Raw genomic sequence first — 121,896 nt, 5'->3', positions numbered from 1 at the left:
AAAGTTCTGGCTGTAAACTCCATGAGGCCAGTTTCAGTTTGATGATGATATACCAAGTAAAACTGGAGACAAGCTCAAATATATTTAGTATAAAATGATAGAACTGGATGTAACCCTCTTATATGTTATATTTGCAACCTTGGTTCACATTTGCAACATTTAAAATGCTTTATTGAGCATGAAAGTGTTTTGAAAGTAAAAAAAAATTCAAAATCACATTTTATGTTCGACGAAAGAACTAAAAAAGACACAAAATGACCAAAAAAGACACAAAATGACTAAAAAAAGACACAAAAAGACACAAAATGACCAAAAACGACACAAAATGAGAAGACAAAAGGACCAAAAAAACCACAGAAGAAGACACAAAATGACTAAAAAGACACAACAAAAGACACAAAATGACCAAAAAAGACATAATATGACTAAAAAAAGACACACAATGACCAAAAAAAGACATAATATGACTAAAAAAAGACACACAATTACCAAAAAAAGACACAACATTACCAAAAAAAGACACAAAATGACCAAAAAAGACACAAAACAACTAAGAAAAGACACAACAAAGCCACAAAATGACCAAAACAGAAACGAAATAACTTACAAAGACACAAAAATGACTAAGAAAGACACAAAATGACCAAAAAAGACACACAATGACCAAAAAAAGACACAAAATGACCAAAAAAGACACAAAATAACTAAGAAAAGACACAACAAAGACACAAAATGACCAAAAAAGAAACAAAATGACCTACAAAGACACAAAATGACCAAAATTGTTACGCTAAACAATTTTTTTTAAAATTTAATAGAGTCACACTAGAATAAAAACCAGAGATGACAGGGTCACATTTATGTTGGTTTTTCTTTGTTTCTTTTTGGATTAAAATGTTGATCCAGTAAGTCAGAATAAAAAAAACAATTAGCCTATTATTAGGTCATATAGGTTGTGCTGGGAAAAAAAATACCAACATGGCATTTAAACATTTTTTAAGTGGTGTATACAGGCAGGATGAAAAGGATTAAAAATGGACAATAGCCCAAAACTCCATAGAGTTAACAGGGATATTAAACATAAGTTGCTCATCAGTCTCATGACAATATACCCATGTACCAAGCCGCTGTGATGTGTGACGGTCTCCCAGCTGTGTGACAGCTCTGTGTTGTACTGCTACAGGTTACTACTCAGCCTCTCATTGGCTGCTTCCACCAACCACAGCAAAGTAGGTCCCCGAATTTTATGAGCCGTACCATTTCTGCCTACACGGGGTTCAACAGGAAATTATAACCGCAGTATTAAGCTTCCTCAACCGTCTCAAACACATATTTTACGCTGGAACACTAACCTTACTCTCACTTGACTCCATTTGATTATTTTGACACGCATAAGCCGAGAAATGTAATTTATTAAAAACTCGGTCATATTAGTTCCACCCGCGGGATCAAGTTGACGGTTTGGCTCAAAATGGCTGGAGAGAAACATTTATGAGGATCGACGGTTTTTACTAGGTATTTACGAAAAAATGAGCCTGCTGTAGCTTGAAGGCGCTTCCTCCACATAACTGGGGATCCAGGTGAGACATGTTTAAAGTTAATCCAACATTAGCGCCCAGTCCGCCGCTGTTAAAGACAGAAAACGACGTCTAACAGGGCTCGTTTGCAATGTTATCACGGTAGCATTTCCCTGCAGCAGTGGGGAGCTGTGCCTTTGCTCTGTATTTATAGAATGAGTAACAGCTTCAAACTCAACCAACAGTCTTCATCTAGCGTGGAGGTTACTTTAAAGTGCATATGCAATAAACTGCGGAGAGACAAACGTATATGAGGTGTTGTACAGTGTGTGTGTTGCTAATGCAGAGCAGGCCTGCGGCTAACCCTGCAGCTGTGCATTGAATCAATACGTCATCAGAGTAGGATTCCCCGCAGTAAGATCCGCACACACACAGCTGAGACATGTGCAAACAAACAGTGCACTGACGAGTGTGTCCTGTCCTCAGTTGTCCTCCTCAATGTCAGCAGTGCTGGATGTGCACCTGCATGTTGTAGAGACATGAACCTCAGAGGAGGAGTCAGGTCTGCTCTGTGGTCTGGCATTATGGAGTGTAGAAGAGTGCAATTGAGTGCAATTGAATGGATCACCTAAATTTACAGTAAGCATAGTTATAATCAATATTAGCTTAAATCAAAGGGTTTTGTTGCTGTGGCTAGGGCTGGGCGATATGGACCAAAAGTTATATCCCGATATATTTATGCTGAATATCGATAAACGATGTATATCCCAATTTTTTTAATGCAAAGTGAGAGCAAATGTTCAATCAAAGTCAAAGCCAAATATGACATGTCACAAGTAGTTTTATTGAAACCGTTTAAGTGAACATAAATACTGTATAACAGGAGTACCTTTAAAAAAAAAAAAAAAAAATCAAAGCTCCATAAAGTGCACATTTAAATAATAAATATCTTAAATAAAAAAAGCCTATGAAATTTGATAGGTCAATCTTTTTCTGAAATAAATATATTTGTATGAGAAAAGAATAACGAACATTACAAAAGAACTAAATATGACAAACTCTAGTAAGGGCAGCACTTATATATAAGGAAATAAAAATGTTTTAACTATATCTATGCGATATGGTCTAATTCCATATAACATTTAAAAAACATATCGATATATCGCCCAGCCCTAGCTGTGGCTACAGAAAGTGAAAAACATGCTCAATTCAAGCAGGAATGCAAATGAGCTTGTTTAATTAATTTTACAACTAAATATATACATAATGCTTCAATGTTTAGGTGATTTGATGACATGTGCTGCAGATAATATAAGGAAATTGAGAGATGTTGCCCATTTATATTTATAGTGTGTTGGAGATGGGGCCTGTTCATTTCTATGAAAGTTGGTCAATGGCGCATGAAGTCCAAAAAGTTTGACAGCTTTGATAGCTTGAATAGAAAATAAAATAATTAAAGTGGATGTCTCTTCTAGACTTTCCAAATGTTACTGGAGTGAATGAATGCAATTCTGAGTCATTTTGTGGTGGCTGTGGCATTCCAAAAAGTTGTAGATGCTGATTTACAGATATTTCTTTCTCACTGTAAGTCTATGGGAAAAAGTCTTTTTGGGCCCAATGCCATCACCTGATGGATCTGGAAGTTTTTACTCCACCAATGCTACTATGAAACTGGCCTGAAGCCCAGCGCTCCTCTTGGAGGCTTAGTAGTTTATTGCAAGAAATGTTGCAAACTATTCAGCAGGACTGGATTTACAGGATGTTTTTCATTAATGTAAAGAAGTGCTTTGATCTTAAAGGTTTTCCTATTTATTTATCTATATATGGTATCTAAACTAAGATTTCAGAATATGTATTGTATTACCTATGTACCCTTAAAGACATGCCTTTGATACAATTACTGATAACCATATCATTAGTGATGCACCAGTCTCATGTAGCACATCTACACTGCCCTACAAAGTTTAACTGCAGTAACTACATATTTGGTCAGAATTGAGTTTTAACTAAAAATTAACTCCTTGATGTCTGTTTTATCTTGTGACAAAGTTTTAGATTTTAATTTTGCTTTATTTCAGAGAAATAATGATATAAAAACCACAAAATCCAACTCAAAACCAAGCAATAATTGCACTTATCACGGTCTGCTTTGGATATATATACGAATTTAAACATAAAAATAATAGAAATTATAAGTTTATTTGAAAGGGAAATTATTATCTAGATAGTGATGAAGTAAAAAAAAAAGTAAGATCAAATGTTATTAAGACTAAATTATAACATTTATTTATAATATTAAGTCTAAAATACACAAATCTTTGAATAGAGTTGTTTAACACTTTTAAACCCACTGATAACAAAATCAATTTGAAAATATTTATTCACTGAAAACAAAATATAGCAGGTGAAAGAAGACAACAATATTGTAGTTACTGCACTCTGTTTATCATCACTATTAGAACCTTTTACAGCAAAACCAGAGTGCAGTAACTACATTTTTGGGGTCAAAGGTCAAATAAATCATCATGATTTTTGAGCATAAAAATGACATCATTAATACATGTAGAAATAAGTGGCATATCACTTATCTACAGAAAACCAATTTGGCTGGCCAGTTTAAAAAACGTTAAAAAAACTTTAAAGCAGTTTTTCCTCAGTTTTACCCTTTGTGTAGTTACTGCAGTTAGACTTTGTAGAGCAGAACTGACTCCTAAAATCACTCATTATTAACTACACTTAGGCAATAGTTATTTACCATGATACTGTACTGTCTCGTAGTCAGTGTAAATGTAAAATGGTAACATGGAAGTTTTACAAACCTTAAGTTCAGGTATCATATTCAGAAACGGGAATATTGCACTGAAGGAGCAATGGAGCACTTGGCCAGGAAACAGTTTGATATGCATGGAAGAAACGTCTTTGTTTCTGTATGTCCTGATATATTTCTGGCACTTCTCCACAGGGAGGTCAAAGGTCAGAGGCTGCTTCAGGACAGTTTTGTTTGCTCATTGCAATGTTGCTGACTTGTTGCTTTTGTGAACCTGTGACTCCACATGAGCTACTCTACAAAGATTGACATAAACCGCATTAGTTCCGTGGTACACTTTTCAGGCCTACTGTTCCATACCAGGAAAAACTCTTTAATATTTCATATGGCTTTTTAGATTTGGAATATGGATCTAGTCTGAGCAAACAGGCTGTGTGACTGCCAGGCTGAGACAGTTCATCGTCCCTGAGGTGTTTGACCTTAGATCAGGCTGAACATTTAAATTAAACACCTCTAAGATGTTAAAAATGAGGAATATGATCCACTGTGGTTGAATGAAGATTCAGATCCGTCTTATTGGAACTGGAAATCTCTCTCACTGTGGCGGGCAGCATGTTCCACAGAGTGTTCTTGGTTTTCTTTTCCAGATACAACAATTTAATATTTTGACTATCTGCAGCAGCCCAGTTTTACTCACATAAAAAGATGCTGTAAAGGTCAGCAAACCCCACATCTTAAGTCTTTATGCAGGAAAAGTTGACTGCAAACTGTTTTATTTTCAACAACGGTTTTACTTTTCCAGTTAATACTAATTCAGAACTGGGAGATTCCCAGTACAAACACAATTTTCTTTTCTTTTTTTCTTTTTTTGCGTATTTGGGGTTCAGTGGCTTGCTGTAGGGGTTTGGTGTCAGTCTGCCGTGATTCAGTCTTGTATGTGTCAGACTCTGACAAAGGTCTGACTTGTGGGAAGGCAACATTATTAGGACCTGTAGAGAGGGAAATTACTTCACTGTTGCACCTTTTTTGTGTGTCGAAAAACTGCTGTCTCAGAAGTATTTTGTGCTGATGATGGAAAGCAGGTCACACCACACAAATCAGAAAACACTTTTTGGCATTTGGTACAACATTCACAGTCATAACAGAAACTCCCAACACCTCCTCCATACGGCCTCTTGATTGTCATCGTTAACAAGAACCACTTACTTTCCTCCAGTACATGTTTCAGTTTGATTGTGGTTGTTGTCATATGTGGGAAGTCCTGCTTTCGTAATTTGTTGGCTCACAAAAACATTATGTAAACTCCTCCAAAAAAGCTTAAAGGGCCAGTTCACAGTTTTTTTTTTATTTCTACCACCATGCTAGTTAAAAGGATCTGAATGATATATAATATCAGGTGTCTGTAGCATGATGTGAGACTGGACTCAAGTAATAGTACCTTGAAAACTAGAGTGGAAAGAAAAATTAAATTGGCAGCAGGGGGTGACTCTGCTGGTTGCAAAAAGACGTCTGATTGTATAGAAGTCTATGAGAAAATGACCCTTCTTCTTCACTTCTTACTTAATGTATTACCTCAGTAAACATTTTCCCTAATTACTTTATTGTCATTCATTAGCAGTGTTGCCAACTATTTTCAAATAACAGTAGCTGCCACGAGTTCAAAAAGTCGTCGGATTAAGTAATGTATAGCCGCGTTGCCACTAGGGGGAAATTGGCCACTGGAAAGTCAGGCCACACCCTCTCAAATATCTGCTCACTCTGCATGTTTTGACTACAAGTTAGCCCCCAGAGGGATTTAGAGACTCTGGAGGTGACGTATGGTTTTCGACCGTCACGTAATGACTTAGCGATAGTTTCGACCGTGATGTCACATATGTGACGGATTAAACACGGGAGACTCATCTGTGGCCGCCATCACTAACTGTGCACAACGTCAGCAGCTGATCATAAACAAAGCGGCATGACTAATTATGCACAGAGTCTCCGCTGATCATAAACATCATGATCGTGAATTAACCAGTATCGCTAACTGTGCACAGAGTGTCCGTGTTTGTTAAGAAGAGCCGCCGCCCCCCACTGCTCATTAAGAAGAGTAAGAAGGAGTCTCCAATAACACCAGAAAAAGTCGCTGGATTTGTCTCCAGTCGCTTTCTTGACCTCCTTTCGCTAAGGGGGTATGAAAAGCCGCAAACTATAGCAACAAAGTCGCTAAGTTGGCAGCACTGCTTTGCCAGCTTTTACAAATGGTGCGTGTTATTGTCGTGTAGAGTACTACGTCATCCATCCAATCAGTAACCAGGCTTTTTTTAGAAAAAAGTCCCAACAAAAGTCCCGACAAAAGTCCCCTCCAGATGGCTCGTATTCAAATTAGGGGCGTTTTGGCGAGTGAGACCCGCCTCATTCTGGATATTGGGTGGTAGTGGAAACAGTTCTTATGTCACTGTGCATTCGCAGTTCATTTCTATGTCTGTCTCTGTGCGGTCCAGCTTGGGAGCTCTTGTTGGTTGGGTCCCATGATGCTTTGCGGTCCATCCTTTGCAATGTTTATTCTTGTTTCTTATTATGTTTTTGTTCTGGTACAAATTCTCTGTAGTTGTCATGTTTATGTATGGTTTGTTTATATAGGTTGGTCACTGTATTTGTTTAATGTCTGTACCTTTACAGTAACTAGGGGTCGTGGTAGTGACCCCCCTTCTTGTTCCGAGCAACTTTGAATCAGGTTTGTTTGCTTTGAAAAACAGACTGCTGGTAAAAACGATTCTGCTTCTACTGTAAAAGAGCCCTGCTTGCCACAGTATTACATTCTCACCTATGACCCGATGGTCTGAAAAAGTCGCTTAATTTGTTGCTAGTTGCATTCTATAAATAAAGTCGCCAAGAGGATCTGAAAAGTCACTAAATCTAGCAAAAAAGCTGCCAACTTGGCAGCAGTTCCAAGTCTTCTTCAATACAGCCTGATGTTCATTTAGTAAATTCTGGTCCCATTTCAAGTCAAATAAGGCAGGGTACGCTTAAGGGCACGACTACCTTGTACCTTATCCTGTTTTTATAAAATGCCCCGCTCTGCTTTTAGTGGCGTCTTTCTGTTTTTCCTTGTGGATCTCACTGTGTGTCATGTTATGTAAGTTCAGGCCACTTCAGTTGAGCAGAATGGTGTAAACAGGCCATACAGTTCATTTAAGGTTTTTGCCAGAGTTCTAAAGCTTAACATATACACATTACTCAGCTTTCATTCTGGCTCCAGTTCATCTGATTAATTATATTACATTCATATTTATTGTTCTGTTCAAAGCGGATCGCTGCTCACTTGGAAAATTGGTTAGCCTACACATTTTTGTTAAGACTTTTTGCAGACTCAGAGCAGCTCTGTGCCTTATAGATGAGTCAGTGTGAGGAACACCCTTCTCTCTCTCTCTCGCTCTCTCGCTCTCTCTCTCCCTCTCTCTCTTTCTCACAAACACACACACACAAACACACAGAGCAGAGTTTGACTGACGGCCTCCTTTATCTCTCAGCTCACTGTGGGAAACAACTCACACTTTAAGGTTCATTGCATACAATGATTATGAAAGAAGAATTACGCTGTGTGATACCATTTATCACCAGAATATGAGTAAGGGGTTGGCATGCAAAGCTGGCATCCAGTGTAAACACATGCCATGTGACCGGCTGGAGAGTTTACTTTGGCCGGCGAGCTGTTCCAGTGTGGTTTCACATGTGGCTAGATGAGGAGGGTGGAAGCAGGCAGAGGAAACTTAGATGCTTGTCTAACATTTCCGCTCAATCATAACCAAGATCATGTTACCATAACACACAGAGGATTTTTATACTCGGGCGCCACTCATTGCAGACTTTGAAGTAACAGTCTAAGTAGCAGATAATAACAAAAAAAGTCGAGCGTTCACAAGTCTTGTTGGCATGAGATATAGGAGAATAGAGCCAAACATTCAGCCAGCCCTTCTGCATGGAGTGGCTCTCTGCTTGGACTCTGATTGTGTTTTTCTGAGGTAAATTTTGCTTTAAGGCTTGGCCTACTTTTTCAATTGTGACACCTCTACATTAATAAAGGCATTGCAACTGAATTAAAATGCAGCTCTTCACTAAAAACATGAATACACAGGCTTATTCAGTGATGCGTAGAAGACAGAACCCTCCTTAATGTAGCCTAAGTTTCAGAAAAAAAAACAAAGTTCTGCGACAAAATTAGGAAGTCCATCAATCTATTTAAGTCTAATTGATTAAAACCTTTTAAAGTGGTCTTTTCACATTTAAAGTACTTTTTTTTAGCTTTACCTGAATTCAAAGCAGCTGATATGTATCCCGTCTGTTAAGTGCTGCCCAAAGATGTCATGAGTGGAGAGTTGAAGAACAAGGAAAGTGCATCTCCAGTCTGAATAATGAATGGGGACCATATTGTGGATGGAAAAGGGAGGATGTGGTTCAGTAATAGTCTGCTGAACATTTCTTTCTCTGCTAAATTGTTGGTCTTGCTAGACTCTTGTTTCCAAGAAAAGTTAATGAAAATTACATGTGAAGCCTAATGACTGACTTTTACAGGATTTGTAGGCTGCAGGCAGCTAAGGCATATTATTATATTAGGCTGCCCCTCTGAGCATTAGCATAGTTCCTGGCTGTGTTCCACTTCTAGCAAACCATTTTGCTCGTCGTTGTGGGGTAACTTCATAACAGGGTTGATGAGAATAGACTGCAGCATCGGGGCTGTTTGGTCATTGGAGCTGGCTGCTTGTTTTCAGATCTGTCATTTCACTCAGTGTAATGATGCCTTTATGATACATCATAACTTTCCCCTAAAATAAAAGTTAAGTCAGACAGTCTGAGGTGCCCTTAAGGAAACCCCTTAACACCAAACTGTTCCAACGGCCAACAGCAGATAAGACTGTTGGTATTCAGACAGTTTTAAACACACACAAACACCATCTGTGCTGCATGAATAAAGGCTCTCTAAAAGGCCGCTATCATGAAAAAGGGATCTAGCGGTCTAGTCCAGCAATGAGTTATTGCAATCAGATTATTTTTCATAGTTTTCTTAAGGTATTTCGTTCTTAATGTACGGTCATGGAAAAAATATTAGACCACCCTTGTTTTCTTTTCTGTCTTATTGATTGCATTTGTTCATTTAATGCCTGGTACAACTTCATTTGTTTGGACAAATGTAATGATAACAAAAATAGCTCATAACATTTTCCATGGTTTTCTTGATAATAACCAAAATCTTTATCAAGAAAACCATGGGAAATGTCTAGATATCAGCTCTTAAATTAAACTCTTATGAGCTATTTTTGTTGTTATCATTATATCTGTACCTTTAGTTGTACCAGCCATTAAAATGAACAAGAAATTGAAGAAAACAATGACCTAATATTTTTTTCCATGGCTGTATATTTCCCAATAGTTGGGGTGTCATTTTCTCTAAAGGTCTGTTTTTTCACAACAGTGGGAGAATATTTTTCAGTTAAAAGTGACATTTCACATTATTTTGGAACATTTTCACAACAATATCAGGAACAGCTTGAGCAGATAATAAATTAATAACACCTGAAATATGAAAACTTGCTAAAGAAGTCCACTGGGGACCACAATACAACTATTAATTAACTAGATCTGGGAAAAGTAATTTTGATGCTCTCTATTGTTTTTCCATTCATTTAGCTTAGCACGAAATGGCTAAGGTGCTCCTTGAGTATTTGTTGTAAAGAGTAATGGTTACCAAAAAACCCCAAATATCAATAATGTATCAGTATAAATAAACAGCAAGCAAATCTCTATAATGAATAATAAAAAAGCGGGGGAAAAAACAAGTATTTTTGTTTTACAGATAAGTATTACCAATATTGGGAAAGAAGAGAGCAGGCTCCCAATGCTTTACATCAGGGGTGTCAAACTGATCCATGACAGAGTCGGTGTGGCTGCAGGTTTCTGTTCCAACCCTAGCACACCTGACTCAACTCATTTCATCACCAACAACTGTCTCCACTCAGTTGATTTGTTGTATCAGGTGTGTTTTTTTGCTTGGTTGGAACAAAAACCTGCAGCCGCAGCGACCCTGCCATGGATCAGTTTGACACCCCTGTAATCAGGCCATCCTCCGTTGCTGTGGGAGCAGGTTAATTTATGGTTAAATGTTTTGGCCTATATGAGAACATATACATTTATTTATGTCTACCAGCCTCAATTTCTCAATTAGCTTCAGACATTGGGGAAAATCTAAGTCATTTTGGGCCTACGCATGTTTATTCTGTCTGAGACAGGCTTGTGAATTTGAAACCCAAGCCCACGCCATGTCATTCCTCTGCGGTCCCTCTTACCCCGGCGCGGTGGGTGCAGCACGTGCACGCGAGGCAGCAGAGAGGCGTTCACTTTCATCCCCTGTCATTTGGCTGCTTCCCAAATATACGGTCTAACCCACTGCTCATTTCTCTGCTCGTCCCACCCACTGTCTCCTCAGCCCTCTCATCCCCCTGCGTATCTGTCTTGCAAACACATTTGTGTGTCTCCCTCTCTCCATCCCACAGCTATGATTTTGGCGTCAGGGTTGCTCCCACTCCCTCCCAGCCCTGGATCATGTTACCCTGCCATTACTCAGTCGTTCCCCCTGCGAGGGTGCTCCATGTCAGGCGTAGCGGAGCCTGCCTGCCTGCTCACTGCCTGCCTCTCCGGACCTGCGGACTAGCTCAGTTCAACCACAGACGCCCCTGGTCAGTGGATGCTCTCCAGCTATGGCACAGACTCTGTGGAAAATGATGCTGTGGAACGAGCGGCGGGGAGCCGGTTAAGCTGCACTTTTCGAGCTGTGTTTTCAATTTCATGTGGGGTGAAGGAAACTCCTGCTTTCATCTGACTGCAGGACAAATTACTTGCATTAGAAACCTTTTTGTTGTTGTTTTGTCCCGGACACCCACAGTATTTACTGGCAGGGTTGTGAGCAGCACAACAAGCCCAGCCCTGCCATGCGTCACAAGTCCTCTGCTGATTTGTGGACCTCATCGTTTTATGGTTATGTAATGTCGGTTCCCTTGACGAGTAAAACCTCTTGTTAAACCCCACGCCGCCCTATTCCCATAAAAGTGAGTGATGCAGGCAGTGGTGCGAGGGCCTTTGCTGTCCCGTTAAGGCTGGTCTGTCTTCTACAGTACATGCCATGTACAGGTGGCTTAGCCAAAGCATGACACTGCAGAAATTTCACTGACTTGGCTTTATTGCTTGATTAATGCACGCTGAGTAAAACTACTAAATCTACTGAGGAATTGTGGGATCCTATAGGTGTAATTTATGAGAGTCAGCGAGGCAAGGTGTATACCTGTGTCTCTGCCCATGTCCTTTCATAGGGTGTCAACTTTTATAGAAGCTACAGCAACCTCCTCCTATTAAGCCTGTTGTGCACTCTAGTGGAGCCATAACTCCCTCTCTGCCCCTGCCAAGCGTTCAGTTCCTCAGTAATTTATTTAGGTCCGACATATGGCTGTCCTGCGCGATGCAACGGTAACATATCGCAGCACAGGAAGGCCCCGCTCAAGCTGGGCTAATCCTTTCTAATTGAAAGGGAGGCAGCGTTTTGGGCCAGTGGCTTGTATGTCGCTCATCTCTCTGCTTGTTTTACAGTAATGAGACATCTGGGGCTGGATGGCAGAGCTGTTTGTAGAGGGAGAAACGGCTCCGGAGCCTGAGGGCCTGTAGGGCTGTCACAGACAAAACAGCAGAGCTGACTGCATGTTTACTCCTGTCTGTATGTGGATATTTTATTCCGCCCTTACACTGTCTCGGCACAGTCTCATTTGCCATGCTAATGTTAGATTCGATTTATTTCATTGGGAAGAATAATACATTTAGGCCAAGGGTATGGCTATTTAAGGGTAAGAGAGGATATCTCTTTGCCCAGAAGAGTCTACTTTTATTAGTCTCACATTCCTTCCTTCCCCACTATTAGTCCATAGTGTTTTTTCTGGGTATAACATTTGTAGCTGACAGTGTAATTATAGAGAGACTGTAGCCCTTTTGAACTATTATTACTACACATAGAAGTTCTGCTTCAGTTTTCACAATTGTAAGGATTGGTTGAACTTTTGTTTAGTCTTAATTGGTGTGTCGGTGTGAAACGTACTGGTAGTGTTTATGAAAATAGAGTCGTTTGAATACAACTAGATGCTCATGAATGCCTGAGCACACTAAACAAAAGCCTTGTAAGTACAGCGTGCACTCATACACCAGGCAGTGGGAAGAGTTCACAGCACAGGCTCATGGCAGCAGTCTGTAAATAATATGTAGTAATATAATGAGCAAGCATAAGTGTCTGAATCACTTGAACATGATATTAAACAGTCTTTACCCTGCCAGCTCCCTGGTACAAAGTCCAGGTAATGGGGGACTGCTTCTAATTCTGACATAACATTGGTGGGTCAGATGGCCAAATACACACTCAAGTCCAGTGACTGCTTCTTAAAAAATAATTATGTTGTGCTGTGGTTAAGGAATGGTTGGGTTTGGACACAGAAAAACCTTCAGACTATTGGACTAATTGGACATTGGAACAATGTTATGGCACCATGTAATGTAATTGTGCCCATGTGTGAAACGAGCCCGTCACTGTCAAGAGAATTACCACCAAGCGAGTGGGCTTATAGAAGATGTTTCTATCATGGGAAACTGCTAGCCTGGCTAACCAGACTATATCACAAATGAGATATAGTCTGGAGACCACCTATTCCTTTTTCCGTAGAGGAGGCATGGTTTACGATCACCAAGAGCCGTTTATTGGGCGCCACAAATGTCTATCATAAGCGTCTGTATGTAGCTCTTAGCCAACCCCATTAGCTTAGCCACTAACGGGGCTAGCTGATAGATTAGTCTTTTGCCAAATCCTGTTGGAAGCAAGGCTAAAACATCCTTTTTGGTGGTGATAAAGGAGTGTAAAGCCAGACGTTCTTCTTTTATAATATTTCTAAACTATCTAGAACACTGTCTACAGCTAGATCCAAAGAGTGTTTGGCGTCTCAAACTACAAGCTTCCGTCTGTCCAATAGTACGCATCATCGTCTTGCCGTCCCTCCCTGTTCTGTGATTGCGTACAAAAAGCAGGGCTAAGAATCGGCCATGGACACCATGCTGCCTTGAAGTTCGAAACGAAATCGAGGGTGCAAGGCAGCATCGGTATACCCAGGCTAGGAAACTGACACAGACAATCTCCTGATGTGTGCTAAATGTGTATAAGGCCAACTCTGGATAATGTTCAACCAGATTCTACAGCTTAAACTATCAAAATACTTCGTCTAGATGGATATGTTTGAACTCTGTGTTGTGCCCCCCAACAACTACTGTATAGTACAGGGATGGGCAACTTAAATGCTGGAGGGGGCCACAATTTTTCATGGACACTACCACAGGGCCACATATAGGACCGTGCACTTAACCAGATATGATGAAACTCCAATTTTAAATATGTTTACAGTTGAGAAACTTAACGTATTTCATGCACAAATGCATGTATAACAGTATGAATAGGAATACAAAAGGTTTGAAGCAAATAAAAAAAACACTGTGATTCCTTTTTTTTTCAGTGCAAGAACAGCAGACCAACATTAATCCCAAGAAGTAATTTTGTGCATTTTTACACTGCACTTTTAAGATTTCATGCTCAAATGCATGTAGTTGTACTGAGGGCCACTTCAAGTGAGGATGCGGGCCGTATGCGGCTCCAGTTGCCCATTGCTGGTATAGTAGGTTAACTAACCTGGAGCGGGGTAGAAAATATGTGTATGTAAATGTGTAATACTTTGGCTGATATGAGTGCTGTGGTGCGACCCCACCAGTCAGTTCTGTACAGTACCACAGCAACACGTGTTTGTATTTATGGCTGCACCCTGACACAGTTATAGTCCTCAGGTAGATGTTTTAACTGGGGTGGTCCTGGCTCAACACAGTGCTTGAGTTGTATAAACTCTAAAGGCAGTGGCATTAAGTACATAGTGACTTTTCTTAGCTTCGAGCTTGTACTTCCACCTTGTTTATGTGCCCAAAGCTACAAGCAGCGTACTGGCCTTGTATTGCCATTTTCACACAGCACCGGTGACCTGGCAGTGCATTAAGGCAGGTCTGCAGCAACACTCCAGATCCAGTTGGACACGCTAAGCCCTCTACAGCTCACCAGAGACCTCTAAATTACTGCTTTTCATGAGCAGAAAAGCACCTCACATGTTTGAGGAGAGATTTTTCTGTTTGCCGTTATGTTTCTCTCTGCCTCAGCGGCAGCTACAGTACACACACACACACACACAGAAATGGTTTGTACATCTGATATCTTTACTCGTGCGAGGAAAATCTCTCACGTATACTCACGTGTGCGCGCCACGCCAGTATTACTTCATGTTTTATCCTACTCAGGAAAATATACGCTCACACTGAGAGAAGTATGAAACTGACTAACCCTGGCAAAGATACTTGAGAGGCTTAAGGTTAATACTAAACTGCTGTAATCCATTATTTGGTTGGTTTGAGAGCAGAGATAGCAATGGTTCAGCATGTACCTGTCACTACTAAATGATTGCTTATTTCCTGCCAGAGGGGGGAGGGTTGGGGGGGGGGGGGGGGGGGGGGTGGTGGAGTAATAGCAAGCAGCTGCCTCAGCTGGACCTTACCTTTCCTTTCTGTCAGCCTGCTGTTCTCTCCAGCTAGCCTGCATGCCAAAACACCTACATGTGCTCAAGTTGTGCACTGCCTGTTCAAGAGACCAACTGCTGTAGGTGGTGTGTAATCAGATGAAGTACAAGAAAAGGCTTGATCCACCTTGATGAGTGATAACTTCCTGTGAGGCAGCGTTGGAGTGAGCAAATGAAAAGCATCATTGTTTGTCCGGCCAGTTCACTCAGCGCCTCCTGCTTATGACAATCCGTTTTTATTCTTTCTACTGTGGCTTTCCTTTGTGATTAGCTAAATGCTCCATCGATCCGCCAAGTTGAGGCACCCGGAGCGAGGGAGCCATATTTATCACACGGCGAGAAGAGCATGCAGGATGTTGCACCGGCTGTCCCTCTTTCATTGGAAAACGATAAACATAAATCTGTGAAATGCGTCCGCGTGATATAAGTCTACGGCGGACTGGGGAGGGGGAGGAGGAGGTAAAAAGGCCTGATCTGCTCCGCTTTCCTCGGGCAGTAGAAGCAGAAAGCCGGAGCTCTATGGGGTTTTGCTGACATTTGAGGAAAAAAAAGCCCACCTTCAGCAAAGGCAGGCTTGCAAATCAGTGTCACAAGTGCAGGATTGTTGCTTTAAAATGGGAGCGAGGATGTGAGGGCTTCTGAGGAGCCCCCTCAGCAATGCAGAGGAACTGTGGATAGGGCAAGGCTTCTCCCTGTGAATCACAGCTAATTAACGAAGTAATTAAGATCAGAATCTCCGCTCAGAGAAGGACTCTAAATTGTCTATACATTCAAATAGGCCATCAAAAGGAAATCCCTTCCATTCAGGAAAGGGGTAAATTAAAGCGTTCAGACCCTTTCCTCTCTATTATCCTCGCCGTGTGTCACACAAGGGACATCTGTTGAAAAGAGCAAGCCAGTGTTACGGTGAGTTAAAGCCCTCTCTGCTCCATCAGAAGCACTGTTCATAATGCATTCGCTATACATATTTCAGCTTGAGTGAATTTATTTCAATAAATAATGTCACTCCAAGGACACGCTTCGATCTTTCCACGGCGGCCACGCCGACTGTAAGCCACACCATATTGTTATCTCATCCCTCTTGTGGCAAATGATAGATTAACAAACAGTTTATAAACAGGGCAGCGAGCATTTCCACTGTTTTATCATCAGTACACACTGCCAGAACAACCTCTCTTTATGATGGATGTATTTTCCAGGTTTATTCTGCTGCTACCAGCTGAAAGGATATCTATGGGTATGGCCATAATGTTAGGGCTTACAGGGAATTTCATATAGTGGGCGCACAGTAGATGGGATTTATGGCTGGGATTAAGTCCACTGGGCTTTTTCTGGTAGGCAGTATTTAGATGGTGCTGTCATCTAGCGTGTTGGCTTTTTAAATGCTGCATCTTTTCTCTGAACTGCTTCCTAGGACTTGTGGGGGGGAGTGCTATAGCACTCTCTCATGTCATGTAAACAGCCAGTCAGTGGTTGATTTCTACACAGTAGACACCACAGTTTGTCTTCAGTTACTACTTTTTCTTAGGGGTGGGCCCAGCTGCCCGCTGAGCAGCTGGTCACTCTGATTCCACCATGCGATGCAGCCACTAGAGCTCTTGTGGCTGTTCTTCTGAAGTTACTAGTTAAATACCAATTCAATTGAACCCAAAAAACCTCAGCCATGTTTGAAATATCTATATCCGATAGCCCAACCCTAAAAAACAAGTCTAAAAAGATAAGCAATTAGTAACACTTTATATTAAGAAACACATATTTAGCATTAATTAGTTGCTTATTAGCATGCAAATAAGTAACATATTGGCTCTTAATTAGTCATTATTAAGTAGTTATTAATGCCTTATTCTGCATGGCCTTATTATACAACCAGTAAGACATTAACTGATCTTAATATCTACAATATACTATCTATCTATAATAAATTATCTTAATATGCTTTACTTTGTATGGACAAGTCTCTATACAGCATGATAAGGCATATTAAGATCATAACTCGTATACAACAACTTCCTTACTTACTACTAATAAGCAATAATTCTGAGGTTATTGAGGGAAAACTCTTAGTTAATGTCTTACTAGTTGTATAATAAAGCCATCCAGAATAAGGCATTAATAACTACTTAATAATGACTAATTAAGAGCCAATATGTTGCTTATTTGCATGCTAATAAGAAACTAATTAATGTTGAATATGTGTTCCCTAACATAAAGTGTTGCCAAACAATTTAATAAAATATTAATACTACAACATTAATAAATGCTATACTTAAACTATCCATGGTTAAGGGACATTAAAGTTCAGGTTTATTTCTTCATAACTATATCATAATCAATAATTCTTAGGTTAAGCAGGGGTAGGGGGGTCACATTAGCTGGGGAAAAGTAGTTGAAACACTGGATATTTATGGTCCCTGTGGGTTAATTATAACTTTGGTGATGATGTCATTAGACTTTATTTTCATTGAATTGAACCGTTTTCCTCAATTTACCTTTACGTATACATAGATGTTACCAGGCCATTGCTGGATGCAAACTACCACAGAAATGGCTAAAATTGAAGCAGCTGAGTAAAGAAACAAGAGTTCAGATTTATACATTAAGGAAAGAAGGATACACAAAGTCTAAGCAATAAAACCCCAAAGACCTGATAACTATAGTAAAATGTGTTCTAATAAGTGACTCTTTATATAATAATCATGTTTGTTTTGTTAGTATGGCAATGAAACTATGATCTTTTTTTGTCCAAATTTGATCTTGCTTCCAAACTTTTGGCCTGTAGTGTGTATATATATATATATCATATATCATAATCTTACATTATGTTTACATGCACACAACAGGGTTTCCCACAGGAAATTGGTTAGTGGAGGTGGAATCTAATTTGAGCCTGGTGTTGTGGCAGGTATGCAGTTTGTCTCTACCCCCCCCCCCCCCCCCCCCCCCCCCCCCCTTCTGCTTTGATTAATTACTGCAAAGAAAATGACTGAATGAATCGATCAGTCTGTCAAATTCTGATCTATCTCATCTCATTATCAATTAGTTGATGGCAATTTAAGCAATTGCCTCAGTCTTTGCTGTATTATATAGTTCCAAATGGAACTTAATAAGCTCCATATTATATTTCATAATTATGTAAGAATACAGTCCAAAACCTCTAGTAACCTGGGTGCTGTAAATATGTGTATATCTCTTGGTTAGGAGAAGGCCATGGCTTGGTTCTGTTCACTGTAGCTCCCTAGTCTGGCTCTAGACTGAAGTTTGAAGTTTGAAGTTTTTATTTTGCACAAATAAGACAAAAGACAAGGATAAAGAGATAACAACAAAAGGAAGGTGCAAGGTAGCGGCAAGAAGCCCAAAAGGGCTGATACAGGGCCTCTACCTATATTAAAATTCACAAGTTAAATTAAAACAAGTAACTATCACATAGAAAAAAAAAAATAATGACACATAAAAATGACGCAAAATTATAATAATATTAAAAGCAAAATAAAACAAAAGTGTGTGTGTGTGCACTACTCTTGTCCTGTGTATATGCATTTGTGTGTGTAAAACTCCCTTTCCCCAGCTGGGTCACAGGACAGCGCAGCTATAGCCCTCTTACAGTCGGACTTACGGTTTGATAAGTGTTCTCTGCTCAGGGTACAAAGCAAACCCCTGTTTCCTGAGCTGTCTTGTGCAATTTGTGCTGAGCTCAGTGTAGCGCCAGAACATTTCCAGTTATGTTTCAGCTCGGTCTATAGACTCTGCTGAAAGACACACCAGGTCGAGACAGTGAGGGGGAGATTTCAAGCGAAGTGTATGTTGAGTTTAGAGGCCACCACCTTTTTTTTTTTCCTATGCTTTTCTTGTCTCACATTTAAACCCTGGCTCCTCACACATCACTTTTCTGAACACTCATGTAGGTAGAGATCAGGCTCACCAAGCCAAAAGGTGTTACTTTGAAGAGAAGTGAAACAGTTTCTTTTCAAGTTGTTAAAAGTCTCTGTTAAACGGCTAAATTTAACACTTGTAAAAGTCGAGTATACCTATAAATTCCAACAGGCTTCCTTTCAGGTTACAGTTGAAATTCGTCACATAACCCAAATCACTTCCTCTTCTCTTTCCTCTCAGGCAGGAAGGGGTTACTCTCCATGTTTCCTGTCCAATTCCCAGAGCTCCGGCTACGTTCTGATTGCTTTCTTGATGTTAAACATTCCCAGGCTCCTATAACCTTCTAGCTTGCCTCCGCCGTCCAAGAGCCGTCCCAGGTGAACGAGTGGGCGAACCTCCTGTTTTTAAGGATAAAATCTCAACAATTTTTTTTTCTCACAGGGGGTGGGAGATGCAGGGACTGGAGGGGCAGGGAGCGGTGCGATGGGAAAGCATTCTTTCTTTGCATTCCGTTTAGTTGGTGTAAGGCTGTGGGAAAGTATATTTTCCCAACCATGGTTTGAATCAGACAGCGTTTCTCGTGAAATACGGCCATATTTGAGCTGAAGATTTGATTGTGAAAAAGCAGGGCAAAGACCCATTTAAAGGTGACGGAATAAATAAATGTGAGTCAGTCAGATTTGGGAACATGCTTCTCCGAGGTTAACACATCGAGGTTAACACGTGCTTCCCTTTCAAACGTCATCCCTTTATTTTTTCTTCCACGACTCCTTCCCACTCACTTCCTTCCCTCCCGAGACACCTGATCGACGGCTGAGTTATGTTATCTCGTCTGAGTCAGCGGAGCCTTCACATCAGTCATAAAACAAACGGGATCCAGATTGAACTAACATGCCTGCGTGGAGGCTGCGGTGTGGATATGACCCAGGAGCAGAGCTGGGCCAAGCCGGACTATATTTAGCCCAGCGTTGCTCAGGCTAATTGCCCTCCCAGGCCTAATCATTTCCAGGCTCTGCAGCTCACAAACGACTGGAGGGGAGGCCAAACACCCACTAACCTCATGTTAAAGAGATGTCGGCATCAATGGGGCTGTCAGAGCGCTCCACAGACAAGACAAATTAGCACAATATCCTTCCTCCTCGTATGCTATTAGATGTTCTATAAGCGGATTGGATTGGAGAGTTCAGTACTGCTGTCTGCTCTAGTGTATTAATTGAATATGTTTTCCTGTTACTGCATCAGTAATGTGAAGAGTCTTGGCAGAATCCTCTCAAGGCGACATTGGGAGGTTGTCTTCAGTTCATCCCTGCTTTTGAGGCCTGCTCGAGCAATCCCTTGTGAAAGATAAATCCCTCCACTGCTGCCTCCTACAGCCAGCTTAGCTGCTCTATGTGGGCCCAACCTGGGCTGAAAAAGAGAAATGCACCAGTGCCTCCGCCCCGCTAAACTCGCCGTAGCTGTGATGTGGCGTTGGTGGAAAAGTTTACCTTGTGGTGTTTTCTTCTCACCACCCCCCTGCGCGGGTTCCTGTCCGTGTCGAGTTGCCCTGTTTCCTGTGTGGTTCCTGTCCCCGAGACTTGCCCAGGTTAAACAGCGGGCACATAGCGGCCCGGGTCAGGGGGTGACGGCTTTGTGGTTGGTTGGGTGGACAGGTTGGGTTCCCTCGCTGCCTGATAATCAACCCCAAGCTTCCTTTTTAGGCTAGGTCCCAAACACATGCTGGGATTTTTTTTCCCCATGGTCTTTTGGAAATTCACACCTGTAATGAGACCAGATGGACTAGCAGTGATAAAAATAATAATTATATCTACTGACAAAGGAAAAATCTGATTGAAGCGGACTCTTATGGGATGACCGTGCCCCCATCTACGGCTCAAAATAGGTTAGACCAGTGGTTCTCAACCTTTTTTCAGTGATGTACCCCCTGTGAAATATTTTTTCAGCCAAGTACCCCCTAACCAGGGCAAAGCATTTTTGGTTGAAAAAAAGACTTAAAAACAGAGCGCTGTGCCATCAGTGTCTGATTTATTAAACTTTGGAGCTGATAAACATACAAAATTCAAACATTTGAAAAAAAAACCTATTTCAAACATTGTAAATGTTAATAATCCATGACTAAATTTATTGCAAATATTTCTCATCACTAAAATGTAGTGATTCAAACTAATGTAGTAAAAACAGTGAGCATATAACCATTAAAAACTATAACTGCTACGCTTCAACCACGACTCCATCTTTGAGTTTTCAAGTGATTGACAGGTGATGCCAGGTGGCATATGACAGGTTGGGTCCAACCATCCTGGTATGGGGGACACTCTGGGTTTTTAGGATCATGAAATTGAATAGCCTACAGAATATAAAATTAATTTTATGAACTTATACTTATATTTTCCTAAAATATTTATTAAATGATTATTTTTAAAGGAATTTTGCATGGATGCTACTTTTTAAATGTATATTTTAAAATCTCACGTCACCCTGGAGCGCCTTCACGTAAGACCATTTGAGAACCACTGGGTTAGATGATCACATGGTCTGCATTGAGGAGTTTGAAGCTTCTTAATTTTATTCATCACATTGACATTCAAATTCCTGATCAATATTCAGAGGCTGCACATCTTTTTTTTGTACTTCTATTCATTCAGCTTGAACCTGGTTACACCCACAATTCATTCAGACAATATTATTGTTTGATTATGATAATAAACGATCAGAGATATACTGGAGATATATCGCAAACAGCATATGTGTTTGCTGCAATATGCACCGATATGGACATTTTTTTTCTCTCATTTAATAAAAAAAATCCCTTTTTTCACTTTGAGGATCTTGTTTAATATATATTACTTTCTTTTTTGGTTGATGACATGACAAAATATGAAAAAAAAACTTCAAAAAAAGGTTTAAATATAAAATAATATCCGTAAAGCCTTATCACATTGAATACAAGTGGCTCACAGCAGTTTCATTCACCTGCTGTCATTTCTGAGTCATGCAATATAATTTCTTATACCTTAGGGGTGTGCCATATCGTATTGTTCACGATTATACCGGTGTATTTTTTAATGGGTAAAAAAAATGCATATCATGATATTGGCAACATTCCAACTTCTTGAAGTAGTGGCATAAGGATTTCCCATTAAATACCAAGACCATGGTGACTGCTACAGTCTCATGTGCTGCACGCCCATGTGTGAGAGGCACCAAATTTGGGCTTTTATGAAAAAAAATTATCCAGGGGGGCGTGCCTCCGGCCCCCCTAGCCAGCTATTTTTCAACACTGTCTGAATGCCCTGTTGACTGTTAAAAATGGTATGTGCTCACATTTAGCTCTCACATTGTACTATCAAATGTAAAAAATGTTCTCCCTAGACACCCATAGATGGTTATTTTTATTATTTGCTAATACTCAAGAGTCAAGAGTACATTTTTTGTATTTGGCAACTGTTGAGATTTGCAATTAACACTACATTTAGATTTATGATTGATTTTTATTTTGTTGTATGATTTTTTTATCGGGCTACACGTTGGTGTAGTGGTTGGCACTCTCGCTAGAGGGTCGCCGGTTTGCCTCCCACAGTCCAAAAACATGCACTTAGGTTTGATTGGTGACTAAATTGCCCGTAGGTGTGAATGAGAGTGTGATTGTCTGTGTCTATATGTCAGCCCTGTGATAATCTGGTGACCTGTCCAGCGTGTATCCTGCCTTTCTTCCAATGACAGCTGGGATTGGCTCCAGCGGATAATCGGTTAACGATAATGGATGGATGTATGATTTTTATTTATTTATACAGACTAAAAATTTATATTTTCTATATATTTTTCAGTATTTTTTTATATTTTCAAGAATATCATTATCGCAAAAACATTCTGAAATATCGTGATAATCTTTTAGGGCCATATCGCCCACCCCTATTATAGCCTACAGAATTGGGTGGAGGAGTAGTCCATTGCCGTGTTTAGCATTTCCAAGTATCTCATTCCTAACACATGGACAAGCCCACCTTTTCTGTATGAATACCGTCTCTGATAATGAGTGCAGCAAAGTTGAGAACAATGTGGATCATGCCAAAGAGATTTAGTTGTGATGATGCCGGGCTTGCTGGGATTATCTGGATGTATGTGATTGTTTGGTTCTTCAGGCTACAAAGAATAACTGTGCATCAGTGCTCTTTGTTGGTCTAATCCACAGGGAGAACTGATTAAGGAGTTTTTTCTTAAATCCGAAACGAGTTATATGAAATTTTCCAGAAGTGAGGCCACCTCAGATTAGAGTTCCAACCGTCAGCAGCCTCGGTGGTATGAGGACAGCTCTATCATGTCAAACAGCAGCGTTGTTGAATAGACTCTAATTAGGCTCCACATAGAGAAGCTATCACAGAGGTTGAAATCTAAGCCTAAAACATTTACCTTCATGTCTTGCAGGTTGTGGGGTGTTCAGTCAAAAGGTGAGCTGGGAGCCAGAGGCAGAGAAGGAGAGAGAAAGAATAAGTGAAGTGTGTTTGTCAGCTTTTTAAACCCTGAAATTGATTCTTCTTCTGCGCTCTTTATTCTAATGACAAGCTAATCCCCCTCTCCTGTTTCCCTCTGTTATAAATAGAGCCTCTTATTTCCCCGCTTCGCCGTACGCTGCTTCTGAAAATTAGCACTCATGATGAGTCTGCGCTCTCTGCAATCAATTTGCCACACTAAGTCCCTCCAAAAAGGTTACCTGTGGCAACTGAGCCCCGGTCACGTAACTTTGAATTCGCCTCTCCTGCCAATTTTTATTCAGCCAGTTAAGTAAATGGCTCTGTCTGGGGAGTCAGCTGAATGAAATGTCAAAATATTGATGTGGAATAGTTATGTGATTTCAGGGCGTTTGTCACTGTGGGAGGAGGGCGCTTGCTGCAGGTGGTGCACGGGGATAAGGGGGCGTGTCGGCCCCGGGGCTACTTTAATGATATTAGTAGAGATCTGCTTATTTATGAGGCTGTAAGTTATTCATGCTCAGCACCGGCTATCCATCACAGCGCTGCTGGCTTATTGGAGCCTGCAACATTCACAGAGCTGCTACCAGAGCATCTGATATTCACACTTTGTTCATTCACTACTTAAAATATATACAGTAGTCATTTGGATCATAATGTGGGGTTAAAGTGCTGATGATTAGCCTGCCACTTCTCCTTTTGACCAAGTGCCGCAATACAAAATAAATGTTATTATTACTTCCCTCGCCGTACCTTTCACATCCTCAGTATCTGACTGTAGAGGAACCCTCTGCTGTTTCTGCTGATTTCACCTCCCACCTGCCTCCTCCTCTTGCAGGTTCAGTGTGCTTTAAACCATCTAGTTTGTAAAACGTATCTGACCATGTCTAAATGTGAAAGTGTTTATAGCTGTTCTAAATGTCCAAAGTTGAATGTCACAGCCTCCCCCACAGACTCCATCACCCACCTCTCTCCCAAACATTCCTGTCAAGTTTTGGATTTGAAAATAAGGGAAATTTTCCGGCGCCCGTTGCGAGCAGTCCCACCACCCCAACCAAGCTCCAGTATCCCTTACATTTTAAGACAGGTGTAGAAGAACGCTAAAATCACCACTTGTCAACCACTTAAAAAATACATTTGGCTTTATGCACAGCTGCACTACTTCCTGAACTTCAGCCAGCTCCTTTGTTTCCTGTCTGCCATTATTGGACAAACTGATTCATCCAGGTGTGTCTGACCTCAATAATCAGACACACCTGGATTAATCAGTTTGTCAGAACCCAATGGGTGACGCCACGGTGACTACGTCCATTATTTTTTTTTTTTTTTTGGGGCATTTTATAGCTTTACTCATAAAGAGATATTCATAGGGAAAATGCTCCGAGCCGGATTCGTACCTGGGCCGTCATTTATATGCTCCATGTTCATTATTTATACAGTCTATGGTTGTCACTCATCTGACGTCACACACTAACCTCGCGACAGCTGCCACCTACAGTACCTGTAGTAGCTACTGCTGGTGGCAGTTATCGCAGGTGACAGTATACTCTGAAGATGTCATTATTTTTAATATTCAAATTAGATCAGCCTTTTATTATTATTTGCAAGGTCCACTGCATATTCCACAATCTGCTTGTGGTTGTTATCTGTAGGGATGTTTCAAACCTGATGGAATTGAAGTTGAAATCAAAACTGAAAAAAACTTTCAGAAAACAGTTAAAATTGAGCATAATTTAATCTACAAAGTCAAACATTTTCCAATAAAAATAAACGAGTATAGTAGTTAATTAACATAATAGTGAATTACATTTTCAATAAATAAACCATATTTTAAACGTCCCCAGTGCGCTGCAGTGGACTCCTTTAAATGTTAAAAAACAAAACTTTGTATTATAATTTAATTTAATTACGTTATTCAATTTTAATCATTTTTTCTGCATTTGTCTGCTTTATTAGAGGGAAAGGCATGCAGCAAAGGGACCTAGGGTCTGATTCAAGTCCCCGGCCCGAAAAGTACTCAGCCTTAGTGGTATGCACTCACTAAGTAAACCACTAGGGCGCCCCAAGTTGAATTGTATTTTAAAGGTCACAATTCAAGTTTAAGACACTTTAAGCTAACATAAGGGTGTTTCCACTACATACCAATACCCGGAATGAGGCAGTCTCACTCGCCGAAACGCCCCTAAATTGAATATGAGCCGTCTTTTGTCTGGAATTTTTTAGTCCCTGTAGAAGAGCAGGGCCTTTTTTCTCCCCTGAAAAAAGCCTGGTTGCTGATTGGATAGAACGCTAAGCAGTATGTGATGTAGTACTCAATGCCACAACAACAAACGCCATTTGTAAAAGCCGGCGAAGCAGTGTTGCCAACTTAGCGACTTTGTTGCTATATTTGGCGACTTTTCAGACGCCCTTAGCGACTATTTTTCCAAAAAAAGTGACTAGCGACAAATCCAGCCACTTTTTCTGGTGATTCTGGTGTAATCTTCTTAACAAGCCTTAGCAATCTCTGTTTGTTTACAACAAGCACCGGACACTCTGTGCACAGTTAGCGATGCCGGTTAATTCACAATCACTATGTTTATGATCAGCGGAGAAGCTGTGCATAATTAGCCATGCTGCTTTGTTTATGATCAGCTGCTGACGTTGTGCACAGTTCGCGACGGCGGCCACAGTTGCGTCTCCCGTGTTTATTCCGTTGAGTATGTGATCACGGATCACTGTCAAACTGTTGCTAAGCGATTACGCCATGATCGAAAACCATACGTCACGTAAATCTCTCTTCCTCCTTTTTGTAATGGACACACGCTGAGTTAGCGGTCATTTGAGAGGGCGTGGCCTGAGACTTTCCCGGTGGCCACTCTTCCCCCTAAAGAAAACACGGCTATTGGGGACATATGCAGACATTGGGTTGATATTTGGTGAAACCCCAGCAGGGACTCAGAAGAGTCCTGGTTTGGCATCACTTAAACCATTAGTCTCTCTTTTCCTTTAAAAAAAAAAAAAAAAAAAGAAGATATTTAGAGTTAAAGGGGGAGAGAGAGGGGAAGATGCGGCTCCAAACCGGGGCCCTCCTGCTTGCGAAGACAAAGCATCTGTGTTTCTGCACTCTACCACGTGTGCCACCGGGGATGCCCCAACCATTAGTGTCTTTATTTTTGAGTTGGATTCATTGATGAATCATTCCTTCTGCTAGCCTGTTTTGTCGATAGCATTGGAGAAAAGATGTGCTTTAACATACATGCTAAACAGCTAGCTAGACAGTGAGCTTGTTTCAATCTATGGCAACTTATGAATTAGTTATTTTTGAGTACTCACAAAACTTAAAGACCCACAACTGTATGCAACTCAGTTGTTATACAAAGAAAAATGACCCAAATCATTAGGCTGTTTTCGTCAATATAAATTAAGTTTTATTCACTTTTTTTATACATGACTTACTGTCCCGGCCTGTGAAAAGACCTCACATGTTTTTACCAGCAAGGTCCTGCAGTGACATATCTGCCATGACAGGCTGAGGACAAAAAGTAGCACCTTTTGACCTTCTAAACTCTCCCTGTGAAAAGTAGAAATGCTTGACGTTTTTTATTGTGAGGAAAACATAACAGTCCCTTTTTGTAATTGAATTTTTAAAACATAATGTCATATTAACAGTGAATTCTATTCAGGGGAAAAATGCTATACAGAGGTCTCTTTGCAGCAACACAAAAATAAATTTACACCAAGTTATGCACATTAGTTGAATTAGATTATGGTTTCCAGCTATTTTGCCTGTATTGAGAACTGTATCAGAAAGTGGGCTGTTTACCCCTTCAGCATGTTCTCACAAGACAAACAACATTAACAAACCAGAAGGAAATCACATTTTTAGGTCATGAAATTGGTTCAACCCTGTTTTTAGAGGTCACGAGGAAGTTGGAAATGGAATTTGTAATATTAAGGCTACGGAGGGTGAAATGTATTTGTGAATGAAAAAATGTCTAAACTATTTTCTCATCTGGCTTTGGTCATGACATTTGACAGCACAAGAGTCAATGTGCTGTTGAATTCTTCTCTTTTGATGAGTAAAAACCTGGTGGTAATGACTCATATTCTACCATAGAAAACACACGTGGAATAGGAGCGGGCACACGCGCACCACATGGTGTGTGTGTGTGTGTGTGTGTGTGTGTGTGTGTGTTCCTGTTGGTGACTGGGCAGGTCTGCGGTGTGTCTGGCAGGCTGCGGGGTCTCTGGGTTGCTCTGATAGCGCTTGTTCCTTTGAGGCCCCAACATGCTGTGGATAACGACACCAGCCCCGTCCAGAGTCTGATCTCAGGCCAGGCACTGAGCTGCCAGGACCCGGGCAGAATAAAGATACACCCGTGGTTGATTGGTTGAGCACATCATCAGACGTGTAACACGGTTTTGATAGCTGATCGCAGCGGTCCTCCCTGCTCCGGCTCTTTGCTGGCACACATCGATGCCTGGATGCACCCTCGGAGAACGAGCCCACCCCTCTTGTCTCCCTCGTCTCCCCTTGATCTGCCTCAACTGGCTCCTCTCCCCCCACACTTCCCCCTCTGTTCTTTCTGTGCCACTCCCCCCCGAAACAGTCTTTCTTCTCCTTCTTCTTCGCCTTCTCCCCTCCCAGTTCCTCGTCAGATCCACAGGGCCAGATTTTTATCGCTTTTCTGCGAGTCCTGCGAGGGGAACCTTGAGGGTCTCAGTGGGATCAATTTAAAAGGGAAGCGCTTGTCTCTCCTCCTCTCCTTGGCCCTCTCGGCTGATTGGGTCCGCTCGCCAGGAACTTGCAGGCTTTTGATCTCAACCACCACCACCCCTCCCCATCGCCCCCACCCACCCCTGCTCGAAGTTTTTGTCGGAGCTCGGCTCTAAAAAAAAAAAAAAAGAAAAGATTCTGTTCCACTTTCTGAGAAATGTGGGCCCCATCCCCTTTCTCTGCACCTGTGAGAGACGGAGTAAAAGTTTTGTAAACCCACTGGGTGGTACTAACAATCTATGGCGTGATTGACTTCTCTTTGAAGATGTGAGAGCGATCCGTCTCTTCAGGTGGAGGTACAGCGAAGAGGACCCGCCGTCCTCGGGCAGCCTTCTCCAACAACTGGTGAGAAGTTGCTGGGAGCTGCGATGCATAATTCACACAGCGTGGGGAACGGCTCTCTGTGTTACAAAGAGGAGGAAGGTACGAGGTGGTGCCTGGGAGCGTTCCCATGCTGAGCTGTGTTGAAGTTGCTCCCTCCTTTGTACGACATGAAGGAACAGTGACCCTGTAGCAAGAGGGACTACATTAGACTACAATAACCAACCAGGGAGGGCTGTGGCCAGCCTTTTATGTTCCTGTTGGCAACCTAGAGCACTGCTAAAGGATAATCCAGGTTTATTAGAACATGGCCCTTATTTTAGTATTTTTGGCCATCATTCCAATCTGTTATTGTACTGGGAGATCTGAGAGCACAGTTGCAATAAAATCTGAAAGGACTAGAAACATAAGCAGGGCATTACTGCATGTGACAAACGACCAAAAGTGGCACAAGCACATTCTGCTCAGTTTATCTCACTCTCTGGTTTCTACAGTAAAGAGAGGTGACTTCAGATATAGATGGATGGATGGAAAGATTTATTTGACAAAATTTAAAAATACATGACAAGCTGATCATACCAGTTTCATACAAGAACAAAAATGGTCCATGTCAGGCAAAAATAACATCAGGCTAAAAACAAAGGAAATGATAAAAACAGACAATTAATAGATCTACATATTATTTAACATCCATTTTTTTATTTAAAAATCCTCTCAACCGGGATTATCTTCAAGGAGATGGGCAGTTTATTCCACTGGGATGTGGCTGTATTTTAAAATGTATTTTTTCCAAAACATGTTTTATATATCGTCGGAATGAAGTTTGTTGAACTGCCTGTAGTGTTGTGAGTGTGGTTATTACTGACTAGATTAAAATGGTTGGATAGATAGGGTCTTGAGTTGCACAACTGTTTTATTCACAGTTTAAAGATAAGCTGTGTAAAAATGAACAGCATCGAGGTGTGTACAGGGGGACAACACTGACTAGACTGCTTATTTAAAGGCACAATGAGCAGGATTTGTCCGTTGTGGATTATAAGCACAACAGTCAAAGTTGGCCACTGTTCCCCGGCTCAATAACAGAAGCACCTCCTGACTGGTGAAAGCCAATCCCAGATTCACTCTTGTTTAGGAGTGAGCTGTCACTCAGTATGTTTACAAGCCACTTGAAAACAACTAATTATTGCCTTAATCTGACTATAACTGGACAACTGAAGTGCATGTAAACGTGTCTGACTAATGTTGGAGTTCTCCAACTCCGATTAGGCATGTATGACAACACAACGCATGTGCGCATGCTCCCATGGTCCATCTCCGCACTGGTGTATGAACCCCGGAACAAAAACATCCAAGAAAGCCAGTCACGTTAGCAGGTCGCACGTTAGCCGGTCGCACGTCAGCCGGTCGTGTTAGCCGGTTGCACATTAGACACAAAGTATCAAACTGAGGTCAACCAGAAAGGGCGCCATATTAACCCGCTGAAACGACGCATATCGCCACCCAGTGTTGAGGAGGAGGACACGTTCCTGTCAGTTATTCAGTTTTCTCAGTTGCATGTAAACTGGGACAAGGACAGAAGTCTGATTAGCGGGCCAAAATCGATTTTTAAGCATTGCTCGATTAAACTGTGCAGCTAACTGCACTGAGTTTAGCCTCGCTATATTTGCATTTCTTTTCTGTGCTTTGTCCGCCATTGCCATAGGTTTGTCTTGCCACATGTATGGTGTGGTGGAGAAGCTGGGGAGGCTTCATGAAAATGATCGCAAGGTGTTTTGTAATTAAGGATTTACAATTTGTGCTAGTGCTATTTAACGGTGCTCAGTGGGTGGACATGTTGCTCCACCACAAACAACTCATAATGCATCATACCCTCAGTCTTTGATACATGATCTGATTGGCAGTCGACACAAGCCTTCTTTGCAGCCCTCATTGTGTGCGCTTTCACTGGGTGCAACACACCCAACGCCCACAGGGTGACGCCCAGAAAAGTCCCAAACACAGAAAACTGAAAAGAAAAGAGAATGTACAGGGTTTCTGCAGACGAGACACACCACACACTTAGAGAATCATAAGGGACGATCGAGAGGGATTATTTTTTGTAAGAGTCTAAACATTGTTTTTTTAGGAAAATCCAATGAGCCTTTAAATATCTAAAAGCACCCAACCCTTATCCTCAGTAGAATGAGGCCAAATTTATGACCCAAGTTTAATAAAGCTTAAATATTTAGCCTACGGGGGTTTTCCTGGTAATTTTATTATATTTTGTGTTCGTTTTGTACACTTTTGTATGGCTGTGGTTACGGCCTCTCTCTCTCCCTACACTATTTTGTGTGTTAGATAAATATCGGTATGATATTGTTATTGTGAATGCTTTTAGTTACAATAATGGTGTAGTGAAAATCTGACCCTAATTCAGGCTTAGCTCAATGTTTGCAGCAGCGAGTGAAATTTCCTCTGCATATGATTATGTGAGTATGTTGTGTAATTGAACTGGTTTTGTGAGGAATGGGCAGTAGAAACACTCACGTCAGTGTTTGGACAGGAGCCAGGCCCGTCACCCTCCTCCTCCTCCTCTTCCTCCTCTGTCTCCTGCCAGGTCACTGGAGGTCAAACCAGAGTTTTTCTTGTCCTACCTCACTGACCTTTCGTCTCTTGGGAAAGCTCCAGTCACGACTCAGGATTAAAATTCTTGGTAAATTTAGCCCAACCTGGCCACAGGTTCTCGTGCTTTTGTTTTATTTTTTCAGGCCGCATCAGAAGAACCTTCTTTCTTGCCAGCTGGATGGAATAAACAACTTCCCTCCGCAGCTGAGCTGCTCCGAGAGGACCTGAAAGTTTGAGGTGGTTCGGTTACGAGCATCTTGTCGCTGTAAAGCAAAAAGCACCCCTTATTTTCAGGGCTCTTGGGTCCCTCGGTGATGACATCACCGGTGTAGTTGTGCACTAATTGAGGTTTAATGCTAGAGTAGAGAGAGCAGGGCTGTAATTTTCCCGCCCCGGCCTGGAATAGAGACGACAGCTTTTCATGTGGTCCAGGCTAATTTAGGTTGCAGTGCTGCAGCTGTGGGACACCTCACACTTTTGTCCTTCTCATTCTGCGTTGAGATAAAAAAATATGGAAAAAGCAGCATGTTTATAAAGTAATGTAAAGGACTTTGGTCGGTACTAAACTTAGACATACAGTAAAAGTGATAGAATGAAGCGGAACGGTTGCTAAGACCGTAGAAGACTTTTTGTCCATCCAAATACTGGCATGGAAATTGGACTTTAAAAAGACTTTGCTAATTTTTTTTCCAGCGCTGGTTGCAAAACCACCAACGTTCTCAAGTAAGCCTCGAAGAAATAAAGCTATCCCCACCTCCACTGCCTGAAAACTGCACTCATTGTGAATGTAAAGCAACACAAGAGTGTTTCAATAGGTCTACGTAGGTGGAGGGGGAGGAGCACGCTGTAATATGCAGAATAGCATTCTGTGTTTCATTATGATTGTGTGTCCACAGAGCCTGGGCGTAATGACATTCATCCTCTCATCTCGGCAAACAAACAAACACACATGCACACTGACACAAACACAGAGCTCTACCTGCTCTTTATCCCGTCCGCCATATCAGGGCCTGTGTAAACAGCAGGCCCGTTTGAAGTGGAAAGCCTTAATCACAAGTGTAATCATTGACATTGCTCCGTGGTTACTGGACTGAGAGAGGAGGGGCAGGAGAGACCGGAGATGCCATCGAGGCCTGCAGAGACACCTGATAGCAGCAGGAGACTAGACAAGCCTTTTAGACCACTAGAAGACTTTGACAGTTACATTGTGTCTCTGGGGATCAACTACAGACAGCCTAATGTTACTTTATTTTCTTTTGCTTCTGAAGTCAGTAAGATAGCATCATATAAATCCATCCATCCATTCTCGTCCGCTTATCCGGGGCCGGGTCGCAGGGGCAGCAGGCTAAGCAGGGCATTCCAGACGTCCCTCTCCCCAGCCACAACGTCCAGCTCCTCCTGGGGGACCCCGAGGCGTTCCCAGGCCAGGAGAGAGATATAATCCCTCCACCATGTTCTGGGTCTTCCCCGGGGCCTCCTACCAGTTGGACGTGCCCGGAACACCTCTAACGGGAGGCGCCCGGGAGGATCCTTACCAGATGCCCAAACCACCTCAGCTGGCTCTGAGCTCCCTCCAGATGTCTGAGCTCCTCACCCTATCTCTAAGGCTGAGCCCAGTCACCCTACGGAGGAAGCTCATTTCAGCCGCTTGTATCCGCGATCTCGTTCTTTCGGTCACTACCCAAAGCTTATGACCATAGGTGAGGGTTGGAACATCATATAAATGCTGACACTAAAACTAATCCCATACAGAAGTCTTTTGTTGCTATGTTTTAAGACGTTGATAAACTGTGAAATATGAACTGAACTTTTCTCTATGGGGGAATGAAGCTGTTGCTACAGTTGGGGGTTTTCAATGAATCCAAACTCATATTTTTTCACTTTTATGAAATCAAGATAATCAAGTTAGAATGATAATTGTGCTGCATTGCGTTTGCAATGATGCTCTAATTTTGTCTTGTGTTATGAGTCCAGCGCATCACTGTGCAGTACAGCAGTGTATTTTACCCCTTCCTAAAGACCAAAGCCACTCTTAAAACACAGATATTGTCCCCAATTGTCATGAAAATCATGATTTTCTGTCTATAATCCATTTATGAGTGGTTTTCCACAGCGGCAGTTCATCCATTTTGTTCCAAGAAACTGTAAGTTGGTGAGGAACATTCTGGGTAGTGATAGCAGATAAGAAGACCAGTCCAGTTCCAACCAGAGCAGGGGCGTCCCTCTCTACCTTTTAAAAAAAAAAAAAAAATCCTCCTGAAGACCTTCAGCTCTTCAGAGGGCATCTTCTCTCCTAGCACCACACCACAACTCTACTCCTTAAAGAATTGTCACTAGCACTTATTGCTGCACTAATGGCTCTTATTGCACTATACCTTGATTGTTCCCCTTTTTCTGTAAGTCGCTTTGGATAAAACCATCTGCTAAATGACTTAATGACTAAGAAGACACCTCTTCCCTCGTCTTTGTTTACAGTTTTGACTTCCATTTGGGTTGGCAGTCCCCGGTGTATTCAAGATCAGCGGTCTCTTTTAAAGTTCAACAAATACATGATGTTTCCAAAGTCAATGAGTAATCATTATCTAGTTTCATATGATGCCAGTATCTCCAGTATGTTCCTAAAAGTGAGCCTGCTACGGCCCCCGGAAAAAAATGCGAAAATGCTGACTGAGCCGAAAGGCTTAATATCGATACTTGGCGGCCAAGAATATAATATTGGCAACATTATTCTCCCACCTCAAGAACGTAACCAGGTACACGGTGTTGCTATTTGAGGTATTTGTGTTTCATCATTAAGCACATAAATGTCCATTGTGTGAACTGTTGCAGCTAATCCAACATCATTGACAAAGAAACGTGATGAAACGCCGCGCAGGGGCACATGCACACACTCCGACAGGAGCTGTTTGGCAGCAGGATGCTGTGTTCAGCTCTCATATGGAAGAGTTAGTGAGTGAAAGTGAAAATAAGCAGGAGATGTCATTGTACATTGTGTATCAGTACCTCTGTAATGTACAGTGGCCTCGGGGTGTGATTTAGAAATGAAAGAGCGTTTTGTGATTAACTCTCAGCACATGTGCACGCACACACACACACTGATCCCATTGTACCAGTCGGGTCTAGCCGGCCTCTGCCTGGGCCAAAGCCTGTTAACTCCAATTCAGAGCGTAGAGGCTGTTAATGAGCACTGTCAGAGTTGACATAACAACCTCCCGCTCTGGGGCTGAACACTGGAGTCAGACTCACAGAGAGAGAGAGCAGAGGCCTGCACTGCCAAGCTGGATGTGCTGTTAGCGAGGTAACTTCAGGTTTAACTGGGTTTCCATGGGTCACTTCCTACGGAGGTACAGCAACATGGGCACTGCACGCCTAGATAACAAATGCATGTGTATGAAAGCTCAGTGCTCTGATCGTGAAAGGAGCTATGTTCTGCAGGAAAATAGGCCCTAAACCAGATTTTTTTTTTTTTTTCATATGTGACTCAGATCAGATTTTTTAACAGTGTGAAGAGCACAAATCACACGGAAGTTTTTCTCCAAATCACACCAGGGCCTCTTTCATATGAGGTCCTCAAAAACGTTAATATAGGTCGGGTGAATAGGCAGCTAAAAACGAGCTATGTTTCCGAATTTCACCTTCCACTGTAATGCGACCGCCGCCATCTTGCTGACAAAGTAGTGATTGATTGACAGCCAAGTGAAGTTTGAAAGGGCGGTTTCCCGCGGTTTGGGGGGGGGGGTTGGTGCATAGGTCGAACAAGCAGCTGACTTTCACCCAGGAGAGGGAGGTTCACGTTACATTGTTTACGTAATTTGCGTTTTTTAAATTTGTGGCGGTCTCGTGACCCTTGTAACTACCTCATTTTAGGCATTTAAGTGCATTTATTTACTGTTTAAACTGTCTTTTATAACGCCTTACCAGACATTTTTTGCCCTAAAACTAAGGTCAGTGGTTTTACAACATAAATCCACAGAAACTGCAGCGTTTTTTACAACCGCAGACTGTATGTGTGCTATCTTTAGAATGTGTCATTGTAGCGCGAGCTGTGAGCCTTCCCGCGCCGCAATACGTACATACAGTAGCGTCAAAATAATAGCAGTCCAATGTGACTAACCAGATTAATCCAGGTTTTTAGTATATTTTTTATTGCTACACGGCAAACAATTTACCAGTAGGTGCAGTAGATTCTCAGAAATCCATCATGACCCAGCATTCCTGATATGTAGCTCTTAAGGCTGTGCAATTGGGCAATTAGTTCAAAGGGGTGTGTTAAAAAAATAGCAGTGTGGCATCCAATCATTGAGGTCAAAAAACAGGTGTGAATCAAGTGGCCTCTATTTAAGGATGAAGCCAGCACTTGTTGAACATGCATTTCTCTTTGAAAGCCTGAGGAAAATGGGTCGTTCAAGAGATTGTTTGTGTGTTAGATAAATATCGGTAGTGTACTTTGATTAAAAAGTTGATTGGAGAGGGGAAAACGTATAAAGAGGTGCAAACAATTATAGGCTGTTCAGCTAAAATGATCTCCAATGCTTTAAAATGGAGAGCAAAACCAGAGACACGTGGCAGAATGTGCCCTGAAACACAAGCCGTGATACGTGCCGTAATTTGTGGTACTGACACACGACTTCTTCTGCCGTTTCTGTTGGAGGACTTGTTGATCAGATACAGGTTTGATGTTTTCCAATGCAACCTCAGTCTGAACAGTCATGGTGCCACAATTCTGCACTGATGGGGGGAAGTCACATTACAAACGTGACAGACAGCTGTGGTGGAGGTTGTCTGTGAAAGACGGTGTGGTTTTAGACTTCAGAAGAATTTGGGGTGATATTTTTCTGTGCAAGCTAAACTTGAGGGGTCGTATCGTAATCAGTCTGTTCAAAAGCATGTCGAAAGGAATGGCCTCTTTAGTAGCATCCATGTCTACTTGTCTGTACACAGGATCTCTGACTGTACGGGGGCAAGAGTTCTCAGAATCCAGCAAAGATTCATGAAGACCTTTTATTTTTGAATGCACTCATATGTAGAACTGGAACTCGTGAGTTGACTCACCAAGTTGATAGCCACCATTGTGTGACCACAGCCTGATCACCGATGTTAAGTTGAGTCAATTCAGATGAAGAAAAGGTTTCTTTGGTATGTGGAACTTTCTTTGCAAATTAATCATCGAAACTGCCACCCAGATTCTGCCGTTTTGGCCATTTCCTTGGTATTTAGACACTAGATAGAGCTCTATATCCACAGACTTTTAGATTTAAATGCTGTTTTCACAACCTTTTCTAAATCACATTGACTCAGACTTACAGTGAATGCTTTTACGTAACTCCCATTCATACCTGAATGAATTACACTGTACTTGAGCATCACTGGAGTTTTTAAATATTAAGAATTAAGTTGTGAACAAAGTTGCCCTGCATGTGAGCTTCAATATTTAAATAGAGTTTCTGTGTATGTGCATAACCTTAGAATATTTTAATCATTGTACACCCTCATTCACCTTGAATAAATGTTTTCTTTGTGGTGCCATGAATAATGGTGCTGGATAAATGAATACAGTTACATTCAGGGGGACTGGAATACAAAGCGACGTCATTATACAAACATTAGGTGCATTTGTCCTCAAGCTTAATATCCAGAATAGTTGTTTTCTTCACTATAAGCACTTTTCTATGCATCCCCATCCCGCCTCATCAGAATCAGCTTGTTTAGAGTGGATGACTTGCTGTGTTGTCTGATTTGAGTTCAGGCAGCACAAAAAAACAGCTCCAGCTTTCCAGCATGGCGTGTCCTGGTCTCCCATTTCTCAATAATTTATCCAGACAACTAGAATGATTATTCTATGAATATGCACTAAAAATTCCTTTCTTGTGCTCTTTCTCTCTAAGTTTGTGCATGTCAGTGTGTGCTCGAGTGTGTGTGCATGTGAGTTAATGTGTAGCTGTGTGTATGCAGCCCCTTTCTGCCTGAAACAAAGGAGGTGTCAGGGCGAATTAGGCCCCCTACGACTGAACGCCCAGAGAGCTTAGAGATGCACCACAGGTTCTGCTGAGTCGCACATGAGCCGCGGTGTCTGCCTCTTCCCCTCTGCTCCCCCCCGCTCTCGCCCCCTCTCCACTCCTGAGTTGCTCTAACAAGGTTGTTGGAAGAGGATAAGGCGTGTTAAATGAATAATTTACACAGAAGAGCGCTCCTTATTTATTTAATACGGCTGGATCTGACTGAGTGGGCAGCCTGCGTCCCCAACTGCCAAGACACTGGCTAAACGAGCGCTCGCTCGGCTTAATGGAGGGCCAAAGCGACAGGCATTTAGAGAGAGCAGGGGGGGGGGTGCATGAGAGACTTTGTAGATTGTGACTGTGTGTGTGCTTGTGAAACGGGCCATGCAGAGCCATACTAGTGTGTGAATCTTGTCGCTGCTGTATGTACTTTGTCGTCGCGCCATGTTACTCTTTGTACCTTGATGCAGACAGATCACATGAGAGACCCTTCACCTATTTCAAAATGCTTCCAGGAATTTATGGAATACTGCTCCGTCTTACGATGAACGCATGGAAGAAATTGCACAGAAACCAACTTCGTGGTGCTAGTTAATGGAGCCCCAAACTGGTCAATATTGAATAGACTAAATGTCTATCATCGTATCATATTTGCGTGATTAATGATGATTAGGGCTGGGCGATATATTGATATATTTTTTAAAAAGATATGGAATTAGACCATATCGTATATATCGATAGAGTTAAAAAAAAAAAGTATTTCTTTATATATAAATGCTGCCTTTACTAGGGTTTATCATATTTCACTCTTTTGTAATGTTCGTTATTCTTTTCTCATATAAATATATTTATTTCAGAAAAGGCTTGAGAAAAAAAAGGTACTCCTGTTCTTATACAGTATTTATATTTTACTTCAATTAACAGTTTTAATAAAACTACCTGTGACCTGTCATATTTGACTTTGACTGAACATTTGCTCTCACTTTGCCATAAAAATATCGTGATATATATCGTATATCGATATTCAGCCTAAACATATCAGGATATGACTTTTGGTCCATATCGCCCAGCCCTAATGATGATCATATCTGACTATGTTTATACATTATGTTTTATATATATTCGAAAATAATAATTAAGGAAGCACATTATTAAAAACATTCGGAAACCTAAAATCAGTTTTTATTTCATTTTTAGGCTAAACATTTTTTGGCTAAAACCATAGAGAAAGAAAAAAAACTTTTTTTTCCGTCTCTAACAATGCTGAGGTCAATGATGTGAGAAAAATGGGATAAGATGATTTGCATGAAGCCCACTGACTAGTTTTTGTGTTAATGTACTTTATTATGTCGGGGCTCCATGTTAATTGCATAGCAAATGAATGATTGATAGAATTTGTCTTGTGATTCTTGTGGTTTTTCTCTATTTTTTACACTTCAATTTAAAGGGTTATGTTTGATGTCTTTACAGGGGGAGTGTGGAGAGGGGGGGACAGGACCACAACGCGGGCACCACCCAGAAAGAGGAGGAGCGAGGGAGCAGCTGAGCAGGAAGGATCATCCAATCGGTAAATACTTGTTGTTTTAAGTTTCAATTAGGTACACTTTTTGGTAGCAGTGTTTTATTTGCGCAGACAAGAGAAATCAGTGGAATGGAGAAATATGCTGATGTGGCATCAGACCTTGTGTTGTAGCACCAGAGGAAAATAATGAGGTCGCTCCTTATTATAAGGTCGCTCAGGTTTTAATTAGGGCTGGGCGATATAGCGATAAAATAAATATAGATATATTTTTAAATGTGATACGGAATTGGACCATATTGCATATATCGATATAGTTAAAAATGTCTTTTATATATAAATGCTGCCCTTACTAGGGTTTGTCATATTTCGTTCTTTTGTAATGTTCGTTATTCTTTTCTCATATAATTATATATATTTCACAAAAAGATTGGCCTATTTTATTTCATAGGCTATTTTTATAAGCTTAAGCTTATATAAGCTTAAGCTTAAGATATTTTTTTATTTAAATTTGCACTTTATGGAGCTTTGATTTTTTTTAAAAAGGATCTCCTGTTATACAGTATTTATTTTCACTTAAATAAAATAAAACTACTTGTGACATGTCATATTTGGCTTTGACTGAACATTTGCTCTCACTTTGCGATAAAAATATCGGGATATATATAAATTATCGATATTCCTAAATATATTGGGATATGACTTTTGGTCCATATCGCCCAGCCCTAGTTTTAATCAGCAATCTTAAAATCCTCTAGCTGGTGTCCTCCTCCTTCCCTTTATATTCCTCTTCTTCTTTCTGTGGACAGAGGCAGCCCCACTCAGCAGGAGAGATACATTGCCACAGTTCCCCTGTGTGTGTGTGTGTGTGTGTGTGTGTGTGTGTGTGCGTGTGTGTGTGCGTGTGTGTGTGTGTGTGTGTGTGTGTGTGTGTGCGTGTGTGTGTGTGTGTGTGTGTGTCTCCCAGGAGAATGAAATCCCACAGCTCACACTGACCTCATTATAAAAATAGCTCATCTATCCAGCCATCACATTTCCCTCCATTTCCCCTCTCCTCCTCAATCTCTTAGATATACGTATATCGTGATCCTCTCTACCTTCCACTCTCCCCTCTTTGTCTCTCCATCAGTGTTTGTGCTGGACTTAACGTCAGATTAAAAGCTTATGCAAGTCCTTGTAACGGCAAGGTTTTCCCCTGCACCTGTCATTACCAATCTGGCTGTAATCTGGGATCATAAGATGTCTTTTAATCATGAAACATCCCTGAGTAACATTAAAGGTTGTGTTTACACGATCCGTGTCTCGCTAAGGTAGTCGTCCCACTGTTTTCCTCCTCTCCTGTCTCGTACCTGGTCCACTGCCTCTCTTCACCTCCCCTGCCAGTGGAGCGAGATCCCCCCATTAGAGCGAACAGCGCTCACGTCTGGTTAATTTAACAGCAGCATCAGTGATCATTACGGTCCAAGGCTGGCTTTGATCCTGCCAGACAGTGTTTCCAGTGTTTTAATAACCCAACAAAGACACCTTAGCAGATGCTCAATTTATGGACTCTAGACAAAGACGGAGACGGAGACAGACATGAAGGATTGGCCAAATCTTCAGGAATGGGAATTGCTTTGAAAGATTTACAAAAAACTCTCTTCGGAAGACTTTTTTTAGGCAGAAAAAGGTGATTGAGCTCTTATGCTGTTTTTCAGTAAAGCCCTGTTTTACATTCACAGTTAAACACACAGTCACCCCTGGGAGCTGTTTATACAAGCACAGCACTGTTGGCTACTGAGCCTCTCCACTGGAGCAGCTCGGGGTACTGAGGATCTGCAGAAATAATAATTAGAATACAAATGATTATAAATAGGAATAAGTGTTCCACAGAGTGATTTGGGGGCATGGAAAAACCAAGCCTCGTTGTTGTATCGTCGTCGTTTCACATTTTGTAATCTTAAGGACAGAGTTACTGGATAGAACAAACCGCTGCACAGTGTCTTGACATCTGAAAAGTCATCAAATTCAAACGTCTATTAAAGTGGACTTTCTGTATTGTATTTCATCTCTCACTGGTACCTGAAGCCCCCACCACTGTAGCCCCTTATGTTGCTTTTACTGCAGGGTTGATTTCAGTCTGAAAGCCCACCAAGTTTCAGTCAAATTTCAAGTCACTTGAGACAAGTCTGTGTCTAGTATTGGCAAAGGAAGCTTGTGCAGGCAGTTGCAGTGCCCTGGATTCTTCATCAGCATATGAACTTGTATCTAACGTTCAAGTTATCCTGAAAGAAAATCTGTAACAACATCAGTACCACTTCTTTCTTTGTGAGTATTAAACAAAAGCATAAGGTTCTTAAAAATTCAGGTTATGGGTAGTTCCATGGTGAGTGTGTAAAGTTCTTGCAGTGAAAAAGAGCTTCAAGTCCTCATATTTCAGTCTGACATGAGTTCAATAGAGCTTTTCCAGTAGGGTCAAAACACGCCATGTTGGTTTGCGTTTTCATGACCACTTTTAGTGCGTACAGGAACAACCGGGATGGACCATAGCTGTGTTTCCTTTAGGGGTAAGAGTGGCCACCGGAAAAGTCTCAGGCCAAAACCTCTCAAAAGTCCGCTCACTCTGCGTGTCTTCATTACAAAAAGGCCCCCAGAGGGATTTAGAGACTCTGTAGGTGACGTATGGTTTTCGACCGTCGTGTAATCATTTAACCAGTTTCGACCGTGGCGTCACATACACAACGGATTAAACACAGGAGACTCAAAAGTGGCCACCGTCGATAACTGTGCACAGAGTGCTTGTTGTAAACAAAAAGAGATCCCTAAGTGAACACCTCCTGCAGCAGCAGCACATACACACTGTACTGCTACAGAGCTAACTGTTAGCCTAATAGCAATTTGCAGACTGGACTCCAAGGGGTTAACAACCCCTCTGGCTCTGCAGCTCGGAGAGACTGCTGCAGGAGGACTGTGCCGCTTCGACTCGGAGTCAACAGGGACCAAAAAAGTCCCGACAAAGTCCGCTCCGGACGGCTTGTATTCAAATGAGGGGCGTTTCGGCAAGTGAAACCCGCCTCATTCCGGGTATTAGGCGTTAGTGGAAACAGCCCTCATCTGCTGATGCGGGGTGCATCTGACTGCCTCCAAGTGGTTTCCGGTGGCATCAGATGGGCTTCAGCTTCAACAATACGTAGCTAGCTACCAACAACTGTTGCAGAGCTAAATAGTAAACATTGTTAGAGAGGCTGCTTTTAAAAGTCAACTAAAATCAATTTTGTTATCAGTGGTGTTTTTTTGTCTTTTTTCGTTAATCTGGAAATTAAAAAGCTTTTTGATAAGTTCTGACGTAGCGAACATTTAACTTATGACTGATAAGCTGTTTCCACTTTGACATTAAAAAAACAATTATTTGCCCAATTGAATCTAATTCCTGATATTTTCTTTCGTGGGTGGCCAAAGTTGTCTGATTAGCAACCTATTTTCATATATCTTGCTCAATCTCTTCTTCTTCTACTGTTTACTGATGGTTTAGCCCACAGCAACACATTACACTGCCATCTTCTGACCAAAGAACATTTATGCAGCTTCTTTTACTCGATCTAAACCAGTTGATGAAAACGTTCCTAATTCACATTCTCTTTAATGTGACATTTTATACATTTTGCAGACACACCTTTAGGCAGGGAGTCCTGTTGTAATAGGGATGCATATCCCTGTTGCACTAGGCTGATGCACATAGTCAAACTGAGTCAAACAGTTTCTGTTGCAATGTTAAAATACCATTAGGGTTTCAAGTGATTTCAAAGTCAGCCTCCTGCCTGTCTGATGAAATTCTATTTTTGCTTTGACAGTGTAGAGTTACAACAAGTTACTGCTGTTGTTTATGTTCAGCTCTCCTTTGTAACATTACCTTCTCACCTGCATATCCAGCAGCTTATTCCCTGCAGAAAGGCCAGCTTATGTTAAATAAGAACAAGCTGCCTCACATTGACCTGCTTTTAGGAGCCCAGGCTCACCTCAACAGGAGAAGAACTGTTGGCATCATCTGCATATTCTTTTGATCTCGCACCGGGTCTCTAGGAGCAGCCGTCATTAAGGAAGTTCGCACGACGTTCCCTCTTCCTCTCATCGTGGCTGAAGCTCTGCCCTTCACTCCATCTCAGCCCCTTCAAAGTCCTCCACCCGGCTACCGCCCTTCGCTTCAAAGCCGCCCTAAGTTGGGTTGAAAGCCAAAACCACTCTTGTCTGTCCTTCACTGCTTAGCTGACGTGTTTGTGTCTGTGTTGTGTTGCCCTTGGGGTGGGTTACCTCCACCCGCACCCCCTCCATCTCATCTCTTCCCCTCCCCACCTTGCTGTTTATCTGTCTCTGGGCTCGTCACGTCCCTGAACCTGCTCTAATTAGCATCCCACACAACACTGTTTATTTACTCAGGTACCGACAGAAGGGGAGGGAGGTGAGAATGAAAGAGAGAGTCGGAGGGGAAAAAAAGTGAGAAAGAGACAGAGAAAGCCGGGAAGAGGAAGAGAGAGGGAAGGCAGGGAACAGGAAGAGAGGGAGAAATGATTCAGAGAATCAAAGAGCTATGAGACTCTCTCATAGCGGATACAGGGGGTAATGATAGTTAGAAAGACATGATGCAGAAAGTCAAGAAAGTGAGAGACAGAGAAGTTTCCCGCCTCTCCACGCCTCCTCTCTGCCTTTTCCAGCGTTTCATCTGAGATGCAGAGTGCCTAAAATTAGCAAGCTGGCAGCTTCCTTCCTTCCTTCCTTCCTTCCAGGGCCCCCATTAAAGTTCTCCCATTGCGTTGAGTGATCATTAAGGTGGGACCGGGAACGCAGGTGTTATCTTAGTGTCCCAGTCGAGGTTGCAGTGGCATCACTTTTCCATGGCAGGGCCAATATGAACAAAAAATTCTTTGCAATCGTCATCTGGGGAGTGTTTGTACGTCTGAACAGGTTAGCGTTCCAGTGCACACTGCACGTCTGTCAGTAGGAATGGAAGGGCAGATTATAAAAAATGAAGGATGAAGGGGGAGAGCAGGAGGATAGTTTGATAGAAATGGACAGGTCCTGCCTCCGACGGCATTGCAGGTTCTAAAGACTTTAAATGTACGATTGTACAAATGTGTGCAGCGTCCAACCTGTTGTGCTACAACCAAAAGAAATGAAATAGACTTTCAGGCACAAAAAACACAACACAAAAAAGCACAAAAAGTCACTCATGTAAACGACAATATATTGAGTCCAGAAAAAAACTGTCCATTTTCAATATATCGAACGATAAGTCGGTATAGTTATTATTGTGACAGGCCTACACACACCACACCATGGGCCTAGTGGGGGCCTTCTAAGACTTGAAACATTGTGGTCTACTGTGGCTCCAACTTTCTGGAGTTATAAGCAGCTGGTGATCACACAGAATTAGTTTTCCACATTCTCTTGTCCAGCTTGATATTTAGGGTAAAAGGAGCGCCAGTGGGAGTATTTTTTACTTGCTATAAAACGGAAAAAATATACAACAATATGCAAAGATTACTACCCACCATAATCCCTGTAGCCTGCATTCCAAAGTAAAGACTTTACTGTTTACTGTTTACTTTTCAACACTGGGACAAACTGTTTCCTGTTCTACCTTACATCCTACAGTACATCTGACTGAGTTCAACATCTTTTTATCTTATCATTGGTACACAAGGTCACCTTGTTTGTCATACATCCACCAGTTTTCACCAGTGTTATCTTTTCTGTAGCAATCTTACCAAGATATCGTCATTTCCTGCCTTGTTCCTGTTGGTCACTCAGTGAAATATGCTTGCAGCAACTTCCTGACATCAGTGACTCTGCACATTTGTGAAACTAAATATTTGACTCTGCCAGGGCTTTTTCATAGACTAGAATTCAGCAGCATTTTAAATAGCCCTTTCTCATGTGCTGTCGCGTTGAATGATGGGATAGTAAAATGTTCTGAAATGCTGCCTTCTGAATGATGGTTTAATTGTGGGAATTTCAGCCATATTGGAACTTTCAGTTATTGATGTTTCTCATTCCCAAGCAGCGTTAGCTGTCACCTCCCCACACTGACAGCCCTCATCCCTCTCCTCTTTTATTTTTTTCTCTCCTCCAGCTCCCTTGCCTTTCTCCACCACTCTTTAGTGCTGTTTGACCTATTCAGAAGGGTCCAAATGTCACAGCAGAGGGAAAGGTCAGGTAAAGGTTTAGTGTTGAGCATGGCTAACACAGTGCTGTCCGCCTGAGGGGGGAGCACGTTCTAACACTTGAGACCTTGAACACGCGCTCACTCGGACACACTGCTGTCACCTCCGCTCCATGTCGACGTCACTCAGCTCTGAGCCGGCAGCCATGTCATCTGTGTGCATGTGGCTGTGAGTGTGTCTTCTGCTCATTTGGTTCATCTGTGAGCATGGATGATTGAAGACGTTCCTGCTTCCCGGGGATGACACATGGCCTTGTTGGACATCAGGTCAAAGGTCGTTGGTTGTCAGGGGTTTACAGCATCCTGCCTTCAAAGGGCAGTGGCTCATTTCTTTAGTGAGGGTCCAGCTTGTCTATAGTGACCACTGCAGACAAACATCCGGTCGCCCACTGATCGGAAGGTTGGTGGTTCGATCCCTGACCACGCCTACTTGTCGAAGTATCCTTGGGCAAGATACTGAACCGTTCATCAGTGTGTGAATGAATTCCTGATGGTGGCAGTTGAGGGTAGCAGTATGAATGTGTGTGTGAATAGGTGAATGAGCGTTGTATGTACTGTAAAGCGATTTGAGTGGTCGCAAAGCAGTAAGCCAGCTACCATTTACCATACCTAGTTTAGGTAGGCAGAAATGTTCAATCCCGTCATTTCATATCACAATAACAATATCTAGCATAGTATAGCATATTTTTCTCATAATTCAATAAATAAGTAGTTTAAAATCCCCATTAGAAAAAGTTGGGGGACTGTATAAAAAATAAATGAAAACGGAATGTATTGTAATGATATCAGTTTGAATATCAAATACACTGTAAACAAACAGAGATCGCTAATTAAACACCTCCCGCAGCAGCAGCACATACACACTGTACTGCTACAGAGCTAACTGTTAGCCTATTAGCAATTTGCACACTGGACACAGCTGGGAGAGACTGCTGCAGGAGGACTGTGCCGCTTCGACTCGTGAACGAGACTCCAATAACACAAGAAAAAGTGGCTGGATTTGTCACCAGTCGCTTTTTTGAAAAATAGTCGCTAAGGGGGTCTGAAAAGTTCCTAAATATAGCAACAAAGTCGCTAAATTGGCAACACTGCTTCTCCAGTTATTACAATATGGCGTGTGTTGTTGTGGCATCGAGTACTACGTCACATCCTGCTTAGCGTTCGCTTGTTATTTATTTAGGCAGCTACATGAAACCTTAACTCTGCGTTCGCCCCCTGGTGGTTGGTGGACTACTGGTGTAGAAAGTGCTTGATTAGATATGCAGGGGAGCTGCATTTTTAAATGGAAATATCACCGACGATCAGGTTAATTTAATCGTAGCGGCCAAAATTGTGATCACGATTAAAATTGTATTAATTGTGCAACCCGACTGTAGCGACTCAAATTCAGCCAGCAAAAAACAAATCTGCCAGGGTTCTGGCTAACTCTGGAGCTTCTGTTTGCTCTCCTCCGCGCAAAGCAGCCTCACATGTGAATCGGAGGGTTGCAAGCTCGCTAATTCTGATAAACTGAGAGGGATCGAGTGTGAGGTCAGGACGAGCGAATCACTCACTACACACAGATCATTAAACAATATTGATATTATAACACTTGCCACTAAAAAACAATGTATGTAATCTCTTTGACTAGCTTGATGAACAGTTTACTTCAAAAGACATTTTGATGTTCCACATTCCTGTGCAGTACAATGAGGCTGAAATATGTCTGAACCATGTAATGTGCATTGTTTTTAGAAATATACCTCAGATTTAACTTTTTCCCATGGTCTGCTGTTTGAAAAGTAAACAAAAATCATAAATTGCAATATCAATCGCAATACTTAAAAATCGCAAACCAAGTATCATGATGGTATCGCATGAGGATATGATGAATCATATCGTCCCTGCCCTCCTAAGTTTGTTCATGTTAGTGGCTTTTAGTGGCTTGATGTCTTAATATGAGATTTTAACACAACACAATGCAATTGAAAGATGATAAATTATCAAATTAACTTATTGCCCAGCCCTAATTTGTATAAAAAAAGAAGTCATTGGTGATTTAGGTTGTATTTATTTCTATTTCTAAGTCAATGAAAACAAAGCATCCAGAGTGAGTTAAGCGTATTCTCCGAGAGGAACGGCAGGTTAGCCGTGGGATTTCTGTATCGATTAATCTCCATCCACATGCAGGGCAGAGCAGCGGGATCCTAATTGGAATGGATTTCTCAGTTGCATTGATTTGCTCAGGTGACAGTGGATGACATACGGTTGTGTGTGTTTGTGTGTGTGTTTGTGCACATGCCATGAATACCATACCACGCTCTAATGTTCCATCTTGCAAAACCTTTCTCTGTTGGTCGTCCCCGTGGAAAGGTAAAGGAGCAGCTTGGTGCCACCAAATCGCTTGTGTGTGTGGCTGTATGTGTGTGTGTGTGCGTGTGTGTGTGTGTACCTTCTCTCCCACTCCTTGGCCCTCTCATTCAGCAGAGCTCTGGGATGAAACAAGGACCTCTGCAAACACTGATTTCATTTTCCCCATGACCGCCTTCGCTCCAGACCCTAGCTCCCTTACACACACACACACACACACACACACACACACACACACACACACACACACACGTACACCTTAGGCTGGGGAGAAAAAGATGAGCAGTTAGCATGCATGCAGGAAGAAGCAATCGAGCACAGATAACACTTAAGTTCACTGAGGAGGAAAAAACAAATGGAATGATCTCATTTTATCTCGGACTGCAACATCCGCGGACTGCTCCTTTATTTTGTTTTAATAATGGCCTGAAAAAGGCACGAGAGAATGTTTTTTTTTATTTTTAACTACCTTTATCACTCTCTCAGGTTCGCTAATCCCACACGAAGTGTTTGTGTGTCTGTGTGTGAGAGAGAAAGCGAGAGGGAGGAGGTTGGTGAAAGATGGCCGCTGGACATGGCTTCTCACAGCCGGCTGGCCCCGACCCCCCGTGATCTGCCCTCTTATCTAGCCCAGATCCTGGCCTTTCATCTGGGCTAAAACCTGGGGGAGCTTGGCCTCTGCTGGGTTTTTAGCCCTCCCTCACACACACACTCACACACACACACTTCATTCCAGACCCCCTCCATCTCCAGGCTCTATCTTGGAGTCCCAGATGAGCATTGCTCTCACCTACAAGGGAGATAACAAACCTCACACTACTCTGCTCCCTGCTCTGCTTTCCTCAAAACACTTCACATTTGATTTTTTAAAAACTCGCCACAAGAGAAACTACTTCCCATCCCCTATTGTGGGAGCAAAAAACAGCACTCTGCAGTTTAAAGCGAGACAAAACAGACTCTGAGAATGCATCAGGGATTCTACCAAAACAGCCCTCTCTGTGTTTTGACAGAGCAGTGCTTTCACCTCTCACTAAACTACATTACTGGCCAACAATATGCAGGTTGTTGCGGCTGGTCAGCCCATCGGTCTTGGCTGGACCACCTCTCCATGTGACCCAGGTTTGAGGGTTTCGAGCCGAAGTTTTTGTGTGTGTTCATTCATAGCGTTTCATTCCATTCCAGGTGGATGCCTGGCCCGTCCCCACACACTGCCCTCCTGCTCAACCCTGACCTGTTTCCAGCATAAACAGCAGATCCTCACCTCTCACCCCTCTGGCTTTACCTGATAATCTGTCTCTGTGGATCACCCCCCACCTTTTTTTCTTCCATTTCTCCCTCAGCCTCTCGCATTCTCTCTAGAAACCAGGTTTTTGCATCACCCCAGCCCTGACCTCTGACCCCAGTCAGATTAGAGTGGTTGGCGTTTCAAATCCAGCGGCAGATTGAGTAGCATCTGTGACCTCCTTGCACATTTCTCCCCTTGCCCCGCTGTGTTGTACCCCTTAGAATCAAGACGAGGCCTGTCAGTCCTCAGTACCAATTAGTTGGACGCAGGTTTACAGTGGAGGACATTTTCAGGCTCTGAAACAGTAACAGTAATGTGCTGAGTGTCCTTTGAGCCATATAGGCCAATGTAATGGCTTTAGTGTAAGTATTCAGACTAAGGCTGCTCGATTATGGCAATAATATTAATCACAATTATTTTGGTCAATATTGAGATCAAGATTACTCATTGACTTTGTAAACATTATAAACAACAAAAAATGAAATGTAAATGAGAGAAATAAATCAAATTAATATTTATAAATAAGTAATAGAAAGATAATACACAAAAATAAATGACATCAAAATAAGTAAGATCAAGTGTTGTAGTGCCGCTAATTGTCAGACTTCCCTCAGTTATGGCTTCATATCCAAACAGTTGGGTTACTTATGAGTTTACAAACAAGCCAGTTTTTAGGTTTTAGGTTTTGCCCCAAGTAGTTATTGTGCAAACAATTAAAGTAACTTGGGAGAGAACTTGCACAAAGCTTGTGCCACCCAGTGCTGAACTCTAAGTGCTGGCAAGTACTGCTCATCACCTGCCTACTGCTATACCTATAGGGCTGTTTCCACTACCGCCCGATACCCAGAATGAGGCGGGTGTCGATCGCCGAAACGTCCGTAATTTGAATATGAGCCGTCCATTTGTAAAAGCTGGTGAAGCAGTGTTGCCAACTTACAGATTTTGTTGCTATATTTAGCGACTTTTCAGACCCCCTTAGCGACTATTTTTCAAAAAAGCAACTGCCAACAATTCCAGCGACTTTTTCTGGTGTTTTTGGAGACTTCTTCTTACTCTTCTTAACGAGCCACTGGGGCCAGAGGCTCCTTAAGAAGAGTAAGAACGTGTCGAAGCGGCACAGTCCTCCTGCAGCAGTCTTTCCCAGCTGCAGAGCCCGAGGGGATGTTAACCCCTTAGCGTCCAGTCTGCAAATTGCTAATAGGCCAACAGTTAGCTCTGTAGCAGTACAGTGTGTGTGTATGTGCTGCTGCTGCAGGAGGTGTTCACTTAGCGATCTGTTGTTCACAACAAGCACCAGACACTCTGTGCACAGTTAGTGATGCCGTTTAATTCACCATCACCATGTTTATGATCAGCGGAGACGCTGTGCATAATTAGCCATGCTGCTTTGTTTATGATCAGCTGCTGTCGTTATGTACAGTTAGCGACGGCGGCCACAGTTGAGTCCCCCGTGTTTAATCCGTCGCATATGTGATCAAGGATCACTTTCAAAACTTTTGCTAAGCAATTACGCGATGGTGGAAAACCATACGTCACCTCCGGAGTCTCTAAATCCCTCTGGGGACTAACTTGTAATGGAGACACGCAGAGTGAGTGGACTTTTGAGAGGATGAGGCTGAGACTTTCCCGGTGGCCACTTTTCGTGGAAACACGGCTTATGATGCGTGAATAGTTGTGTCAGTATCATGCTATCATGATGCAGCGAACAACAAGTAAAGGGCTATGAAAATGTTGAAAGCTGCTGTAATTGTCGGCTATTTGCATGGCTTTGATAAATACATAAAATGGCACAGACCTCTCATTTTCCATTAACTAGAAGAAAATGTGTTTTCAACTGCTTCAGCCTGTTGTCGTCTTTGAGTTAAACAACTGTCCCTATTTTGAAATCTATTAAAAATACCAATTGGAGGACATTCTGACACTGACTTGATATAATTCCAGCCTTTGTTTTGTCTCCGCTCTGCTGTTCTCCCAGCTGAGTCTGCATTATCATGATCAAATGCAGGTTTACACTTCTGGTTCTGAAGCATCTGTAGCTTTCTGGCTTCCTTCCAGACAGTCTCTGTATTTCCTCTGCTTTGACTGTGCACAAAAACCTCCTCAGGAGAACAGAGAATGATGATGACGGGGCAAGCTGACCGTCACTGCTACATCAACAAGTGAATAAAACCTTCCCTTCTCCTCCTCCTTCCTCTCTCGTCTTCCCTTCTCTCCCATGTGGCTGAACTGGAGGAGAGAGCTGCTAACATGCTCATTATGCAGATGGAAGCACACTGAGAGGGGCATCCTAAAAGGGGAAGCAAAGTATGAAAGGGGGAGGTATAATGTTAAAGAGAAAGAAAGGAGGGCACAAAAGGTTGTCCTTTTCTGTATATTGATTGACTAGGTGTAGCCTGAGGCTGTCTCATCATCACAGACACTCACCTATGTATCAGCATACTTCCTGTAGTAGAGCTCAGAGAGTGAGTGTATGTTAAGCCGGTAACCTCAGGGCCTCTAGAAACAGTACAAGGCTGTACTACTAAAATACCAGCTGTTGTAGGATCAGTTACACACAAAGTTGGTCTTGGCAGCTTTTTCTAACCATTGTTCAGCTATCTACTTGAAAAACACAATTTAGTAGTCGATAAACAGAATGTCATTGCCTTGTTTCTGAAGTGGTTTGTTATAAGCATCACAAAAAGGCACCCTCGGCCTGTGTTGAATCATCCTATCCATCCATTATCCTTAACTACTTATCAGCACCCGGGTCGTGGGGGTTGCAGCCGGTCCCAGCTGACATTGGGCGAGAGGCGGAGTACACCCTGGACATCTCCAGACTATCACATTCACATAGAGACAGACAACCATTCAACGACAAACTATTAAACCTAATTAATTAAACCTTTGGACTGTAGAGGAAGCCAGAGGACCTGGAGAGAACCCACGCTGACATGGGGAGAACATTGTACAGAATATATGCAGAATATATCCAGGAGGTCCAAACAGCTCATCAGCATGTGTAAAAAAAAAAAATAAAACTTGGCGTATTGTGAAAACGAGGGACAATGTAATGTCAGAAAAAAATATGTTTTCGACTCGATGGAAGAAAACAAAATTGTTTGTATGTATAGTATGGTTTGGAGTAGTTTACACAGAACTTTCAAAATATGTTATACTCATTGATAATACCTTATCTATTATTAACAATATGCCATGCTGCACAATTAATTCAAAACTTTTATTTTGGTTTTGGAAGTTTGGAATTATTTGTTTGATGAATGAATGAAAACACAGCTTAGATACTAGTATCATTTTAAACAAGAAGATCTAAGGAATCCAGTAATACCAACCATGTCATGATATCTTGTTTTGAAAAGGAGTAATTATTGCTATAGTTTTTTAGCAAGGGAAAATACATTTTCAAAGGGTTCCCTTGAGCTTTGACCTCAAGATATTGAATTGGCGACACTCTTGCTGTGAAGCAAGAGAGCTAACCACTACACCAGAGTGTAGCACGAGTCATCCTATTGATGTAAAATGTTGAGCAATTACTCAATGGACTTCCCTTGTCTCTGCTATAATCTTGGTCAAGGTTCCAAGTGAGCTGAGCTGATACTAGAAAGGTTGAGTCATAATTCTGTAGACCACTGATTGGTCAGGGGGGAATGTCATTTCCGTGACACGGGATATCCTGCGCAAACCCGCAACTTTTTTCATTCACTTGACACAGATTTTTCAAAAATGGCCACCCACAAACTACTCCATACAATTGGTGTTTGGTGGACAATGAAAGGATTCACCCAGGATCCCTCCTGTGCCACCAGCAGATCAAAGTGAAATATCTCTACTAATCTCTAATATCATTGAAGCTGACTGACACAGCTTACCATGCATCACTAAAGTTGATATTAAGTTGTAATGCCCTGACTCACCACTGTGAGCTTTATGCTCGGGTGGGATGGCCTTCTTTATAAGCCTGTAGACGAACACACTGGTATACTTTTATATACAAGGCAATTCTCGGGTTGCTCCCACCAAACCTCTGTTCTTCTATTTTCTATAAAAAGTGATAGTCATTATTTGTTGCGTTCCAGGGAGTTATACACCTCATCAGTACCAAAGGTTCTTACTGAGTTAGGGCGTTCAGGTACTCGGCACCAAGTGATTGGAATGTCCTTCAGAATGTTTTAAAACTCAAAGATTTGATCTCTGAATGCTTTTAAATCCATAGTGAAAAAAAAGAGATTGATTCATCCAGGTGTTTAGCTGACGTTGTTGATTTCATGGTTTGTTTTTTGTACTTTTAGCAATTTTTAGAGTCATAGACCACTATGTGTTGAAATATTATCTGTGTCTTGTTTCTGTTTTGTTTTGTCTTGTTCTTTGTTTGTGCTGCAGTTCTGTCATGGCCAGGACTTCCTTGAAAAGAGATTTTTAATCTCAATGGGACCTTTCCTGGTTAAATAAAGGTTTAATAATGTAAATGTCTACTTAATGGATTGGCATCAAATTTGATACAGACATTCATAGATTGCTGCACTATCTGACAATTGAAATGTGGATTAACTTTTTATCTAGTATCTTACCTTGCACAGCAGCTGGATTCTTGCAATATCACAAGATCATGCAAGAAATTCAGGAGCTGCTGACAGCTACAGGTGTGGTTTAACGTCATGCAGAGGCGAGTGTTCATTCAAAACAACGACTGCAACAGTAATGGAGACAGATGTTTCATTCAATCATCTGCCAAGTACTTTTTAAAGTCCCTGCCCTTTTCCGAACAGTTTTTAACGAAGGATTCTCATATGGTTCTGTGTAACAAACCATCTGGAGTGTCAGGTTGTCTAGTATCATCATCAGGTAGAAATTTAAAAGGTCCAATACTTGAGTTGATGTCCAAAAAGCTCAGCTGTACTGGTACAAATTACCTGCTGAATATCAGCATGGCAACATTGTCAGTGCAGCTGCATAAGACCAATGATGCATTCATTGTGATAAGATCATGATTAAATCTTTAACTGTTACTGGAATTATTCTAATATTTGCTGTGTAGTTCCTCAAGTTACTTCCTGTCCCTACTTCCTCCTGCTGCCTGTCATGGTCAGATGGCTTCTCTGTGCAGACGCATCTGTGTGCAGACACTTGCAGGCACAGCAGAGCGAGAACAGTACATGATAGAAACATCAGTGTACACAGTCAGATTAGATGTTGGATCATTTTGCTGAGCAAATTTGCATAGTAATAAGATACATTTTCAGGAAGGACAGGCTTTGTGTTTAAGTGCTTCTTGCCTTACCTACTACCTTCTGATGATGATGATGGATTCCATGTAGTCTTATTTGGCGTGTTTCCAATGAGTACTTTTTAAGTACTTTGAAAGCGGCTGAGTGTTTTGGCTACACCCACTAGTTAGTTCCCCTCGGCCTCTGTTCCCATACAGGTACTTTAGTGTAATGGCTAACCAACGGAGTTCGAATGTGACAACAGACCGACACGGCAAGCAGTGTTGCCAACCTAGCGACTTTGTCGCTATATTTAGTACTTACTTAGCAAATCTAGCAACTTTTTTTGGTGTTATTGGAGACTTTTGGAGACTCGTTCCGACTCTCTTTAACGAGCAGCGGGTGCCGGTGCAAATGAATCATGCACGCGCAAAAATCTCCACTCGATAAAGCACCTGCCTTGGGTTGGTACTTTTTCTGAGCCGCTACCTGAGCTGCTAACTGAAGTTTGGCGGATCTTGGTCGGCTCCTCTCTCCCAAGCCACACCCATAGCGGCTCACTAGCGGGAAAAGTACCAAATGGAAACACGCCTATTGTCTATTATCAAATTTAAGACGTCGCCAAGAAATAAAGTTTACATTTACATCTAGTCATTTAGCAGACGCTTTTATCCAAAGCGACTTACAGGAAGAGTAAAAACAAACAATCAAGGTATAGTGCGATAATAATTAGTGCATCAATAAGTGCTAGTGACAATTCTTTGAGGAGTAGAATTATCATGTGGTGCTAGGAAGAAGATGCTCTCTGAAGAGCTGGGTCTTCAGGCGTTTTTTTAAAGGTAGACAAGATATTCTCCTACACTGACCATGCAGCTCCAGTGCTGTTCCTACTTTACCAGGTGGAATGAGACAAAGGAATATATTAAAGCTGATCATGTTTTTGTGTGGAGTTACTTGGTGTTAGGTGACGTCTGCTGAATCATCTGTGACAAAAGGATTATAGGCCTACTGGCTGCTTCTCCAGCTGTTGATACACACCTTTCTTGCCTCAAATGTCCATCTCTAAGCTTTCACATGGTAGAATTCATCACCAAGCGTTGCCTCTACCCCAGTCTCCCACTTTCTATAGCCACATAAAATGCCCAGAGGAGCAGACATCCCATGGTTTTATTCCACTCGGTGTTCAGCCAAAGTCACAGTCAAACTGGAGTCAACTATCCAAGCAGAGAAGGAATATCTCCACTTTTATGGAGTCGTAATGCGGTAGGGGTACTGTATAAATAATCTCTCTGCACAGAAACACTTCCAGCTGTTAAACAATATGTCCTTTGCAGTTTTTCTTTTCTTCTTTGGCTTTTTTGAATGTACAAAGCATCTTTCCCAGGCTGCTTTGAAAATGAATACAGAGGGGGATTTTGTATTGAGAAATACTGTTGTTGAATATTCGCCTCTGTGACACCTCCAGATTGTTGCACTTTATGCTGATTATTATTACAGAGTGGAGTTGGAACACTGCCTGTATCAAATGCTGCTATTGAAAGTCGGGTCATAATGTGAAATTTAAACCTCAGAGTCTGTTTACAATTAGGCCGTTTGAAGCATTCCTCTGTAATCTCTCCCTGCTTTTGATATAAAGATTCGGTATTGATATAAATGAAGGGTGTTTTGTCTTTGTTTTTAAAGCCATACCTGTGGCTTTTGATTGATGGATGGAAACTGTACGGTAGATTCATATATTATAGACTTGTTTAAAACCTCATTCTGAGGTTCTAGTTTCCCCGTAGACTTCAGCAGTATTTTGTTTCAACACAGTCTGAATGGCGAAGCCTCATCCCAGTTGGATAACCATGAAACGTTGTTTTTAAAGTAAATCCAGGGCTTTTTTCAGGGGCATCCTCATTGCCTTCGGCCAGGTTGTAGTGCTGGTCAATGAAGGGGGGAGATGAGAGGGGAGCCCCCTCTTCATCTAGTAAAGATCCTGCCGTTGGGCAGCTTTCACGCTCCACTGGCTGATCCTTCCAGGAAGTGAGGGGGGGTAAAAGGAGCCCCCTGCAGAGCCCCAGCATGTACCATGGCTACATGCTGAGCCCAAATCAAAGGGGGCAGTCTGTCCTAGCCTGGGGGACAGTGAGTCTGCTGTGTGTGACCACAGAGACATGGGTAATAGGACAGCTTGTCACCCTTGTGCAGATGCCTGTATTTATGACAGTGTGTTTGCTTCTCTCCTGCTTGTGTTGCAGAGTAGTGACAACATTTTTAAAAAATGGCTGCCATTTGCAGTGTGTTCAGATTTTTCAGTCAGGATCTTTGCAGATTTCAGAGACCGCAAGTTGAGTCAATTTCCGGTTTTGCTGGTCCAGTCCAGTGTACAAGCTTAAACTGGTTTGATTGAATTTGTCATTATGACACGTTATGGCACCAAAAAAAAGTAGCCGAATATGTTGTGGCACCAAATCCTCATGTTTACACTGTTTTCAATGCATCGACATTACCCGGGTGGGCTGCCAGGAATACGGACAGCCGCCAAAGTTTATCTGGCAACCCATTTAAGCATTTTTTTTGTAGTATTTTTTTTTTTTTTTTTAGAACAACGCCATCCGCAATCGATTAACAATCTCTGCTCGCTCTATCACACATGCTTTGCAGAGAAACACAGACACATAATCTGGTGTTATGTTAAAAGACAGGGCGAGGTGCAATATGAAAACCTAACCTAGTGATTGTCTTCCAGGCTATAAGCAGTTTACTGCAGAACCAAGGCAAACAAAATTTAGTATATCAGTAGAGGTGGGAGGGGTAAGGAGATGTGCTTAGTGCACATTTTGTTTGTTTAGTGGAAAGTTCATGTGTTTGTTGGGGTGACGAAAACTAAAACAGCACCAGTATAGAAAAATTCTGGACAAAGAGTTGAGTCTCAGCCTCTGCTTCTTCGGTTAATTGGTGGTTTGCAAACCAGCATTACGGCCTTCAAGTGTAATGGACAGTGTTACTGCACTCTCATTGATGGGCTCTCTCAGTCTCATTATGTTCCACTCAAGTCAAGTGTGACACCTAGCCATCTCAGTTATTCCTATTAGGTATGTCAGATGAAACGGATTTAAGACTGCAATCATACAGTGTTGCAATGTTGACAGTTATTGTTGATTTAGAAATGTGAGGTTAGAGGGTTGAGGCTAAAATGGAATGTTATGGCTAGCTCATTTAAGCACAATAACTACAAAAAACTCTTTCTTTTGTGATTTTGTTTCAGTTGGTAGCCAGTCCAGTCCGGTCTTCAGATGAAGAGCCTTCAGTTCCGGAGCATCGCCCCTAAGGCCCCGGCCGTGGTGCCCTCCCCCTCCCCTGCGGTCCTGTCCTGCCAGCCTCCCTCTGCCCTCCCTGAGGCTAGCACTGCCTCCAGTCCCAAGTCCATCATTGTGCCCACTCAAAACTATGCACTGATGCAAATAGCAGGTCAGGATGGCACTTTCTCTCTGGTGGCTCTGCCCCCTTCGGTCTCCTCTCAAACACCACAGCAACAACAGCAACAAACCCAAAAGAACCTCAAGTTACCCATTCCTAGATACCAGCCAGTGAGGAGCAAGGGGACCACAGATAAGGTCAAGTCACCACCACTAGCTGCTAGGGTGAAAACAGCTTCCAAGGTTGCTGTGGCAGCACAGACCAAGGTAATGGTTAGTGGGGCATCAACAGTAACAAAGAAAAAACAACAGGAGTCCAAGCACACAAAGGAAAGCCCAGTTCCCAAAGAAGAGCCTTCGGACCAGGTAATTCTGATTGACCCAGCCTCCTCTGACATCTCTGTCACTGCTCTACTCCCAGACAATGCTGTCCTGTACCCAGGTTCTCAGTTAGAGAGAGCGCCAGATGGCTCTGCAACAACTAGTCTTATTCAAAACCTCCAGTACCCCTCTTCTGCTGTCAAAGGCTCCCCAAGCAAATCCCCGGAGGAAAGTAAGACCACAGTGAGGCTGTGCCAATCCAAGTCCACTGCAGCTCAGCCCCAGAGCAGTATCACTGTCCTGTCATCAGCCATCTTCGGCAAAACGGTCCAGATTATCCCATCCCCACCTAAGGGTAAACTGCCCATTCTGCCCTACTCTAAAATGAAGAGCACCCTCATCCCAGCTGCCAAGCTCAGCAATTTGTCCCCAGAGAAGAAGGGTTTCTCTAGCCAGACAGGACTCACCAGCCCCTTAGATCCTACATCCAAGACCCTCGAGACAACTGAAACATTGGGTCACAACCAGGTGCCAAAATCCACTCAACCCCAAGCCAAGACCACACTCATGCCTGTGTTGGGGACTGTCGAAAAACCACCTGGCAAGAAGAGGGGAAGGAAGAGAAAGACAATGGAGGACATCTTGGCATTTGAGGCTAGGAAGAAGAGGTCTTTGTCTTTCTTTCGTAGAAGGGTACCAGAGAAACCACCAGCAGTTGTTCCAGGTTCCAAAGAAAAGGAAGTTGATATTTCAAAGAAGTACCGCAGCATTCGACCTAAGCCCATGATGGTCATGGAGACAGTTCCCCAACTCCTTAGTCTGCCTGCTATTACCCCAGATGGCCAAGAACAGGAGCTGGTACTTGGCCATCAGCTCCCCACCACTACCACAACCAAGGCCATGGACTGTCCTCCCCAACAAGCCCCAGTAACCCTTCACCTGAGAGGGGCCTCCCATCCGAGGGTGTTCATAGGCAGCCGTCCCCTCCACCGATGCCCCACCTGCAGCCGCTGTTTCCAGTTTAAGCATCATCTCCAAAGCCACATGAACAGTCACACCAACAGCCGACCCTATGTCTGCCCAGTCTGCCGCAAAGCATATGCTCACTCCGGCAGCCTGAGCACCCACATGAAGCTTCATCACTCTGAGGTACGCCCACGGCGGTCTCTGTGCTGTGAGTTCTGTGAGAAGGCCTTTGGATATGTTGGGGTTTACTTCAGTCATCTGAGAGAGGTCCACAAGGTGGTGCTGACTGTGGAGCCTTCCATAAGCCATCATGAAGATGACCTGTCTGCAGAGGGGTGAGATTATTATTGATTGAGCACCAATTTCACTGTGACTTTTACCTTTTTTGCAGGTTTTATGCAGGAATTAGGCAGGGATCAAGGTGTTATAGTATACCAGGTTATTTTGGAATCCTGATGGTATGATTTTCGGTACTGATGAAAATATAGACGCTTGTCTTTGATGGAGAGATGCTGTATTGAGGTGATGTATTATAAGAGACAGGTCTTCGGTTTTTCCTACCCACTGTAGGTCAAGTCATGCCCACTTCTAAATGACGAATGCCTTGATGGATTTACTGTTGTTAGTTAGCTAGCACGTCCATTTATGGAGCTGCTGTACACTCTTTCTTCTTCTGGCAATGTAGTCAACTCGCAGCTGAGTGGGAGACTGCTGGTTAGTTAGCTAGCTTAATATTTCCTATGTGCTTTAGTGCCACACTGGCTAGAGAAAATGTGCCAAAGAAAGTTGTCCGTCTCATCTCGAGATTTCAAAGTGCTTTTGTTGTTGTTAAAGAGTTTTTACATTTTACTCATTTAGCTTTTGGCTAATTAGCTTGCCACCTTGCTTATTCAACCGTGTTTTTCATGCTACACTAGATGTTGCATTGGTTTTGTTTACACAAATACTGTGGTCTTATATCGTATAGCCCTGGGGAATGTCAGGAAGGTATGACAGTTTGAAAAAATAAGTAGGGAAAAAAAAGCCTAGCAGAGAACATGGAATAAACTTTTTAACTTTTTAAAACGGTGATAACAAAGTTGTAAATAACCATTGTATTTTCCTCACCAGGGCCAACTCCCCGGTGCCATCAGATGAGCAGGATCGTGAAGACCCTGTGGAGCTGCAGATTAAATGTGGCCGCTGCCAGGCCATAACTCCCACCTTTGCCGACATGAAGATGCACTTGCTGTATGTGCATGGGGAGGAAGTCCAGGTTCCACTCCATGATGGACAACCAGTGCGGGGTGGCCGTGAGGCTGAGAATGAGCTGGTAAAGCATGCTGCCCACTACTGGCGGCAGCTCAACGAAAAGCGCAACCTGGTCAAGTGTGGCAGCTGCGATGAGGAGTTTTTCTCCTTCTCCAAGCTTAAGAGGCACATCATGTCCCACCACCGTGGAAAGGAGGGGGAGGACAGTGGGACCCTTTCATCACCAGATAGCGGTGGAGGCCTGGGGGTCCTTGCAGCAGGTGCAGCCTTTAACTGTGTGCTTTGCAGCGAGGTGTTGGACACTAAAGAGGGGGTTATGGAGCACTGGAGGAGTCGACACCACTGTGAGCAGCCCAGCCTGCTGTGGGATGCACTGAGCTCCTACTCCGGCCAGGAAGAGGGTGAGGCTGATGGGGATCTGGACACTCCTGCTCCAAGCCCACACTATCCAGCCTAGCCTTTGGATGGACATGGAGCCCTTCACTGTGGCTCCTCCACACATACTCAGTCCTAACAATCAGCAGCACAGGGATGGAGAGTTTCTCTTATGTCTTTTATCACTAGTTTCATCTTTCACCAGTTAATGCATTTGACTTGGTCTAAAAGGAAAAAAATATATATATTAATCCAATGGTGAAAATTGATCTTTGTGTTACAATTCATAAGGGACTCTCTCTAGGTCAGAGAATCCAATTTTATAAACAATATTGTTTTTCATGTTACTTTGATTGCACTGTTCTGTCTTTGAACATTTTGTTTGGAGGTTTATATTTAATATCCTGATGGATTATTTTTTTCTACTGCTTATTTAAATCTTGTTAAAGGGTAATTTATAACCTAGCTGACACAGTGATACTGTTAAAGGGTAATTTCACCCAAATTCTTAAGTCTTGTGGTATCTAGCCTTACAGATCATTTGATTTCATGTGCACAGTTTCAGAGGTATCTGGTTTTTGATATCTGCCTTCACCCAACTGAAAAGTTACATTATAAAAAGTCCCATATTGTATAAAGTGAGATTTCCATGTCTAGGTGGTATTTAAGTACTATGAAATTGTCCAAATCTCAGCCTGTGTTCAGAATCTGCACCTTTTAAAAGTCGTCATCACTTCTGTGAGGGTGTGATGTCACAGTGACACTATGTATAAGTAGAAAGTGGCGCTACACTACAGTTACAGTCAAAATTACTTTATTTATCTCCGAGGGGAAATTCAGTCATTCAGTCATTCCATCGGCTTCAATTACATAAAGAGTCTACATGCAGAAGACCTGAAATACTGACCAATTGGAGCAGACATTTTTTGGGAAATGGTTGGCTTAAAGGGACAGGCACTGAAACAGAGCGCTCCACACAGAGAGTGAATACAGGTATATTCAGACAGACAGTATGAGAAAAATATAGTGTTTTTTTTAACACTAAAGCATGTAAATATGTTCTAGTAGAAACCCAAAATGATGAACCTGAAAATGAGCATTATATGTCCCCTTTAATGACAACATCTATCACTCTATGGATTATCCAAAGGATAATTTTCTGTCAAATACTGTGAGCCCCACAAACAAAAAGTTCCATTCACCTCCATTTCATAGAGTTGCAGGCAGAAATCTCTTACATTTTCATCTAGACTGCAATTACAAAATCTGCATGGCTAGGTACCGCTGTTGGGAGAAACTATGGTTTGTAATTTGGGTGAACTGACTCTTTTTAAAATAGTGAGAAATGTAAATCTCACACCAAGGGCACACTGTCTACTGTCACACTGGCTGACAATTTATGTATTGGCCTTGGATTATTACAGGTTAAAGTAAATCAGTATGTGTACACAATCCTTTGATGTAATATTGCGCCTCTAATGGAAAATCAATATTTCAGTCATGACTTGAACTTTTACAGTCCGATTAAGGGCAGTATTCGGGTCCTCTATCAACCTGGACCCATGAAGGAACACTTTCCTAACCAGCACCCAAGTGACATCCTTGTGGCCTTCTGAAAAGAAAAAGAAAATCGGTGTTCATGCGTAGTGTGGCTTACCGTCAGTATGGTCCGCTGTAGGCCAAGTTCGAGCTCCTTGACTTGTTGATTATTGCCTATTTGTGTATTCTGTGATATGCCAAGGGTCTATTCACACTAGTGATTGTAGAAGTGAGTTTTGCATTGAAGCTTTTTAACCACTGACAGAATACTTTTCGTTGACTTAGTAAATACGCAAAGGAAACCATCGAATTGCCTACCTGTTGTTGCCAGCTCATGTACGCACCTGTGGAATTGTGTGCACCCAGACTCTATTATTAGAGTTATTATAAACTGTTGTCAAGTCCAGAAAATATGCTATTTTATACTCTAGATTAATACAGAGCTCTTTTAGTATATTTATGCTTGTTGTTGGTCCTTAAAGAACCAGCACTGAGACATTTGTTATGTTTGCTTCTTCTAAGTTGGGGGATGCTTAATGTCTTGTTTCTTGATGGGAGGCCATATGGCAAGTATCTCTGCTAACATTGTCTGTGTTTATCTTTCATATGAAGAAAAAAAAAAAACATCACAGGGTCAAGTGAATGTACCTGAATGTTTTCAAAACCCTACCAAAAGTATATATATATGCTCTATAGACTTATTCCATAGATAGAATATATAGATATATTGAGAAAAAAATAAATATATATTTACATAGAGTAACTAGTGAATCAGCTGCTGTGTTCTGTCATAGTGGAGGAGGTAAAAAAAAGAGATGAATTTATCATTGCCAACACTGGCAACAAAAGCCATGTCGAGCTGTCCTTATGTGTCTCACACAAAACGTAGGACTGTGAATGAAGGGCAAAGCACTGATGTGTACATGTCGCACTGAGTTGGTTAACTGCAGTATAGTGTACTACTGGTCATTAAATGCCATGTTTGAGTGTTCATCAGTGAAATGTCCTTTGTTTTCAAGCCCTCAACACAAACCAGGAAGTGACAGAATTAAGGGTCAGACTCTTCTATCCTCAGATGAGAAACATACATGACTGTCAGCACAAGTCGGAAAGTGAAAAATCCCACATTAGGTGATGTGATGTGTTTGACTCACTTAATATGTTGACTGTGTTAAAAAAAAAAAAAAAAAGACTGAAAGTGTTTGTGCTCGTGACTGTTTGTAAACCTGAGGAACCCGATGTTTATGAGAATAAAGATATGGTTTGTTGAGGACATTGTGAATGAAGTGTTTTCTTACTAAAGGGGTCAGTTTAGCACCCCTGGGTTAAAATAAATGTAAGCTTGCTAACTGCATCTACAAACCTCTGATGACTGGTGAGGTGAAATGGACTTTATTTGTCACACAGTTTATATTTAAACTCTGTTCCTAGTCTGGATCAAGACCAGAGACTGCCTTTTGAGTATCTGGGCCTTAGAAAGTAAACAAAAACATTTAACACGAATGGAAATAAGGGACAATTATGTAAGAACATTCCGTTCCTCATCATTTTGCAATAATAACCTGCTTATTAAAGAAACCAATAATTTGACACAAACCATTCACCAAAAATGTTTTATTTATTTATTTTGCAAGCAAACATTCTACATTCGACACTGCAACATAAACTGTAGCATTCTGACACTGGCTTGCTTAGGCCACATTTGCACATAGCCGGGTATTTACAGAAACGAATATTTCACACCAGATTGTTTTTTCAAAAAAGTTTTGGTCTACCTGAACCCGCATAAATACACTGTTGAGCACCATCATGCCAAACCTATAAACCCATAATCAACGTCAACAACACGTTACTCGTGTCAACAATGAATGACACAAGTAACTTCCTGTTCATTTCGAAGGCGCACACATGACACTTATATTTTCTGTCTTATACTGTGGCGTTCGGGAACCTGTAACTCTGTTACACCCAGTACACACAAACAGAATAACAGCGTTTTCAGAAATTATCTTTTTCAACATCCGTTTTTGTGTAAATTAAAGACCGCATGAAAATATATGGGTTTTCCTACATGTAAGCAGGTCCGTAGTGTTATAATTAAACTTAACTGTCAAAGTCTGTTGATATATTAATTTTAATCTTTTTTTTAAAAACGCTGCTAAAGTCCATCTTGTACCTGTTAACCATGAATCCAAAGTTCTGTGCTGTCCAAACACATTGAATTAGAAATATCTTCCATAATGTTTTTTCTGAGCAGTGGAAGGCTAACCTTTTTTTTTGCCATAGCTGATGTTAAATTTACTAAACTTTTATGTTTAGTTTCAGCAAGGTTAACTCCTCAACTTCTTGAAACTACTTCACATGGACTCAAAGGTTTTCAGATGAGAGTGACTCAACTTCAGGTGGCTTTCAGCTCAGGTGGTACACAGATAAAGCTGTGCGTCATCAGTACATATCAGGGCCCAATCTCTTGTTACCATCGAAGGCTATCCTTTATTTTGCCACAGCTGATGTTAAATTTACTAGACTTCTCTGTTTTGTTTTACACCTGTTTTCACGAGCCAAAATGATATCACAGTCAATGTGAAATACAGCTGCACGTTGTTAACTAAGCTAGCTATCTAGCGGGAGCATGTCTATGTTCCCTGGGTCCTACGTATGTTCCCCTCTTTGTATGAGACTGGGGAACATAGGACCTTTTCCCTGCTTTTCCCCAAAAGGGTCCTATGTCTGTTACTTTTTCCACCATTACTGCCAAATTCCATGGCAAATAGGCCTTTGTAGGCCTACGGGCTGTTTGACGCATACATGCAAATAACCTGACCCTAACCCTAAAAAAAAAAGCTAAGCCTCAATTCAAGACAATATGTTAAGGGGTGAGAATATATAAACATGAGTAATCCTATGTTTAAAAAGCAAAAAATGAACTGCAAAGTAACCAGAAAGTAGCTGCTAGGGAAGTAAGTTCTGGGCTGCTTGAGCTAAGGTGGGCCATGTGACGGTAGGCCTGTTGGCCATGCTGAGAGTCTACCGTAAAGATTGATAGATTGTGGGGAACATAGGACCCTTTTTCAGAAAAAGGGTCCTATGCTCCCTGGTACCCTATGTATTGCTACAGGGAACATAGGACCCTTTTTGGGAAAAACGGGGAACATAGGACCTTATTTCTTAAAAAGGGGAACATAGGGATGACCCTAGCGCTAGCATTAGCCGGTGACTTGGCTAAGCGGTTCCTGGCCCTCCTGGGTTGGTAACCTGTGTAACCTCCCCAGCTCCACCTTCTCGTCCAATATGGTCACTTCTAGCTGCAAAAAAACAAATTGAAAATTGTCATCCACGCTGCTAGCATGGCTAAAAAGCCACAAATCTTCTCTTTTGAGAGCAGGAACCAGAGATTTTCTCTCGACCAAATAATCTACTTATCTTTTCAGTTTTAGCATAAGCAGAAATAAAGCCCCCCTACATACACACTTAATACCCTGCAGATGCAAACGCCTTATCTACTGTATCAAAAAGGACAGATTGAGTGAGGGCTGAGGTAGGCAGGAGGTTACAGTCACTATGTATTCATCAGAAAGGATTCAGAGAATGGGGTTTATTGATGTTTTACTCTGGTAAGGTGTGTACAGTATGTACTGTAAGGGTCAAGCAAAGTGGGTTAGCCAAAGGGCTTTTAAGAGCCTACATATGCCGTAGCTCTGTGCTCCTCCCCTCCCAACAGACCTTCCATCTGTCTGCTTTAGCATCAAAACATTATCAAACGTGCGTGCAAATGTTTCTACCTTTTCGTTTGTATGCACATTGCCATGTCCCTTTTACTAGCTAGACCACATTACAAAAAACAGGCTTTAAAATGCAACATGATAGTGGGTTGGGCCATTCTGAAAGACTGCTGAGGTTCAGAGAAAGGTTTCCATGTTCTGAGAGGAGCATAAAAACAATAGATATATGCCTTGTGATGGCTTCATATTTAATGAATGGAGATGACATTAGTACTGATCTCCATGTTCCCTCTGCTTGTCTATTTTTCTGCTCTGCAAGATGCATTTAGAAAAGAAAAGAAAAGACAAGAAACACTAAACCACTCTTTTCAAATTCACAGACAACAGAGAGGGACAAATACATTTGAGAATGCACTTTGTATTTGTTTCCATGCCGTCAGAACCAAATAATGTCTGCTCTGCTGCAGGCCCAGCCCTGCTCGTTGTTGCCACGCCAGTGTGGAATGCAGGTCCTCAGCTCTAATTGATTTGGAGGCACATGACCCTGAATCAAAGGTCAAAGGGCACTTCTGGTGTGATTTCTGCTGCTACTTAAACAAGCAACAGCAACTCCCCAACACACAACAACCTCAGCTAGGTTAACTCTTCAACTTCTTCAAACTACTTTACATGGACTCAAAGGTTTTCAAATGAGTGACTCAACTTCAGGTGGCTTTCAGCTCCGGTGGAACACAGATAAAGCTGTGCGACATCAGTACATATCAGGGCCCAATCTAGCGTCGCCATCGCACCACATCGCAGGCGCAGATAAAAAGGAAAGCGCTATACGGTGATGCATATTTCCCTTTAATCAGAGCTAACGTGTACCACAGCCGTCACACTGCACTCCCACCTCACCGTGGCTCTCAGGGGGACAGGGGAGATCAAAGCCACCCCCCCTGCTTGTACATGATCAGTGGGAAAGAAGGAGAACTGCTCTCCTTCTTTCTCTCGCTCTTTCTTTCTTTGGGTCTTTGGAGCTACACTTCCTTCAACACTACAGTGGGCCCCCAAGTGTTGAGGTTGAGCAACACAGGTGAGGGACAAACAAAACAGAAATGTACTTCTTTGCTGTGTGTATTTGACCCTGATGCATTGATCTAGCAGGGAGGAAACAAGACCGCGAAACAACATGCAGGGAGACGGGGAATAACAAAGCTGGCGTCACTGGGAGAATGCCGGGGGAGATTTATAGGACAGTAAAAATGTGACCCACACTGACCACAGATGTTCTCAAGAACAACTTAGGTGGGGTGTAATGTGAGTGCAACATGCAATCTTTTGGCTAACGGAAGCTCCACACCCACCTTCTCACTCTCCGTGCTGTTGCCAGTCCGTCTTACTACACAACATCCATGAAGTCTCTGTCAGCACGTGCAATATGTTGGTGATACGTGCGCACATTCATCAAAGTGATTCTATGGTTTCATCAAAGATTTATAAACCCTCCTGGATGTCAGGACTTAGATGTACAAATCGGTAATCCCACATCTATGAACTCTACCCTTCTCTCTCTCTCTCTCTCTCTCTCTCTCTCTCTCTCTCTCTCGATCTGGAGATGTGATCCGCCCTTCCCTTCCCTGCTGCCTCTCGGTTTCAGGTTTCAAAGCGTCCCGTCTCTCCTCACCCTCCCAGATTAGTCATCTAATGAGCAGCAGGGCTGATCAGGTGAATAATTGATGACGGGCGGCTGGAGAAAGGCATCGATCCGAGCCGGGCTGTGGCTCTAAATGGAGCAGGGATGGAGACACCTCAGGAGGATAAGCAGGCGCAGGTACATCACTGCAACACTCTGTGCTGTATGGGCTGATTGGGAGTCAGATTCATGAAGAGAGAAAGGATAATGAGGCATCTCTGGAGGACACGGGCCTCTGTTGGGCTGTGTGAGGATGCTCAGGCACCACATTATGGAACAATGTCTGTTACTGTCAACAAATGCTTAAAGAGGGCTTTAATACTGAGTAGTGTTAATTATGTTTCAAATGTGACGTGTGGAGATAATAGTGTAGTAACTCGATTCAGAGAGTAGACCTCCGCCAAGTCCAATGATGCATTCACATGCTCCTTGGACGGTCCCATTTCCAGAGTCCGTTCATTTCATCAAATTAGATTTTATTAAATTAGGTTGTTGACAGCTTTTTCCATTTTTAGTGTGTCCAGTTTTTTAATCCGTCCATCCATCCAACAGTTTGACACAAATGTTCCAATGATAAAGTAAGACTAAAACTTCCATATGAGGACCATATTTTATGTGCTGAAAGCAACTCAGACACTAGATCGCATCAAGTACCTTAACGCAATACCTTCTCTCCTGTTCCATTCCCAGTCTGGATCCAATAGTTCCATGCTCTTCAGCATGAGAGGTGACTGCACAGCTAACGTTGCCAAATCAAAAATATGCTTTTGATTTGTAGGAGACATTATTTCTGCCAAAAGAGCAAGTTTAACCAACTGCGTGCATTCCAGCGAGTGCTTACATGGAGCTATGGACAGCTCAGAGAGTATTGAAGAGATCTCATTGCATCCATCCTGCTTTGGAAATAAAATCAGTTTGTCTGGAAGCACTGAGATGGTCTTCAAGAATGTGTGAATGTCAGGAATAATAAGCAGTGAAGGCTTTCAACCTCTGACCCAGAATGCACTTCATTCCTGTACAGTAAGAGCAACAGATCTGATCTCTCAACCCTACAGGGTATATATAGAAGACCTTATTCTGACATGGAGCTGATGGTCAGGATGTTGGTGACATTGTCCGCCTCTTCATTTCCACGTCTCTTCAACAGGGAATCCACTACGGGGTGCTGCTCATTGCCTTTTGGTCCAGATGGTCAAGAGCTCCCAGTGTTCAGCAGGGTAGGCGCCGTTCCCCCAGGGGGACTCCCGCCATCTGTTCCAATCCTCTCCTCTCATCTCGTATAACTCTCTGAGCCTCTGCCCACTCAACGTAAAGGCTTGGATCTGTCAGGATGACGGCCTGATGCCCGATACTGTGTTTCTACTTGACTGACAAGTAAATAAAATCAGCTCGAGATTAAAACATCTGCACAGTCGTGCCAAGAGCTGATGAAAAAATGTCTTTATTCTGTCATGATGGGCCTATTTTACCCACCCTGTCCTCATTCCTGGCTCTCACATCAGATGCTATTTCTGCTACCTGTGTGTGTGGTAGCGTACTGTATGTATATGTGTGTGTGGGTGTCCAGCAGAATTCAAACGAGACAGAGAGCATCTTTCTGGAGTCATCTTCGCTCCAGGGAATGTGGCGAGATAACGGGATGCTAATGCCGCTCTTTGCCTTTGGGGAATTACGTCTGCCTGAGCAGTAACCTACATTTACTGAGCAGTCTTACACATAAGGTTAATGAATCAGGCCTGCTGGAAGACGAATGGACCCTTCATACGAGCACACAGATATAACAATCATCAATACAATCATATCCGACACACTCGCACGCACACACACACAAACAAGGAGGTTTCTGTTTGCTGTAGCGCAAAATCTAACAAGGTTAGCAAGTAAGCAGGCATCTGAATCTGTAATTTATTTATTTAGTCTGGCTCCAAGGAGCCGTGGGCGTGGGCTAATAAGAGGAAGAAGGTTCTTCTGCACAGAATTGTGTGCAATTGTGTGTGTGTGAGAGAGAGAAAGTGAGGTTTTGATTTGAGAGCTGAAGCCCATCATGCAGCCATTGTTTCTGCTCGCTCCCACCTGCAATTAAGACAAGAAACAGACAAGTGGGGAAATTCCCATCACTGATTTGATAGGTCAATTAGCTCATGCATGTGTAATGTCTTATGCAGTTAACTAAAGATTGAGTAGATTAAGGAGGGCGCCTGGATCCAGTGCATTTTGGTGCAAAGCATGATGGGAAGTGTTGGATTACATAGTAAGTAAGTTAAGTGTGTACAGTGTGTGTGTAAAACAGAGAGACAGATATGCTCCACACCTCCACCTCCACCTCCACCTCCACCCCCGTCTCATCCCGTCCCTTCCCCCACAACGGTGACTCTGGCTGGGATCGGCTCACCGTCTCCCCCCTGGGGAAGACCGCCATCCGACTCGGGTCGTCAGAATCAATTATACTCATCCCCCTTTTTCTCCTTGGCAGCGTTTACATGAGTCACATTTTTCAGACTCTGTCTCAAGCATCCACTTTCCTTCCCTTCTTCCTTCTCTCCTTCCTTCACAACACACCTCCCCACCCTTCCCCACCACCCTGAGGGCCCCCTGTCAGGACCCAGGAATAATTCCCCCTTCTTTTCCAACGCTTTCGGGAGGAAAACGGCGCGAGGTGATAAATCTGCGGCGATGTACTGTAGAAAAAAATTAAATGAAGGAGAAGAGAAGGGAAGCCGCGAGGCTCAGCCTTACTGCTCAGCGCAGCAGAAAAAAAAGAATGGATGGAGATGGAGGGACTAAAAAAAGGAGTGACAGGGTGAAACGGGACAGTAAAAGAGAGTTACTCACCTTGGACCTCGGATGCATGATCCTGAAGGCAGCTGAGTTTGCTCACAGGATATCATACAGCTGGAAGCCTTCAGCTCTCCTCCTGAGCCAGAGCTGTAAAAACATCTTTCAGAATAAATGCAAAGCAGAATCACCTTAGACCTGCCATACTCAGCTGTGGAAATATGCTCAGGTATCACAGATCTTATTGAGGAGAAAACAACAGATCTACGACCTAGGGCTGATATGTGGGAGGGTTTGTGTCCATCAAGATAATCAATACCATGTTACTTGCGAGAGCACAGCCAAGGAGAGGTTGTGGTGCTCCCAACATTTCTCATATTTAATGCCTGACTGGCTTTAACAGCTCACAGGAGGAGGGGTTCGATAACACCTGCACCGGGCATCCGCAGGCACCACGAAAATACTTAGGAAGCAGACCTGGAGTGTTTACCTGCCCCGATGAGTAACAGAAAATACAAACAATACAGGGCGTAATTGGCATTGATGCGCTTTAAAAGCCCTCCTCCTCCCCTGCAAACACCTGCAGCCCATGAAGCCGGGCGGCCCCCTGGGAAATCACACATTAGCATTTAGCCGTTTCATCTGCTGCACTAATCAGAGCCAAACGTTTCAATAATACAACACAAGAGCAGTTACGCAACCAGAAGAAAGGGGTGAGAGAGAGAACGAGCACTCAGTGAAAAGGTATTTCCAGAGGTTGCGAAGCATTTGGCGCCTGCGCTAAACGCTGGATAGATGTGGGTAGGGTGGAGGGTGAGCCAGTGACCCCGACTGACCTCCCAGTTGTTTTCCATGTAACCACAGTGTTGAAATCTGTGAGATTTACCAACCACTACAGCTGCTCCAAAAATGACTCTGCAGTCTGCAGGCATGCTATTGTAGGGTGACCACATTTTCAAACCTCTAAACCATGTGTGCTGTGTGAAAGTGTCATTTATATCTTCAAAATTATTCTTTAAAGATAAGGCTATATAATATCAAGTGTGATATTACCAGATTTTTGGAGGGAATGGGGTACAACAGAGCTTAACAAAAATAACTTATTTTACTGTCAATAGAAGAAAACTATAATTTATTTACAGCTGTGAACTACAACTGCTCACATCCACTCACCTTCAAAAAACTTTTCAAAACCCACCTGTTCAAAACTGCTTTTAATGTATGACCAATGTTGCTAATTTTAAGTGTTTGTTTTTATTTGTAAATAGCATTTTTACTGTGTTTTAACTGTAAAGCGTCTTTGAGTACCTTGTAAAGCACTCTCTATAAATTAAATGTATTATTATTATTATTATTATTAATAATATTAATATTATTATTACAACTTTCATTTGCTGCTAGTTAGAATATTCTTACATACATTATGGCAGACAAATATGGCAGAGTTTAGGTTTAGGTTTATTTTATTTGCACAGTTACAATTACATAAAATGACAAAGATAACATATAGTGTAAAGTGCAGGGAGAGGCAGAAAACCCAGATGGGCTTATTTAAAGCCTCCACCTAAAATGTCATAGTTATTAGAAAGTAATAAACTGATAATAGAAAAAACATATGTATAACATCAACAAGTTATAATGACAATAACAAAAACAATAAAAAACCAAAATGAACATGTTATGCTTACAACATTAGCTAATTAGCACTAAATACAAAGTACAGCTGAGGCTGATGGGAATGTCTTAACCTTTGGTAAGTATCGTTTTAATAATATGTTCCCAATACCAGTAACTCTAAAAGTGATACTGATATCAATAGAGTGCGTTGGTGGCATTTCAGCAACCTGAACTGCCAACCGTCAAATACACCACCCTCAGCCTCACCACACCACTGTGTGTTGTAGCTGCTGCAGGAGTGGGCCAATCACATGTCGCATTAAATCACTTGTGGTGTTTGGCTGCAAGCAAAACCGTATTTCTTTGTTTCTGATCTGGGTATAAAAAGGATTGGATGCAGACTTATTTGACTGGAAACATTTCTTGGTACTGAATGAAACTGAAACTGAAAAACTGAAATCTAAGTAAGATGAATTATCTTAGATCAAGGGGATATATGCTTATTTACTTATACTTATGATAAGATAGTTCTTCTTAGTAGTATTTATTTTAGACTGTTTCACTTGTTTGATATAAAGATTCCACGGCTTTTGCCTTATTTCAAGAATTTTAAGAAAAATATTGTACGTACAAAGAAAAATCTTTGTAGCTGTATCAAGAAAAGTTCACAAGTTTTTAGTATGACTTTGCTGATTTCAAGAAATATAATGCCTATGCATAACATTATGTCAAGATGATGGTTCTAGCATTTTCTTAATTCAAGAATATTTATATTTTATATTTATATTTAATATACACTAATTCTAAGGTATTTGTGGGTTCATTGAGATTAAATATTTTTACTTGTTTTGGAAAGTTTTGAAAAGCCAAATTTTCTTGTTCCATTGGCAGATAATTTTGCTGTTTTTAACCAAAATACACCTCATTTTTGTACTTTCTTTTCTTGTTTATAAGAGCTGGCTTTTAAATACAAGAGGGGACATATGTATTTGACCTGTTGGTGGCGCTAGAAGGATTTGTGGAGTCAGTTCCCCTCACAGAGGAACCCTTTACTGTCAGTCTTGGACGTGTCAGGGACGTCGTGTCAGATTCTGCTCTTCATATGCATTGTGGCTTTTCAAAATAAACCTCTGTGTAACAAAACAGCTACTTCAGCCCTTGACCACTGGACGCAGTTATGCAGGTGGACTCCCAATAACAACACTGACTCTCGGTTTCACACTGGACATGAACAGCGGGCCCTTGAGTCAAAGTCCAGGGCCACCTCCTGCCAACCATAAATGGACCTTTGCACTAGATATATGACCGTATTTCCTCAATTTAAAGCCGGTAAAAACAATTTTTAGTAAATAAAAGCCGGCCTCTTTTATAAGCCGGGTGTCTTACCGGTGTTATGTCAAAGTCTGTTCCCCGTCGATATGTGTCCCCCTTACCTTAACCTGCACCAACCTGACCCCTGACCCCAACCAGTCCTCCTTTAAGTTGTTAACATGAGCCCAAGTTTACCTTAACCCCAAACAGTTCTCTCTACAAGGCCTAACCTTAAACTGAAATCCTAACTCCAACCGCAGAGGTGATGCTACAGAGAACACCATTCAGGAAACATCATTTGACGGGTAACAGATTTCAACACAACATCTGTATTTTGAAGTTTGGACACACGAGTTAGTACTGTAGGTAAATATGGTTGTTTCTCCCGCTGTCCTAGTCATTCTCTGTAAAGTCGAGCCGGTTACGCATGTTCTTCTGGGCTTTTTAGTAGTTTAGACATTCTAAATCCTGCTTAAAATGAACATTCAGCGTGCTGTTCATTGAGTTACATCCGAGTACTTCCAATATGGCTGACATCCGGGTAACTGGCTACAATGCGCTGTGTAAAACACTCTAAAAAGTGCCGGTCAGAGCTGCTCTGATTTTCTTTTTTTAATAAAAGCCTCCTTCAAATAATAGCCTGCCCCTATTATTAGCCGGGTCCCAAACTGATTTTTTATTAATAGAAGCCCCGGATACTATTTGAGGAAATACGGTACATTGCTCAGAAAGTCTAGGGTTTACATCGTATGTATGAATATAATGGGAATGAATTCAATAGTTCAATAGTTATATCATATTGACATTGACATCTTATGTGGTGGACTGACAGACTGGCATTGCTCTCAGTAAAGCCCTGGTGCTGGCCAAAAAAAAAGAAAACTGGCTGCAAAGTTATGGACACGTGTTTCTGTTCAAACCCTACCTGAAACACTGTGTGGCTGCTCTTGCTCACACTAACTGGCAGGTTAGTTTTGCTTGCACCCACTCTGGAACCACCTACATAACAATTCATCAACTTCATACAGTTCCCCCCTTTAGACGCCAACCTCTCCTGCAGTCTGTGCTCCCTTCCTGGAGCTTGGCAGCCCCTGATCAGCCTCTCTGGCCTGCAGCGAGCAGGAAATGGCCTATTGTTCTGAGATAATGTGAAATATAATGTTCCCCTGCACTCTTGGAAGGCATTCTGCCCTGACAGCCTCATCGCTGTGGGCAACAGTAGGCGCCAAGTATATGAGCACCTGCCAAACAGAGACGTCCATCAGCGGTGCGGTGATGCTGGTTTACAGCAGAGAGAGGAGAGGGGAATCCCCTGAAGACTTGTGGGAAAACAAGCACCTCTCACACAGCCGTTTCACGAAAACTCACCTCCGCCTACTCAATACAACCTGGGAGATTTTCTATCATCTTCCGAAGCACATGTGAAAAAACTCCTCTGAGTGCATTTGAGGCGATGCAGAAAGTGAGGGTGAAACTAAAACGTTGCAGGAGAGCTTCTTCATTGTTCCCGCTGGAAAGAACCGGAGTCAAACACTTACATCACGAAAGCTCGGCAGATTCATTCACTTAAAATCAGATCATCAATCCACATGATAGAAGCTGCAGCAGACAAGCCAATGACAATCACAGTTTGTGAATTCACACCCTCACAGACACATGTAAGAAATTAGGCTGTTTCAAAATGCGACCACACGATGTTTGGGGGGGGCCTCGCAGCACAGCTCGCCGTGACAAGGTCCTGCATTTAGTCAGACGCTGAAACCCTCATTGATCATTACAGTACACTGCGGAGCTGCGCTCTCCCTGCTGTGGAAACAGTGAGGGAGTTTGTTTATTTGAATGAATCACTAGCCAAAAACTCATAAATATCCTTGGCAACGGTACAGATTAACAAAGCAGTTTGCAGAACAAGAACATCAGAGAGCGAGAGAGGGACCTTCCACAGTTTGTAATGGAAATAGAACAATATTTAATGCGTGCAGGAATAGGTCTGTGAACACGACACGGGTAACCACAATTTGTCACTCTCCCTCATTCTGCCCCTCATGAGTATAAAGTCAGTACGGCTCATGCATTAGCAGGTTATTACTGCCATATTTACTAAACTTACAATATTAGCTCCACTAAGGGATAATTATGTTATGGAGCTTGTATTTCAAGTCCTGATGGAATAATAACTGTATCCAAGAAACTTTATTTAGGATCATTCAACAGCTGGCAGGACCTAAAAGTTAAAAAGCCTTTGCTTTTACTTGAGGTAGCGTTTTTTTTTTGTTTCCACAGAGTCTATTCAGCTGTTGTCTGAGATAACACGTTCTCAGAAACCATGAAGAAATGCTCCTACAACTTCACCATTTTCAAATAGGATTCTCCATGAGGTGAAATATGTAGAGGGCGGCATATTCAGGTAATAAAAGGGTGTAAATCTGTCAGATTAGTGACAAAAATGAGAGTGTGTGGGATTAAGGTAAAGCATGGATGTGGCTCCTTTTGCTTTATTACTCATCTTACATTCAAGGGATCTTTTTTGGAGGAGGTACGCACCTAAATGGATTAAAGTCACAATTCACTCCATTTACAAAACAGACATTTAGGCATATATCCTCTTCACTGTATCTCTGTGACTGTATGCTTTGATGTTCAACCAGCCGCCCACTGTGACTTTCTTCCAGCTCCTGAATTGTCTGTTCAGCAGAGCTTTGGCTCAGACATTTGGAGGTGCCTAACACTGCCATCTATTGTTCTTCTTCTAAAGGCTCTTAGGTTGGGCTTCACAGTTGGAAGTGCATTGTTTTCAAGATTAAAGGAGGCTGTCCAAGAGGCTTCACAGCACAGGTTCTGCAAAATAACTTTTATGTAACACTGCGTCTCACCTGGGTCTTCTTGGATTACAGGATTTTCTCATTTAGTTTTATACTAGTTCATTTCCTAAAGAAAAAACAACCAATTTCTTGAAATGTTCAGGTGAAAACTTTTTCATCTCTTAAATGTGACTTTCTAAGTAGCTTTACTTTGAGCATACACCCACTGGGTTGGGAAAGGGTTTTATAAGCAGAAATCTGTGTCTGCTGCCTTCTCGTTAGGCCTTTATAAAGTTTTTATAAGTTGTTACCATAAGCCATTAAAAAGGAAAATGTTTGGGTTGCAAGATTTCAAAAATGCTCATATGGTGTTTATACATGCAGTGTATGGCGCTTAAAACACCTAAAGAATAATAGATAACCCTTCCTTCTACAGTTCCTTAAGTACTGGGTAAATTCCAGGTGAATATAGGGTAAGAACGGTTAATTACAGGATAATTACAGTTACAAACATGGAGGTAAATACTTAAAACTATAGCTGAATTATTTACAAAGATCTCTTATATTACCCATTAATTTAAGCAAATTGTAGTGATTGTCGCAGGTTCATGATGGTAATTGCTCAAACTTCTTTGCATACTTTCCAGGAATTTAGGCACTTTTGTAGAAACACCTGCTCTATAAGTTTGGTATTAGCTGTGATTTACCATGTTGAAATATGCAATTACCAAGTACTTCTCATTGCCTTAGTGTGTATCTCTGTCTTCCTGGGTAAGTAAAACCTACCATGTACGTCAATGTATTACTATAAAGTACCTTCTATTTTCCTTAAACACTAAGGTGAAACTGGACATGAAGGCATAGTAAAAGAAGGCATGATGTCTTACCATTGAATTACCATGATCTTACCAAGTTACCATACCTTTCATTTACTGGTTATGTCCATGTAATTCAGACCTCTTGTACCATTTCTGTTCTGCAAAGTAAAATATTGTAATTTACTTGATAAATGAGATGAAACTGGACTGTAAAATAAAGAATATTTGTTTATACCCATTGACTGTATATAAATAATGGAGGTAGTCACCATGACGTCACCCATTGGTTTGTGGCCCGTTGGAAGCATCGAGTTCAGCGTTACACTCGTCTCCATCTTGTTTCTGATACAGGAAGCAGACCATATCTGGACTGTGGAGGAGGAGAGGGATCTGATCACTGACTACAGCCTCTCTACACCTCAACCTGACTGAGAGAAGCTGCTGCTAATTCATGTTAGCATTAACTGGAGCATTAACTGGATGTTAGTTTTGGCTAGCAAAAAAACAAAAACTAAATGTACGTTTCTTACCTCAGAAAACTGAACAGTGAATCCTTGGAGTCTGTTAGTCCAACCAAACGCTGAACAAGACATTTTTACTGAACAAAACATTCAAATAAACTGTCATTAAGTGAAAATACAGAAATACAGTTTCTTCTAAATGGGGCCATTATTAGAACTATTAACCTGAAATTGTCTTGAAGAAGATTTTTTACTAACGATTGACACCATAGTGTCAATCGTTAGTAAAAAATCCTCATTTTTTCCTCATTTTGCACTGAAATTAATGGACAGAATTTTTTTTGCAGCCAAACTTAGCGACCCCTGCTGGAATTTTGGGTAGACTACAGCTTAAGGCACTTCCTGGTTTGCCTCCCTGCTCAGAGACAGAGGTTGCCGCCTGTTTCTACCAGATTAACAGTAGGCTACAGGTTTATGTCATTTATTTTCACCGTTATAAGTAAAACATAGTAAATAGTTTTCAAACTACATCCATCATCCAAATCGCTATCCTATTGTGCTAGCTCACCTCGCACCACTGAGCTAGCTAACTTTACAGGACACCATTAATGTTTACATCTCCTGGTGTCTCACAAAACAAGTACAAGAGTAGCCTAGCATACTGATGAGACATACAATACTGCTCCCTGCTTGAGTACAAGGCAGAGCCTATAAATAGCTTGCAACGGATATAAAGCATTAGTAAATGGTTTATTAATCATCAACAGAGCCATAGTTACAGTTTATAGACCCTTAATAAATGGTGTATGTGGTACTGTTTATAAAAAATATCAGTAATCCAATCTTTTTATAGTGTTCTCACTACCATTATGTCATTTTGCATCTCAAAACAGAACAATATGATGATTCTTAGAAGAATGGATGCAGAAAGGGTGCATGGCTGCACACAGGAGCGAGTGAAAGCGAAAACAGACCTATAAACTTATAAGCAGACATAAACAACAAAGCCTTGCCTGTCGTAGACCCTCTCTGCCTCACACGGTTAACTCGACTATAATTACTGGCCGTGCACCAGGATATCTGAGATTACAGGAGTGAGTTACACCTGATGCCAAGGGAAAGTACTCCATACTTTAAATATTTAATCAGCCCCTTCACCACGACGCAAATGAGGCGAGGCAAAAGTTGCAGAGTGGCTGAGCAGAGTTTGGAGGGAGGGGGTGCCCTGGCTGTGCATGTGAAACACACATGTGCACACATAATATACACATTAAATTTGTCATCACCTTTTGATTTTTCTGCAGATAGGCCTTTTGGCAGTCTCTTATTTCAGGGGAACTGGAGAACCTCTATGAGTGTGTACAGTACATGTGCCCTGCAAAAAAGTTGTGTCTAAAAACAAGATAAAAACACTAAATCTGAGGGAAATGATCTTGCTTCATGGACAGGTCATTTCACTTGACAAGATTTCTGAAATTAAGATTATTAAATCTAGAAATAAGCATGTTGTACGCTTAAAATAAGAAATTAACTCCTAAAACACGATAAATTAAAGCTGCAAGCAGCAATGAACTGACCTGAGCAGAGTGACCTGCAAATTATTTGTTTCTTACCAAGATAAAAAAAACTTTAGATTTAGAAGTGTTACATAATTGATCTTGTGTCAAGAGTTTTTTATTTTTTATTTTAAGCGTTCAACATGCTTACTTCTGGATTTAATAATCTTAATTTAAAAAATCTTGTCAAGTGAAATTATCTGTCCATGCAGCAAGATCTTTTCCCTCAGATTTAGTGTTTTTATCTTGTTTTTAGACACACCTTTTTGCAGTGTGTGTTGTGGTGTGGGTGGTGTTGGGGGTGGGGGTGGGGCTGTTCTGCACACCTGCCCAGGGTCAGGGACTCCGTTTGGCTCGAGCCACATCTAGCCGGCGGCTGCGAGGACACAAAGGAGAAATTCTTCTCCACGCTAAGCTGGCCAGAACTCAACCTGCTACACTTGAGCTACACAGGAAGTGACACAATCAGGCGCTAAATCCTGCATGCCTTGTATGTTCAAGTGACCATGAAATGAACCATCCGCAGAGGTATATTTAAAGCGTCACACGATATGGTCTGAGGTACAGATCACAGAGAGCGCTTGTCTGAGAGGTGCAACCTGATTTCAGCAGTAAAGAGGGTGTGCTGTTCACTTACTGAACATATCCACACAGAAGACATATTGGATTTATTTCACATTTATACTACATTTAAAACACTTGCAATATGATGCATTATACCATATTATACTGTTTTAAACTGTTCTATTCTACACCAATTCATCTTATACTATATTGCTATACCATATTATGTTATATTACTACCTCACCTAATACTAGAGCTATGGAAGCCCTAAAAAAATCTGGTGATACTAAGTCTGACCTAAATTGTTTTCCAATTTAAAAGAACAAGAACAAGTAAAAAAGGTTTTGCCAGGATTATCTTTCTAAATTCCTTAAAAAATTGCCAGGTGGGGGCGTCCCGGTGACTCACACTGGTAGAGCGCGTACCATTAAGGCTGAGTCCTTCCTGCGGCGGACCTGGGTTCGAATCCGGCCTGAGGTCCCTTTGCCGCATGTCCTCCCCTCTGTCTCCCCCTTTCAATAAAGCAAAAATGCCCCAAAAAAATCATCTTTAAAAAAAAAGCCAGGTGAAAAGTGTTTTACCCGGGGCTGATTTGTAGCATGTGAAACTCAATGGAAAAAATGCAAGCGCTCTTGAAAAGAAGGGTTCAGGGTCATAACATAAATTCTTAATTTATTGGTTAAAAAGCCTTTATTCTATCACAGCTTGTTACAAAATGAAACCAACTCTTTTCCACCATTGGAGTCTTCAAGTTGCAAAGGGTTGGAATGATAATCAAGCAAACACTTAATAAACTTGTCTGGGGAATTGCCCAAATGTATTGTAATTGTTGGGAAGCGCAACTAATCTAAAGGTATCGTAACCACTTCAAGTTGTATTGGAAATATTAATGAACAAATGCGTTCATATCTCTTTTTCAGCTATTTTCAGCATTAGTGCTTTGAAACTTCATATTGCCTGCTGCACACTATATCTTGTATTGGTGCGTTTCCACTATAGTTGAATACCTGGAATGAGGTGGGTCTCCCTCGCCGAAACACCCCTAATTTGAAAGTGAGCCGTCCCTAGCGAGCATTTGACCGGCCATTTGTTGGCCCTGAAAAAAGCCTGGTTGCTGATTGGAACGCTAAGCAGGATGTGACGTAGTACTCGACGTCACAACCAGGGTTCTAAATTAACTTTTTTGATCACCAGCCAATGGTGTCCAACACATTATTCATTCAGTTAATTTCTTGTTTTTTTTCAGTTCATGTATACAATAATGGGGGAAAAAAAGAGAGGGGGAAAAAACCCTCTGTACCTTTGAATGAAAACCTCCTCAAGAGAAAAAATAAATAATTAAAAACTTTTTCTGGAGAAACACAAAACCACCGAAGAAGAAAAAAACTCGTCAACGAAAAAGAAAAACAATGCGGTACCCTAAATTAATGTCAGCCAGTGTCTGCACTATGTCGGCCAAGGGGGAAACTGCTCCGGGAGTTTTCAGGAATCCAGTGGACAATATGCCAGCCACAGAGGAAATCCGCTCTGGGAAAACTACAGGTATCCAGGGGACAATAGCTTGACACACTGAAGGTGAAGTTAGTGGGAAAAAGAGACGCATGACGATTAACTATTAAACTGCCTCTATCCTACTAAGCTTGGGAGCTCCGACGCATCTAAACCGCAACCGGCATCCGCCATGACAGAGAGAGAGACGGGGATTTTAGATCTTCCGCCATTTACGCCAGGGCGAATCGGCGTACACATATCTGGTGGGTGGATAGGAGAGCGTGGACAGGCTGGCCGTCACAACTTAGCATCACGGCAGTGTTCATGGGAAATGTAGTAAATAGGCCTACTGCCACAAATGACCAAAAACAGTAGAGCGGCTCTGACCGACATGATTGCCTCATGCGTCACCGGCCCGCACCGGCCAAACTGGCTAGTAAGTTTTTATTAACACCCGCCAAAATGATTTTTAACCCGCATTTGGCGGGTTGGCGGGTTGGCGGGTGTTAATTTAGAACCCTGGTCACAACAACACGCGCCATTTTGAAAAACTGGCGAAGTAGCGAGTAATAACAAGCGACAAGAAACATAAGCCCCTTTCATAGTGTGGTCCTGCAAATGTCCCGCTTTATTGCTGGAAAGATCTGTGCCGGCTTTTTGCCTTAAGGCCTTCATAGTGATCCTGTGAAGGTGTGATATTCTGCCCTTTCATAGTGCAGTCCGGCATCAAGGAACGAGGTGCACAGTAGCACAGTGCTAATGGGCTACACAGTTAGCTCTGTAGCAGTACAGTGTGTATGTGCTGCAGCAGTATGTGTTCACTTAGCGATCTCTGTTTGTTTACAACAAGCACCGGACACTCGATGCCAGTTAATTTACGATCAGTGGCGGACACTTTGTACAGTTAGCATGCCGGTTTGTTTACAATAAGCCGTGGACAGTTGGTGACGGCAGCTGCATTTGTTGTGCATGCTGTTACAGCAAGTTCTGCTTCTTCCATCTAGGCATCTCATTCCTGTTTTGTTTGGTGCGTCTCCCGTGTTAAATCTGTCGTGTATGTGACGTAATGTTCAAAACTGTCTCTAAGTGATTACGCGACGATCGAAAACCATATGTCACCTCCGGAGTCTTGTAAATCCCTTTGGGGCCTTTTTTTAAAATGGAGACACGCAGAGTGTGCAGACATTTGAGAGGGCGTGGCCTGAGACTTTCCCAGTGGCCACTCTTTACCCTAATCGAATCGCGACTAATAAAAAATTTTTCACTGTTTCGGGGCAGTGCAACAAACCTTCTAAAGTTGTCTTATTAATAGAACCATTAGAGCTGTTTTTCTGTCCACGCAGTGATTCCAATATTCACATAACATTTTTAAAAATCCAAGGTCTCCTTTGCTCTGCACTCCGTTTTCCCACCTTGAGTCAATTAAAATATGTGCACAAGGCAAATTGATGGTGAGAACTCACTATGTGTAATGGATAAAAACACGAGCACAATATTTACATTATATATTTCCAAGTTACCCCATTCTCAGTAATGAAGGGGAAACAGCTCCATGGTGCTCAGTCATGCCCGGCCCGTGCTGACATCACACGCTGGAAGATGTGCCCGCATAATGATTTCATCACGCGCTGACATCACCTCGCACCTCTGTCAGTCAAGAGTGATGCGGCCGAGGCCTGACGCCATCCCTGCTGTGTTTACTGGACTGCTCTGTCTGTCAGGATGACATCAACGCAGCTTCACTTCCCTGAAACGAGTGAGTCAGCCGCTCCTGTCTGTTTGAGGAGAGGAGAGGAGAGGAGAGGAGAGGAGAGGAGAGGAGAGGAGAGGAGAGGAGGAAGAAGTGATGGTATAGACATGGTGAGGATGGTGCCCATTGGAAAGGCTTGATAGCTCTCATGTCACCTTAGCGCTCAGCATCTTTTGCCCTCATTTTTAATTCAAACACTAGCCAGGTTTCCATTTTGTTTGAAATCAAACAGAATTGTCAACTATGTCTGGACCCGGGCAATTTTCCATCAAAATTTCAAGAAAATCAGGAAAAAGAAAATGTGAATAAATGCACAATCACACCATCCACAACTGTTACACCCATTTTGTACGTTATCATGCAATTGAGTGGGCATTATTAGTGGTTATCAGCCTTATATATATGGATTAAAAGGGGCCTGCTCCACCATCTAGAGCTTTAAGTCTGCAAAACTGTTGTCATTCCAATACATGGCCGACAATCTTAATGCTTATTATTAGGCACAACCTCAAGTAGCCACAGTAATTATGATAGTATGAAGACTGGGATATCCACATGATGAGGATGGTTGAGACTGGTTCCAGAACACAGCACTTGAGACTGTGGATTGTGTCCTATATGATTATCAAATCGAATCTAATACATTATATATCCTGATGTGCATAGGGTCAGTAATGTTAGTTATTTAATCCAAACAATTATGTTTTTTCCTAAACCTCACCACAGTTTAATAAGTAATTTGTAAGGTGTTTAGCCCTACCCATGATCCTAACCAAGAGTTTTTTAAATGTATTTTAGGCTTTAACTTAACAAAACTGAAAGTGGGCTGATAACGGATGTTGGCACCCACTAGTAGGTGGAGCAGGCCTCTACTAACCCATATGCATGCAGCTGATAACAACTGACAACAATTTTTTTTCTGTATAACCAATTATTAGTATTGAGGGAAGCATTGAACGTAATAATAAGTCAGATGAAATTCTGAAGTAACTTTGATTTTGATTAAGTACTATGAAATTCTGAAATTGCTATTTTTTAATTTTTTGTACTTCCTGGTACCCACAGAAATTAATAAAATAAAATTCTAAAAAAAAACAAAATAACTGACAACAATTGAAATGTGTGACTGACACAAATGCTGGGTAGTCTAATTCTCTAGTTTAATGATGTTGCACATAAACACCAATGGATGGAAATGGACTTTTGCTGATGCATCCTTCTATTTTTATATTTCTTTAATCATTACTAATTTTTCTTGGTAGATGACGAGATAAATTAGACGTGTGAGCAGGTATTAACGGGTCCAAGCCTCTCCCACAAGTTGGACCAGGCGGCCTGTGGAGACAATGCAAGTCAGGCCTCCAGGTCCACCTGCGGGACGCAACACACAAGTTTAATTTTAATTTTAATAAAATTTTGAAGTTTGAATGCTATGTGCAACAGTGAATGCTGATTAGACTAACATAATAAAATTAGTTGGAAAATGAAGGTTTGGCACATTTTTCAACTTCAATTTAGTTCAGGGCCTCAATGTGGCATGGCATTCTATCTTGCCTTTGTTTCATGCAAATCTGACAGAACTTTGTGGAGCTATGACATCACTTCTTTTGTATGATTTTTCTTTATACTGTGACAGTTACACCACCTTTAAAAAGAGCCTTAACAGTGGTTGAAAACAACCCAGACTTGCTCTCATGGGTAACGTCTTTGTCTTTTCTTTTCCATGTATGAACTTTTAACCTCAATGTGAATCGGGATTTATTTTTTGTGTAAGATTTCTACATGTTTTATCTATTTGGCATGGTATATTGTCTGTATGTTTTTTGTACCTGCCTTAGGACAACAGGTGAATTTTAGCAACTGTGCTAACCCCGGCATATTTATATTGATGCTTTTGCTGATATATTGATTAATATGCATTGTCCTAATCAAATAAATAAATAAATAAAATAAATACCATTTGCATTTTTTGGTATAGTGCCACAGAGCCTTACTGGAGCATCAGGAAATAGTGTGTCAAGTCTCATGTTAATGGGAGTAATTGTAGACACACAATTGTACAATTGGACATTTTCCCTACAGCCTGCATGAAGTTGCTCCTCTATTACTTGTGTATTTTTTGCTAGCGCTTGCAGGGTCAGTGAAAAATTGTTGGGGAATTTTACATGCAAACATCAACCAAATAACATCACTTGCTGTGTGGTGAGCTGTACCAGTGACCGCCCAAGAAGCCTTAACTCCAGTTTATTTGATGAGCGAAATTCTACTTTTTATTTATTTATATATATTACCAATGAATACGCTCACTGTTATTAGTCTGTTAGTTTACAAATATATTAGGCAGGTGTGCATGATTGTATTGAATGAAGTCATAAGTAATAGAGAAGTGTTATAATTTATGGTGATAATGCTTTTATCACACTGATTTTACTAACAGACTTTATTGAAAGTAGTTGTTTTAATTGTTGGATGTGTTGTGTATTATAAACAATAATAAATAGGTCGGTATATGAGACTGAAATGAAAATTAAGCTTGTCCGTCACATTTATTTTGCATCGTTGTCCTAACACGTACAAAACTTCCTGTTTGTCAATCGTGTGTTACATAAGTGAAGATGGCAAGAATGTTACATTTATCTTGATTGTGAATAAGTCTGTGGAAGAGGTGACCCAACATATATTACTTACATATATTTGTCTGTGTACAGTCTTCCTCTGTAGGTGATCCAGATAGGGTGGACCACTGGATGGTCAACATGACAAGAACAAAAGCTTGTAAATATGTAACTTTAGCTGTTTTCATTAATGCCAGATTTGACTGAAATGTGTTGCTAATGTCGTGTTTATCATTTTTGTTTGAAATATGGATCAGCTTCCTACGTTAATTGTATTGCATTGTATTCTCACTTTACTGAAACTAGACATCTATCCCTTGGGAAAAGAGTTGAGCATTAGTGCTTAATGATTTATCTCTGTTGTATTATTTTAAATTTAACATTTTCAGTCAGTAATAAAGTCAAAGTTAATGCAAATGTAAATATGATTAATTTAAATATGATCAAATGTTAACTCTTAATAAAATAAAACAAAAGAAGGTGGACAATATTTAAGACTACAAAATGTAAAGTCAGGTGCTCCATGATGGTGAGCAGCTTGACCTCTGACCTCCCCCATGCTGCTGCTGCTGCTGCTGTCACAGTGGATGAAGAAGACATCTGGACTGCTCTTCTTCAATAAAGGGGAGAAGGTCTTTCCATAAAAGTCCACCCCTGAACTAGCTGAACATAAAGCTGTCACCAGTGTCACATTAAGTATTAAAGTATTTAAAAAAAAAAAAAAAAACTATTTAAAAAACTATAAAGGGTACCTTATTTTCTTAAGTTGATAATACTATTTTATGACATTTGTAGAATAAAATGAGACAGGGATCCATATTGTAAAAATATATAACACTATTCAAATTGATTATATTGTTCTTTGAAGACAGATGATGTGATCATAATTGTCAAGTTGCCAAGACTGCAACTAAGGTTACCTGACTAATGTACTGAAAGAAATAAACATGTAACAAATATAAAATGTGGATTTTGTTCTCTAAAGTCATATTTGAGATAATAATCTTGCACAGCAATGTCAATGACTATACACACAAGACTCAGTGCCCCTACTGTAGCACTGTGGTGGAGCGAGACAGATCTGACGACACTGACTACACACCTCAACCTGACTGAGAGAAGTCACTGCTAATACATGTTAGTGAGAAAACATTCAAATAAACTGTCATTAACTGAAAATACAGTGAAAGGGTCAAAGTTATGAGACCAAACCGGTAAGCATCCTTTTTTATATCTATATAATAACTTAATTGACATGTTGCCGTGGATACGCATTGTTCTGCTTCTCTCCTGATGACGGCTCACCTTGTTAATGACCTGTCAATCAAAGGTAGCTACGCCCCAAATCATACGATTCTTTACCTTCTATTTTCTTCTAAATGGGGCCATTATTTGAACTATGAACATCAAATTGTCTTGAAAAAGATTTTTTACTAGCGATTGAGACCATAGTGTTTTGGAGGTAATTTTCTCATTTTGCACTGAAAGGAACGGACAGAATTTTTTTGCAGCCACACTTAGCGCCCCCTGCCGGAAATGTTGAAAGAATGCAGGATTAAGGCACTTCCTGGTTTGCCTCCCTGCTCAGACACAGAGGTTGCCGCCTGGTGCTGCCCCACGAGCCGGCCAGCTACTGTCCATTCCAGCGTAGCATGTAGCCTAGCTTGTTAGCCTCCACTAGCTTGGTAGCTTCAAGCTAGGTGGGCTTGTTTCAGCCCGCCACAGCTCTTTGCCCATTCATGGATTGTTGGAGTTTGAACAAGTAAATTTAGCTTTTTTTTTGCGTTTTTGTTGGGAAAAAACAATTTAGAGAAGGAAATGGGTGTGGCCTATATCAAATTCAGCTGTTTTAATGTGCTTGAGTTACAGGCCAAAACGCTTTTGCCTCTATAATGGCGCTGCCTGCTGGTGGACATGTCAAGTTTGGCAGACATTCTCGATGGCTCATTGGAAATAACTAGTGTGTTAATAGGTGTAACTGAATGAAGATGTGCACCACTTCCTGTTTTGACACCAACGTACAGGAAGGTGTTCCTCTAATCCTTGTGCATTTTTTGGGATTATAACAATTCTTTTGACAATTCTTTAAAACAACTTTTTGACTTTTTATTCTGCTGATTTTTGTGATTGCGTCTTGGAGGAGTTCAAGACGCAAAGTACATTTAGCATTTTTTTTTTAATACGAATTTGTGAAAAAGAATTCCAGGCAGAAATGGGTGTGGCCTATTTAACAAAACTCAGGGAACTCAGGGAATACATGCATGTAAGATTTTTTATGTGCGAACATTAAACGCTTGATTAACCGCTCTCTTCCTGATTATTGCAACACCTGCTGGTGGACATGTGCACTTTTTTTGTGACTGCCGTGTGTGCGGCACTACATACCAGCCCTGTTACAATACGGTCGCAGAAAGCTGGATAGGAATCAGAGGGACTGACCCCAGGCCTGAATGCCACTGTGTGGGACCACATCATTACTGTGAGAGAGGTAAGGCTGAGACACAAGAGAAGAAAAGAGGTTATGTCTGCTTTTAAAACCTTAATGAAAGCCCTTTAAGAGTTTTACTGAGCAGAAAGGGGAAGAAGTGAAGCATTGAGGCATTTTGTTAGACAGAACAAGAAATGTTCATGTTGGGCAGATTGTCTTCAGGGGCTCAATGGTGTCATTTGGCAGTTTTCAATCTGTGCTGTGCACTATTTTTCCTGGCCCGTCCCAGGAGAAAGTAAGCCGAGATGGCTGGAGGAGAGTGATGCTCTTTAGACAGTGGATCAGTTATCGCTGAGCCGAGGAGGCAGAACCTGTGATAGATGCTGCTCCCCAGGAGAGCTGTGGAGCTGATCATTATGGAGAGGAGGGAAAGGAGGGAATGAATAGAGAAAGGAAGGAAGGAGGAGGGAAGGAAACACAAAGAGGTGAAGAGTTTAAAAAGAAGAGCTTTGTCGCTTGAGACTTTCCTTTGCTGGTTATTCAGAAGTGGCTCTGTGACTGTACACTCTTTATCAATGTGAGACAATTTACTGGTGGGAGTGAAGTTGCAGGCAACATGATGTCAAGTACAGTGTGATCAAACAAAGAAGTCAGAACCACTGAACTAGGAGAGGCAGCTTCTTCTCTCAAGTCTTTGCTGCTTTCTCTTTGTTTTCCTTAACATTCTTATTTGTGCCAGTGTGTATGTCAAAAGGAAGAAAGGCGAAGGGTTTGTTTCCGTACAGAAACTCTCTATGATTCATGTTTCCTCTGCTTTGATCTGCGAGCTGTGCACAGCCCCGGGATAAACCATTTCAGGTTGTCTAAACAATTTCCAATCACTGTTTCCATATTTAGGTTCTTCTATGGAGGAGAGAAGAGAAGGTCTTGCATGCTAACACGCTCCTCTCTGAGCAGCAGGGAGGAGGGGAGAACCTGATTCTATCCATTAAGAGTGAAGCCAGACATTGATTTGTGCAGACGGAACACGCATGCACAAACAAACATGCATATGTGCACACACCACGCACACATCTGCACAGCCATATGCCCCGTGAGGTCAGCTTACCGGCAAACGGAGAGCCCCCTGAAAACACCCACCTCAATCTCTCATCTCGCTCTCCAAACACACATCTGCTCCCCAGCGTGCCACCCCCCTCAACCTCTGTGAAATCAACCCCGGCTCTTATTAGTAAACCCCACCCACCTCTTCTCTGCTCACCTTCCCAATTACCCAACATCGCGCTCTGTAAAAAACCCTCAAACAATTCAAAAATTGCACAGCAAACCACAACAACACTTCAACTCTGAGCTTGATTGAACACAAAATGCTTGTGTGTGTGTGTGTGTGTGTGTGTGTGTGTGTGTGCTGCATGACATCATTCAGCTGTTCCTCTGGGCAGGACTCCATCCAACTAAATAATCCAGGCCAGCTCCATAAAGCAGGGAGTGCCGCCACATTCCCCCAGCCATGAAATATCAAGTGGTATTAAGTCACCATAACTGTCGGCCTCCTTCCTTCCTCATTCTGCACTCACACATGCACAACACACAAGAAGCATTTGTTTCAACTTCATTGCAAAATGTAAAGAAATCAACAAAGAAACACTATCTGTTGACGATTTATTCTCTCTCTGTTTGTGAGTCAGTATCAGATGTGCAGTATGCGTGCAGCAGGTGGCTCCACATTAACCTTCGCCCACAGTCTGAGCAGCACGGCAAAGCACAGCGCAGGGCAGGGATCTGGTTTCGGCCCCTCACTCTTCCCTCCATCCCTCCATCTCTGCATCCCTGTGGACTCCCATTATACATGACATCAGAGCCTCTCGACAGCCTTGCACAGCTGTGGCCAAAGAAGAGCAGAGCAACACCCAGAATCCACCCCGCCTCATATATCCTCAACAGTAACACAGGCAACTGGGATTCCTGTTCACTAGAGACATTTAAACTCTCTGTTATTGTTCATTTAATTGAATACAGTCTTCTTCACTTTTTGCAAAGAAATGCAGTTCCCTAATTACAAAGAATTGGTATTTTTTTGCGATTTAGTTTCTGTTATTTACATACACAGTAGCTTTTCAAAGTAAAGTTTCACGCTCACAGCAGCGGTTAACTTTAGGCAATAAAACAACTTGAATAAGGTAAGGGTCAAAGGACAGGGTTATGCTTAAAAAACAACAACGACTTAACTCCCGGATGCTGCGGGCTGCGTCCAAAAAACATCATTGACTCCCATCTACCAGCCCTCCCATCCTAAATGGATCTTTGTGCTCTTAACAACAGTGGCGAACTCAGAGGAGGGGCAGGAGGGGACCATGCCTCCATGGTTGAAAAAGCGTGCAAAAAGCGAACTTATAGTCTGCCTGTACCCGTAGTAGAAAAGCGCAATTAGATGCGAGGTTAGAAAACGCGATAAAGTGCCCTTTCAATAGAGAAAAAGAATCCCAGTGAGGAAAATGATCTGCAGTGATTACAAAAATGTCACAGTAGGATATCAACAAAAATTCTATAATATCACCCAACTGTGAAAATTGTTATGTGAGGTTTTTGTTCTCATTTAGCTCTCAAATTGCAAAAGATTGATGCATTTTACTAAAAAATTTTCAAATTTTCTCCCAGGGGGCATGCCCCCGGACCCCCCGAGATGGTTCGATTCGATGGTTTTAATTGTTAGTACCATATCATTAATTACTGTGTTCTGGATCTCCTTTTAACTTAATGGTAATCGTAATCAAGAATGGGGACTATTTCATCATCCATGATGCATTAAAGCTTTTTGCTGCTGGTGGGGCCCCATGTTGTGCAGAATGTGCCCTTTTTATTTTATCGCCCCTGCCCTTCAAACAGTCTGAGTCCGCCACTTCTTGTGTTTCATATATGTGTCAAATATTGCTGCGGATGTATTTACATTGGAGTTAATTAATTAAGCGTCAGTATCTGACGTGTTGCCATTGAAAACAGCAAGAAGGCAAGTTTGATGTGTGGAAGCTCTCTAAAAGCCAGTCCATGTTCACTCTTATTCAATGACCTCTTGACCGGTCACTCTTTTCCTCGTCTGGTCAGCTTCCTTCATAACAAACTCTTCAGTCTCTTTGCCACTTCATAGCCCACTTACCCCGCTGTGATTCAGGTACTGATTCAGCAACACTCCCGCCAGATATTCCCCCTGGTCCAGGCTTGTAAACACCAAAAATCCTATGGTGCTCCAAGCAGTCCTGGCAACTGAGTAAATTTTACTTTAGCAACAAATAAAGCTTCTTGTCTCCTAAATCACAGAGGGTCAAAGCATCAGAGAGAAAACCAGAAAACATTTTCTCCCAAAAATATGTTGTAGTTTCAACAAAACCAGTGAGAGAGCTGGTGGTGTGTTACACAGTGCAGGGACAGGAAGAGTGGGAATGACAGAGGCAGCGTTTTCAATTTCAAGTCAGTTCAAAATGATTTTGGAGCTGAAATTTGAGGTAAACAGATGTTGCCTTAAAATAACAATTTAGGAGTAATTCCTAATACATCAAAACGCCTCAAGTCTGTTTCTTAATCGGTCAACAAGAGCAGCTTTGCTAATGCAATAATCTCAACCTTTGGAGGCCAAGCTTTCCTTTAAAAATGCAGCAAACTGAAAGGATTGCAATGGCTTGTGGAATGTCACTTATTTTTCTCTCAATTTCTAATGTGAGTTTCCTGTTTCTGTGTGAAACATTTGTATTTCACCACATTGCTTCGTCTCTTTTCTTCTGCATTTCTGTTTCTTTTACAACCACTGAGGAATGTTAACAGGTGCTGGCTCCACTTTCAATCCGCAAGAAGCGTAATGGGACAAAAGAACAACTGGTGAGAGCACCTGTTTTCTACCAGGCTGGGAAACTGGAGCCCATTCCCAAATCACACTTGAGAGTGAAAAACAAAGCACCACTATCCCCTGCCTTTTCCTTTGTCACAGCTGAAGATAAGTACATACAGTTTTCATCCAGTTAACCCCTTGTGTTCTGTTTGATAGAGCCCATCTGAAGGAGGTTACAGTAACAGCTCTCTCAGACGCTTCACACCTTTCTGGGCTGCACTACAGAGACACCGTGTGGTGACAAGTCACAACCAGAAACACCAAACATAATAACAGTACAACATACATATATAATCGGCTGTATTGTGCAAGTTTTAATAAAGACTTCTTCTGAAATTATCAAAACACAGAAGTGATTTAGTGCATGAGAGGAACTTAGAAAGCATAATTATATCATATATTAAAGGCAACAATATTCCATATTTCCCTACTAGAATAAAGCAGCAAAAAATAGCTTGAAGATATGTGAATGACTGGTTGCTTTCATGGTTGGATATTATTTATTCAGAAAACAAAAGATAGGAGATGGAGGCCAGTGCTAACTGTACAAAGTCAAGGAGCTCTGATGTCTCATCACAACTACAGTATATAATGGCTACAAGAAAACACAAAACAGTAAACCAGTACGACCAATGTTTAAAAAAAGAAAATCACTGGAGAAGGAAGTGTGTCTATGTTCCCCTCTTTCTATGAGACTGGGGAACATAGGTCCCTTTTTCCCCGCTTTTCCCAAAAAGGGTCCTATGTTCCCCGGTCTGTTACTTTTTCCACTATTACTGCCAAATTCCATGGCAAATAGGCCTATGTAGGCCTACGGGCTTTTTGACATGCATATACAAATAACCTAACCCTAACCCTAAAAGGAAAAAGCTAAACCTTGATGCAAGACAATATGATTAGGGGTGGGAATATACAAAAATGAGTAATCCGAGATTTAAAAAGCAAAAAATGAACTGCAAAGTTACCAAAAGGTAGCTGCTGTGCAAATTTAAGTTCTGGGCTGCTTGAGCTAAGGTGGGCCATGTGACGGTAGGCCTGCTGAGAGTCTACTGTAAAGATTGATAGATTAGGGAGAGCATAGGACTCTTTTTCTGGAAAAGGGTCCTATGCTCCCCGGTATGTATTGCTAGACGAGGAAAGATTAGGTCAGGGGTGACAAACCTGCAGGTCTCGAGCTAACCCTAACCCTATACCTAACCCTAACCCCGCAACAGTGGGGAACATAGTATGTATTGCTACAGGGGAACTTAGGACCCTTTTTGGGAAAAACGGGGAACATAGGACCCGGGGAACATAGGGATGACCCCCTGGAGAACACTTGTTGGACAAGTGATGATCAGTGTTTGGGGAGAGGCCATTCACAGGCATTAATGGAGACAAAACAGAAGAGCAAGAGTTCTACAGCCCAGTTACCAGACAACAATGTTGGGCATCTAAGATTGCATTTATGTTACATTTTTATCCAAACAGAGGGACACCAAAGGCCATCTGTGTCACAGTTAGCAGAAGGAGGTCAGAGCGTTTGGATGACTGAAACACACACTGGACTTTCACCTAGTTGAAGCGGTTCAGAAACGTTTAGATTCAATGGATCAGTGGTTTGCAGAAACGTACAATGCCAACATTTATTCTGGCAACAGGGTTGAGTTGTAAAAAGATTCTAGAAAAATAAAGGCTCACAGGCGTAATGTACACGTTCCTCTAAACGGAAAAAAAAATCACCTCTAATATATATTGTCAATTTTTCTCTTTCTTTTGAATCAGATTTTTTTGTGGTGATTTAAAATAATGATTTCATTTTATGTAAAATGTGTGTCATTGTTATTATTGTGATTAATGTGTATGCACACTTTGTGCATAAGCATAATATGTTAGTTATCTTGTAACCCCAGGAGGGGTTTCATCAGGGACTTATCTCCTGTGCTTATTAACAAATTCTGATTTAAAAAAGAAGAAAGAGAAAAAAATGAGACGCAGTGGCAAAAAAACTCAAAATTTGACAGTGAAATCCTTTGCATTAAGTTGTCCTATTTTGCATCCAAGAGGAGACGAAAAAAATGCATTTGTTAAAAAAAAAACCTTGAGTTAAGATCACCTGAGTAGCATAAGGTCAGTCATTCCCCAGAGAGCTCTGCAGCAGACAGCTGTTACAGCTAGTCTGTCCACAAACACACACACACGCACACACACACACACACACACACACACACACACACACACACACAGGAAGTCATGACGACCGGGTGGATCCTCTCAGGGGCCATAGGTGCTGTGGAGCCATATGGTGGTTCTGGGTCATCACCTCCAGTCAGGGTTCAGAGGTTCCTCATTTCTCATTGACATTAGATTAGACATATTTAACAGGATTTAAGCAGACACAGCCCACCCTGACACTGCTCCCATCCCACCTTTAGTATACAGCCTGCTTTGATTTGATTAGACTATTTACTGTAACAGTCAGTGACTTCAGCATATAAGACTGCATGTCAAAAGGGCTTTCGTAAAGCCTTCTATCCTGCTATCCAGGAAATTTGACTCGTTGCAAAGAGAAAGGTAAAGTCTCCCACAAGAGCGATGCAAGTAAGTCTCAGGAGGTAAAGCTCTCCTGTGTGTGTGTGTGTGTGTGTGTTTCTCCATTAAAGTGTGTGAGTGCGGCTTGCATGCGGCGAGAACTGGCAGAACATGCCCCTCTGAGGTTAGACACGCTAGATGGAAAATACCCCTCAAACACCTCCAAAATAATTCAACAGTCTCTCCTTCTTCTTCTCTTTTCCACGCTATCTTTGATCTCTCCAACCCAAGGCTTCTCCTGTTCCTGATTCATCTGCCTGTACCTGCCTCTTTACGGCACCACCCTCGTGCTGACTCTGTCTCTTTTCACTGAAATTGGATTCAGAGGCTGCTTTATTCACAGAGGGATCGACTTCAATGCCTGTCTTTTTTCCCCCCTTCCCCTCCTTCTTCTTTCCTCTCCTGGCAAATGCCACAGTGAGGAGAAACGGAGAGAGAAGTAGCAGGAGGAGGAGGAGGAGGGAGAAGAGGAGCCTCTTCTGGATTGCATCTTCATCAGCTGGGCCTAGTGGTGCTGCTGCAGCCCGGGGCAGCCCCAACTGCTTTCTCTCCCCATACAAGTCCAGAAAATTCAGTTTTGTGAAGAAGATTCTTGTTCTTGTGAAGGAGCGTTTCACCTTTGTCTCCTTTTTTTGGAAAAATAAAATAAAAATGATATTTCAGACAAATGCAGGGATGCAGTGAGACCTCTTGGGGGGTTTCCTGATTGGAGATGATTGAGTGGCACCCTTGAGGCTAGGCTTTGCATCTCCTGAAGTGGCCCCATCTCCCTGCTCCTCACCTGAGTAAATGGCCTCTTGTCTGCTGCCAGCTCTTGATTACTACTCTTCATCGGAGCCGGTGAAGAGAATGGATGGAGGGCAAAGAAGAGGGAACTGTGTGTTTCTGGAATAATTAAAACCAGGAGGTGCAGAGAGTTCTTCTGACTGGCCTCCCTCAGCCAGGAGAACACACTGTATATGTATGTATCAGTGTTAAGGGAAACTTTTATTTTCAGCCGACTTTGTGCAGTTGCAGTGTGAGTATATGCAGATGAACGTTAAGCTTCCCTCCATGCTGCCAGCACCTGGAGCTCGCCGGTAAAAGAGCGCTGAGCGCCAGGAGCTGGCAACATGAAGGAAACCAAACACTGTTCATCTACATACACTGCCCACACTGGAGTTACTCATAGCCGGTTGAAAATCGGCAAAGTTTCCCTCTAAGTCAATGAAAACTACAACCAACGCCTTTTCAAAAGGACAATAGCAAAAATAAAACAAAAAGCAATGCACGCATTGGAAAATAAAAACTGTGACACTTTAAGTGTAGTTGTGTTAAATACAGTCAAACAGCACCCCAAACTAGCTCTTCTTCTAATAAGCAGAATCCTGAATTTCAATAATGTTACAGCCTATAGCAGAAATGTTAGCTAATATTGCAGGTTCTTAGGGGAAACAATAACAGATTTATGGACGATTAATGTCCAATTTGGACAGCCCAGAAGAACAGGCCTACTAAGCAAACCTTTAAGCTAACACTATGTTGATGATGCCATGTTGCCAGGCGGGAGTGTGTCAATGTTCCCTGGGTCCTATGTTCCCCTCTTTGTACGAGACTGGGGAACATAGGACCCTTTTTCCCCGCTTTTCCCAAAAATGTCCTATGTTCCCTGGTCTGTTACTTTTTCCACCATTACTGCCAAATTTCATGGCAAATAGGCCTATGTAGGCCTACGGGCTGTTTGAAGCACATATGCAAATAGGCCTAGACGAGGAAAGATTAGGTCAAACTTGCAGGTCTCGAGCTAACCCTAACCCTAACCCCTACAGTGGGGAACATGGTATGTATTGCTACAGGGGAACATAGGACCCTTTTTGGGAAAAATGGGGAACATAGGACCCAGGGAACATAGGGATGACCCCTTGCCAGGCATACTGTTAGCCTAAAGGTATGCTAATGGTATTCCTTTCAATGCCTTGCTTAAAAGCTAGTTTTAGTAGTTAAAGTAGAACCTTAAAGCCTATAGATCTTTAAGATCTGTAGTTTGAACCTTCCTAACAAAAATGATTTGTGACTGAAACATCAGTAGTGTTATTATTATTGTCACCTTGCATCTATGTCTCTCCCCCTGTCAACCCTCCCCCTCACATTCTATCTATGGTCATTTTACTATTGCGTTTCATCTATTTGCAACTCTGTCCATGCTGGGAGGGGTACACCACACTGCTCTGGATTGGTCTGATGGCCCATTATTCTAAAGAAGTCATCTTTCTCTAAACCCAAACAGTGGTTTTTGTGTCTAAACCTAACCATGCCTTAACCACAGCGTTGTTACACCATGAGATATAATTATTTTCTTAAGAAGCACGTAGACAGTTGCAGGAGTATTGGGCCGTTGGACCTGCATATCTATGCTTCGGTACAATGAGCAGTCCCCAAATAATTCACAGCCAGCAGCTCTGTTCAATCAGCCAGTTTGGTAATGTACTGAATGACAAAGGAAAGAGACAAACATGGATACTGTGTGTGTGTGTGTGTGTGTGTGTGTGTGTGTGTGTGTGTTTGTGTATGAGGGGCATTTCATGCCAGCGAACTATACTAAAACGCATGTACAGCGCCTATGTGATGACATCAAACCTGCGCATGTAAATTCCATTCGCTTTCAATGGACAGAGGAGCGTTGTGGCGGCTGCATGACAGTTGCACATTCTTCTCAATGTACAAATAATTATTTACTTTATGATGACGAATTTTTAATTCTAACAGCTGCTTTGCTTCACAATTCAAGCTGTCCATGTATCACCAAGAGGGACAAATGAGACAGTTTAGGCTATTTTCAAGTCTACACATGCACACGTTAAGGCGTCTGAAGCGTTGGCTTTAGGACAATAGCACACACGCGTTAACGCCTGTAACGTGTGTACGCCTATAACAATATATCAGGACTGGACCGTTGCTCAGGAACAAACTGAGGAAGAGGCTGTGCGCATTTACACACGAGGTCCACTGGATCATCAGGGCCTGACAGTTATTCATTTTCTATGTTCTGCAGCATATATACACAGATCAGCTGTTACACACAGTCTCAGGTTCATAAGGGATGTTTTATAAGAAAGCAAAACATAGATGAACTCCAAGCCCCAACAGAGCTGTCAGGATAGTTTTATTTTCAGGCCCGTTTTTATTTTTTTGATAAGGAAATAACGTGCGCTCTCTCACTCTCTTTCTCAAGGTTTGAATGATATCGAATGGATATTTAATGATAGCAAAGGTGAAAGGGATAGTAAAAATATTTCAGCCACTTAAAAATAAAACGATCCTGACAGCTCTGTTGGGGCTTGGATTTCATCTATTAGTTCTGCTTTCTTATAAACAATCCCACATGAACCTGGGACTGTGTGTAACAACAGCCATTAATGCGCGTGTGTTTCTGTCAACGCCAACGCTTCAGATGCCTTAATGTGTGCACGTGTAGACTTGAAATAGCCCAAACTGTCTTATCAGTCTCTCTTGGTAATGTATGGACATTGAGACGAGCATGCGCACAGGCGTCCGCTTCGTTCACACGTGGCATGACACTTAACGCGGTTAAGACGGTTTAGTATAGTCCTGTCACTCTCAATATCTCTACTGTCAATAAAGCCACAAAATGCCCCAAAAAAAAAAAAAAAATCCGCACGTGTGTGTGTGGAGGTAAAAAATAAAAGTAAAAAGGACATTTTATGCTTACATTTGTGACCATAGTAATGCATGAATGTGACTAAAATTTTACATACAACATTGCATTGCATTGTTCGCTAAAACTAACAATATTAAAAAGACTAAATATTTCATCAAAAGACTAAATCAGGTGTCTAATGGACACAGGTCTGTATGTGTGTGATTAAACTTATTGGAGATTCATGGTTAGAAAAAACACTGACATATTCTCAGGCAGTATGTTTTGGCTATCTGACACAGGCTAAAATAAACGTTCAGCTTTCATTTATCTCCACCAACACTCACCTAGCTCCCAACTTCCTTTCTCAGTTGTCTAATCACTTGCTGCACTTGGTTCCAAACTCCTGCAGAGATAAGTTATGCAGCAGCTGCTACATTTAAAGTCCATAGTCTGTATTCAAAACAGGAAAATAAGAAAAAATGTGTGAAAGACAGCACACACCTGGGCAGGCATCTCTCTTTGAGTACGGTTGAATAAGATCTGTGCTCTGTATAATGGATTCTTGGGCTACCTGTGTGTGCTGATAAACAGCAGCAGACACAGGAAACACAGCGGCGGCAGACCGTCAACTCCAACCTGCTCACAACGCCGACCGGCCTCCATCTGTTGCCACTTTTGAAAAGAGCGGCTGAAAACACGTTTGTGTAATTTGGCATGTTCTTTCAAATGGAAATAATCCGCCTGTTTCTCTTTCCGAGGGGAGGCTCCCCTCTGTCGTGGCTTTCAAGGTAAGATTAAGAGGACGTTTTTATCGCGCAGGGTTTAGCTCTCTCTTCCTCTGGTGATTTCTCTGCCTTCAATCTGGCTGTTTGAAATACACAGAGGGCTTTTCTGAGCTGCACTCTTTGCCCACTATCGGCCTGTGAAGAGGGAGCCGTGAATGTATAAACTGTTTAATCTAAAAAGAAATAAATGAATAAAATTAGATTACAAAGATGTGGCATAAAAATCAAAGGGAAATAAACGAACTCCCTCACTATTTTGGCAGCCAATTTTCTCTATGAAGTGAATGAAAGAGATGCTTTGAGTTTGTAGTTGGTGGTATGGTTAAAATGAATGGCAGCAGCATCACAATTGTAGCATTTAGACTTCTATTCATCAGTAGGAGCCCATTTCTGTAAGTAAACATGATGACGTGTTCTTGTGGGCGGAGCTTAGGTGAAGGCAAAATCATTTCCTGAACACATAAGCTGAAGTAAACTTTTTTTCCACATTTTTTTTTAATAACAATGGCTGAAGGAAATATGAGAAACTCCTGAAGATGAGTTTTGTGTCGTACAATCTGTTTTGTCTCTGGCTATAGAAACAAGTTTACAAAGTTAGCTACCATAATGCGCTGATAGAGTTATGAGAAAAATCCCAGGATTCCTCCTATTTCCACAATTTCTGATTGACTTTATTAATAATAATAATAATAATAATAATAATAATAATACATTAGATTTTTATAGCGATTTTAAAAGGTACTGAAAGTTGCTTAACATAACAGAATTGAGACACAAACAAACACAAAATGCAGAAAAAACAAAAACTAAACAGAGATGAGACATTATGAGTTCAGGTCTTGTAAGCTATTTTGAAAAGGTTGATTTTTTAAGGTGTCAGTAGGTTGGCTTTAGATGGGCATGATAAACTTTTAGACATATAGGCTATGATATATCCAAACCTTCAACAGACTTTTTAACAAGAGGTTTTTTGGTGATTAATTTCATCAGTGCAATCCGTTTATTGCATTTAATCATAGTTGTCTTCCTTTTTTTTTACGGCAGTGGTAACAAATGTTCAAATTTGTGTTTGCTTCTAGCTATTCTTTGTTTTGCTGCTGGTTATAGTGTGACGTAATCATTGAGTCTGCACGAAAAAGATCTATTAGAGAATTTGGACATATTCGTATTTAGTGTATATTCATTCTCTAATTGTCTAAAATGTCTCCCCCTAGATCATTTCGAATAAGCTGTTATTACCTTTAATGTTCTTAAAATTATATATTGAACATTACAAGTTGCACCTTCGGAGTAAGAACTGTGACCTGAAGACATTTTTCACCTCTTGGCTTGAGAACAAGCTGAACAGATTGCAGCTCCGTTGCTCCGGCCAACATGACCAGCAGTGCAAACAAGTGTGACTCAGATAGGACCATATGATAAACAGTCTGATCCCAATGATGAGGAAAGTGGAGGTCAAGTGTGTGTGTGTGTGCTATGCTTGAAAAGCTGTGTAAGGAAATATTTCCATTGAACACAGGGACAGAAAGCATCATGTCTGCAGTAAGTGAACATGGCTGTTTTGCATCCCATTAGAGGCTGTCTGTGCTGACACCACGTTAACATTTTTCCCCTGGAGCAGCCTAATACAACTGCACCCTGCTTTAGTAAGAAAACCCGTCAGAAGGGTTTAGTGTTACACTGGATTCTGTGAGCTGACTGAATTTCAGCTGCCACTGCCAAAGTTTTCACATTATGTGTTATTTGTAGCTTTAGCCAAAAATGCTGACCCCTAGAGTAATTAATAGATCACAATTTTATTAGCTCCAACAGCATGCAATGTCAATATTAATATGAGATTAACCTACTGCTGACTTGTGGGGCTGAAAAGTGAAGCCAATGCTTAAGTGCCAAAAACTGCAATTCCTCAACTGGCCACTTGAGGCTGGCTCCAAAAGCAAGTCAATCCTCTAAGATGAGTAGGAACGAGTCTGGATTTGTTGCTTGTAGCTTTTTTGAAAAAGAGTCGCTAGAGGGGTCTGAATAGCGGCTAAATATAGTGACAAAGTCACTAAGTCAGCAACACTGCTTGCCGCATCGGTCTGTTCTCAGATTTGAACCCTGTTGGTTAGCCAGTACAAAAGTACCTGTATGGGAACAGTGGGCGTAGCCAAAACAATCAGCCAATTTCGAAAAAGTACTCAGTCGAAACCATAGACTGTATATAAATAATGGAGGTAGTCACCGTGACGTCACCCATTGGTTTGTGGCCCGTTGGAAGCATCGAGTTCAGCATTACACTCGTCGCCATCTTGTTTCCGATACGGGGAGCAGACCATATCTGGACTGTGGAGGAGGAGAGGGATCTGATCACTGACAACAGCCTCTCTACACCTCAACCTGACTGAGAGAAGCTGCTGCTAATTCATGTTAGCATTAACTGGAGCATTAACTGGGATGTTAGTTTTGGCTAGCAAAAAGCAAAAACAAAATGTTTGTTACTTACCTCAGAAAACTTGGAGTGTCTGTTAGTTAGTAGTTAGACATTTTTACTGAACAAAACGTTCAAATAATTAATAGAAAATACATTAAGTGAAAATACAGTGAAAGGGTCAAAGTTATGAGACCAAACCGCTAAACGTCCTTTATTATATCTATATAATGTTATATATAACTTTATTGACACGTTGCCATGGATACGCATCATTCTGCTTCTCTCCTGATGATGGCTCGCCTTGTTAGTGACCTGTCAATCAAAGGTAGCCACGCCCTAAATCATATGATTCTTTATCTTCTATTTTCTTCTCAATGGGGCCATTATTCGAACTATTAACATCAAATTGTCTTGAAGAAGATTTTTTACTAGTGATTGAGACCATAGTGTTGTCCTAAAAACAATTTCTGAGGTAATACATTTTGGACTGAAATGAATGGACAGTTTTTTTTGCAGCCAAACTTAGCGCGCCCTGCTGGAATTTTCGGTAGAATGCAGCTTTAGGCACTTCCTTTTTTGCCTCCCTGCTCAGACACGGAGGTTGCCACCTGGTCAAAACACGCCTATTGACACCCATATTAAAATGCCCAACTCTACTTCAGAAATAAACATGTTTACAGCCTGGTACAAAAAATGTTCATGATAACTGCGAGAGGGGTTCATTTCTACCTACACGTCTATTAACATTAAGGCTTAAAGGTATACATAATTAAGGGCAAGACTTGCTCTGCATAAGAAAGCTTTTAGTTCCACGTATGGGTTCGAGTTCAAACAACACATAACACAACTCTACAGTATTTTAATCATGTTTTTCATGTTCATCTGTACAGATGCACTTATGTTAATGCCTCTAAATGGACTAGATACAAAATTGCTTGCGTACTACCTACTCACGTTTTGAACATATAATTGTGTCCAGAAGTGTATTTCTAGTGTCGAAACCTAAGCTGAGATACCTAACTGCCACTTCAGAGTCATAAAAAGACATTTAGTTGTGCTTTTTGAAATTCTGGAATAACCCATCACTAAGCCTACTTGCAGCTATAGTCCAGTGTTTGCTACAATAGTGTAATTTCCAGTGTTTCGCCTTCATCTCATCATATCTCAGCATTCCAGAAGTCAGATGGTCAAATCAGTGGCCAACTGCATCTTTGCCAAACAAAAGGTTTGGAATGCAGGAGGTGCTCACTGCTGTTCAGTCAGCGGTCTGCCAGCTGCTGACATTTAGCGGCAAACATCACAGCTTACAGCATTCGCACAAGTGTAAACACACAAGAAAGCATTCACACGTAGACAAATACTCCGATCTCACACAGCCAAGTTCTCTGTGTGGGAGAACGCCGACGTGTTCTACCTCTGCATTGAAACCACAGCGCACACTGAACCCACGATAAAACTACAGCGGAACAGCACACACTCACGCTACGCTTCTCAGAGGTTTGGAGGAGAGCCTGGGCTCCAGCCTGACCCAGTCAGCCGGATCTGACCACACCGCTGCTGGAGCACATGGGAAACAGCTCCGCTCTGCTGTTCCTGCTCCAAGGTGAGACTGAATGTCCAAGAAGGGTGAAGAAAGGCCATGCCTGTTTCTTACAGCTCCAAGTGCAACTTTTCCAAATCAATTGCTGCATTGGACTGTCACAATGGTATGTGTGGGTGCAGAAGTTCCCTTTCCAAAGTCTTTCTTCTACAGGATATGACTGGCCAAATGACACACTCCCAGTCATCATTCTTGACCTGATGTGACACCAGACAGACCTCAATGGCCTGACTGTGAACTGAGCTGACTCTACTGCCTGGTTTTCTGCAAAAACATGAAAAACTTAATTTGGTTATTTTTGGTTCATGATACATGGAAAATTGATGGCATCTTTATGAGCCAGTTGCAATTTTTGTTTCATGGTAATTGGCAGTATTGGTCTTTTCAGTTAACTCTAACGGTGAATATAGTTAACAATATGCCTGCTTAACATCAGCATGTGAGCATTGTCATCACTAGCTGATGAAGCTTTAGACCTTCATTTCATTGTTGCCTCTTAAGGCAGTGGCATAGATTAAGACTGCAGATTAGAAATATGATTTGTGCATGACGAGTGATCGGAACAGGACTGGATCGTTCCAGTCTGAACAGTCAGTGCGTTTACATGCACAGTTTAATCGAGCTATGCTTAAAAATTGATTTTAGTGTCTTATAGGACTTCTGTCCTTGTCCCAGTTTACATGCAACTGAGAAAATCAAATAACTGACGGGAACGTGTCCTCCTCCTCAACACTGGGTGTCGATATGCGTCGTTTCAGCAGGTTAATACGGCACCCTTTCTGTTGACCTCAGTTTGACACTTTGTGCCGTCGCTACTGACCAGCGAATTTGTGACCGGCTTTCTTGAATGTTTTTGTTCTGGGGTCATACGCCAGCATGGGGGTGGAGCATGTGGAGCATGCGCACATGCGTTGTCTTATCATACATGCCGGCGAAAATCCTATTCTAATCATATTATCTGGGTTTCTTAATCGGAGTTGGAGAACTCCAACATTAGTCGGACTAACACGTTTACAAGCACTTCAGTTGTCCAGTTATAGTCAGATTAAGGCAATAATTTGTTTTATTTAAGTGTCATGTTAACGTACTGAGTGATGCTAACTTGGCAAACTTTTTCTCTACACTATTTAAATCCTCTGAGCAATTTTATTTCTAAAAAGCAACCAGTGACAACTTTAGTGACTTATTCCATCAGGGAAAAAGTTACAAATATATAATATTGACCACTTGCACAATGTGGTGTGACATATATCCGTTTAACAAACTGCACTTCACTTTGCTTCCTGTTCAGTTTACAGTAACGTTATCTTAGCCTCCAGTGATCATATTACAGAGCTTTTTATCCTAAAGTTTGTTCCTTCACTTTTCACACCTGTGATTTATTCCCATGCATGTTGCCCAAAGTAATTGTATTAGACAGGCATTCAAACAATTACTGTACTTGTGCAGTGATATTCATTTGCAAATTAGCCATATGGCATTTGTGAACTTTTAGCTACTTTTGACGCTAGTGCTAGCTTTCATTGGAAATTGCAGTGCAGTACTGAGTGGGGAAGACTTTGCAAACCGCACTAAACAAGTCTAAAGGAGCCGTTAGCCTGGGCTAACAAAGCTTTCACACTGGCATGCTGTGTGTAAAGGGCTTGGACCGGGTAAATAAACAATAGAAGAGAAACAGCAAACAAAAAGCTTTGTGGCATTGGACAGCAGTGATATTGTGTATTGTTTTGTTGTGTACTATTGACTGTTGCCATGGGCAGCATTGTGGTTGCGGCTGGTAAACTGCGTATGAAAGTCAGATCAATGACAGAAACACAGAAAATGAGACTAAACATGCAAATAAAACCTGTTTCAAATCACAATGAACATCAGAATTTTCTTGTTTTTATTTATTTATTTTCTGCAGATTGGCCGTGTTTTCCATCTGTTTCTTGGAAATCTATGGAGGCTTTACAAACGCTCGCTGACTCGGCCTCATGTTACATGACAGCTCGTCAAGTTGAGTGACAGCAGTGGGCGTGCTTTAACAGGTGGACACATGCACAGAATATGTAAACAAGCTGCACAGACACACACACATACACACACACTCACACACACGCACAGACACACACACACGCACACACACACACACACACAGTCAATTGCATGCTACTCACCTCTATTACTCCTCACCTTCTGGTCCCTACAGGACAGTTGGACGGGAGCCTTCATCTTCATCTAGTAAACACACACTCTCACTGTCAGGATAACATGCTTTCCAAAAGCCATGCTGAGCCTGAACGAATGCACACGGCCTCACAAACGAACACTCACAACACCCCACAGACAGGAGTACAAGTGCACACACACGCGACCCCCACAGAGGAAGTGAGATTAGCTTTTTGCTGCTACTGTAATTCAGTTATCCCTCGCTGCCGGAGGCCAAATGGCGGGCAGGGAGTAGGATTCTGCTGTGTCTGTACTTTGTGTGGCTGGCGGCTTGCTTATCCCTCTCATACACAGGTGAATGCCTTTTGCCTGCCTGTCTACTCTACACCTCATCCCCCCACTGTCTTCCCACAACCTGAGGACACCGTGGGTGTCCCCTCACTGCTAAGCTGCCATCTCGAATCCACTATTGTGACGGGTGATTTCTGACATGGTTTCCCCTCAAGAATTTTACCATTGGTGGGGTGTGTTCGCTCATGCCACCTCTGCTCCCAAACAAGCGTCACAATTGTGGAAACACAAGTCTTAAGTTGGCAGAAGGGAGGATTTTTGAGCGGCGACACTGTGACAAGGCCCACCAGTGGTTCACAATAAAGCAGAGGAGCCAGTGAGTGCTTGACATGCCAGAGCCCACGTCATTAATCTGCAAACCTGCACGCAACTGCACACACACTTCATCCATGAAGTGAGTCATGAGCACACATATGCATGCATGCACACAGTGGGAGGCAGATCTCTGGCGCAGGTTCGCCACAATCCGGGGCTTTTCCTCCCTCCACTCGTGGACCCCTTGCCAGGCCAGGCTTGGAAAGAGGTCACATTCTCCAAGGTGTGTCTAAACAGAGATGACATGTGGATGTGCTGGCACGAGCAGCGCTCTCGGCTCCCTACCACCGCATCTCACGCCTCTGCCAGAAAAGCAGCCGTGGTCGTTTTCTTTCCCCTCTTTTTTTCTTCTCTTTTTCTTCTCTTTCCCCCCGAAAAGCAGATCTCTGCCAGAGAAAACAGAATCATTGTTTGTTTTAATGGTTGTTCCATTCCTCAGGTTTATCCTGACTTAAAAATACCAATAAAGTAGAGAACAGGCTTGACAACTGGAATGATGCTTATGTTAATTTGGGTATGCTATTGCCGTGATTGCCGGAGGAGTTCTTCCTGTCACTTTTCATTAAACAGTTTTTCTACTGACTGACATGTTTGTGGAAATGTATCCCCGTGACTTATTCCCATCATAACATGACAGCATAGTATTTACAGTATATGATGTATCATCAGATCTTTTACAGGGCAAACATCTAATTACACACTGACAGACAGTTATAATAATAAATGCATGAATTAAGAAAATGTGTTAAGAAAACACAAATTATTGTGGTTTCCTTTCACAAAAAAGATTTTTTTTTAAATTATCTGAAAGGTTCGAGGTTGACACTGGCCAGATTCCTGTTTCTTTTGAGCAGTATGATTTGCGAGTGACACCTTCCTGTGAAACAGGATGTCTCCGTTTAGACTGACTGAGCAGCACACACATATTAAAGATCTCCAGACCTGTTTTAAGAAGGCTGCTGCTCTGACATGTTGTTAGCATGTGTAAGTATGCTGGAAGTTTGTATATAAGTCGGTTTCTAAATCAATTGTGTTTTCTTAACATGTTTGTCTTAAACTCAGTTTTGAGGTAAGAGATTATTTAAAAAAGTAAGTCTTTTTACTTAACTAGAAACAGCAGCTATATTTCACTCACCAGACAGGCAAATACACCAGACTCCATGGACAAAGACAGTCATTCTTTACGTGTCATAAAACATAGAAACAAAATAAAACTCACAAGGGGCTGAATTAGGTTATATTGGGAAAGAAAACAGATTTGGGGATTGAAAGATTAGTCAAGACGGTTTTGTTTTATTCCGTTTCTTTTTTTGTAGACTAAAAAAATACTGATTTATACCAATGAAGTGTGATGTATTTGGTGAAATCAATATGCTGTAGCAGCTGTTTCTGGCTAAGACAAAATAATTGGTAACACTTAACAATAACCATCAAAGTTATATTTATATATGGTTAATAAACCAAATATTAACAATTCGGTCTACATATTTAATCTTTATAGATGTTTTATAACCCTTTTCTTAAAGCTATATAAATAATTTGGAAATCATTAACAAATGCTTAAAATAGTGTTTAAAATGCGACTATAAACCATTAATAGAAAGTCCATTGATAAACATTATTAATTAGAATTGAATTGTTTGTTAATGGTAAAGTAATTATTAACTTACATTAAAAAACTATCCATTTACCATTTATAAATGATGATTTAACATTAAAAAACTATCCATTTGCCATTTATAAATGATGGTTATTGTAAAGTGTTACAAAATAATTTTATTCTTGAACAAAATGCTGGTGAAGGGCCAATTACGTCCACTATTAACTCTACTGTTATCTCTGGTTTGTTCTCCTCCAACTTCTGAGAAAATATATAAGCCTCTTTAATTGCTTAATACTCTAAGTGCAGGGAGTAGGCTGATATTCAATCCTGCCCAGAAGCAACCTCCAAGTGGCCCAGCACATCACATAATTTACATCATATATAATATATAGGCCATCCTTTATCCGTTTGTTATAGATGATCAGTTTTCTTGCCAGATTTGCTTGCGGCTTGCAGAGAAAATAGACCAGCTGATGAAACAGGGGTACTGAGTCAGGTGTTATTTTACTGTGGGTTTGTCACTTTTAGTAACCCCTTTTTTTTACATTACACACAGTCAATGGATCCATTGTTAATATGAAATATCAAAAAGTGCAGCTTTAAATGTTGAATACTGAAATTCCCCCAGCTATTCTGGTCTTAATACTGTCTGTAAAACATGACAGGAATATCAAGTCATCCTAAATTTTGGAAGGATTTCTAAAAGCAAATGAACTGCTCCAAGGAAGAACTTTTATTAAAATGAGCAGTGAGTAACATCTTCATTTTTTGTGTAAGGAGCCCAACACTGCTCCAGTGCCTCTCCAGCTGATAAGCTTTTTAAAGCTGACAGCGCAGGATCACAGCTATCTGGTAAATGGAAATGCACTGAAAGCTACCCACTCTCAGCGGATTGCTTTGGCTTGCATCATTTTGCGTCCCTGGCTGAATTAGTGCTTACTAGGTGGTAATAAAACAACTGTGGGCTGTAACACTGAGTTCAGGGTGAAGACAGCACAGTGCAGACCCCTGGGGAATCTTTAGCCCTAAGCCCATAGGTATGTCCACAGGTCCGGGCCAAGACCTGAGTGGGTATTAGGTTCGTCGCAGAGCTCATCAGATTCAGACCTGTCCTGGTTTGGATTTACTGCATCCCTGGAAGCAAACACGGAACATCACCTGCATCTAGTTTATACTGACAAATCAAACCCAGTTGTGGTGGGAGGGCACAGAGTAAACCAAAATAGGGACTTTAATCTTTTTTATAGATGGTGGGAGTTTACAGGTTTTAAATATGTATTTATGTGTTCTGGCACTCAGGTACTGAGGATAAATCAGTGCAGTGATCAGGCCACAGTGAGCTGCAGCGAGCACAACAGGCCAGGTGGTAGAGAGCTGAACAGATATGAGGTGTGGGACAGATGAGGTCACTGAGGACAGCATGGGAGTGGACAGGATCAGATTTAACTAAGTATATCTGTCAGAGAAGTGCAGATGAGATGTCATTTGATATCGTAACTGTCAATAATGTAGATGGAGTGTTTATAGAGAGTCATTATAGAAACATTAAGTGTTACTCTAATCAGAACATGATGTCATAAACACTGGGGATCACTTATGGATGCGTAATGCTCTGTTTTTATATTGTTTCTGCGTGGGAAAGCTGTGTTATATACTTGTAAAGTATAAAATCTCGTGTTTGTCTCCAAACTTCCCCATTATGAACTATATGGACCTGAAGAAGAGCAGCTTTAAATGAGTTGTTTGTGAAGTTTAAACTGTGGCCAAATGCTTATGCTGCAACTACAGTGAAGCACAGGTAGGATCAATCTGAAATCAGTGTGACGATATGTACAAAACATTAGCATTAGCATTACATAAAGATAAAGCTGTGGAAGGCTGTGTAGATTCCCAGAATCAGCAGTGTTTAAGTGAAAGGCTGTGTACTTATAATCTCATAATGTGAGGATTTTAGACCAATGATGAATCAATAAGAAAATACAAACTTTCTCAATAAATACAAGGCCTCAAAAACTACCAATAGGCAAATCCTTCATCATTGTATACATGTCATTCATTCATTCATTCATTCATTCATTATCCTAGATGACTTATCTGAACTTGGTTGCGGTGGGCTGGAGCCGATTCCAGCTGACATTTGGTAAGAGACGGGGCACAGTACACCCTGGACAGGTCCCAGACTATCACAGGGCTGACACATAGAGACAGACAACCATTCACGCTCTCATTCACTTCTACGGACAATTTAGAGTCAATTAGGCAGCTTTTACCTGTAGATCTGAGGTCTGCCCAACGGTCAGCTCCTTTAAATCAGGACTAAAAACACTATTGTTTACTGCAGCGTACTCTTAACTTTAACACTTATCTGCTCTACTCTACTGCCCTTACTTTTTAACTACGCAATGTTTGACTTGTGCTTTTTATTATTTTATCTCTTTTCTTATCCTGCTGTATCTTATTTTATCTTATTTGTATTTTTATTTCTATGTCCCTGTTTTAATTGTTTTTTTACTGTTTTCAATTGTGTCTTGCTGTTTTTAATGTTTATGTAAAGCACTTTGAATTACCTTGTGTTGATGTGCTATACAAATAAACTTGCCTTGCCTTGCCAATTAAACCTAAGCTGCATGTTTTTGGACTGTGGGAGAAAGCCAGAGACCTGGAGAGAACCCACACTACTACACCACCGGGTAGCCCTTGTATACATATATTAAGTGTTTGGCCAGTCGAATCATTGAAAAAGAAGTACCTCTCAAACCAAAGTTATGTTTACTGAATATTTACCCGGACAACTTTGTGACCTTCAAAAATGAAAAATCCTTACTGAATATTTGTTTTCTGGAAACTAAAATATGTATAGCCTGCTCATGGAAAAGGGATAAACCTTGTAACTTCTCAACAGGGATGTTTTTTTACTCGGCTGTAGAAAAGATAAGCTACACCACGAAAAACAAGCTTGACAAGTTTTGGAAAATCTGGAAGGTTTTCTGTAATTTCCTTGAGAAAAATGATATTGAAGTAGATGGCTGGAATAATGAGCTGAATTGAAGATTTATTTATCTTTTCACTTGATCTTGATTTAGCATACACATTTAGAGCTTGTGTGTGTGTGTGTGTGTGTGTGTGTGTGTGTGTGTGTGTGTGTGTGTGTGTAGATATATGCATTTATTCATTTATTTACTTATTTTTTATTTATTTATCTTTCTATCACCATGATTTTGTTTTGTGGTTATAAATGTGCCCCCCTCCCCTTTTTTCCCTTTTCCTTCCAGTTATTCATTTATTTAAAAATAACCACAATAAATACATTTCTATGAACACTCCACAATATATAAACACAAAAGATTTCAAGGCCTCAGAAAAAAAAATCTCTGCTATTCCTTGAATTATTTGTCAAAGAAAATCATAGTTTTTCTATTTTCTCTCAAACATTTACAAGGTCGCAGCAGACTTGAGGTATTTAACTTGACGTGTGAAAGTAATGTGTTTTCCTGTGCCCTTGTGTTATGTCACTGATACTGTAAAGTTTCACCGACACAAAGATGCAATAGTTTGTCAGTTTCACTGCAAAGCAACTATTTCTTTCATACTGGATGGTTTTGATCACAGTAACTCTGAAAATGAAGGCATGCCAGACACAACTGATGAGGAGGAATTTGTGCCAAGTGATCAAAAGATAAGGCAGGAAAAAAAACTGAGTGTTGCTATCTCTGAGGATACACGACACACCTGAAAGACAGCACACTTAACACTACAGAGCACACAACCATCTTGCAAACACAGCGACTGTGCTCTGTGATTGCTGTGCTGACTGGTTTGTGCTACATGTGTAACACGAGAAACCAGAAACATGGACCATAAGAGGCTACGTTTAAAGATATCAGTATGTTATCAGCAAGTTTAAAAAATACCTTTCAGCCATTTATAAATAACTAGAGAAATATTTTATTATGATTTGTAGTTCAGATTCAGAAATCTTCAGCAAAACACCTTTTCCTTTAAGGGTAAATATGTAGTATATATGTTAATATATATCTTTTTTTTTTGGATATTTGTTGAGACAGCAAGACTGCTACTCTACAGCTGTGCTATCTGCTGTGGGGCCTGAAAGCAAAGCCAATGCAGAAGAGCATTCTTTCTAACGGTCACAAGGGGGCGACTCCACTGGCTGCAAAAAGAAGTATAAAGAGTGTATAGAAGTCTATGAGAAAATTACCCAACTTCTCACTTTAGTTTATGGTCTCAATTTTGAGTTTCAAGTCTTCTTTAATAGACATGAAGTTTATTTTGTAAAATTATCCCATTTATAGTAAAATAGACAATAAAGGAGAGCAGGCTTTGAGAGGCTTGTCTACCTTTGGAGTGACAGATTGCTACCATGGCACACTGTGTCTTTGTCTTTAACCAAGTACCCACTTACATTGTTTTTTTAAGTTCATGAAAGTCACCTTAAAATATTTTGTACAGTTTTCAGTTCATTTGTTTGCTGACATTACAATGCTATCATGTTAGCTGATATTTAGCGGGTAATGTTTACCACGATCAGCATCTTACTTAAGTGCATTAGCCTTTTTCATAGTGCGGTCCTGCAAATGTCTGATCTGTGCCAGCTTTTTCGCCTCAGGGCTTTCATAGTGATCCCGTGAAGGCAGGATATTCTGCCCTTTCATAGTGCAGTCCGGTGTCGCAGAACGAGGTGGAAGGAGACGATCGTCAGAACATCAACAGTGCTACATAGTAGCACAGTGCTAATAGGTTACACAGTTAGCTCTGTAGCAGTACAGTATGAATGTGCTGCAGCAGTTTGTTTACAACAAGCACCGGACACTTGGTGTACAGTTATCGATGCAGGTTTGTTTACGTATCAGCGCCGGATGCCAAGTTAGCGACGGCGGCCGCAGTGAGCAGTGATTCAATGACTGTCTGTTCAAGTGGGAGGTGTGTGTTAGACGTCACGCGCAACGTCAAATATCCTGCTTCGCCCCGATGGCCCGTTCATAGTGGTCCCGCTTCCAACAGTCCAACCAATTTTTCCGGCTCTGTGAATACCTCTGGAGGTTGAAAATTGGTGGGATCAGTTGATTCCGGCATCCCGCTATCATCATGGAGGAGACGTTACAGAGCCGTAAATGTCCAGGCATGAATACAGTAACTATTAGGGTTCACCCTCTGGAGACCATGAATGTCTATACAAAACATAAAGTAATGGCAAACCATCCAATTGTTGTTGAGATATTTCAGTTTGAAAAAAACTGGGGGACCAACTGAATGCCATGTTGAGAGAACTAAGAAGTTCTACTCAACTGTGTCTTGTATCACATATGCAGCATTATATAGTAACAGAAAATACACCAGAATAATGCATTCTGCTTTCTATCCCATCAGCACCTCTCTTATTTCCAGCCCGCTAACAGAAAAAGTTTGCTTCCCCGTTAAAGGCTCTGGAGGACAGGTGTAGGTCACACATTCTATCAGTCCAATCAGTCTGCCAGACTCTGTAGATCCTCTTCTCCTCTCTGACTAATTTCATTTAGTGATTGACTATTGAAGGTAAGTCCTTATTAGCCTCTTTTATTAACCACTAATTATGCTTCAGACAGCAGCCAGCTGTTTGCTCACTGCAGCTTTCTCTCCAGTTAGCGTCCGGGTGTGTTGATGTGTGTATGTGTGTGTGTGTGTGTGTGTGTGTGTGTATGTGTGTGTGGGTCGGGGAGGGGGCATTAAATGAGCCTGTTTGTCACCTGAGGGTGAACTGTGCTATAACAGTGATGGAAGTGTGCTGTTAGGGGCCCCAGAGTTTTCATGTTGTCTCCTCATCAGTCTTAACAGCGAGGCTGAGCAGTTGGAGCAGGATAAAAAGAGAGAAGAAGTCCGGTGTTTTTGTTTCCCCCGCTTTGGGTTCTGGAGAGCACAACAGAGAGTCGTGAGGCTGACTCACTCTCTCCTCTTGGTTACAGCTTTTTGTGTTTTTGTTTGGATCGCTGCACTTCTCAAATTATACACCTGACCCTCCTCTTTTCCCTGCAAACACACACCAAAAAACGTTTGATGTCAAGCTCATTTAAGTTCTGACTGGCACATGTTTTCAGGATGACACAAGCAAACCTCTTCCTGCTTTACAAATCCAAAAAAAATCCACCTCTGGCTAACCGGTTCAGCAAAAAATAACTTTTACAGTAAGCTGGTGAGCGGAAAACAAGCACAAGTGTCGCCTGTGTGAGTGGAACTGCATTGCAATTCCCTAAATCTTCTCTAAATCCCTCCACCAGCACCACCCAGCATGCCGTCTGCTGGGCCGGCTCTCATCATCACCCACCTGGTTCGCAGAGCCCTCCCCCACCCCCCAAAAAAACCCCATCCACTAGTCTGCTCTCCACAGCAGGCTGCCAGGCCCGGGGCTGGGCCACAGGATGGAGAGGTGGAGGGGAGGAGGGAGGGGAGTGTGTTTGTTGGTGTTGATTAGAGGATCAGAGCCTCTAATGATGCCAGGTGGCGGTGGGAGGGCAGTCTCTTGACTCCGGTCCAAAGGCTTCGATTTGGAGGTGTGGTGCACACTTGGAGGTGCACACACACACACTGACACACACAGAGTCACACCTAATGGTGAAGTGCGTAGTAGGGGAGCTCTTCTAAAAGGCTAAGATGCTTTTGACTGATTCAGTGATTGGCAGGATCTTCAAGTAGAGCAGTTACTCTTCTTCTTCCTGGATGGATGGATGGAGGGAGTAATGTGGCCCAGACTTCTGCCTTCAACTTCCATCCACACTTTTAGTACATACTCCAGAAAACAAGAAATAATGCCAACATGCATGTTCAGTAAAATACTCATTTTATATAGTTGCTGAGAGAGAATAAAAATGAATGGAAGCCCTCAAGGTCAACTCACTATAATTGTCCAAAGCACTCTTTTCATTAGCACAGACTATTAGCACTTTATCTCAAAAGTCTGTCATTTTCAAATGTTTTCAATGGACTCTGTCATCTGGTAAAAATATCTGAAAAAAAAGGACATCAGGTATGTAATGTCCAGCTAAAGGGGAACTATGGCCATTTTCATATGGTCAGAGAGAGTAAATATATACCGTATTTCCTCAATTTAAAGCCAGGTCCCTATTAATGACCGGCCTCATTCAGTAACCGGGTGTAAAAACAAGTTTTAGTAAATAAAAGCCGGCCTCTTTTATAAGCCGGGTGTCTTAACGGTGTTATGTCAAAGTCTGTTCCCCCGTCGATATGTGTCCCCCTTACCTTAACCTGCACCAACCTGACCCCTGACCCCAACCAGTCCTCCTTTAAGTTGTTAACATGACCCCAAGTTTACCTTAACCCCAAACAGTTCTCTCTACAAGGCCTAACCTTAAACTGAAATCCTAACTCCAACTGTGGAGGTGAAGCTACGGAGAACACCATTCAGGAAACATCATTTGACGGTAACAGATTTCGACACAACACCTGTATTTAGAAGTTTGGCCACACGAGTTAGTACTGTAGGTAAATATGGTTGTTTCTCCCGCTGTCCTAGTCATTCTCTATAAAGTCGAGCCGTTTACGCACGTTCTTCTGGGTTTTTTAGTAGTTTAGACATTTTAAATCCTGCTTCAAATGAACATTCAGCGTGCTGTTCATTGTTTGTTTACATCCAAGTACTTCCAATATGGCCGACATCCGGGTAACTGGCTACAATGCGCTGTGTAAAACACTCTAAAAAGTGCCGGTCAGAGCTGCTCTGATTTTCTTTTTTTAATAAAAGCCTCCTTCAAATAATAGCCTGCCCCCTATTATTAGGGGCAGGCCGGGTCCCAAACTGATTTTTTTATTAATAGAAGCCCCGGCTACTATTTGAGGAAATACGGTATATGATATAAGTCAACAGGAACAACTCTCTTCCAGAAAATTAAATTAGTGATGTCACCCATCAAATATGTAAGTAAGTGTGGAGCTGTTGTTATCAGTGAGAGTATATGGGGAACATTTGCTGTTTCAGAACTGAGAACACTACGAATTGTGCTAGAAGTATACTCATTAGTATCTGCGAGTTCACTGAAAGAAAGAAATAACTAGTCGTTTACATGGAGTTTACTTTAAAGTGTACTTTCATGAACTAAAAGTGAGATTCAAGAATTTAACTAGTAAACTTACAGTATACCACAAGTTCATGCTGCTAAAGTATAGTTCACACTCTGGAGTCCATGAAAGCGCTGGAGCATGACTTCTTCATGACGTCACGATGTAAAAACGAAGCAGCATGGAGCCCTGCTGTCAGCTGAACTCTAAAGTTTTGGGTTTTCAAGTTTCAAGTTTCCATGTCCATTTCAATGCATCAACCCTTTTTCAGCAAAGGTAAAAACACCTTGACCAAGTGTAGTAACATGATTTTACTTTTTTTGCAGAGATTTTTCTAACTTTGCTGTGTGGATTCAGCATTTTTAATGCAATATTTTGTGTTTACTGTTTTTTTTGGTGTAATTTCTGTGTTTTTATCTGTGTGTTTTTTGTATTTTCTTTCTTTGTTTTATGAGTTTTTTTGTGTGTGTTTTTATGTGTTTTTGTGGTGGTGGTGGTGGTGGTGGTGGTGTGTGTGTGTGTGTGTGTGTGTGGGGGGGGGGGGGGGGGTATTAAAGAGTACTACTTGTATGGAAATAAGTACATAAGTGTAAGGTAAATAATTTACACTAGCATACGTCATAAAACAAACTTGAACCATACTGCATTTTGTAAGGATAGCTCACAAATTGTTCACAAATTCAAATAACATTTATTAATTATTAATTTAGGTAGTTGCTAATTAATAACAATTAATGGGCAGCGTAAGCTAGAGTCTATAAATCAGTGCACAGCAACTGAACATGGAACAATATGGTTTCCAATAATAAATTAACCACGACTAAATGTATTTACTTGGGTTTAAATGAAGCAGTTCTTTCCCCATAATTAGTAGCAGTTTACAGAGTTGTTTCTAGGAACAGTCCCAGGAAATAAGTAGGAAATTGTCGAGACATTACAGATGTGTAAAACAAAGCAGCTTGTCTGTCTTTCTGCAGTGTAACCATCAGTCAACATTTATGGCTCACAAGCTGCCTGTTTTTTTGATAATGCATCTCACTGTGACATCACCAGTGTTTATAGGACACTGATGTTTTGGAGTGAAACTCACTTTTTCTATTCTGTTGCAGCCATTGTAAGGCCATGCATATATATACACTGGAGCAACAAGATTTTATGCCGGAAAAATAGCAGAAAATGGCAAGATCGAAGACGTGGCTGTCATGGTCCAAGATGCCTACAGCTTACTTTTACTTGCTCATTATTTTCCATCCAGAGGTTAATTCCATCATCAAAGCTGTGGAATAGGAGCTAAACTTCTGTAGAGCTCATACTGTAGTGTGTGGTCCAGAGCCTCCATCCAGCTTCCACAGCGACCGTCCAGGTCTAAATTGGACAGGAGACAGAGGAGAGACACAGTGAGCGAGGGGACCTGAGGCACGTGGCTCCGCTCCACATTATATAAATCCACACCACTTTTATGGGCTCCATCAGGGTAGAGATCTAAATCTGGGTTAACAAGCAGAGCTTACCACTAAGAGCCCAGGGCACCAGAAAAGAGAAGAAAAGTCTTCTTTCTGAAATTCATTTCCCATAAATCATCTCGGGCCCCAGTCTTTGAAGTGGCTTTCCTAGACTTTGGACAGGAAGTGTGGAGCTTAGAGCTTTTTTCCAACCTAAAGAGGGCAAGGAGAGGAGAGGAGAGGAGAGGAGAGGAGAGGAGAGAAGAGAAGAGAAGAGAAGAGAAGAGAAGAGAAGAGAAGAGAAGAGAAGAGAAGAGAAGAGAAGAGAAGAGAAGAGAAGAGAAGAGAAGAGAAGAGAAGAGGGGAATCAGAAGGAGAAAGAAGGAAAGGAGAGAAGAAGAGGGGAGGAAGCAGAAGAGCAGAGGAAGAATCAGAACAGGACAGGAGAAGAGGAATCAGACAAGGAGAGGAGGAGAGGAACCAGAAAAGGAAAGGAGAAAAGGAATCAGAAGAGGGAAAGAGGAGTAGAGAAAAGAAGAGAGGACTGGAGAGGAGGAGGAGGAGAGGAGAAGAGGAGAGGAAAGGAATTGGAAGAGGATAGGAGGGGAGGAACCAGAAAAAGGAGAGGAGAAAAGGAATCACAAGAGTGAAAGAGGAGTAGAGAAAAAAAGAAGAGAGGAGAGGAGAGGAGAGGAGAGGAGAGGAGAGGAGAGGAGAGGAGAGGAGAGGAGAGGAGGAGAGGAAGCCACAGCACCATTGTGATGCAGAGAGCAGCTGATAATCCACACATAAATAGAAACAGTGAACAAAAAGGAAACACAGCATGCAGAAGAATATGTGCTAAGCCTTATTTGGACTCTCATTGTTCGCCGCTTGTCATCTTGTGTGGATTGAGGAGAGGAGGAGAGGGGAGGAGTGCTGCTGGGCCGGCACGCTGCCAAATGCAAATATTGTGGAATAAATGGTGCTAAAGCTCAACTGTGCCACTTTGCACCTAAGCCTGTGTTGAATTAACACTGTTATCATAAACAAAACATTATGTTAGTGTGGAAGTGGGCTGAGCATCGACAGATGGTTAAGAGCATTAGGGAGATACCTGCCAAAGGGCGCCTTTCACCCCCTGTTTGGGATATTAAAATTCACAGGCGAGCCATGGCTGCAAAAGCACCCGTGGCATATGGCCCGGTAAATATTGACTGATATTTTAATTACCCTTTGCATAATCTAATAATTAATCACAAACATTACAGTTTCACCTTTCCCCGGCGCTGCATCAGAGGTGCTGAATCTCTCTGTGTGGAGACTCAGTATGGAGGTTGTCACATTCTAATGAAGGATGTGACGGTTTGGTCCAACCATTTAGTTTTGATGGCGAGTGTTCAGATCTTTACTTCAGAAAAAGCCTGTACTGCAATATCAACATACATTACAAATGAGGTCTTGGATTAGTCGTCATGGTGCCTCCTTTTATGGTGTTGGACCATGTATTATTTCAGGTTGTTTTATCGCACATTATGCATTTTGGATGCAAATTTGGACGTTTGGTTAGTCTGAATCAGAGTGAAATTGGTACTTTTGGTTTGTTTTGTAATTTTTCAGGTTTGCTTTCACAGTACATAAATGTAATTGAACCAAATAATAAAAAATGATTTGCAGAGGGGCATGTACGAAAGCGGGGGGTGGAAAAATATAATTTCTTATTGGTTGGAAAGTTGCCGGTGGAAAATGTAAACGTGTAAATAAACAAGCTACATAGAGCCGAATGCACCACGAAATACTGCTGTCAAAGCTTTGATGATGAAAAATTATTTTCATAAACATCATTGTTTTGTGGACTTTATTCAGAAACTGTGACATCACCAGTGTTTATAGGACACTGATATTTTAGAGTGAAACTCAGTTGTTCCATTTTGTTCCAGCCATTGTAAGGCCATGCAAATATATACCGGAGCAACAAGATTTTATGCCGGAAAAATAGCAGAAAATGGCAAGATTGAAGACGTGGCTGTCATGGTCCAAGATGCCTACAACTTACTTTTAATTGATACTTTTGGTTCTTTTTGTAATTTGTCAGGTTTGCTTTCACAGTACATAAATGTAATAATAATAAAAAAAAGATATTGCTGTCGAAGCTTTTACATTGACTCTGCAGTGATCTATCATGTGCACAAATGCTTTCTCCTCCAGCTGATCTTGAATGTTTTTTATAAACGTCATTGTTTTTGTGGACTTTATTCAGGACCTCCTGTATTACCCCTTTTTGACCAATATGAACCTAGTTCTTTTGCTGGTGCTGGTTCGCAGTTGGTTCAACTTGCAAACCATCTCAGAAGCTGATTGCTGTTCAACAGGCTTGAGAGCCATGTCATTATGTCACTGTATACGTCTGGAAACGTCTCCACGACTATAATAGACAAACAAAAGCAGACTACATCAACCAAACGAACAGCAACAAGAATTTAACCTCACCAGAGTTAGAGAGAAACCCCCTAAAAGGGTCCCTCCACCAGTTTTGGACATTGTGGTGATTTCAGTGGTCACGAGGAGGACTAGTCAGCCTGTGAAAACAGTTGTATCATGTCTTGTTTGGCACCAGAGGGAGCTTTATAAAGTCTAACCCCAATGAGGGTTATCTCAACTGGAGCCTAAAACATTTAACAGAAAGCTAGTGTTACAAACTGGAAGATCAGATCAACTTTTTTCTCCCTTTTTGGGAAATTTGTCTTGGCCACTAGGTACCACTGCAGTCAGACAATTCACAGTTTGAAAGACAGAGTTTGAACCAGGAGTTTGAAAGACATTTACAAACCTCTAACAGTTGGAACGTTGTCTGAAAATAAAACAGAATGTGAGGAGTTGCTAAACGTTTGTGGAACATATTCAGTTATGGTCAAACTGAGAAGTAAAATTGAATTCTGAATGAATGTTGTTTTATTCTGGCTTTACTTTTGGGGTTCACCAAGTGACCATTCTTTTTTAAAACGACCGCAATCAAGTCTCTGAACTTCATGGAGAGACTAAATCTCCATTTAAATGTTTTCTGTGAGGATTTTAGCCACCAGCACTATAAGAATAATAATAATATATTAATCATATAAAATTAAAATGAATATACCACCTTTAAAAACAGTGTTCACAAAGTGCTTTGACAGAACAGGCATGAAAAAATAAGAATCCAACAATGAAGAAATTAAGAAAAAGAAAAAATATATATATATATGACCATATAAGACCAACATTACGTGATTGCAAGTCTGTAAAAATGTGTTTTGAGAAGTGACTTAAAAGAATTCAGTGATTCAGCAAACTTCAGGTCCTCAGAGTCGAGGGCCCTGATGGTAAACGCCCTATCACCTTTAGTTTAGAGCCTGGACTTAGGAACAGCCAGAAGGGACCCAACAAGGACCTAAGACTGGCTCATAAGGTGTCAATATCTCTGAATGTAACTTGGAGCCAGCCCCTGACGTGCTTTAAAAGTGATCAGTAAACTCTTAAAATCAATTCTAAAACGAACAGGGAGCCAGTGAAGAGAAGCTAAAATGGGAGTAATGTGCTGTCGTCTGTTAGAACCAATAAGAAGCTGAGCTGCTGCATTTTGAACCAGTTGGAGACGAGACAGTGATTTGTGGTTTATACCCGAAAGAACTGAGCTGTAATAATCTAATCTGGAGAATATGAGTGTATGTATTACGTTTTCCAAATCGGAGCAGGAAATTGTTTTTTGGATTCTGGATATGGTTTTGAATTGAAGGAAACAGGACTGAACTACTTTATTGATATGTTTTTCGAAGTTGAGGTTTGAGTCAAAAATGACTCATTGATTACAGGCGGTGGGGGTTACATAGTTAGCATAGGGACCAAGTGAGGTAAGGTGACTATGGAGTGATGGTTTTATAAGAGGGTCAAAGTTTAAATCCTGCATTCTTTCTAATGGCCAGAAGGGGGCGACACCACTGGTTTCAAAAAGAAGTCAGATTGACTCGATTTATTACCTCAGTAAGCATTTTCATTAGGAGTTTATGGTTTATCATTAGTTTCAAGCCTGCTTCAATTCAGCATGATTTTTATTTTGTAAATTATGATTCAATTTAGAGTAAATTGATAAAGATAGGTCTTTTTTTAAACTTTATTTCTCAGGATCACACACTGAGTGCCTGTAAGATGTCTATAAGGAACAGTAGGTGCTTTGTAATGTTAAACACAGTGAGTTTACTTGTTATTTAACGTCTGAAATAAATACATTAACTTTATAAATGCATATCTCAGATAAATGGTTCAAGGAATTCAAGGTTGGACATGGATTTCACTAAATTACCTTAAGGGGCCTGAAATGAAGTGCAGCAGTGTTTTACTTTGCTCTGTGTGACACATTAAAGTTTACAACAGTATTCTGAAATCACTTGAACCAGGTCATTAAATTTCCCATCTCACAGGAAATTTATGGCAAAATGGAAATATATTCTAATAAAGAAATAGTCCCTTTGAAAACTCAGACTGTTGATGATCCAGAAGAACTGGGAAACTGTTGCTGATTTTTCTTTTTAACATTTCAAAGCTGTGAACTAAAACTTTTAATAATTTGGGTGAATTTACACTTCAGCAACTACATAAATGTACTTGATTACTTTCCATTATTCACATCCTATTCTGGTTGTGTTTCAGTAAATCTACTATGCTCCGTGTGTATCCTTATCGTGTACTAAACAGGTGTGTGCGCCTGTGTTTGTGTGTTCTTGTATTTCCAACATAGTGAGGACCGGAACATGTTTTCAACCAACAGAGTGAGAACATTTTTGCAAAGTGAGGACATTTCAGCCGGTTTCACTTCTTGAAAGGCTTGTTTGAGGGTTCAGATTGTGTTTTAGGGTTATGGTTACAATCAGGTTAATGTTAGTGTTAGGGTTTGGCATTTAGTTGTGATGGTGAAGGTTAGGTTAAGGGGCTAGGGAATTCACTATTCCAATGAGGGCCCTCACAAAGGTAGAAGTACAACGATGTGTGTGTGTGTGTGTGTGTGTGTGTGTGTGTGTGTGTGTGTGTTATGGTGTTTTGCATTCATGTTTCTGCATCCTGTAAAGGGATTTTATCAAAGAGAAGCTGGTTGGAGCTCAGCACAGAAACTGGGCTCAGAGTCAAAACGGGCTCGGAGATACTACACCTGACAGAATGTGTGTGTGTGTGTGTGTACACTGTACATCCTACTGTCTTCCTGGAGACAGAGAGCGGAGGGCTGGGGAGGGGAGGGGGGTTTGGAGCTTGCTGTAGTGAGTGGGTGTGGAGGAGCGGGTGGGTGGGTGGATATGCTCCGTGTCGCACATCAAACTCCTCGCAGGCCAGAGGAGTTCAGAGGAGGCATGTGCAACAGAATAATCCAGCACAGGCTCAGCATCCAACATGTAGCATGCGAGAGAGGGCGAGCAGATGAGAAACAGCGAGAAGCACGCAGCGCCTTGCCAACCTTTTTAGAAAGAGGCAGCAGCTTCTTCTTCTTCTTTCTCTCGTTGCTGTTTCGGGGCCGGCTGTCAGCGAGGCTGTTAAAATATTGAGCAACACTCGAGCAACAGTTGGATGAACAGAAACCTGCTGTGTATATTGTTCTACTGTGATTGCATGAAATTCCCCTCTAATTGCTCTTGTTCCTCAACACAGGCCAACGGCTGATATTGAGAACATCTGAGAGCTTTCAGCGCGTGTGTGTGTTTGTGTGTGTGGAGCTGGAGGACAGCCTGGAAAATGAGGCAGTGAGGTTTAACAGGTTGGAAGGCTGATGGTGGGTTTCACCTGTGACTTGACGTATGTAATTGAGCTTTTAACACAATCCATAAAGCTGCCATATGTGAGCCGTACGGGCTGAATGTTGGGTTGTTAGTGCAGATCAAAACCCAGAGGAGCAGCAGTGATCACAGGTGTTAATGAGAGGCTGACAGGGAAACACAGTGATGATTACCATTATTAATGCACTGGCTTTATTCATACCCATAGCTCTCCCCTCAGAGTGTCCCACAGTCACTGGGAATTTAGTCAGAATAAACACAAAGACACAGGTCACTGGGCAGCTTCAGGGTTTGGTAACTGTGCCTGGACCTATGGCTGCTCTATGATGGCAAAAGTAATAGT

The 121,896-nt window shown here is 41.6% G+C and overlaps 1 protein-coding gene across 1 annotated transcript; it reads left to right on the top strand.

Annotated features, from left to right (window-relative positions):
• The first annotated feature begins 1,461 nt into the window (after nt 1-1,461).
• Nucleotides 1,462-62,891, top strand: znf438 (zinc finger protein 438). The gene is made up of 4 exons (XM_059326870.1): nt 1,462-1,580; nt 38,444-38,540; nt 56,777-58,549; nt 59,325-62,891. Exons 3-4 carry the CDS (start codon nt 56,805-56,807, stop codon nt 59,920-59,922), a joined length of 2,343 nt encoding a protein of 780 aa, XP_059182853.1. The 5' UTR covers nt 1,462-1,580; nt 38,444-38,540; nt 56,777-56,804; the 3' UTR covers nt 59,923-62,891.
• The last annotated feature ends 59,005 nt before the right edge of the window (nt 62,892-121,896 follow it).

This window comes from Centropristis striata, chromosome 23 (assembly GCF_030273125.1).
Source record: "Centropristis striata isolate RG_2023a ecotype Rhode Island chromosome 23, C.striata_1.0, whole genome shotgun sequence".
Classification (NCBI taxonomy): Eukaryota; Metazoa; Chordata; class Actinopteri; order Perciformes; family Serranidae; genus Centropristis; species Centropristis striata.
Note: the sequence above shows the minus strand (reverse complement) of the source record. Positions and strands in the feature narration are given on the sequence as shown.

What these genes read in the sequence shown, in the direction of transcription:
- znf438 (XM_059326870.1), top strand. Translation starts at nt 56,805, where the DNA reads ATGAAGAGCCTTCAGTTCCGGAGCATCGCCCCTAAGGCCCCGGCCGTG. An exon ending in GATGACCTGTCTGCAGAGGG is followed by an intron (nt 58,550 to 59,324) that starts GTGAGATTATTA and finishes TTTCCTCACCAG; the next exon opens with GGCCAACTCCCCGGTGCCAT.